Source organism: Protomyctophum parallelum (genome assembly GCF_964188405.1).
Source record: "Protomyctophum parallelum genome assembly, chromosome: 20".
NCBI lineage: Eukaryota > Metazoa > Chordata > Actinopteri > Myctophiformes > Myctophidae > Protomyctophum > Protomyctophum parallelum.
Window position 1 is genome coordinate 15,156,294 of NC_139718.1, and position 111,894 is coordinate 15,268,187.

A 111,894-nucleotide genomic window follows, 5' to 3' on the forward strand; every position below is an offset into this window, starting at 1 on the left:
CGGTGGAGGGAGGGTGGGGTCAGGTGGTGGGAGGGATGGCTCCACTGCTCCTAGATCAGCTGACAGGGGAATCTGGCTGCTGTCACTTCCATTGGCTTAGGTGCCGATCATGACTAGGTCGCGCCAAAGTCGCCATAGCCAACAGCAGCGATCATAAGCCAGGTTTCACCTGGCAAAAAAACACTGACATTGCGGGGTTCGTGCACGTGGCCTTCAATCGCCCGAGGAAGGAGGCAAAGCTGTGGTTTGTGTCACCTCCACATCTACACATTTCTGCAGGCCAGCCAAATAGTGCACAGAGTGACGCCCTCTAGACTTGTGGAGTTTCTTCAAACTCTTCACACGTCGCAGCCTCCGAATGTGAATGTTGACGGCGTAGAGGTGGCCAGGACGTTCCCGGGGAGGTCCCAAACAAGAGCGTGTGGTGGTCCTCGTCCATCCTGCTGGAGGTCCTACAATGTATTATGTCTTATTAAGAGTGGATAATTCAGTTCCTTCAGCAGTGCAGCAGTCAGTCACACAAAGGGGGGCCTGGTGGTCCGGTGTGGGGGGGGGATATCTCTGCACCAACAGATCAAAGGCTGCCTGCCAACTGCCTCACACCCTCTACTTCCACTTTTCACTCATCGACTTCATTGTGTGTGGTTAAAGTAGGTGTGTGTATTTGTTTTTGTGCATGTGTGCGTGCATTTGTGTGTGTGTGCGCGTGTGTGTGTGTGTGTGTGTGTGTGTGTGTGTAGAATTGGAAGTGTGGGGGAGAGCCGCTGTTCGCCCTTGAACCATGGTGGCCCTTGAGGCCCCCACCCCTCCGTCAGTCAGCCCCGCCCCCCCCCCTCCCCCGCTTCAACCTTTTCTACCTTCCCTGGTTTTGCTCCCTAGTGGCTCTAATTACATTACATGTCCCATGTCCTTTTAATTTGGCAACAAAGGCCAGACGGGCAGGCAGGCCGGGCCAGGTACCGGGGGGGACCGAGGCCCTTAGAAGTGCTTTAGAAGTGCTTATTAAGGCCGGCACTGCTGCATTGTCACATTCAAACTGTCCACTTCACCTACACCTCCCATTAAGGTGCTAGGAAGCAGCCTCACGCTGGGAGAGAGCAGCAGTTTTATTGGGCCTGACGCAAAGGGACGAGGCGACGAGGAGGCAAGGGAACGAGAACAGGGAAGGGGGAAATGTCCAAACCAAAGCGGCGCGGCCTGGTCCTGGCGTGTCGTCGTTGCTCGGGCCGGGTTTGAGGTGATTTTTATGTGGCGGCAGCAGTGTCTGTTGGATTTAAACCCGCTCAGATCATTAGCGGGGTGTCGCTCCCATTAGGCTTGATGTGGAAACCGTCACTAGCTACAATAAACAGATCCGCCGGCCGCGTGCTCAGACTAGCAGGCGGCAGGCGCTCTCTCTCTCTCCGCCTGCAGTGGTGGAAAGTAACTGTGTACTTTTACTTAACTACTGGACTTAAGTACAATGTTGAGGTATTTGTACTTTACCTGAGTATTTACAATTTCCAGTACTTTTACTTCTACTCCGCTACATTTCCAGATCTGCAATTTTCTAAATAGTTGTATACATTTTGAACTTGTGAAATGGGACATTCTGCATAATGAGTCTGCCCGAGCTGTTCCACACACACACACACACACACACACACACACACACACACACACACACACACACACACACACACACACACACACACACACACACACACACAATGTGTTTACGTGCACAGAGGCACATTATACGCACGTAAACGTCTGCACTTTCCACACAATCACCCAAGCATGGAACCACTGCTCGCAGTTCCTTCTTCCACTGTTCATGCTCACTGTCTGGGACATTGCTAAATTGATTTTAACCAGTGCAGGAAAGATTTCTGCCAAAGTGGCAGAAGTGCTGAAAGGTCAATTTTATTCCGATGTTGCTCTCACATTTTGACAAATGCAAATTCCTTTTCTCACCAGTGAAACTGGGAGAACGTCCATGTTCCACTTTTGAAACACCAATTCATCCGTAAAAGTGGATATTAGAGGCGGTCCGCAGGCAGGGAATAATTTGCTGCTGCGATGTTTAACCCATTAAGACCTGAGGCCTTCTATATAATTAATGTCTTCCAAATCCTAATCCTGTCTGAAAAACGTGTGTTGCTCTATCAGTGGAGCTCAAACTGTTTCATGTCAAGGATCACAAACATTACCTCAAAATGTTTATTCTATGGACTCCCAGAAGCAAAGGTTTGAGTTAAAAATTTCTGTATTCAAAGCTTTGCACAAAATGCTCATGATTTTTCTAAAATCTAAAATCGGCACAAAGTGACGCTCTATGAGCTTGTATATCTACTAATTTTTGAATAGCCCAAAGTATAAAATAATGCTTTTTTTTAGCTAAAAATCTAAACTGACACAGATGCTTTCCCGGTCCTAATCGTTTAATATCTTGTTATCTCCCAAATGCAACCTTCTTCATCTGCATTTCATCACAAGTCATTCCTAATTTATTGTTAAATGGGACTGTAAATTACATTTATAACCGTTAAACCCTAAATAGGAGCCGCTTCCTAGAAACAGATCAAAATGATATCGCACCATGCCGTCGTGCCAAACAGTTTGTGTAAGAGAAACACAGTGGTGGAAAGTACATTTACTTAAGTACTGTACTACTTATTATTATTATTATTATTTTATTTGAGTTTTTACAGATTCCAGTACTTTAACTTCTATATTCCATCTCAGAGGCAAAGATTTTACTTTTACTCCACTATAATTATTTGAAAACTTTAGTTACTTTGTAGATTTGGATTATTATTACAAAACATACATTACCCAATTCGGCCTACCGGTATATACATTTTAGACATTTGAAAATAGCCGATCTACACACAAAGCAGCACGACGCATTGTCGGCTATTTCCACAATATCTTTATGCATTTTTATGCAAAACTTGAAATAGAACATTTTGCACAATGAGTACTTTTACCTTTTGGTACTTTAGGTGCATTTTGATACTGATACCTTTGTACTTTCACTGTCACTTGAACTCCAGACTTTTACTCCAGAGGGTGGCCTCTAACATTGCAGCATTGATACTTTTACTTAAGTCAAACATGCGAGTACTTTTTCCACCACAGGGAGAAACAGACAGACATTGTTTAACCCTCACCTATCTGGATGTCCTTCATCTCCAAGTGCAGGCTGGAGATGAGGATGCCCACGTTCTGGGACCGCTTCCCATCCAACAGCTTGATGAGCTACAGCACAAGGGAAAAGGTTTGATTAGATTCATTTAGTCGGTTTAGGATTTAAACAAACAAAACAGGCTTAGTTTCTATTGATGAGAACTGACATTATGTGTAAGACCAGGGGTGCTCAACCTGGGGGGTTGTGACCCCTTGGGGGGGTCCCGGAAATATTTTGGGGCGTCCCGAAATTATATTAAAAACAAAAACAAAAACAACAACAAACAACTTTTTTGCAACTGAATGGCTGGACAATGGAAATGTAGAGTTTTCATAGTACACATAGTGCATGAATAAACCTTCCTTAATGATTATATCTGGTTTCAGTATTTATTTATGATGTATTGTCTCTAAGGTTACTGTAGCGGTCAATTTGTATTGGTGGTGGGGAGGGGGGGAGGGGCGGGGGTCGCGAGACCGTGTAAGACTATACTAATACTTACATGTGTAAGCTTAAAATAAATAGTCCTACTATTGGTTCTGTAAATTACTAGTAACATTTCCTCTTTAAAGAAGAGGGAAAGAAAATCAAAATAAAACTTTGTCAACGTTAGAAAGTATTTTGACTGTGAACTATTTTACAGACTTGAAATTGTATTATTATTATTATTATTATTATTATTATTATTATTATTACTATTAATGTATTTAATTTTAAATAATTTTCCCATCTACATCATGAATCATTTTATTCCCTGAGCGGTGATGTGAAAAGTGAATATTAAGAGCTCTGCTCTGCTCTGAAGGGCCAGGGTGACGATCAGCCCCATCACGTCCCACACTGACTGACTGCTGTTGATGGACGACTGGGGGAGACGGTCAGTCCAGTCTGCCTCACTGTGTTTCTGTCCCTGACCATCACACTCAGACTGGGGGGGATGTTCAGTCTGCCTCACTGTGCGTTTCTGTCTCTGACCGCCACACTCATCAACACACACTGTCATAACCCCGCCGGGGTGACGCAAAGCACACAAGCACGTGCACACACGTGGGACTAGGAGGCATTTTGTCAAGTTTTATCAGGCACGCCGGGCAGAGGTTCCAGAAAACACACACGCACATGTGCGCGTGCACACACACACACACACAGTAGACAAACACACATACACGCAAGCAAACACGCGCGCACACACACACACAGCATACACACACTTCCCGAAAGAGCATGTGTGTGATATAATCAGAAAATATCAAGCCGCAGTGAAAGTACAAAGGCAGAAATAGCACCATAAAAGGACACTCTTAGAAGAGTAAGGCAAAAAGAAGCAGGCCTTTTTATAACAAACTATAAATTCACAGGATTTTTATTTGTGCCTCCACATGGTCACAATTACTTATGACTGAATTAGCCATAAAGCCACAGAGAGTTTTGGCAAGGTAAAGCCCCGCTCTAAAAGTTAATGTGTCAGGCTTCTTCATTAGGTATTACGGCGTGGGCCGGCTACCGGGGCTGGACACTGGGAAGTGGAGAGCAGGAGTTCTTTAGAAGTGGGTATTGCGTTACAGTCACGTTAGTGGGTGCCATGCTGCTCGCAGAGTCCATTACTCTGGATCACTGGGAATCTCCCACTCGGGGTGGACTTGAGTAGAGCGGCACAAAGCGCCGGGCTTTTCCCAACACCTCTAATTAAGGACTTTGGACGGGCCACACTAAAAGCGTCCCGGGAACCCTTCCCGCTCGCTGTGGCTCCAGAAATCGCCAATTAGCCCAAACAGTTAACTTAATGAGAAAAGACAACCGAGGCCGGCCGCTTGACACGCAAACCAAGGACAGCGGCGCGCGAGAGAGAGAGAGAGAGAGAGAGAGAGAGAGAGAGAGGGGAGCGTTCCCTGCTGCCATGCCACGCTGATGCTGCTGTTGTCGTCATGTCATCAACAGGTAACAGCACCCCCCTGTGGACAACAACAAACCCCCCCCCCCCTAGTGATATTGGCACAAAGACATTATAAAGACAGATAAAGAAAAAAAGATTTGTCTTTATTAGCGCGGTTACGCTTTACAATGTGCATTACAAACTTACATTCAACCACTCCAACACACACACACACACACACACACACACACACACACACACACACACACAAACACAAACACAAACACAAACACAAACACACACACACACACACACACACACACACACACACACACAAGGAACAGTTGTAGGGTTCAGTGTCTTGCTCAAGGGCACTTTGACAGTTCCCAGATGGCTGCTCTGCCTCCTGAGCCACTGCCGACCCCAAGAAGTGCCACCATTTGAGGCGCGCCAGGTGGCAGATGTTAGAGTTGAAAATGTGATTGTCTGTCCATCTTCACACCAGCGAGACTTAACCACTTGAACTCAAGCATCCCTATTCTGTGAGCATCATTTGCTGAAAATAGTCACTTTACAAGCTCACAACCAACTCCCTGGTTGGTGAGATTGTGGAATGTGTTTTTTCTGCAAAAAAAATGTTTTAGAGGGAACGAAACAAAACAGCCAACCCCAGTCAACTAAGTATTATACGGTAAGTATAGAGGGTTTAAGTGGTTAATCTCACACACCCACCCTGCGGTGTCCCGGGCCAAAGCTCCAAATATGACTCCAATAAACCAGCTATGATAGTTCATAAGTCACTCCCGAAGAGCCATGATTCTAAAGCAGTTAGTTTAAGGAGATCCATGAAAAATAAACTTGTTATGGATTTGATTTATGGGGACGTGGAGGAAACTGCTGCGTAATGTTTAGCACGTTGCCGGCGAATGCGCGCACAGTAATTGACCTGCATGCACACACAGTGCCAAGCTATACCCTTCCTGTATGCGAGTAGCCGCGTGTGTTATTCCCACCAACAGCCCCCACATCTCTGTTGATTTCCTCATCTCTTCTCGTCGTCCTCCTCCTCTTCATCTCTCAATCCCTCCTTTCCTCTCTGCCCCCCTCCATCTCCCTCCTTTCCTCTCTTCCCCCCTCCATCTTCCTCCTTTCCTCTCTGTCCCCCCCACCCCCTTATCCTCCCGCCCCGAATGCACCGACACGCGCATCCTCTACGCTCCGCTGCACGGTCCCCCACTCCCCCACAGTTGCCCCCCTTGTCAGCGGAGTGAAGCCACATGCCTGCAATTACCGTGTGTACCACTGAGAGAGAGAGAGAGAGAGAGAGAGAGAGAGCATTCTCGTCCATGTTACCTTTGATATGGTAATCAACTGACAGAAACGGCTCCAGAGTAAACAAGTGCTTTGATTTTGTGGCGTGGCACATGTGATAAAGATTTACTCACGCTCATGTAGGCAACGAATGTTTGGCACCCCTCCCGGCACCCTCCTCACTCCCTTAACCGGAACGTCTCTAAACGTTATTGGGAGCCGTCGGAATGCGGTGGAAACGGCCGATATACATAATGTACACACGCATTCCATTCTCGTCAGCTCGTCTCCCCTCGTTTGGGCTGGAGCCCTGGGCTCTGGGCTCTGGTGGTGGCAACGATCTGGAGCCCTGGGCTCTGGTGGTGGCAACGATCTGGCAACACTTTCCGTACAAGTGCATCGGGGCTTGTAGGCTATAGGCATGTACTGTCATCACACACGTGAGGTGTGTGTGTGTGTGTGTGTGTGTGTGTGTGTGTGTGTGTGTGTGTGTGTGTGTGTGTGTGTGTGTGTGTGTGTGTGTGCGCGCGCGTGCGCACGTGCGTGTGTGTGTGTGCTTGTATTATTATACATGTATTACTTGAAGGGGCGGCAGTGGCTCAGGAGCTAGAGCGGCCGCTTGGGACATGGAAGGTTCCCAGTTCAGTCCCATAAGCCAAATTCCAATACCCCAAATCTCGGCCACTCGCTCACTCACACTCACTCACTCACACTCGCTCACTCCAGCATTGTGGCGTTACAGTGAAATTGGTGACCTGCTGAAATATGTGACAATCGTGTGTAGACGTCACATATAATAATGTCAGTTTCTGAATGTAAATCATTGCAGTTTGTTCATTAGCAGAGTTCAACCCAACAGTATTCAGGCCACGTTTTTAAAGACCTCTATGTAAGTTGTGTGAAGTCCACACATATTTCGCCAGGTCACCAATTTCACCGTAATTTGCCATGCTGGAGTGATCGAGTGTGAGTGAGCGAGTGGCCGAGATTCTGGGTATTGGAATTTGGCTCTGGATTAGCATCGGAGCGTTCTTGAGCAAGACACTGAACCCCTAATTTCACCCGATGAGCAGGTTGGTGCCTTGTATGGTACAAACCCAGCACAACACTGCTAATGCTAGGGTTAGGGAAGCACACAAGTTTCACTAGAAATACTTGCATGGAGCTACCATGTGATGATGACAGTGTATATTCAATCTGGCTAACAATCTGGCTGGCTGTGTGTGTGTGTGTGTGTGTGTGTGTGTGTGTGTGTGTGTGTGTGTGTGTGTGTGTGTGTGTGTGCGCGTGTGTGTGTGTGTGTGTGTGTGTGTGTGTGTGTGTGTGTGCGTGCGTGCGTGTGCACACGGATTGATATCAGTGGTACGGGGAGGGAGAGAGGGAGGCAGACCACTGGCTGCTTGGTCAGATACTGCAAAGTAAGGTAAAACATTGTCTCATTGCCTCCTCCAACAAGACTTAACTTACACCCTAATACTTTGTTGATCAGGGTCCCCCAGGGATCTATACTCTACTCTATCAATCACCAAACCTCTCTCAGCAAAAATGGCAGATCTACAAGCCCAGATCTGAGGTTGTAGATCTGCTATTTCTGCTGAATTCCTTTCGCCCAGAATAGGATGGCTATACGGCATCATGTGGTTGTGGACTCAAATCTGGAAGTAAACGGCTCACTCACTTTTGGGCTCTAGTTTGTAACGGGTTGGGTTTCCATTCATCCAGCCATTACACGCCCTTACAACAGACTCAGAAACGCCACTCCCAACACCCATTTGGTATAAATAAATCAGCTCTAAACCGGAGCTCAGCAGCGTGCCAGCAGGTTTCTTTCTGTGCACAACAGTCTGTCTGTTCACCTTCAGCTGTAATGGTAATGGATGTGTGACTTTCCTCTTACTAGCTTAAGACTCAAAACTGCCTGGATGGGCCCGGACGGTTAGCTCAACTGTCTGGGCACCTAGGCTGCTGAGCCAGCCTGACGGTGTGCCGCTGGTTCGACTCCCGATCCCGACGGCCTTTGCTGCATGTCTTCCCCCCCATCTCTCTCCCTGTTTCCTGTCAGATTACTTTCAACCTATCAATAAAGGCAGAAAAAACCTGCCTATAGATGAAAGCAAATCTATCCATCCATCTATATCCATCCATCATATATATCTACTTCAATCCATCCATTCTCCATCATGAATTGATTATCAACTCTGCATGGATAACCCCCCCCCCAAAGCTATTCAACTATAGTCAAGCTTCTGGGAAGCCATCATCGGTTGATGATTCAGACGATTTCTCTCTCCGTGCGAGCATAAACTTTTAGGGATAAAAGATGGGAATCTAAACTAAGTAACTTTTGTTTAGCCAACCTTTGGACTGCCAAGCATGCTGCGAGGAGAGGCACGTTCACTCACACAGCGCTGTCTCCCTGTGTAATCACAGAGTTGGACTGCAACTCATCTCGCTGGTCCCCAAACAAAGATCATCTGATCACGAGTCTAGAATCTGCACGCCCAGGATCACACCTCAACATGGATATCAGAGCTTCACTGTGCTTATCTACACACAGTAAGTAAGCAGCTTGATGTACAAGTACACCCCCTGGACATGATGTACAAGTACGCCCCCTGGACATGACGCTAGTATGTCGCAGGGACTTACCCCCAATACAACCGTTGATGCTGAGTGCCAAGCAGGGAGGCATTTGGTATGACCAGGCCATGGATCGAACCCTGACCTCCCAGTCTCAGGGCGGACACTCTAACCACAAGGCCAATTAGCTGGTTATATCTAGGACCACAAAACACCACCGAGGCAAATTCAAATGCTCAAATTATTGTATTCTGCACATGTTTTTTGTGGATTAGTCTTTAACTGGGGTTAACATTACAGGACTCTGATGATGATGTCAGGTCTAGACAGGAGACAGTTGGCAGGACTGGTGTCTGGTTGTGGCCTAGTTGAGTTGGATCGAATGTTGGACAGTTTCAGAGTGACCAGAGTGGATAGAGAGGGTTCCAGGGACGGAGGCAAAGGGAAGAAGAATACGCACGTGCACCACACACACACACACACACACACGCACACGCACACGCACGCACACACACACACACACACACACACACACACACACACACACACACACACACACACAAGGAAGCCCTGTGGAGTGGACTGGAGCCGTAGCGGATTGATCAGAATAGGGGCCATGTACTGTATGGATTTAGAGGGGACAGTCTGGGCCTGTGGCCGATTTTTAACTGCTTGGACGCCACTGCAAGGACCACAGGGGCAGCCAGGATGCTGCTGCTGACACAGAATTCTGGCTGCAGCAGAAGTGCAGAGTTGCAACATTGACATGTATAGGACCGTTCTAAATTCCCTTATTGTTATGTACTGTACTGTTTGTCCAAAGAAAAAAGGACTGAAATAAACTAAACTAAACTAAACGTAGCTCACAAACTCAGAACTCACATAGTTTATGATTAGAGTGATGGAATACATGGTAACACACACAACACGCTACACAAACATGCAGTGCACACAACAAGCCAAGCGAGGCCGGTGTCGGTTTGCCTTTGACTTTAGAGTATCGGTTCACCAGGGCAGAGAAATCCAGCTTGATTGTGAAGCTCTGCTGAAATGAAACCAGAACAACCGGGTTGGATTGACTTTCAAAATAAGCCAAGGAGAAGTGAACTCATTATAACCCAATAGCCTGGCTTGACCCAGCACAAAAACCTGGAAACTTGGCAACTACGGTGTGGAACACAAGAGAATAAGACTCCATTTCTTCCAGCCATCTCTTTGTTTTCTCGTTTTGATTTATGACTCGACATGACGGACGGCACTCAAAAAAGAAAAAAAAACACTTTAAAAACATTAAAAAGCTTCAGGTAAAGCATGTGTCATCACTTGACACATTTTAAAGTTCATACACTTTCCCACACGGGATGTCATGCTGCACCTCCTCATCACATGCCACAGAACAATCTCAAACAAGCGGTAGAACGCAGACAAATAGCAGAAAGCGTTGACGAGTCAGAGGTTCAACACCAAACATACCTTCTTGGTTTTAGCTTTTTTCTCGTAGGTGTCGGACAATGGCTTCTTCTTGGGCTGCAGCGTGGCCTTGGAGAAGAGATCTTCGAACTCTGTGGTGTTGACGATGTCTGGCTCCTCCAGGGCTCCCCATAGTGTGTTGTTGCTGGAATAAGACAGACACTTCACACTTAACTTAAGCCATTTAGGCCTGACATCGAAATAAAAAAAACGTTCGCTCTGAAAGAATATATATTCAAAGTTTTGTGCCGCATTTTCACGATTAGACCTACAAGCTATGAGCTTGTAGATCTGCTATTTTTCAATAGCTAAAGTATAACATAATGCTTAGTTAAAACACCAAAAGGGGATCCTGCCCAGAATGGGTTAAGCCCTATACTTAGCGAAAATAGCCTGTCTACAAGCAATGACGCCATTATGTTGTGAGCTTGTAGATCAGCTATTTTTGCTTATTTTTCTTTACTTTCTTTGGGGGAGAGAATATTTGTCTTGTGAAATTTTATGAAACCTTTTGGAGATTTTCAAATACAAAATAAGGATGCCAAGTTGATTAAGGTCAAAGCGATGTAATTTTGCGAGGTAGATTTGCGAGGTAGATTTGCGAGGTAGATTTGCCGAGCTGCCACAACGCAAATAAAAGGCATAAAAGGCCACAATGACCAGGTCGTTATGGCCGTGGCCAGATCAGGCTGCTTGGCACAAAGTGAAAATACTACTCATGTAAAATGTGGTTTCTGCCAGGAATTATCTACAAAATATAGTTGTTTATTTCAGGCGTATTCGGTCTGCTTCTATATGTTTATCTCAATTCTCCTTTTTCCCTGCATGACACAAACTGAGATAGGGAATTCCAAAGCCAGTCGGGGCTCTGCACTTGAATAAATAAAATAAACGGATAACGGATAAATAACCTAATATGTGCTAGCAAAAGACGATTAAAAAAAATAAACATTCGCATTGTTTCCGAAGGTGCTGGATTCATGGCGATGGGATAGTTTCTGCAATAAAGGAGCTTTTACAGGCAAACGAGGAAGACGATGGGAGCGAATGCTGTGTTTGGGCCGTTGCTTGGCAACCTGGTGAAAGCAAACAGAAGCTGCACGCGGGAGGACGAGCGCTAAGACGTTGGGATCACAGGGTTCAGCATGGCTCTGCTACCAGTACCTAGCGCCTCTCACCACGGCCACTGCCACAACCCATAACCCTGCAGGAGGAGACAGTGACCATGAAGCAGCACATATCCAAAGCACCGCTTGTCCACCTTCAGGATTTCGACGAAATCGATTCGAATCGATTGAACCACGGACAACACCCATTTGATACAATGTACACACTGTCAAATCCTGTATGCATGAATTTAATACTGAAAGTGCACAAATGGAATACAATGGAGCCGTGTTAAGGGTCCATTTGATTCCATACGTACACTCTTGGAGTATACTGAGCTGTAAGGGATACATTTGGTTCATAACTTTCAATAATTTAACTTGGGACTCACTGGGACCCCCTCAAGGACCCCCGGACACATGGTGAGAACCTAAAGCATAGTTAGAACCGCAAGCACCCACGCGCACACACACACGCACGCACGCACACACTTATCATCACTGTTATAACTCTGTTTACTCTTCCCTCCACTGACCTGTCATAAGTTCAGTTTTTGGCAGGTCAGTCTACACTAGAGAAAGCTTTTTTTTTTTACGACTAACGAGACGAGCTGGAGGTTTTACCGGGGCTTAAATACCACAGCAATCAACTCACTCAATTAGTGTGAAGTTAGTCCAATTGTCTCCGTTTGTTGTTGGCCTCCTATCGCAGTGGTGAAAACTGAAATGTATTTATCTGAAGCAGCCAAAAGGCTTAATGATACTGTCCTACAATCCCCCACGTCATTTGTCACTGCCTTGCCTTCAGCAGGGAGGTAAATACTGTATGAAATGGACCGTCTCTTGAGACAGCTGCCTGGGTCGGAAAAGTTAATTATATAATCCCCCCCCCCCCCCAAAAAAAGAACGTTTAGCTTGCAAGAAAATGTTATAATCGGCTATATTATGCCTTACATGTTTTGAACTCAAATCTGTGCTTCTGGTGGTTACTGGAATAACATAATTTGATGGGGGTCCATGATGGGGGTCCATGGCCAGATACATATCATTTTGGGGCTCCTTCACACACACAAGTTTGAGAACCACTGACATACTAGAAACATACATTTTTCTGAAAACTGTTTGGATTTAGAAGACATAACATTGTGTCGAATCAGCCGGCAGGTCTTAATTTGGGTCAATTACATTTAAAGCTTCTAAAGCCCCCGTTGCATCATCTTCACGCAGCTTCCCCGGGAAGTCGCTCCGCGCGCTACGCTGCCGACCACTCGTTGGACTTACATTCGTGCACCTGGCATCATTTCAAGGCTTACAGCGTTTCCCCCCTCATAACTCCAGACCCTCACACCATTAACGCAGATGACACCGTTGATCCAGATACAGTTAAACATCTGACCCATTTAATGCCCCTTAAACTTGCACCTCTACTGTAAAATTTATAGCACATGAAACTGCTAGTGGCCCAGTCGGTTCTCTCCATACACTGGCCAAAACCAGCTAGAGTGCAAACCACAACTCCACTTCCCCCCCGACTAATCCAGCCATGGAAATACAAGGCTATAAAGCTAAAGGGCCCTGGCATTCAAGAGGCACAGACCACAGCCACTGTAAATGGCCTGGATAATCGGCTTCATTACGGAGCATCTCAACTGAACTGGGAAGTAACACTGTAACAAGAGGAATGAATGTCTGAATGTTCAGAATATGAGACGCAGCCTACAGTGAACGCCAGACTCACACAGTGGGTGGTCAAGTGATGATATAAGTCTACACAATTAGAGAATGGAGAGGAATTGTTATTTTGATCAATGTCTGCCTGTTATCTCTCCTAATGGCACCACGTCAACACAGCATGGAATTGTGGACAAAATCGCACAATCGTATTCGCGACAAAATATTCTAAGTTGTGGGTTGTAGATCTCATCGGTGGTCCGTGGCTCAAACGCCATATAAATAATGGACCTTGATATTAAAAGGTTTGAAAAGCGCTGTTGTAATGGAATGAGGGTTGTCGGCGCCACCGGGTATACGTACTTATTGTCCTGATGAATCTGGATGCGGGTCCAGTACAGGGGCTTCATGGGACAGGCCGGCTCCACGGCAGGCTTCCGCGGGGCCTGCTCCACCTTCTGGAAGCTGAAGCCCCCCATCATGGGGGGAGGCGGCGGAGGGCCGGCGCCTGGAGGGGGCGGAGGCGGAGGAGGCCCGGCTCCGAGCAGACCGGGAGGAGGCGGGGGTGGGGGGGGAGGAGGAGGACCACCTCCTGGCAGAGGTGGGGGAGGTGGGGGTGGTGGGGGGGGTGCCCCTCCGCCGCACGGCAACGGGGGAGGTGGGGGTGGTGGGGGAGGTGCCCCTCCGCCACACGGCAACGGGGGAGGTGGGGGAGGTGGTGGAGGCGGTGGTCCGGTCTGGCCTGGGTATGGAGGAGGAGGAGGAGGAGGAGGAGGAGGTGGGCAAGGTCCAGGGGCCCCCGAGGCCAGCTCGGCTCTGCCTCCCAGGTTCATCTCGATGGAGTCCAGGTTGAGTTTCTTCGGCGGGCTCTGGCCGGGGCTCTGAGCAGGGTGGCCGCCGCTCTCGCCCTCCGGGGTTTTGATGAAGGTGTCCCGGTCGGTTTGGACGCACACGTTGCGGTAGGTCTTTGGAGTATGGTGGTCCGCGGTGGACACGCAGGCCTCCTCGTGCTGCGGCACACCTTGTCCCACCGGTTCCACAGCCACCGCCGCGCCTCGGTCTCTTAGCTCCATCTGGCCCGTCTCTCCGTCCAGCCGCGACATGGCGACGGCATGCTCCCCTCGAAGCTGGAAGATCCGGAGCTCACATTCAGCCTGCAAGGAGCAAGAGGAAAAAACAAACAAACAAACAAACAAATGTCAAAAACATCCAAAAACTATGCTTCAATCAATTTTAGATTTTCTTGACGAACCATTTGATGAAAATGCATCAGTGAAATTTCAGGAACTCTTCTTAGAAAAATCACAATTTGATTCCATCCGATCTTTCCATAAATAAAACCTATTAAACAGACATTTCAAGCAATGTAGAAAAATGGGAAATACAGAAATCCACCCAAAAGGAAAGGAAAAGCATTTTCAATGGATCTAACATATGTTCCTTTTTAACTTGTGGTCAGTTTAGAAGTGAATTGGGCATGTTGCATCCTTTCTCGTGGCTAAACTAAACTCCCCATCTCTCCATCTTATTTTAAAGGTCAGCGATTAATGACAGTGATTTGCATAGCAGACAAAGGCAAATACTGAGAACCCCATAGTCTCTAATACGAGACTCAAAAGGTAAGTATTCTGCAATACCGTTAGCACTATGTTTTGCAGTCTGCCGTGGACATGACTTAATAATAATAATAATAATGGACATGACTTAAGGGACACATGATCATTTGGAGGAGGAGAGAGAACACAAACAAACTGAGACCTGTGATAAACTTTTAAACTTTTGAGTTAATACAACATTGGCAGCTTCTATCCCGGATTTGAACCTGTTTCTTCTGCCATTTTTTACCTTTGAGCTAACAGAGCCTGTCTGCTTGCACAGGGGATAAATTGAATCTTGACCATCAGGTCAAAATTTGTGTCAGATCCTGTGTCTAGGAGACCTTTAACACAATCTGAATGTCTCAGTAGAAGAGCAGGCGGGAGATGAAATACAACCATCGCAATTGTATTAAGTTATATTGTATTAATAAACAAACCTTTATTGGTGGGTGCCAATAAAATAAAGTGGAAATGTGAGTACTTTGTCCTCCATTGATTTGAAATTTTGGATGTGGTAATTTTTTATTCATACTTTCATTAATTCCACTGAGAAAACCCATTGTTGATGTGCAAACCCTTTTTCCTAATTTATATAAATATTTCATTTTACATACAACTACCCGAAAAGCATTACTGTACTGGCATTACTGTAATGGAGTATGACAGTAAGAACTAATGACAGGTTGCTTAACATTGCACTTGAATCTATAATTAACCAGGGACGTTGGATTTCATGTTGACTTAGCGCCATCTTGTGCAGCTACAGAAAACTGCAAGTGAGTCAAGCTGATCTTCCACAAGAAACGTTTTCATTAGAAAGATTAGTTGACCTCATAATGTACATGTAAGACATGTAAGTCAATTTTGTCATCCACTACCCTAGATTCCTGCTTTAAATGTAACTTTTCAAGAATTACAGTAGAACTTCCTGCTAGACAAAGGCAACCCACGTTCTGTAAAAGCCCCCCCCCCTCCCCCTAGTATCTAACATTATGTTTCTGGGACAGTAGAAGCTCTCATATTCATATCGGTTTTAATCCAAAAGGTGTCAGATGTTGTTTTCTGTTAGTTGTTGTGTAGTGTAGTTTGCGGTTAGTTGTTGTGTAGTGTAGTTTGCTGTTAGTTGTTGTGTAGTGTAGTTTGCTGTTAGTTGTTGTATAGTGTAGTTTGCTGTTAGTTGTTGTGTAGTGTAGTTTGCGGATAGTTGTTGTGTAGTGTAGTTTGCGGTTAGTTGTTGTGTAGTGTAGTTTTCTGTTAGTTGTTGTGTAGTGTAGTTTGCTGTTAGTTGTTGTGTAGTGTAGTTTGCTGTTAGTTGTTGTGTAGTGTAGTTTGCTGTTAGTTGTTGTGTAGTGTAGTTTGCGGTTAGTTGTTATGTAGTGTAGTTTGCTGTTAGTTGTTGTGTAGTGTAGTTTGCTGTTAGTTGTTGTGTAGTGTAGTTTGCGGTTAGTTGTTGTGTAGTGTAGTTTGCGGTTAGTTGTTGTGTAGTGTAGTTTTCTGTTAGTTGTTGTGTAGTGTAGTTTTCTGTTAGTTGTTGTGTAGTGTAGTTCGCTGTTAGTTGTTGTGTAGTGTAGTTCGCTGTTAGTTGTTGTGTAGTGTAGTTTGCTGTTAGTTGTTGTGTAGTGTAGTTTGCTGTTAGTTGTTGTGTAGTGTAGTTTGCTGTTAGTTGTTGTGTAGTGTAGTTTGCTGTTAGTTGTTGTGTAGTGTAGTTTGCTGTTAGTTGTTGTGTAGTGTAGTTTGCTGTTAGTTGTTGTGTAGTGTAGTTTGCTGTTAGTTGTTGTGTAGTGTAGTTTGCTGTTAGTTGTTGTGTAGTGTAGTTTTCGGTTAGTTGTTGTGTAGTGTAGTTTGCGGTTAGTTGTTATGTAGTGTAGTTTGCTGTTAGTTGTTGTGTAGTGTAGTTTGCTGTTAGTTGTTGTGTAGTGTAGTTTGCTGTTAGTTGTTGTGTAGTGTAGTTTGCTGTTAGTTGTTGTGTAGTGTAGTTCGCTGTTAGTTGTTGTGTAGTGTAGTTCGCTGTTAGTTGTTGTGTAGTGTAGTTTGCTGTTAGTTGTTGTGTAGTGTAGTTCGCTGTTAGTTGTTGTGTAGTGTAGTTTGCTGTTAGTTGTTGTGTAGTGTAGTTAGCTGTTAGTTGTTGTGTAGTTTGCTGTTAGTTGTTGTGTAGTGTAGTTTGCTGAATTCATGTGTGAACAACACTTACATGCAACTTCTCCACCTCCTCTTTGCATTCTCTCTTCAGCTGCAAGAGGGAAGCCTGGTGCTCTGAATGGAACATCAAGAACAACACACGGTTAGAAGACTCTCATACTCTCATATGACCTATAGAGCATCCAGTGGGTCGGGGCCCCATTGTGGGTCACGGACCGATTTTCGGGTGTTGCGAGCGAATTTCCCCCTTCTTTTTTCATACATTACTAAGAAAAAAATCATTAATAAAATTAAAACAATCAAAATAAATTCTAAAATTAAAGGATTCAGTGATTTGGGTGATTTGGGTGATTTGGAAAACAAGTGTGGGGGGACATGCGACAGGCCAGCACGCACACCAAGGCCTGCCCCCACTCGATCATGATTAGCGGAAGGCCCCTCTCTATCCTGATTGGATGAAGGCTGGGCCACCTACCCAAAAACTAAACTTACGGTTTTCTGACCACCAGAGGTTAACTGGGGACAGGGAGGAACTCCTTATATGGTCAGCACACTCTATAGTAGGGAGGATTATCACAACAAAACAAAAAAAGATGTGATATTTGAATTAAGTTAAATCACTGAATATACCTCTTTTGGGTCACAGGCTAAAACATTTGGGAACCACTGCACTAGAGCATGGGTCTAGGGACCTTAGCTGAGAGAGAAATGAAGCAGGCGGGACCCCCCACTACATATTATAAAATTGTGTTTGCAGATTCAACTTTTTCTTGGATTTCATAGATAGCTCCGTAGACTTGTTTGACAGCATCGAAGACATTTCTGTCTTCAGTCGTAAGATACTACTGAAGCGTAAATCACTTCCCCTGTGTAACATTAAAAGGGCTACGCTCCAACTCAACCAACCTGTTTTGATTTGCAATTGTAACTACAGTGCCTGCAGTAGAACAACATTCTTCAACACAAACTGTACAGAACAAACAATATTATATAACAAGTTATATTTCTAAACATTTTAAAAATGTGACAGATCTGTGTATGTGAAAGAATCCACAGCGCTAAATATTTGACAGGCATGGGACAAAATGTTGAATTTCTATTTTTCTAGCGAAATTGTGACTTTGTCAACCCACAGAGAATTAAAGGATACAAAATATATTTGAAGCTCATTTTTGATATTACTGATTTGATTTATCATCATGGGGATAATACTGTGTGTGGTACTGGTATTTTGCTGAGAAAGATATACGCATTACTCTGAAACATGTCGTTTTATACACTGGTGGTGATTGTCCAGCGTGAGCTTGAATCTGGACACGCACGCACGCACGCGCACACGCACGCACACACAGCTGTCAAACCATCAGGTAAGACCTTTGCTCTGCCTATTTATCTGCCAATTTAATTGTGCTTTAAACCAAGATAAAAAACCGCTCCTATAAACAGTCCATGTGTGTGTGTGTGTGTGTGTGGCTGCATGCATACACAGTGCAGACAGAAAAGGCCGACATTTTTTCCTTGCCAAGATTCCTGTTCATTCCCTACAACTTTCTAAATCCCAACCAAGCACATAATCCTGTGATCTCATGAAACTTCACAGACCGCACCATGACTGTGTGTAGACAGACACTACCCTGGATTCCTGCTTAAATGGATTTAAAGGATATCTTACGCCCAGCTTCATCTGAAGCTCAGCCACATACTGTATAGCACTGTGATGCTTGTCACCCCTCCTATTGCATTAGCCGGCCAGATTAAGAGTTTCGGCTGAGCACGTCTGGAGGCTCAGTGTACCGTGGCAGAAAGGAAATAAACACCAATGCCGACACAGGAAACAGTCTAAACAGTAAACACAACATATTTCTCAATGCTACTCACACATGTTCACAGCCTAAGAAAGGAGTAAGGAATATATGTGTAAGGTCATCCTGCTACAGTATAGCCATATCAGCACTCACTCAGGGTTTTGTTTTGCCTGCCTATCACTCTATTGTGAGGAGGGCATGGGAAAAAGTGCACGAAACATGTCCTTTTAAGTAGGCTGGAGGAGATGTTGTGTTATGTCAGCGTTTCTGTACTTGTTAACAAAACTAAAACACATAATAACACAAAAACAGATGCTAGGTTAATTCCTTACCTGGTATCCTATAGTTTCAGTTTTTATAATAGTATATTATTTAGACTCATGCTAGGTTCATGGTTTACCAGGGAGCCTAGTTTACTGAGGCACTATGTCACTATGTACTACGTAGTAGTATTAAGTATGCAATGAATTGCGATTACTTTGCTCATCGTAAATTGCTCCGGATTAAAGCAATACAGAAATAGTAATGTAATGTGAAGTAATGCTATGTTGGAATGTTGGTACTAAGCAAAGCAAAGCAAAGTTACTATATTTACCCAGGGTAACTGGACTAAGCTCAAGAACTTGTTTACAGCCAGGCCCTGCTCATAGAACATTTCATGGTAGGGGTTCAATGCCTTGCTCAAGGGCACTTCAGCGGTGGTAATTTTAAAGTGCCGGGATACGAACTAGCGACCTTCCGATATCAAGACCGCTCCGCAAACCGTTCGGCCACCGCTGCCCCTAACAATACTAACAATTTGTAAGGATGTTGTAATATGTACGTATATGTGTTTCCTGGGGCAATGAAATGAGTCAAATTAGTGCCTCCTTCAAGCAATTATCTTTGGGTGCGGCGCTCCATGTTCTCACCTGCCTCCGTGTACCTGAGCCCCACCTTCTCCTCCTCATCCTTGGGCTTAGGTGGGGGCCAGACGGCCTGGAGACGCCCTGGGGTCCGGTCCTCAGTATCTATAGGAGACGCAGGAGACTCCGTCTAGCAGGAAGAAAGACAGAAAATAGTGCACACTTATAAACAAACACACTGGCATGGACACTGGAATACACACAGATTTATTTTTTTTTATTTTTATTTAACCTTTATTTAACCTTTCTTTTCAGAGAGTCTACATTTCCCCAGAGGAAATGGATGCATTTCATTCAGCTTGACCATAAACAGGGAGAAAACATATCTGTGATATGATGTTCCTACTATAATACAAAATACAGATGCAATTACAGAAGCTATGCATTGAATCAATTTGGATTTCAAATTGTGTCACCACGTACTTTATCCTCTGTGGGACTTTTGGGCTCACTGCCAGGAGATCTGGAAGTTCTCTCGAAAATGGACTTCAGCAGATCCTTCTCGCCTTTGATCTTCTTTTTCACGGCCTCTAGATCCATAGGGTCCGTTGTTTCCTTTTTAATCACCTTTGGCCCAAAGAAACTCTTGAAGGTTTCATAGGCCATGTCTGAGGCTGTCCGCCTTGTGACGGTGGACGGCAATGCGGTCATTTCTGCTCCTGGCGCTTTCTCAATCACCGCTTCCTGGCCGCTGTCGGGCTCTTTGGGTCTGTGTTCCGCAGGGGGATCCTGCAAGTGGTCCTCCGCCTTTTGTGTCCCATCTTGGCTTTCCGTGGCAACATTTGTTTCAGCAGTCACTGCCCTGGGCTCGGTCCGTTTCTTTGTCAGAGCGGCGGTGACCTGCTCGGGAAAGAAGCTTTTCCCTTTGTTCACTGTACTCTTGAGGTTGAGCAGGGCCAGGTCGGCGTCCTTCTCACTCTGCTTGATCTCCGCTAGCGTCTCCCTGTCCTCGCCTACCGCTCCCTTCCTCAGCACCCGCAGCCCGCTGAAGAGCGCCGGCAGCTGGAAGGAGGGGGCCGGGGAGAGGGCCGTGCCCCTGGAGGAGGGTGAGGCAGCGGAGGTGGCAGACAAGGCCATTGTGTCCGCAGGCAGGTCAGAGGCAGGCGTGTGGCGCTGGCTCTGCGATGGGGAGTCAGGAATGGGACTTGGCTCGCGGACAGCTGGGCACTCTCCAGGGACACAGCAGGACAGCAACGTGGTTTGGCTCGATTCTGAAAGGTCCTTTGTCTTATCATGAACAGTGTCGGGAGGAGGCTTCTGTGAGCTGGAGCAGGCTTTAACTGAATCATCAGGTGGCGTAGAGACCTGGTTTGTGAAAGGCCTCTCAGCCACAGCCTCCTGCTCTCGTCCATCAAACAACGACCTCCTGTTTTGTCCCTCTGACCCCTTTGAATGTGAGGTGGTGACAGCATTATTAGATGCATCCTTCAAGTCTGGAAGTCCAGATGTGGTGGAGAGATCAACAGTTGAAGGCACAGAAGGGTTTCCTCCTCGACGCATAGAGCCAAGGCCAATTCTAGACATCGCTTTCCCCATCGTTTCTCCTTCCTCTGCCCCAGTGGAAGCAGCACTCGCATCGGGCCGACAGTTTTTGCTCTGCTGAGGAACATACAACGGCAACGCAGGGTCTGTCCCCGAGTCCGTTTTGCTGGCGTACTTGTGTGTGTAAAGAACAGATGCGTCTTTCAGCGATCTCTCCACCAGACTGTGCGTTCTGAACACAGGCAGCTGGTAGACCCCCGGCTCATCAATGTCACACATAACTGGACTGGAGGTCAGCTGACCCGAGTTATCAACACCATGTCCATGACCTAGTATCTCACTGTCCTCCTTGTGGAGGAGGGTCCCGCCGGTCTCGGCAAGTGTGTCCGATTCACTACCGAGGGCCCCCTCCTCATCCTCCGTTTCCGTATCGCTACAGATTTCCACCATGGTGACCTGGACCAGATCGGGGTCGACGGTCACGGTCTCTGATGTTCCACCTCGGTCCTCCTCACAGGACTCCGTCTCCCATGATTCAACATTCTGCTCGTTGTCACAGTTTCCAGACATATCTCCAGGCACTTTGAACGTGTCACTGCTGATAACATCCCCGGCACTTTGATCACCTTCGGACGGAGAACTCTGCTCGTTGGACAGTGTTCGGAAAGACGTCAGCACAGCAGTGCGGTGGCCTCTCACGGCTGGCGACACGGAACGTTCCCAGGCGAAGACATTGGAGAGTTTGTCCAGGAAGGAACCTGGGGGCTGCCTCCCCCGTCCGTCTGAACCATTACTTACACCGTCCATCTTTACTTAACCTGTGACATTCACTAAGAGCTAATGGAGTCGGTTCCAACGACGAGAGAGCAATTCCTGCACAGAGGGTCCATTGAGAATGTCACAAAAGGTGCATCTCCCAAACTCCAGCCATCCAACCTGCCCCCGTTCCACTTTTACCGTTGCTCGGGAACAAAAGGCCTTTGTGAGGACAAATCCCCCCTGGCTCGTCTTACGCTCTCCAGGAGGGCTCCAATTATAACAACACTATCCTATAATCCTGTTAAACTACACACAAGCAGACACCATATATATACACCGTACTACACTTTCACCACTACAAACTCATTTTAACTGTACATTGTAAAAAAAAGAAAAAGAAAAAAAAAGTTCAGTTCACTGTCCTTTGAGTGAGATTCCAAATGACGTCCTGGGAAAAAAAGGCCACGTTGTTCACTTCAGTTGCTGGAGGCATGAGTCTCACACAGAATAATCTCCCTGGGAAACGTGGGAGAAGTAGCCACTTCCACGCTTTCATGAACACAAAAAGGGTGCTTTGCAATTCCAATAAAGTTCGGTGTCCTTCCTTATGTGTCGATATAGAGCCGGGAGTCTTTTTCCACTGCCAAGCATGTGGGTGTGTGTGTCTCAAGGTACATGACAACTCTCTCTGTTTTAATGGGTGTGTGAGTGAGAAAAGCCCCTGTCTCTCAGGTTGGATAAAGTGCGTGTCTCACTGGTCGATCCGGTCTGGGCCCGCCCCTATCCCACCCTGCCTGGGAGGGCGCTACGGTACAAAGGGGAAGGCACCACAGGTGTCTGGTTACTACGGTTCACTTCCTCATAATGGCTTCCTCAGGTGAACACTCGGTGCCGTGCTGCTGCCTTTCAGTGTTTACAGGTCAAGAGAGAGAAATAAGCAACCAGGGGGCCCGTTTCACGGAACTTGGATTAGAGATTAAACCGGGATTTAACTGATATCCTGGCTTAATATATCCTAGATCAGCGATTAACCGGTTTCATGAAAGCTGGTTAATCTTGCCAGATTAAGTTTGCCAGTTAACCTGGATATGTTGAGGCTTGATTCGGTTTCATGAAAGCAATGCCACACTAGTTACCATGGAAACTAATGCTGTGGATTTAGCCTCCTCCGGACCAGGCTAACAGCCAGGTTTAACCTAATCCTGATGTCTCAATCTGATCACAAACCAATGATTTCTTCCACACTTCAATTCAATTATTATGGGTTTATGTTGCCTTGTTTTAATCGGTCTGCATTAGGACTAATTTAAGCACTATATAAAACCAAATAACCAAAATATATAAGCTGCACAACATCATCATGACAGCTTATGAGCTTGTAGATCAGCTACTTTGTGGTAAAGAAGAATGATTATATTATAATACAATTATATATTTTTTGTAAAGGTGAAAACATTACTAAATATTACCATTACTCATTGTTTTACAACATATTACCATTGTAACATTTCACCCACTATTGAACCCATGACCCATGGTTCACCAGTCTGGCCCGTCTGGACAACAACCCCCTTCCCCAAAGGTAGCTCCCTCAGAGGAGGGAGTTATGGCCAAATATCACAATGCTACAATATCATTATGCTTACAATATTAAGAATTCTGTGACATTTATTATTATTTATTATGCCTTTTAAACATAATACATAGCCTATTTGAACATATAGCTGAACTACAAGCTCACAACACGTAGAAACTATGACATGTTGTGAGCTTGTAGATATGATATGAAATTTAGGAAAATGTAGAATATATTTTGAAACATTTTTACAACACAAATCTAGTATGGGGGGGTCCCTGGCCAATTATTAAAACATTAGGAAACAAGCCCAAATAAGCAACTATAAAACACATAAAGCAATTTTTATCAAAAATATTTCTTACATCAAAACAAGCCCAAAGTCACTTATAATAAGTGGACATGGCAACACTGCTGCCTTTGTGCAATGTAAACACAGAGGTGGAGTTAAGGCGTATACAGCCCAGCCCACAACTGCTTAAGATCAGTGGTGGTGACTCTGAACAGCAGTGTTGCCATGTCCACTTATTATAAGCGACGTTGAGCTTGTTTTTCCGTAAAGTTGCTTGTATTGTAAATATTGGTAGTTGCAGTGTTTGGGGCTTGTTTCTAAAAGTGTAGTTGCTTATTTGGGCTTCCTACCTAATGCTGTTTGAATAAGTCATTTCTCATTTTATAAACATTTTCATGTCAAGGACCCCCAAATGTATTTGTCCGTGTATCCCCATCTGAAAACATTTTGTGCCAGGGACCCCAGTACTAGATTTCTTTGAAAATAGCAGATCTATAAGCTCACAAATGGCCGATGTGTATAGGTTTATAGTGCTCATGTGTTAGTCGCTTATTTTGGGATTGTTTTCATATACCTGATTGCTTATTTCTCTCGCAAAATCTGGCAACACTGTTGAGTAGTAACACTGTTGTAATTATGCACAATTAAGGCTTGACCCGCATCCTTGTATCTGTCCATAATCTCATAAATGTACCTAATCACTGAGTCTAAACCACACAAGCCCAAGCGTCCCTATTTTGGGCATGTCATAATAGGCGAACATTCCCTGTTGTTGAGGGGACCAAGCATAGACCCCTGGGAGTCTCTGTTCTTTTTCTTTTTTCATATTCTTATTCTTATTATTATGAAGATACTGCAGGACCAAGTATACAGGCTGCCAACTTGGACAACTGTGTACAATCTGCTTGCTAGATCTCCATCTATTCCCATTTCTCTAGACGCCTTATCAGACAACGTCACACTGGTAAGCACCAGCATACACGCGCAGGCCAGCAGCACAAGACCCTGTCTCTCATAAGATGTAATGGAAAAGTTCTAACTGCACTCATGTGTAAAAATGCACCAATCAAACTTTCAGATGCAGTTTTTCTCCCAGTGTGGAGGAAGAATTTTTATTGTGATCTCTCACTCTTGAAATATATAATCCATTGGTTTCTGTTGTGTGTGAACAATAATAGCAATTCAAAGCAGTTGTCCTCAAAACCACACCTACATTCGCTGTCATAAGAACGGGAGGTGCGCTCATGATCACAGCAGCAGAGCCTGTCTGTGCATGGCTGCAGCCGCTGCACGCACATGTGTCAAACATAAACACATTATTATTATTATTATTTTAAACACCCCGTCGCGCGTCAGCTGACTTGCCGATATTGCTTAATTCTTACATGCGCTGGACATGATCAGCAGTGGAAAGAGGACGGTGCTTGAGCAATCCGTGTTATTCTAAAATCGTTTTTATAAACATGGTTAATATGACATATGATATTAGTGTTATTTCTTCATTCAGAGCCTGTCAACACATTGCACAGCATAAGAGAGGTGATGGAGCAATTAGTGTGTAAATGTATGACAGCTATAATTTCAATAAACATGGTTATGTGTTGTAGACACAACGTGGAAGTGTAGGTTCTGCCGTAGTAGAAAGGGCTGCGACGGCAAGCAGGTTTATGTATCGAGCACTAATCCATTTCCGGTTGCCGGAGCGGACTGCCGTAGCCATCGTTGCTTAAAGTCCCTAGTGTCTCCTAGGGTGCACCTCACTAGCCAACTCACAAGAGGAGGTTGAATGAACTGAAACCAGCGCACCCCAAAACAACAGGTTTGGAGATCTGTTGGGAATTGATTCTCTCTGCATGTGCCACTGGTGTGGCAGTGTGTGGCTTAAAGTGCAAAGGTATATAATTCTCTGTGTACTTAATAAACTTAAGAACAAGTCGTGTGACACTGCTTGCTCACAGATGAACTTCAGATCAAGTGAATGAGCAGTCACTCAGTCAGTCACCACCTTCAATAGAGGAGAGAGCTTGTAGGATCACAACAGAGATTAGTTAAATCACAACCCACAGGGTTTAGATTACCGTGATTACTGATTAGTCAGGAAGCAATAAATCACATTCTGAATCACTCACATTAATGAGTATAGGAGGGTATGCATCTCATTATGTGGTAGACATACTCTACTTGACTACTTACTGTCTTTAGGGGGGGGGGGGGACCATCAGTGTTGAAGGTAATTGTAACAATGACATAATGACTGTTTGTTATATAAAAAAACTGACAATAAAAAGAAAATGATATGATGGCCACTGATCGTTTACAAACTGTGAAACTGTGGCTACGATATAAGCACACAGGATAAGAAGAATTATTTCAACGTGAAATTGGAAAGCTCCAAAAGACTTCCAAAGAGGTTTTGTGTGTGAGAATTGATCCACACGAGAATTGATCCACATCCGAGTTAGGATTGCATAATCTTATAACTGTACATAATCACTCTACAACTTTGTAACTAAGTAATAGATTTTGTGTTTCTGATGCCATGTGTTGTCTTGGAGGGGCGAGCGTTTAACTCACAACAGAGGATTACTAAATCAAAACAGTCTGTCTGTGACAAGACAGACACCTCACAGTCAATATGGAATGAATAAGAGAATCCAAGAGGCTTCTATGGGAAAATACAGTACAGTATGTGCTATTTCAAGCAGCATTTTCCCCATCATTAATCAGTTGAGAGAGCCTAGACATATCGGCAAACTACAGGCTGTAATCGTGCACTGTTTCTAACCTCGTACAGGCCATGGTTGCCCGTAGCAACCAAAGGTCACTCCTAAATGCATTCCTTTAAGCCGGCCGATTTGACGTGACCAAATGGCCGTCACAGTCCACAGTCCAGTCCATAGCACATTTCAAAGAAGATATCCTGAGACTTGTTTATTTTCTTTAACGTCCTCAATCATTTGCATAATTTTAAATTTGAAAATGTCCTTTTTCATTTGACATTATGTTTAGTTAGTCAGCAATGATTGTTTTTGTCATAGATGTTATAGAATGTAAATCTCTAATGCGGTCAGGGGGACTCTACTATAGCTGAACAATAAGTATGTTATGTAAGAGTATAGTGGTATTTCATACACATTGTATGGGTAATCCCCTTTAGAGGTCAGATTAGCCGGAATGCACTAGAAAGAGGTGGAGGCTTACCCCTGCTGACAGACAAGAGTCAAGACATTACCAGCTACTGTACCAGTGGTGGAAAGTAACTGAGTACATTTACTTAAGTACTGTACTATACTTTTACTTCTACTTACGATCTCAGATCGAAATATTGTACTTTTACTCCACTAGATTTATTTGAAAACTTTAGTTACTAGTTACTCTGTAGATTTGGATTATTCTTACTAAACATACATTAACCACTTCAGCCCCATAGACATTTCGGCCATTTGAAAATAGCCGATCTACAAGCTCATTGTGAGCTTGTAGACACGCTCATTATGAGCTTGTAGATCTGCTATTTTCAAAAGATTTGTTATTGAAATGTGACATTCTGCTTAAGTAGTACTTTCTGCTTTTGGTACATGAAGTACATGTTGATACCAATACTTTGGCACTTTTACTCAAGTACATTTTAAATTCCGGACTTTTACTTGTAACAGAGTATTTCTATATTGCAGTACCACTCGGTTCACACGGGTGTTATTTTCTTTTAAATAGCCCATCTACAATTTCACAACGCACCATGATACGACGTGTTGTGAGCTTGTAGACTAGCTATTTTCACCATGCAACACCATCATACCACAAAGTATAACATAGGACTAAAAATAGTTAAAAGTGTCATATCTGTCCCTTTATCGAGGGAGCTGTCACAATGCAGTTGCACTGGGGGGAAAAAAAACAATAGCAGCAGTATAACAATAGTATGCAATAGAGGAAGTGGATTCCTCGGAAAGACACGTCATGAAAACGAATCACATCGTGACAGTGACAATGGAGCCCCGCCACAGGCTGGTACGCAAAACTGTTGACAAATTTACGATCAAGTTTATGATTGCGTTCGACACGACACATAACGAGAGCTTTCATCCTCTCGTCTGTGAGATTGACGTGTTGTCTGATGGAGAGGACGGACAGGTATTGTCTGTTGGAAACACAATGCTTGCAGAGACACTCAACCACACCCAGGTAAACAGCATCAAAGCCTAACCCAGATTGCAAAATAGAGCACATGAGGACATGAGGCTACTCTCTCATGGTGCTGCAGAACTCGGTCCCTCCCGTTACGCCGTCTGCTTCTGCTGCGAAGGAACTGCAGGTCTCCTTTGGTTGAATATGGGCTGGCGCCCCTCTAACGTCTGGCTTTGTGTGTTCCGTCCGTGACGTCATGTGTGTAGCCTGGGGTCCACCAATACATTCTATGGCATAGGCAGCTCCCGGCAGGATCCGCCGGGAGAATCTAGACGCATCTGCGCGACATGAGACTAATTAATTAGAGTGACAGAGAGAGAGAGGAGTGTGTGTGTGTATGTGTGTGCGTCACACATACACACACATGTGTAAGGTGCAGACGATCAGAAATCAGCAGAGAGTGATCAACGTTTGCGCTACTCTATGCCGAATTGAAGTGGACTCGTTCCCAGACTATAAAAAAAAACGTCTGGGTTTCCGAGGCTATCATGTGTGTGACCAAGCAAATGGACTTTTTTTATGACAAATTCACTCCTGGATAACGTCTTTGTCTGTGTCTGGGTTGAGGCCTCCAACAAAGACCTTCTTCATAGCCATGGCCTTCCTCCTGTATTCCTTCTGTTCAAGGACTTTATCTACTGCTGCTGCTTCTTTAAAGAGAATAAAGCCGAACCCTCTTGACCGGCATGTCTGCTGGTCCATTTTTATGGTGCAGTCTGTCACTTCACCAAATTTAGAGCAGTAATCTTTGAGATCATTCTTACTCGTGTCCCAGCTGAGACCCCCGACAAACATTTTCCCTGCATCCGCCTACCCTTTACTGGTGTTGATCTGTCCTCTTTCCGAGGCCCCACTGCCGCCACTCTGGGCTTCGTCTCCTCCGTCGCCTGTTCTTCACCACCATCGCCGTCGTCCAGAGCGGACTCTGCTTGGGCTTCGGGCCCTGCTGCTACTGCTGCTGTGGAGTCCTCCTCCGGGCTTCAGGCCCTGCTGCTACTGCTGCTGTGGAGTCCTCCTCCGGGCTTCAGGCCCTGCTGCTACTGCTGCTGTGGAGTCCTCCTCCGGGCTTCAGGCCCTGCTGCTACTGCTGCTGTGGAGTCCTCCTCCGGGCTTCAGGCCCTGCTGCTATGGCCTCCTGCTCCGGTTCTGCCTCCTCCAACTCGTGCTGCGGTTCCTCCTCCTCCTCCTCGGCGGCTCCGCCGTTAAAATCCTCGTTGACGTTTCCATGAACTGCTGCTTGGTGTCAGACATTTTTATAAACCTAGTATGATCCCTCTAATTTATATTCTGATCACACAATCGGAGAGCACTCTTTCTCAGTACAAACCTTCAGGCCAAGACAATGGCAAATGACGTCTTTGTGTGACATCATGATGATCATACATGTTCATCATGATTAAAGAGTTTGGTTATAGGCAATCCGGGAACCCGTCTGCAAGACAAAGGGCGAAAACAGCGCCCTCTTGAGAGACTAGGCTATATAGGTTAAATATGTTTAGTCTTGTGAATGCTGCTTTATTCATCCCGTTATGAATGTGTTAGCTGGAACCTCAAGTGTGGTAAATGGTGCTTCCGTCCTAGTTAGTTGCATGACATTGTGCAGTAGACAGCTGCACGGTTATGCTCGTGCTAAAGCACAGGGTGTCAAACTCATTGCTCAAATGCGACTCAGCGTGGTCCGTTTAGCCTTTTGTCCATGCGTGTAAAGGCCTCTAGTGGTTAAGAGGGAGAGAGTGGTACAGTTTTGGTCCTGACTTGTCTGTGCAAGAAGTGCTGATCCAGCAGTAAAAAGGCCTTTGCCTGTTTATTTGCTTCAGTGACACCGGTACAAACACCTGGAGACATCAAACCGACAAAGCGTGGTAATCTCAGAGGACACGCAGGGGTAAAGCAGAGGACATGCAGGATTATTATGTTATGTCACACACCCTGTAGCCACTAGCCAGTCGTTCAGCTCAATAACAATAACAAGGCAACACAAAATGACTTTACAGAACCGGTTAGAATAAGTGAAAAGGTCACAGGAAGGTTACATCCAACTCGGCCGCATGACAAGGCAAGGTGTTTTTACCGACTACATGCTCTGCCACCGCACCACAGTGGAATAATCATTTAAAGGGACACTTCACCCTTTTTGCAAAAACATATATGTTAATGACGTTTAGAAGCTTTAGAACACTTTCCTGGGGGGCTTTATGTATGTAATATGTGGTTTTAGATATTTTAGATTGTAGCAGTGAGCCTGTTGTCTCTGATGTCATGGACACTGGGCTCACTTCCTTCCTGGACTACATGTTGTCTCAGTAAGACAGCTCTCCCCCTATCCGCAAGGAGGAGCAGTGCACCAAAGAATTATGGGAATTGTAGTCCAGGAAGGTAGTGAGACCAGTGTCCATGACATCAGAGACAACAGGCTCACTGCTACAATCTAAAATAACTAAAACCACATATTACACACATAAATACCCCCAGGAAAGTGATCTAAAGCTTCTAAACGTCATTAACATATATTTTTTTGCAAAAAGGGTGAAGTGTCCCTTTAACCACTTAAACCCCATATGGTTGAGTGGAGACCCTCAGGGCTGTATGCTAGTGGAGTGGTTCCTAAACCTTTTAGCCCGTGACCCAAACTAGTGGAAATAGCAGATCTACAAGCAGATCTACAAGCTCACAACGTGACGTGAAGCGTTGTGAGCTTGTACATCGGCTATGTTCACTACTGCTTAAAGATTTGTTTTCTAATTTATGGAATTTCTTTGATGTTTCTTTTATTTCTTCATGAAATTACTGCCATTTTCAGTGAAAGCTTTCCCCACAACACTGGGGGGGTGCTGGGGGTTTAAGAGGTTAAGTCTGTCCTGCCTTGTCTCCAAAGCCATGGTCCACGGATTGGAATCCTTGATCTGTTAATACAACTCTTTGGAATCCATGATCAGGTGGTTCCATGCTTCAGTGGAGGGAAACGCTAAACGAGACACACTCTCCCCCAGGGGAGAAAGTGTTGGCTACACTAGGAAACAGAAATGGCAAATGGTGCATTTATATAGCGCCTTTATCCAAGGCGCTTTACAGAGATTGTGCATTACATTTACCCATTCACACACTGATGCCGGAGGAAACCCTCCAATCCACCAATCTGCACATCAGGAGCAATTAGGGGTTCAGAGTCTTGCTCAAGGACACTTCTACACTAACTCTGGGGGAGCCCAGGTTCGAACTGTTCCCATCCTGTCACTCTACCCCTGAGCCACTGCCGCCCCAGATTGTGGACAACTAGTGCTAATCCAGGGTGCTAATTTTCAGATAGGGGATCCGCGGCCAAATATATATCAATTCGGATGGTTCTTGGCGTGAAAATGTTTGAGAACTACTGATTTAGAAGGCATTTGTCGAATCGACCTCAGGTCTTCATGGGAAACCGTGTGTGTACAGTATGTGTGTGCGTGTGTGTGTGTGTGTGTGTGTGTGTGTGTGTGTGTGTGTGTGTGTGTGTGTGTGTGTGCGTGTGTGTGTGTGTGTGTGTGTGTGTGTGTGTTCTCACCGTGCATTCCAGTTTGGGGTAGTAGGGAGTGTCTCCGATGATGTCATCCTCGGGCGGCGTGATACGTAGGAAGTCCAGGTGGTCGGGACGAGGGACTCTGGAGAGCGGCTCATGGAGCTCATCTCCATCCAACGTCCAGATGTCCTCTGCACACACACACACACACACACACACACACACACACACACACACACACACACACACACACACACACACACGTGTTGTCAAAAATATCCGTTTCAAAAGAGGCTATGCGTGTGAACGCATACAGAGTAGAAAAAACAACTTTCTGGCCTTCACAGCCAAACAGAAAAGTCCTATCTAATTGTATTAAACAGCATTAAACTCACCAACATTGTAGCTGTAAGGAAAGCTTTTTCTTTCGTAAAAATCCACCATAGACATGTTACGAGCTACTTCGTAAGTTCCTGTCAAGAAATTCTGTGCAGATTATTCTTTTTCTAAGTGTCAGAGTTTGGCAGCGCTCGTTTTCAATAACATACTGTCCTGCTAACTCCTGCATTATGTGCTATGTAGAAACAGGTGGTACGCAGGACCGTTGAGTGATTTCCAACAAGCGCTTACAAACTCCAGTGCTCCATGCTGCTCAATGTTTTGCCACTCAGTCTAGATGAGGGGGGGAATGGTACACGTGCATACTCTACACATACATATCCATATTTTATGTGGATACATAATCCATATTGTCTCTATTGAGCAGGAGCTCCTTTCACCCATTCCTCCTCAATTCATAAACTTCAACTCGTACAGAATACAGCCGCCAGGATTCTCACAAACACAAACCGCAGATCTCACATTACACCCGTGCTTGCTGCACTCCATTGGTTGCCCGTTAAATCCAGGATCGATTTCAAAATTCTCTTAATAACATATAAGGCATTACACGGGCTGTCACACATCTCCGAACTACTGTATGCAAAGCCAAACATGAGATCTCTTAGGTCCTCTGATAAAGGCCTTCCGACTATTCCGGCAACTAAACTCAAAACTAAGGGGGACTGTGCATTTGCAGTGGTTGCTCCCACTTTGTGGAACGCCCTGCCCTTTGAGCAAAAAAATGCAGAGTCTGTCGACGGTTTTAAGACCTTGTTAAAAACGTATTTATTTCGTAAGCACTTCATTTTATGATGTATTTTTACTTGACATATTTGCATTTCAATGTTTTGCTTTCTATTGTCTTACCTTGTTGGCCAGTGTACAGCACTTTGTAATAAAATGTACTTACTTACAGAAGTCTCCGATCTCCATGTTTTACATTTTGTGTTTTTTTTTCGCATTAATGTATGTATGCCCTACTTGATCCCACTACAGCGTCACACAAAAGTATCAAAAGTAGCACATGCATCCACAAGCTCGTAAAACACGGAGAGAAGCGACGCGTTTTGAGCGTGTATATTTGCTAGTTTTTATACTTTTGAATTTGAATCCTGAAAAGTAACAGTTCTGGACATAATAGAGCTTTTCAGTTTCCAACCCGACAGAGAGGATATACTGATTATTTGAATCCATTTCAATACTAATTTCCCACCGTATCGATACTATCAATACCATGCTCTCTTGTTTTAAAGGCCTGATCTAAAAAGAAAAAAGAAAAAGGTAAAAGTGTGACATTGCTCTTATAGTACCAGAGATAAGCTGAGGAGATTCTTTCTGCAATGAAAACGACACTCTCACAGTCTAGATCTAAAATCATATGAACCGGTCAAATTTATCTGTGGTACTGGTACTGGTATAGGTATATAAGTAAGTATTTAATATCAATATTCTTCAAGGCGTTGCATCTATCTGAACTATTAAACTATAACACTGAGACAGTTTACAGTTAGAAATGCCGGGAACATGACAACACTAACAGACACACAGTCAGAATCACCTGAACCTTAGCGTCCGTATTCTGTCGTAAACATTTAGCGGAAATTCCCGATCTACCAGCGCACAACGCGTCGCATTGTGAGCTTGTAGATTGTCTATTATCCAGTACAGTGTTACTGTTAAGAGGTAGCGGGTGACTCCAGTAACTAAGTACAAAGGGTTTAAGTGGATAATTAATGCTCTATGTCAGTGCAGGTTCTCAATGTGTGGGTTGGGAGCCCCACAATTAGAGAACCCCCCCCCCACACACACACACACACACACACACACAGTGAAGTGACAACTGAAGGACTTTTAAGAAATGTTCATGCCTCAAAAAGAAAAAAAAGACCATTACTGCATCAAAAGTAATCGACATTGGCCAAATTGTCAAATAATATAAGAAAGAGGCGTTGCGAGGCATTGTGAGCTTGTAGATCGGCTATTTTTTATCTGTGGAACCGAGTCAAACTAAATGTAATGCCTCAACTCCCAGACATGCAGATCCTGCAGTAACATCATAATGATTACAGAGATTAAGTTAGGAAGCATTATAATTGTAACAATTAAACAGGGTGGAGGTAGAATGCAGACGTCACCTATTTTGCTGCGCCCTTGAGAAGCTATTTTTAACTGCACTTACAGTAGCTAACCCTCTTCAGTCTCAGCCACACAGCCGACCATGATCCAATGAGTTATTCATGTCTGTGGTTTGAGTATTTAGCCTTAGAACAGTATTACCATATACTTAACCCATTAAAACTGGGGAAGCATCTGTGTCATTTTAGATTTTAGCTATATACTTTGAATAATATTTTTAAAAGCAAAAACCATTAACTCAAATCTGCTTCTGGGGGCTGGAACAAATTATTTTGAGAACCTTTTGATCACCACTGATATAGAAAGAAATACGTTTCTACAGAAAACGCTTTCAGAAAACAGTTTTTCAGAAAGCTTTAAAGGGACACTTCACCCTTTTTGCAAAAAAATATATGTTAATGACGTTTAGAAGCTTTAGATCACTTTCCTGGGGGTATTTATGTGTGTAATATGTGGTTTTAGTTATTTTAGATTTTAGCAGTGAGCCTGTTGTCTCTGATGTCATGGACACTGGTCTCACTACCTTCCTGGACTACAATTCCCATAATTATTTGGTGCACTGCTCCTCCTTGCGGATAGGGGGAGAGCTGTCTTACTGAGACAACATGTAGTCCAGGAAGGAAGTGAGCCCAGTGTCCATGACATCAGAGACAACAGGCTCACTGCTACAATCTAAAATAACTAAAACCACATATTACACACATAAAGACCCCCAGGAAAGTGATCTAAAGCTTCTAAACGTCATTAACACATATTCTTTTGCAAAAAGGGTGAAGTGTCCCTTTAAACCCATTAAGATTCAGTTCATATGGGTTAAGGCTGCAGTCCGTTTGCAGCAAGTCCTACCAGGCATTGGGACCCAGGTCGGGCCCCCGCTTGGGCCTTTGAGCTTCATGCTAAACCTCATTTCAACCAGTAGAGATCCTCCTGACCACAGAGCAGGGAGACCACCTGCAACTGCAGTTGTGTTACTTATAATAAAGTAATTCTACCATACACCATACAGATTGGTTAAATGTTGTTCTATTCACACACACACCCAAAACGTACGTTTGTGTCCAGTCACGAGTCACAACACTACATTAATTCAGCAAAGAAAGCAAAGTTGCCATGGTGACAGATGACACAGGAGTAGCATCACTACCCTACTTCATTTCAAATCAGATTGAGAGACACTGCCCTCTCCTGACCACCCGGCCTATTGTATTACTGTCTGCTAAAGTGATTAACACACAATAGTGTACTGTACCGCGCACACACACACACACACACACACACACACACACACACACACACACACACACACACACACACACAGTTTACAAAACAGGACTACTACCGTAATAAGGCCTAAGAGTGCATTTTCATAGGATCTCTCTTGCCCACCAATTACTCTGAGCTTCATTCCACACAGTGAGCCAGAGATGTCAAGCGTTTCACTTCATTATTCAGGAGATATATATTTTTCATGGTATAGCAATTCAGGGCTGGAGCCAGGCTAAGAGATGTCATCTTCACTTCACTACGCATCTGAGTAATAAACAGGCCTTTTTCATGTTCTACTCAGTCAGTGACACATTGCAGACATCCTGCCCCCCCCCCAACATCATTACATTTGTGCCAGAGTACTGCCACTCAGGGCTTAAAGCCCCAAAAAATCTCAAAACTGAAAATTATTTTTTGCAAATCTGCACGGATGCCATGGGGATAGCATTGTTTCACATGTATTTCATGTATGCTCACGTGTACAGTCAGCCACCCCCCCCATGCCCCCCCCCCCCCCCCCCCCACACACACACACACACACACACACACACACATGCACGCACTCACACACACATTTCCATTGCACTGCACCTCCATGCATGCATGCATTCATTCTCTTAAGAGAGGGGCATTCATGTGAGAGGAAAGAAAAAAAAGCCAGGGTGGGGAGTCAGGGAAAATGAGACCGAGGGGGAGGAGGTGGAGGTGGACATAAACGTGCAGGTCCAGGACGGAGGGTGCGGCAGTATGATGACCGGTGGGTGCGGTGACCACACGAATGTCCCCGGTTCGATTCTGCCAGGAGACCTATACGTGTTTGCATATCCTTCCAGCGTCTCTCTCCTCAGTTTACCGTTTCTACTATCCCACCTAAAATAAAGCAGCAACAAACAAACAAAAAGGTGCAGAAGGAGGAGGGGGGGCGGGGCAGGGTTTCTCAAATTCTCAGCTTGAAACGCGGTGTCCTCGCTTGGGCTTTTTCACACAGGATGTAAGACAACACCGGATCATGGCTATATGCTCATATCGGATCATCGTCTTCACCTTTTATAGTGTTGAATTAGAAATCTGGAACCTGAGATACACACTTTTCATCCCGGTTATGTAAAGGTGCTACAAATGTACGTATAATAGTCATAGCGATTAGCGTTAATTCACTCAAATGCACCCTGCGCAGCTAAGGACATACTAAACGCCCCTTTCATACTGTAGGCCCATAAAAGTCTCCCCAGAGACTCAGCCAAACACTTTCAATTCAGTCATGAGAGCCCACACACAGAAATAACAGGGGAGGGAGGGAGGGAGGGGTGGAGGAATGTCTCATTGAAAGATTTGAGCATTAGAATTCCCTTTGGGCATTCCGACAGAAGTCGTGGGCATTGGGCAGGCAGCCAGTGTTTCCTCCAGTCACTGGGGGAGCGAGGGCGTCAATGAAAGATGAATAACTTTTCATTATGATAATGCTACGCAGGAAATGCTGACTGCTGCTCTGGGAAAGGCTCCAAGTGCAGAGTTGTTAGCACCGTCTGAGGAAATCTACTGACCAGAGGCAGCAGATTCTGTTTTTGTCCCACAACCAGTTTCAGTGGTTTATAAAAGACATATAGTACTGGGGAATGATCAGAAAAGCCAGTTCCAAACCTGCTGGAACCATTAACTGCGTTCAAGGTGGTGTATCTATTTCGGTCATAATAGGAAAAGGCTTTCCAGCTTTTTCCTAAATATCAAAATGTTAGTCTTTTAACTGTTTTAAGACTTCGTCGGATGTTCAATTTGAAAGCAAATTCTGATTTAGTCTTATGAACAGACCATTTAGTTTTAGTCCTATTTAGTCATCTGAAATTGTTTAGTCTTAGACGGCTAAATGTCAAAATCTTAAGTATTTCAGTCTTAATCTTTGTCAACTAAATTTACACTGCTTTACTGTTGTACCCCACCACCAGTGTATTGTATTGTACTTATAAATAATGTAAACTAGATAAAGTGCCCCTTGGGGCACAGGTGTCCACCAGGGCAGGTCAGATTTGAGGCATTTTGTTCCAAAAATGTGTTTTGCAAAAATCCACCTGTTGGTGGCGCTATAACAGGCCAATGTGAAAAGGGTGGGATATATTCCTCAGCCTACAGAATATGGAGGAGTAATATAAAGAAATGTGTTTTACAAAAGTCAGCCTCCTGGTGGCGCTATAACAGGCCGTTCTGGAAAATTTGGGGGAGAGGTTCATCGTTGGCATTCAGGGAGTGTGTGTGCAAAATTTGGCATCGACCAGGTGACCAGGTTAACGGTGCCGGAGATTAGCTGGTGACAGACGGACAGACGGACGGATGGACGGACAGACAGACAGACAGGTGGGCGGGCGCGCGCACACACACACACACACACACACACAGCAAAACATACTCTCTCCCTATGCCTTCGGCCTGGTGGAGACAATGATTAACAACCTTCTGTTTGCACGTGTTCTCTTGACAGTCAGCCCCAGGGGTTGTTAAATATGCATAAGGAGGGACACGCTGCCACCATCTGGACAGGCAAGGGAACAACAGATAACTAGCTCACTTTTAGTTTGTAAATTCCACTGTTTCATTGTAGTACGAATAACACTGCAAGTAGCTGGTAGTACGTTTGAACGTTAGAGCCTCACAGGGCTCCAGACAGAGAGGAATGGTGCATGTTTAATGACTCTAAACAGGTACGGACAGAGCAGAGGCTCTTAGTTACATTAGGTAATGAGTTTTTTTTCTGTTTAGTTTGCGCTCTGAGACCACTTGGCACACACACACGCGCACGCGCACGCACACACACACACACACACACACACACACACACACACACACACACACACACACACACACACACACACACACACACACACACACACACACACACACACACACACACACACACACACACACACACACACACACACACACACACACACACACACACACACACACACACACACAGGGTAAATCTGCACTCGCTGCCATTTAATCTCTCACCGGCGCTTAGTTTAATATGCTCTGCTGAATGAATCGACCCAGCCCCGACCCGAGACAAGACCGGTTCTGCCAAACTTCGTCTAGAATAGAGAAATGACTGCAACACAGTTATAACAGAGTGAGGAAATAGCCATGCAGCACGTGAATGTCCTTTTCACGCTTCAACCAGATAGGACGTACAGGTCTTCCTCAGCATTGTGAAGACAACAAGAAGTGAGGTATAAAATAGTGTGTGATTACAATCATGTACAATTGAATGCATGTGCCAACTGTCATCACCTTGAAAGCTATCAACGAAGACTCATATTAATACAAGGGTACCAGGAGAAGAAGTAGATGCACACACGCACTAGGCCGCTGCTCTGCAAACATGACATCTGAAACACACAGGCATGTTCCCTCATATGACCTTCTCTCTCTTTGTGTGTGCGTACGTACAGTACGTGTGTGTGTGTGTGTGTGTGTGTGTGTGTGTGTGTGTGTGTGTGTGTGTGTGTGTGTGTGTGTGTGTGTGTGTGTGTGTGTGTGTGTGCATGCGTGCGTGTACACGACAGATCTGCACATGCTGAGTGACAGTGTAATAATGAGCCTGAGAAAATCGGAGTGTGTGAGGTGACCACCTGTCAGGGAGAGAGAGAGAGAAAGAGAGACCTTCTGATCTGGGGGTTGGTCGATACTAGCAGTGATTTTCAACCAGTGGTCCCTGAGGGGTTCCAGGTGGTCCCCAGATAAATGGAGAGTTTCTAACCAAATGGACAATTAAAGATCTTTAACTCTTGAGTGTAAAATGTCCATGGAGATATTTCATTTCATTTCATTGGATTTAATACAAAAAATAACACAAAGTAAATAAATAAGCTTAATATTTAATTAAATAATGTATTGGTGTTGTTTACCAAATAATATTTGCCTACAAAGTGTTAAAAGTCCATAAACACTCCTTCACCAGCCCTTCACCAATCACAGTCATTGGACTCATGTTGGGAATGGGATGTTAATCTCAACAAAACACATTGGCGTTTTAAACAAAGTCTAATATAACCACATTGAACCGAGAGTACGAACTAATGCCATCCGGTATGAGATATAGAACTCCACGGTGTGAGTATAATTTAAACACTCATTTGTTCCCCTGTCAATTAAAATGCTCAATCAGAGATTGCCGAATGGCAGCAAACGTAACTGACTAGATGCACTTTATTGACTAGTTGCACTTTATCAAGGGAATGTGTGCAATATCTCAGTTTTTTATGTTGGTGTGTTTCATGGTGTTTTTCTTTTCCTTCTGTGAATGTGTATATGTTATTTGTATGCAGCTGTGATTCTGTCTCCAAGACAAATGTCTCCTTAGGGAGACGTATAAAAACAACCTTGAACCACAACATGACAAATGACAACTGAACATTACATTTCAAATATGACACCGATAAGCACATTTCATTGCCAATTAATTGAGACATAATTTTGCAGCCTTATTGCATATAGTGGATTGCTCTTCTCTTCTATTTTACTTGTATTCCTATTGCTCTAATGTTTCACTGTATTTAATTTGCATATGTCTCTCTCTCTCCCCCCATCTATTTCTAACGCCTATCTAACCATCTTCTGAGAGACAGCGAGATCCTTGCTTTACTGTCTATGAGGAGCACATATGCTTGGTGACATATCACTTTAAATCAGCTGCTTGTGACAAAATCCAAATTAGGCTTCAGTGTAGCTGATTACTGTGATGTGTGTAAGTAGGTGTGTATGTGTGCATATATATGTATGAATGTATTTGTGTGTGTGTGTGTGTGTGTGTGTGTGTGTGTGTGTGTGTGTGTGTGTGTGTGTGTGTGTGTGTGTGTGTGTGTGTGTGTGTGTGTGTGTGTGTGTGTGTGTGCGCGTGTGTGTGTGTCAGCATGGGCAGACTTGAGCCGACAGGCGCGGCCAAAGGAAGCTGACGCCCAAAGTCTTTCCAGCTTTTTAGAGAAAAAAAGAAGCTCCACCCCTGCGGCTAACTGCCGCGACGGACAGATTCCTGGAAACGCTCTCCTCCGCGGCTAACTGCCGCGAGGGTGGAGCTTCTTTTCCATCCACCAGCTGTCTAAAAACTCGGAAATGACGTAAAACACAGCTTCTTCTGTCTGCGCATGGAATCTAAAGTGTGCTTAGGCCCAGAGTGTGTGTGTGTGTGCGTGCGTACCTTTATGTATGTACGTATATAAGGACTACACGTATGTATGCACTGTACAGGTAGACAGATGTTCATCAGTCTACATCACATGTGCACCTAAATAAGCAAATGGACTTTCGGATATTTGAACAGGATACATGCAAAAAGAAGGGGATTTTTTTTATAAATAATAATAATAATACAAACTGAACTGAACTGAACTGAACTGCCATGATGTTATTATATTACTGGGGCTCATAATAGACACCAAAGCCAGACGACTGCTTATCATGAGCATCAATAAATGCGCGTATAAATAAAGAGGGCTGACACCGATTATGAAACACGACTCTCCCCCCTCCAATACTTAGATAGATCAAAGAATGCTGTGCCCAGTGAGACCAAATCCAATGCCCTAGTTCCCTCTCTAAATACAAATCTATAAAACCTCCACATTCACAAACGTAAAACGGTGCGGCGTGGTGATTGCAGCTGACTGACTCCCCCCACCTCTCATCTATCATGTTCCAAACAGGAGACAGGATTATAGACTTTCATATAAGGCATGGAAATGCTGAATGTATAAGTCTACATCCCCTAGCTTCTTGCCAGAAGATGAAGCAGCATTCTCACAGTGTTTCCTAAAACACTGAAGGATCACCACTGCCAGTTGAACATGCATTAGGCAAATACAAACGACTGGCATCTCCCTTAGAGATAGGGTGAGAAGGTCAGTCACACGAGAGAGACTCAGAGTAGGGTCGCTGCTGCTTCTTCACCTGGAAAGGAGCCATCTTAGGTGGTTCGGGCATCTGGTTAAGATGCCTCTCGGGCGTCTCCCTAGGGAGGTCCTCGAAGCACGTCCCACTGGGAGGAGACCCGGGGGCAGACCAAGGCGCAGTTGGAGGAAACACATCACTGGCCTTGGAACGTCTCGGAATCGGAATGTTGCTCTGGAGAGGGATGTCTGGAGCTCTCTGGTGGAGCTGTTGACCGACTACGCCGGTAAGCGGTTGAAGATTGATGGATGGACACAAGCTCATAGCGCATCACTACATGGAGATGGGGGGGGGATCTTCAAATATGGATTTTTTTAAGGTGAACATTTTTAACTCAAAGTTTTGCTTCCGAGGTCCCTGGAACAAAATATTCTGAGTTTGGTGGTGTACATATACATACAAATACATATAATTTTGGGGGTCCTTGACATGATTGAGCACCATTGATATAGAAACATACGTTTTTCAGAAAACTGAGAATTCGCCTCAGGTCTTAATGGATTAACTGACTGATCCATCCACATTCCACAGCCATATTTGTTACACAGTTTAACTAAATACACAAACAGTCCTGCGGCAGGCAGAGAAGAGCTACATGTTAAATGTTAAATGGTGCATTTATATAGTGCCGTTACATAGATTGTGCATTACATTCACACATTCACTGATGGCAGCGGAAACCATGCAAGGCACCAACCAGCACATCAGGAGCAATTAGGGGTTCAGTGTCTTGCTCAAGGTGTCATGGTTTGATTCTTCCCCTGTCTGCATTTCCATGTCAGCCACTCCCACTCTCCATTCCGACTCAGTCCTTGTCACACACCTGTTCCCACTCAATCTCCAGCCCAACAGTGCCATGCCCCTTCCACAGTACACTTGTGAACACTTCAGCAATTATCCTGCTCCCTATAAGACTGGACTCTATAAGACTGGACTCTCCCACTGTCAGGTACAACACAGGGGACAAGGAAGTATGTTCTGAGTTCCTGGTTCTCTGTTTTTGCAATTCTGAAAGGCTGCATTGAACTTTACTGCTTCGAAAGGTTTGCATGTTTGAACTTTCGGTTTACTGCTTTGTGCTATGAAGAACCTTTGCATTTTTGGCATTTTCTGCATGCTGCTACTACTCATTTGTTTTGTTTGTAGCTTGACAGCATTCTGCATTAATAAATCATGTAATTTGAACATTCCTGCTCTTGTCCTGCATTTGGGTCCTACCCTTTGACTCACCGTGACACAAGGACACTTCGACACTACCTCTGGGGGAGCCCGGGTTCGAACTGGCAACTTTGCGGTTACCATCGGGCCACTCTACCCCTGAGCCGCCCCGTCATATAGGGGAGATCAACTGATTGGCTTCAAACGTGTATATGTTTGTTTCCAAGTTAAACTGATATCAGGAACATTGTTCTTAACCAGGTACCTTCAGGAGTACTACTAAGGTGGCAAATTGTAATTGGACTGCATTGATATAGCGCTTTTCCCCCTTCAACCACGCAAATGTGGTTTACAATGTACTGAACTGTGAACAATGCCTGGTGGAACAACGTGAATAATGCTGTAGACATTCTCACACACTGACGGCAGAGGCATGCAGGCCTACCTGCTCATCGGGAGAGCAGATGCTGTAGGAATTCTGTGGCTTGCTTAAGGCCATTCTTTCAACATGCAACTCTATCCAATATCTATCACCAAGGCACCAATGCACAGTAACTCGTTAAGAACAGCAAGTCTTTGCGAGAGAGACCTTGAGTTGTTTTCTTGGTTGTCTTACTGTATGCAGCTCAAACATAAAACCAAGCAAGCAAATTAATTATTTGCCTGGATTTAGGTTTGAACTGTACATGGAAAAGTACAGAGATTGTGCATTACATTCACACACATTCATACACTGAGGAAACCCTGCAAGGAACCAACCTGCACATTGGGAGCAATTAGGGGTTCAGAGTCTTGCTCAAGGACACTTCGACACGAAGTCTGCAGGGAGTCCGGGATCAAACTGGGAACCCATCAGGCTCCTCTACCGGCCACTCTACCCCTGAGCTACTGCCGCCCCTATAGCACACATAGGGTGAGAGAGAGAGAGGGATCTTGGCAGAGTGAACTTCATTACGTGAAAATAACTGGCCCCTTGTCCTCTGTGAGAGGAGAGCAATGCTGCTGGCACTGCACTGTCTGCAGGGTGACAGTTAACAGCCACTGAGGCAAGGAGAGGGACAGATGACAACTGACTCTTGTAGCTGCACTGATCGGTTTCATATGACCTTGCCAGGCTTTATTAGTTAATGTGATTAAGGTATTGCTCGCCATAATGCAAACAACACAATCCGCGTGCGTGCTTGCTTGCGTGTGTGTTATGGGAGTGAACATCATGTCGGGGGTGAAGTGGCTCAGAAGGTACTGTGGTCGCATGGGAAGCAGAAGGTTAGCGGTTCAATCTTCCTTGGCAAGACAACCTGCTCCTCCCTGTGAGCAGGTTGGTGCCTTGCATGGTTGCCTCCGCCACAACAAACGCCTAGAAAACTCACGTTGAAAATGATCAGTGAGATTGTAACATGAACGCTTCTATCTGCTTAATCAAGCCTATTAATATTATAAGCCTCAAACCGAGTTCACGGAATAAAGAGACCATCATTAACAGGATGTTAGCAAACCATAAAGGGAGTAGATGTGTCTCAATTATTACATAACTGCCTGATCGCAATTATGAATATATTATTTGGGCTAATCACAATTATTATGTGTACTTGTTTCCTTTCATCTGTTCATAAAAACAGCTGGATTAAACTAACAGATGTAATATTTATATATATATATATATATCATTATTTACACATGCTCTTTTAACTATTGTCAACTTGGTGACAATAGGGCAAAATAAAGAAACAATAGCAGATCTAAAAGCTCACAATGTCTTGCTTTTTAATTTTTCTACACGATTTTGTAAGTATAAGATCATTTAAGTAGCCTGTTTTAGCCATAGTACATTATTTATTTTGGTCATTGTATAATTCTTTGTATAATTCAGTAATAAAAGGCAAACAAATTTATAATGAAATCATTATTCACAATTGTCAACTAAAATGTTATCATGACAGCCTTAGGGACATGCTGCTGTCCCACTTATCCAACATAGTTTTGAACCCTGCCGATGTTGTTCTATTATCTGATGTGTGCGTCAGTGCCAAACATCTTGATAACCTAAAGAGGATTATTTCCCCAACGTTTTAGCCCGTGACTCAAAAGATAAATTTGATGTCTCCCGGGACCCAAACTAGTGAAAATCTACAGATCTACAAGCTCACAACGCGTTCCTTCGCGCCACATTGTGAGCTTGTAGATCGGCTATTTTCACTACTTAATTATTTTTTAATTGGAATATCTTAGATTTGTTTCTTTGTTTTAACATATTTAACAAAATTATACATTTTAAATGTAGGAAAATAAATGGTATTGGTATTTTTACTCAAGTCGTGACCCATAGAAATTGGTCCGTGACCCACAAATGGGTCCCGGACCACTGTTTGGGAAACAGTGCTGTACAGCATGTAATTTGTATGTACACGTACTGTATATAGCACGGCACGGCCTTCAGAGTAACAGTATCCCCTTGAGATACATACAGAGTTATTTACAGAGTGACTTATCGATTAAACATGAGACACAACAGACGCCACACAGTAGCGTCTATAAGTAGCCTCGGTACCCAGTCTAAGCAGGGCCTCGAAGATCTGGCGATAGGTCTACAATATAACCCATTCCAAATTGAACTAGAAAAAGTGCCCTTCTGGGCACAGGTCTCCACCAGGTTATCCACAGATCCGTGCAGTTAGAGGTAAAAACACTTTTGGGCCAGTTATAGCGCCACCTTGAGGCTGAGTTGAAATTGTTCATGTGGCATTTCGTCCTCGGCCTAGTGGGAATGTGCGTGCACAATTTCAGGGAAATCACGCGATGTGTTCATGATTTGCAGCATTTTGTTTGAAACTGAGCACTCCTGTGAACTTTGGAAGCCAATCTTAACCAATCAGGATGGAGTCTGAGAAATCTGAAAGACCCGTTTCGTTGAATGGCTCTAGAGAGACTGTGTACTAATTTGCGTGATGTTTGGACAAAATCTGTAGGTGTACTGTGAAAAAACTTGTTTTGCACAAAGCGGCCTCCTGGTGGCGCTATAACAGGCCGTTCTGGAAAGTTTGGGGCAGAGGTTCATGGTTGGCATCCAGGGAGTGTGTGTGCAAAATTTGGCATCGACCGGGTTAACGGTGGCTGAGATTAGCTGGTCACGGACGGACGGACGGACGGACGGACGGACGGACACACGGACACACGGACGGACGGACGGAGTGCAAAACATACTCTCCCCATGCCTTCGGCTGGTGGAGACAACTATTGACCTTTGAGAAACAAGGGATTTTCTAAACAGAATGGAGGCTTTTACAGTACCTGCAACAGACTACTATCTGCTTGCTTGGTTGTGTGTGAGGAGGACGACATGGTATGCGTACTGGGCATGGGGGAAACTAGGTGGGCGCTGCTTGCATAGGCATGCATGTCTGCAGACACAGGCTCATTAAATCAACTCCACATGAGCAACACTGGACTCTCTATTCCTCCTCCAGTCAGCAGCATAGCTGGCTCCATACATCACTGTGTTAGTTCTCCCTGCAGCTATCGTAGCACCGAGATGAACACTGGCCAGCATGTGGGTCAAGCTAGACATTGTACATTGTTGCTGCTGTATCTCCATCACCGTTAAACTGTACAGGAAATGTACCTGTGTATTCCAATGGAGCCATGTTGTTATTATTTATAATAAATACATTATTAGGGCTTATTGTTTTCGTACAGATTCCATTTTTCGCAGTTTGGGCAGTTCTGTGCTGTCGTTTTCCACGACATTTGGCAATGGTAGAGGGTTGTGGGAATCGCTCAAGAACTAAACTCAGTCATTCGTCAAAGGACCTAAGACATTTAGATCTCCCAATGAATATATTATATGATCTGCTCTATCCACCAAAAAGTGAGGTAAAATATTTTCGTAGCCTGGTTAACCACTCCCCCTTGAAATCGTATTTCCATTCATTTGTGTGGAGTCTCGACCTTGCTAATGCATGGTTGGCTACGGGAGTACAGCGTTGACAGACAACCCCTTCAGCCAATCAGTGAAACAAAAAAGTGACATCATCTCCAATCTCCAACCAGCTAACCAGAGAGGGGCATTTATAGCTGCTTGCGTGTGTCGCAAATACATATAATAGTGTATCGCTTGAACATCCCTACAACTATCCTTACATGTACATAAACATATCTGCTGTGAATTCTTCATCGCAGAGTGAGTTATACAAAGGAAATCACAAACCAAATTACAGTGGTTAACCCTAATGCAATAACAGTGAGACTAATGGGGAGAACTGGGCATATGATAACATGTATTATGAGGTTCGGATTTGCAGTCGCATATACATTTTAAGTCATGGTACTGTAACCCCCCCCCCCCCCCCCCCCCCCCCTTGGCTCTCAGGGGCCCTTCTGGGAAATTGGACCGCGCAGCACTAGGTTTGACGCCCTGAAAAGGGCTCCTGGGGCCCTTCATTGGCCATTGATTTAGTTAAATTTAGGTCAAAAACATGATAAAAACACGGAAAAACACAAAATGTTGCGCTATGGGGGCCCTGCAAAAATGACCGGCCCAGGGGCCCTCATGGGGGTTAATCCGTCCCTGCCCCCCGACCATACACAGCAGAGAGTGTGACCTTTGTCATGTCAAAAGAGAAGACAGACATTATTATTCAGTAACCCGAGGCTAGTGACAGATCTACGACATTCAGCAGCTGCTCCTGTTTTTAAATCCACTTCTGCTGTCATGTTGTAACTATGCGTGAGATAAATCTTATGTCTGAATCAACAAACTGGGCCCTGATGCCACGTAAGTTCTGAACTCATCATGGATATGCTAATCCATTTTTTCTGTAACCCTTGTGCCCGGGCCATTGTCGGTTTCCTGTGAACTGGGTGGGATGTTTTCCTTTTTTTTCCTTTTTAGATTTTGAGGGGCAGCAAGATCCCTGAGACGGTAAATTGGCAATGCTTCAGTTAACATTGTGTTCATGAGAACCATAGCGGATTGAACTTTGTGTCAACTTTAAGCCTTTGATCCATCCGGTGAACTTGGTCTGCCCTGTGGCACTGATGGAGTTAAACTGGGACATCAGATGGTAAGGGGCATAGAAACTGCTCACTGTTCCCTCCTTCTCCCACCCGGGTAGTTTTAATTTGGGCTGACACGTGGAAAAGCCAACACAACACAAGCACACCGCAGTCAAAACCTAAGCAGGAGAACAAAGCCATTTTAAATTGGACACATCAGCAAAGGCATTCCTAACGGTCCCCCTGCTCTAACTTAATAAACAATACATATCTCTCTCGTGTCTCCTGGCATCAACAATACCAGATCAAGCACTTCCCACAGCTAAGGAGATAAAACACTACTGTAATGTGTGTGAGAGAGAGAGAGAGAGAGAGACAGACACTCACCTGTTGCTGTGGAGTAGCTGGATGAATTGGGCTTGCCGTTGGTTGGCTGTTTGCTGAGGTTCAGGTCCAGCCGCGTGATGGTGCGCTTGTTGCCGTTCTTGTCGATGACCTCAGTGGTCACCTTGGGCTCCAGCCTGTTACTGGAGCCGTCCCTCTCCTGGGCCACGTCTTCATCTGATAGCAGCAGGATGCGGTGGTTGAGCTGTGGGCTCGTCTGTTTAGAGGTCAAGGCGGGGGACAGCACTGGGGACATGCTCTGGAGACTGTTGGTGACGGGGAATGAGGTGTTGAAGACCCCAGCGAGGAAGGGTGATGTGGGGCTCTTTGGGTAGGGTTTGACCGCGGACAAAGATGTTTCGATGGTGTGAGAGAGGGGCAAGCGTAGCCCCTCTGGGAGTTTGGCCCCTGCCCTTTCTCCGCTGTCCCCCGGTCCGCAACCTCTGCTAGATCCCCTCCGCTCTCCGTAGCGTTGCTGCTGGCTGTTGCTTGTCCCTGGCACATCCACCCCAGCCTTAAATGGGCTCATGTGGCTAACACGCTGCACTACCACGTCCACGTCTTGAACCTTGGCTACCACCCTGACTTCAGTTTCCATGTCCATCTCCTCGTACAGCTCGCTCGGCGGTGAACCGAACCTCCTGAGAGGACGCAGGTTGCTCCCACTTTCCCGCCGGGTTAGACCCGCCATTAAGGAGGAAGACCCAAATCCCAGACACAGCTCACTGTCAAACTCTGAAATGTCGTTGCAGAGATCCAGGTCTGGGTCAAAGCCCCGGTTGTCCTCCTCCATGAAGTCCCAGCCCTCGCGGGCATTGTTGAAGTCTTCCTCCATGGGTAGGACGAGGTTGCTGGCCACACTGGCGAAGGAGTCGGTTCCCGAGGTGTCAGAGGCACCAACAGGATTGACGGTTTGTGGCTTCTCCTCCGATGCAGGGACGGAATGGCCAGGACTGGACAGAGTGGCTGGAACAGTGGGCTCAGTGAAGGACGATCGACTCTCAACATTCTTCTTCATCTTGCTGTGTAGGAGTTCTTCGGCACTATCCAGCTTCTTGCTTGCCAGCTTCTTAAGCTTTCTGCTCTTTGACGTGGGTTTCTTGTTTTCTGGTTTCTTATTTTCTGGAGACGGGTCCAGGACATGTTCATAGTTACTGCTGCTGAGAACCTGACCTGCAGGGTATGATTCTTGACCCTCCACATAATCCTCAAGCTTCCCATCCTGGTTACCCATCCTGACTCTGTTGGTACAGTCTCCGCACAGCGATAGGAGATGAGCCAGCAACTGGTGATTCTCAGCCGCCAGCCAGCGAAGCTCAGCAACAGCCTCCTTTGTTGCCCGGCAGGAGTTGAGGAGTTCGCCCGCGGAGCCGGAAGACTGGCTTCTTTGTCCGGACGCTGCGAGATCCTCCTTCTCCTGGTCATGGCTGTTATCAGGCCTTTCCCAAAGAGGGGTGCGGCTCCTGTATGTAAAACCCGGGGCCCGCCCCTTGGGCACATACAGCTTGATGTTGCTGGTCTCATGGATGGGTGCGTAAAGACGCATCACTGTGTGCTTGCCCTCCATGATGGGGGCCATGTTAATCACTCATGCACTCAAATTAAGTGGCCTCCTCGCGCACTCTAATCAAGTGGTCAGTCACCAGATGGTATGGCTGGGTTTGGACTGCCCTGCAGGACTCTGGTGAGCTCTTCATCTCCTGGCCTGCACAGCTCCTGTCAGACAGAAAAGGCCCTTCTTGAGACAAGCAATCGTGGGGGAAAATACTAATGTTTTACTTACAGTAGTAAGTAAAAGTATCAATACTGCAATGTAGTACTAGACACACTGACAAGTTTAAATAGGGCTGAAGTGGTTAATGCATGTTTTGTAATAATAATATAAATATACAAAGTAGCTAGCAACTTCAAATAATTAAAAATAAGAGTAAAAGTACATTGTCTCTGAGATGTAGTGGAGTAGAAGGAAAAGTATAGAAAATTGGAAATACTCAAGCAACGTAAAACTAACTCAAGATTGTACTTGGGTAAATGCACTTAGTCACTTTACATCACTGGAGACAAGTAAACATGCAGCTACAGTATAAGTCTGATAGTAAACAGGATCCGATTCCGACTAATACACACAATGCCATTAATTCCTATCTTGCATGCTATGTGTTGGCTATTCATTCAGCTAATAGGCAGCAGGCTGGTTCACATTACTTACTATCTGCAGATATTCATTTGGGGAATCGGGGGATATTATGGATAATGTTTGGTGGTTCCTAACTAACTCCATTCCTTGGGGATTATTGCCATTTTTCTATTGTACCAGATCTAACTAGTCCCTGATTAGACAACGAAATGGTAAAGGGTGCATTTATATAGCGCATTTATCCAAAGTGCGTTACATAGAATGTGCATTACATTTACCCATTCACACACGTCGGAGGGAACCATGCAAGGCACCAATTTGCACATCGGGAGCAATTAGGGGTTCAGCATATTGCTCAAGGACACTTTGACACTAACTCTGGGGGAGCCCGGCATCGAACTGGGAACCTCACGGTTCTCCCATACAGCCAGTCTAACTCTGGGGGAGTCCGGCATCGAACTGGGAACCTCACATATTCCCATCCAGCCGTTCTACCGGCCACTGCCGCCCTAGACATTAATGTGAATGCAATCCACATCCTGGTATAATAGGATGGAAAACGTATACAGTACTTGTTGTCCTTGAGGACCACTGATTTAGATAATCATACTGACACAGAGTTATTTTTGGAAAATGGTGGGCAGAAGAGGATAGTGGATACTGTATAACAGCGTGAGCAAAATAACAGAGGCCTCACTCTCCTTACTCGGATACAGGACAGGTTGGCACCAGGGACATCTGGGCACCTCAAATGTGGGGAAAAATATATATAATAAGATAACTACAATATTAGAAAATTGGTTTTAAGTAATGTAAAGTATACATGATGTACAACATGCATCGTACATCCTTATCAGACATAATTGTATCATTTGTTTACTGGATGTACAGGTTTTGTAGCAATATAATAAGTAATTGTAGAAATATTAGACCTAATTGTCGAATGTTTAAGCATGTTCTAATCGTGTTGTATACTTTACTTAAGACCATTTCTTTTTCTTTTACATTTTGATCAAAATAGCCAATTTTACATCACGGTGCCCAGATGTCCCTATAGTGCCCAGTGCCCACCTATCCTGTTATCTCTCACCCGGGATTCAATCATGTACTACTGTATGTCCTGACATACAAATACTGCAAATTAGACCAGGCATCAATGCATGTTTAACAGTAGCCTATAGTTTTCTAACCACATTATACCATTATAGAGATACAAAGTCATTAACATGGAATTCATCAAAGTCATTCTAAAATGCATTTCGTCAACATAAAAAACAAGCTGCGGCATAAAGCGGCATCACTCACAGTCAGAGTATGCATACAGTGACGACACACGCAGTTACAGTGATGCTACGACCGCACTAAATCACAGGACCAGAAAACACTGGACCCTTTTGCTTGTGTCTCAAACGTCAGCATTCCACACACCTGTGAAGTGTTTCCAATCATAACATAACATATAGCCTGTGCGTCACTCACCTTGCATTGCAAGTAACACCGTCACCGACCCCCGGCCAAGAAGAAGCGCCAAATCGTTAAATAACCTCATGTGTTCTAAAGTTGCACTGTTGCAATGATGTGACATAATATCGCTGCACCAGCAGGTAAATGCGCGCGGCTGCTGCTAGAGATAAACAGTGACAAGCCTTACCGCTTTGATATATTGCGTGTTGAAGCTTCTTTCACGTCTCTTCACTGCAGCCAGCCAGCCTGCCCACCAGCTGGTGTTGTGTCCACCGCTGCCTCTGGAGGAGATGACCGAGGGCAATGACTGAAAGACGGCTGGTCCAATCGGTGAACTCAGCGTTTATTTGGTGCAGCTGCGATTGGCTCTTTTATCATCGTCATGGCCCGTCCCTCGCGCTTTGAGCCGTGCAGCTCAGCTGCAGCTTTAAGAATGATAGGCCAAATGATGATGATCATGGGTTTATTACTAGGCTACTGAAGTACAGTACGAATACCGAACTGACAAAATACTGACCCCCGTTTTTACTTATACTTATAAGTTATAAATGACTGAATCTGACTGAATTTAAAAATGTTTATTAGACCCAAAGAGAATGCATTCAGTTTTGCCCAGGTGTAACGATCGTTACTTTGTTATCAGCGAGCTAGGTGCAGAAGATTCTATACTGGATGGGCTTTTTCAATTAAAAAAATCACACCTGTATGAAGTGAGGGGTGCTACTGCTAATATATTAAAGTCTAACTCATGTTGCTATGATGTATGGTGAGGTAAACAAACGGTGACAAAACAAACATTAAATTATCTTTATTGTTAATGGCATTTATAATGTTTGTGTTAGGGACAATATACATTTTCCCTTCAGTGTCAATGGCGTTTTTAAAACAAACATTGAACTAAAAACAAACATTAAAGGTATATTCAGTGATTTCACTCAAAAAACCTTAGGTTTCGTTTTTGGCTGTGGGACCCAGCCTTTCGTCCAATCAGGATAGAGAGTAAAAAACGAAACCTACGGTTTTTTGACCCCCAGGGGTTAACTCATAGAGTTATTATTATTATATATATATAGATATATAACTCTATGGGTTAACTGGGGACAGGGAGGAACTCCTTATATGGTCAGCACACTCTATAGTAGGGAGGATTATCACAACAAAACAAAAAAATAAGTGATATTTGAATTAAGTGAAATCACTGAATATACCTTTAAACCTGTATATATAGCGCCCCTCAAAAATAAATAAATTTGAATTAGACGATTATTATTATTATAATTATTATTATTATTATTATTATTATTATTATTATTATTATTATTATTATTATTATTATTATTATTATTATTATTATATTACAACAGTCGGTCAGTGATTCACTGATTCCTCTCCACTGCTTGTCTTTCTGCTGTTTTGTAGCCTATGTCTATGGGGTCCGAGGGCTAGGGGTCTCCAGGAAAATCACCCTATTTTATTTTGTGTGTTGTTGATGATGTCTTGATAGATGTTGTTGTTCTTTTCAACCGTGCATATCCACGGATATCTCCTCCTGGTGGAGACCTGTGCCCAGAGGGGCACTTTTTCTAGTTACTTTCTGCATCTCTTAGTGTCCATTTAACCATATAATGCATTTGGATGGCAAAAATGGCAGATCTGCAAGTTCAGTGTGTTGAATGAGATGTGCTGTGAGTCTGTGATCTGCTATTTTCCAGCATAGGACCGTTGCACAGTGAAGTATAAACAATGCTTTAGGATTTATAACTGTCGTTTTTAGAATCCTCCTCCTCAGGAGCATATCCACGGATATCCCAAGCCGTGCATGCCTATTCCCACTATAGGCTGAGGAAGAAATGCCATGAACTTGACAGTTTTCAAATCAGCCTCAGAAAACATCAGGTAAGTGATGGCACCCATTGCAGAAATCTGTACGGCGTAGCACCTGGTCATTATAAAAGCCTAACTTAATTTGCTCACTTCTTCATGGCAGCTCACTTCCAATATATTCTATATTCTGGGCTATTGTGCTTCCACTGAGATAATTGGACTGCTTGAATTCTAGTTGACTTCGAGCATGTATTTTTTTGTATTGCCATGTTTTGTTCTTGCTTAAATGTAAATCGCTCTGGATTAAGAGCGATTTACATTGCAGTGTAGGCCTATCATGTATTATTCTGTTCTGTTCTGTAATTTGACATGTACGATGTAGCATTGAAGTATAATTTTAATTCTGCCTCTTGGCCAGTTCCCAATTGTAAAAGACTCAATGTGTTTTTAGTTTTTACTGGTTAAATAAAATAAAAACTGCCATTAAGAAATGTGAATCCCTATAGACTCCTTCAAAACCGCTCTCAAAAAGCACCTACGGACAGCTGCAATTCGAAACTGGCCCCTGTCAAAAAGGAAATGCGACCCTCGATCCCCCCGTACTGTATACATGTTTTCCCTTGTATACTTTCCTTAACTATGTATATATGATGATTTCCTGTTTTTATAGAAGTGTATATTTGTAGCCTACGTCTTTAAATGTTCCGATGAATTGAAAATGGAGGATTAATTAATCAATCAATCAATCAATCAATCAATCATATCTGACACTAAACCTTTTCAAATGAGGGTCCGTAGCCAAATATATATTCCCAACAATGTGTTTATTGGTTTAAAAAAAGACAGTTTGAACTGTAAATGAAAATTAAATTTCCAATTCAAATTAAGGGCTTTATTGGCATGATAAGTCAATGGACGTTTACTTCACTTGTAACAGAGAGTATTCTGTATTTCTACATTGCAACGTCATTAATGCTTTTGCTGCTTTTTTTTTGCTCAAGTAAAAATGTGCGTACTTTTTCCACCGCTGCTTTTCTAAGCCTGGTAACGCGAGGTTACTGATTTTCTACTGCTTTTCTAGTTGCACATCACTGCCCTCTTGAGGCGTGTTTCGGAAGAGGTTGGAAGTAACAGCGCGATGACGTTTCGCCTGCGACGACGACGTACAACGGTTGCCATGTCCACTTATTATAAGCGACTTTGGGCTTGTTTTTCTGTAAAGTAAAGTTGATTGTAAATTTTGCCATCTATGGTTGCAGCCAGGCTGCGGTATTTTTTTGGGGGGGATTCAGATTTTACGGGGGCCAGTTATGAATTGCAGCTATCCGTAGAGGTGCCCTTTGAGAGCGGTTTTGAAGGAGTCAAGGGATTCACATGTCTTAATGACTGTTGTTAGAGCGAAAATAATTTAGTCCCTTGTTTGTGCCGAATCTGGGTTGCACAAGCTTTGTTGCATTCCCTCTGGTGTTGTGGGTGTGGAGTGGACTTAACATTAAGGAAGTATTTAGACAGGTACACATGGGTGGTGTATCGAATCGTGGACCAGACCCATTGCAAGATGCTGTACTCTGTCGTCGACCCTAAGCCATTCCAGCCTGTCAAAGTGGGCAGGGGTGAGGTGGGTTCGGGGGGTGAGGCCAAGTAGGAGACTGACCAGTTTGTTTTGGGATGTCTGGAGCCTTGTTTTAAGGGCCTTTGAGGTGCTGTGGTACCAAGAGGTGCATGCATAGTTGAAGAAACCTTGTATGAGGGCTCCTGTTAGTTAGGGTCTTCGAGGTGTTTTTGTTGACCAGTGAGGATATCCTGTAAACTAAGGAATCTTGTTCTTTGGTTGACTTTGTTTTTTATGTTGGTGGCCATTTTATCACCTGAAAGATTAGCCTCCAGGATGGAACCTGGTAATTACTAATTTCATCTTTTCGTGTGATAATATTGTCACCCACTCTACTAACATATCCCACATTGGTTTATATTCAACCACCCTAGGGGAATTTTTGACAGCTGCTGAAAGTTGGGGTACCATCAACAACTAATATAATATGGCAAAATGTTCTACATTTCATTATAGGCCTACTTAACTATTCATATTACTAGTCATACTAGTCATAAGTAGCATGTGACATGTCAAACTAGGGTTTTCATGATTCTGAACCCATTCCAAGCATTAGTTTTGCACGAAACAGGAAAAACACTCCTTGGGCTAAATTCGGCCATAGCCACTTTCCCAACTGTGCTGACCTCATCACATTTAATTGTACTGTTTGACACGTCACGTGCTACTTAAAGCATAATTAAATTTAGAAAATGTCGCCTTATATTGGTTGTTGATGATGGTACCCCAACTGTCAGTCAAAAATTCCCCTAGGGTGGTTGAATAGAAACCATTGTGGAATATGTTAATAGCTACCTTTACAAACACATTGGTGAAGAAAATTCTTGGTAGGCCAGATTTGACATTAGGTATTCTGATAATATTCCCTGACTTGGTTTCTTGTTTCTCTCACAACCTGGCAACACTGACTGCCATGCATGCTACACGGCTCCACGGTGTTGTGACTGCGTGTTACTCCTGTGTCCACATTAAACACGAACACCCCCAAGTTTGTCTTTACAGGATATATGATAGATTTGGCTGCTTGGCTGTTATCTTTATTTGACCAATGACGGTTATTTTAAGTCGCAGGAAAGCCGCCAGGTAGACAAGGACAAAGTGTCCAACACAACTCTAATCGCTTCCTATAGTCTCTTTTTTTCCCGAGGGGTGTGAAGCCATGTAGTGCTGTGAGAAGAATGAGCAGTCATCAGCACACTCCAACAACACATGGAACCCATGGTGAAGAAGATGATGACTATACTGGCCAGCAGGAACTTGAACTAGAGGCTCTGTCGTCTATCTTCGAAGATGACTTCGAAGATCTGCGGAATAAAGATCCGTGGAAGGTACAGGTTATATAAAGGATTGGTGGGTCAGGGTCCCTGCTGCACGTTATGTACAGTGCAAAACATACGGTACCATACGGTATACTGTATGTTGTATTTTAATAGGTTGTGATTTTATACATAGGGCTGCAAAGTTGCTAACCTTGGTCACCCAGGTCTCGCTTGTAAAATTGATATTTGGACCTAAATCGCACTAAATTAAGGTACTAAATTAAGTACTTAGTAAGTACGAATGACAATACTTCTTATTTGTAGCTATAGCTTCCGTTATTAGAATGGTGTGTGACTGTCAGTGTGTGCATGGTAGATACAGTGTCTCTATCATGGAAATCAAATAAGACTTAAGATAAGATAAGATAAGAACATCTTTATAAATGTGTTTGGCTTCACAGGATCAGGATGGTTAAACACATAGTAAATTGTAAATCACAGCAAAACAACAAACAGCATAGCCCACAGACAGTTCACACAATGATAATGGATATTGTTCCAGTGTGTATACAGTACTTGTTCTGTAAGTCTGATCCATCCATCAGTTCATCATATATTCTAAAATGAAGGTTCATTGCATCTATTGTAGGTTAAAAGGCCTCCAGAGATTTATCTCTGCCTGAGACCCAATGGGCTGAGCAATGGACAGGAATGCCATGTGACCGTGGACTTGCATGTCAAATGCCCACCCACGTACCCCGATGTGTGAGTATATCCGACAAAGACCTTTAGGTGGTGGTTGAAACGTTGCATTATTTGGGCATGTCGTTGTGAGCTTGTTTATCTTTTTTTGCTCTTCGTTATATAACAAAGTATATTAGGGCTCAAGTGGTTAATATAGTATATTTTCTCATTAGGTGTTTCCCTTGAACATTCAACGAAGTAATCAAGTCAAAAGAGATACCAGTATCCCAGAAACCCATCCCAGTAGAGATTCCAGAATGTAATAATAATCACATTTCATTCTGGACAGTTACTTTACTATTATACTGAGCAGCTATCCACATACTAAATTGACCGGTTGGTTGTTTGCAATTTGAAGGATGGCAACTGCTTGTGAGTTTTTTTAACAAGATTTTTGGGCTCGATTTTGTAATGCACGCATTTGGGCACAAACAGGCCTCCTGAGCTGGAGCTGAAGAACCCCAAAGGACTTTCAAATGACAACCTCCAGAACCTCCTGGCAGACCTGAACAAGGAAGCAAGCGTGCGGTGTGGTGAGGTGAGAGCACACGCAATAAACGTGCACACAAACACAAACACGCACACACGCACGCTCGATTCATGGCTCTCATCATGCCTTGATAGGTGATGATCTACGAGCTTGCGGACCTTGTCCAGACTTTCCTGAGTGAGCACAACAAACGGCCGCCGAGCTCCTTCCACGAGGAGATGCTGAAGAACCAGCGCAGGCAGCAGGAGAAGCTGGCCCAGGAGGAGAAACAGAAGCTGGACCAACGTCGTAAACAGGAGGAGGACACGGTATGGATTAAAACAGTAAAACACACATGCACATAAAGTCCCTTTCCCACATGCTGTCCATAGGATAGAACAAATAGTCATTCACAAGTTGGTGTCCTTTATGGAGAAGTGCCATATGGTGTCTGTTCCCACATTAGATAATACTAGTACATTTTTATTTATAACACACTTTACATTTTTGTGCAAATCACAAAGTGCTATGGGGTTTAAAAACAAAGGCATGAAAATTGCAATAGATTTAAGACCCTAAATTTAAAAACTAGCAGAGTAAAAGACTTGAAGGGGGAAAAAAAGACTAGCTTTGTTAAAAAAGTATGTTGATATCTGTGCTCATGTGATGCGGTGTCTAAATCACGCAAGAAGTCTAGTGCCTATTTTCACCCGGGTGACGATAGTCACACTATTTACTGGTGATTGTTTTTTTGTTTTTTTTAAACAGACAAGTTTATGCATTGCAGCCGATGATTGGGACTCTGATACTGTTGCCATACAAACAGTATTTTCAGCATGTTAATTTGTACATATTGTACAATACAGCATCTAATGTGTGCCTTGGTGCCAGTAGAATTGTTTACTATGGACAGCTTGTCTCTGCCATGCTATATACACCCAGGTGTAATGGCCACATTGGCTATTCCACCCTGGGTGCAAAGAGCATTGTTGGCTGCTGACACCTTGGTGCTAATAGTTCTACCAATAATATGTTTATGAAAGTTTGGAACAGAGATCCTCCCCAGGACGCAGTTGGGACAAAGGATTTAAGTACTGTGAATGATACAAGGTTGGGACTTGGGAGTGGTAAAATGTACGGAATGGATACCGGTACTTCGAGAAAGCAACACCTGCTCCTGTATCAACATTAGGCCAATATGGAACAACACCACTGGAGTTTAGTGAATGTGGGAAAAGGGCCTACACACATCATGCAGTTGTATTGTCTGTCCTGTTCAATCATTCATTGTTTCTGTAGTTTTCATAATGTAAACAAATTATGATATTCATCCATAATTCATATTTATGACCTTTCATACCATATGTTGTATCTATAGTTTTATCCTCCATTTGTTATTTGTATAAACAACTGAAACCAACTGAAACAATTATATATCTACCGTATATTAATATTTATGCTTTAACAGTACAGTGCCAGCCTCGCTAAGTCAAATTCCTTGTACATGAAAACATATTTTTGGCGATTCTGATCCTCTTAGGAAAAAGAAATCATGGCTGAAATCCAAAGAAGAGAGGATGAAAAACGAGAAGGGAGGAGGAGGAAGGAGATTGCCAAACTGGTGCCTGAGATTAACTCTCATTCTCCCATGAATATTAGACTTGTTTCTGACTCTCAGATAAATTAAAAGTACCGTAATACAATTCAAACTGCACATAATTTAGTTTACAAATTAAACGTTGTACAGTAACATTCCCATGATGTGACTTTGCCATCAAAGGAGCGTCTTGAGAGCCTGGAGCAGTGGTCCCCCACCAGCTCTGTGGTAGCAACGAGCCCGCCCCAATCAGCCACACCTCCTTGTGAACTGACGGACCAGAAGAGAGGAGGCAGTGGTCGGCGACGGACCACGTCTTCCACCCGTCACAGGTACAGAATAGTACAAACCCCAACATGGAACAAAAATGACACTATAAAACAGACACTTTCTGGCATCTGGGTCAGGGTGGCACAAGCTCTGACCCACCATTGAGACTGGGGCTTGATACCTCCGTGGTGCCTCCAGCTTGGACAGGTGCTCCAACAAACGCTTTCAGTGAAATCCTCTGTTTTCAGGAAAAAGATGACCCAAAGTAAAATACTGATATGTGTGCACTGAAAGACTGTTTATCACCTAAAACAACCCTGTGTTTCACCTAACACAATAGTGTTTTACATACTACTATGCATGTTTTACAAACACGTCTGTGTTAATGCTTTGGGTTGTCTCTGTTTGAATCAGGCGTGACACGTTCAACGAGGACAACCAACGTTCTCAAGAACTTCTCCACTTCTGTAACGGCACAGTCGGGGAGCTTATCGTCCACAGAGGGAAATGCATAGGTATTGATTTCAAACACTTTTATGTTATTCGCTTCATGCTTTATTTTACCAAGATAGTTTCAGACATGCAACACAACAATAAGAATCATCAGGATTTGTAACAGACATTCAGTACAAAGCTGAGTGAAAATGTCATTAAATACATAGACATCCTAACAAAATTTGGATCAAAAAGTTTCATTTTCGATTTATTATTATGTTTATTATTTAAACCATGGGTTTTCAACAGGTGGTCCGTGGACCACTGGTGGTCCCTGGAAGTATTGCATTTGGTCCTTGACCATGTATTTAGTAATGTAGGATTTGTTAAAAATGTCATCCCACTAGTTGAGAAGCAGTGAACTGAATGACCCAGTGACCTATAAGATGGCCGTCCATGTACTGTAGTAATTTACTGACAAGTTTGGAGGTCAAAGAAAAATGTGGCCAAACTTGAGGAAATTCTTTGCTCAATAGTGAGCCATGAGAGGCTGGACTGCATATTTACAATACTAGTTCTTATAGAACAGCCCAGAACAAGTCTGGCTGCCCTATTTTGTGCAACCTGTAATTTAGCTAGATTTATTTTAGACGTAGATGACCATACAGTTGAACAATAATAATAATCCAAGTGACACAAAACTAATGATTTACAAACTTGACCCATGATGTCAGAATGAACATAAGATTGACACTTTCTTGTGACTGCAATACCTCTGCCCATTTTGCTGACTATTGTATGGAGTAAGAATCTCAAGAGGGGGAAGTTCACCGGAATGTCTGGATGAGTCATTATTGCGAACGCAGTGAGCCACTTACTATGACAGCAGGGGCTGAGTGTCTGTGTGTGTGTGTGTCACGCTGTGTGGTGTCACGCTGTTACACCACCGGCCCGCCACCAGAGGGCGCAGCTGTGGCACGCACGCACGCACGCACACACACACACACACACACACACACACACACAGGGCGCAGCTGTAGCACACACACACACAACCACACACACACGAGCTGCGTTCGCTTCACGCGTTTGCGCGTCTTACTTGTGGATAATCCATAAGACAACCTGATGAAGGTCTCAGGACCGGGGGGGGACCACTGTTGTGTTGGGTGGGGATATATGGGCTAAGATTAATGCTTTTGTAACACTTGCTATGCATCCCGTGTGTATACATCCCACTGTTTCTCAACCAATGGTCCATTGACTACTAATAATTTCCTAATAATAATGACTCATCCAGACATTCCGGTGAACTTCCCCCTCTTGAGATTCTTACTCCATACAATAGTCAGCAAAATGGGCAGAGGTATTGCAGTCACAAGAAAGTGTCAATCTTATGTTCATTCTGACATCATGGGTCAAGTTTGTAAATCATTAGTTTTGTGTCACTTGGATTATTATTATTGTTCAACTGTATGGTCATCTTATCCACAAGTAAGACGCGCAAACGCGTGAAGCGAACGCAGCTCGTGTGTGTGTGGTTGTGTGTGTGTGTGCTACAGCTGCGCCCTGTGTGTGTGTGTGTGTGTGTGTGTGTGTGTGCGTGCGTGCGTGCGTGCGTGCCACAGCTGCGCCCTCTGGTGGCGGGCCGGTGGTGTAACAGCGTGACACCACACAGCGTGACACACACACACACAGACACTCAGCCCCTGCTGTCATAGTAAGTGGCTCACTGCGTTCGCAATAAAACAGTACAATAGTATTGTATATTTACTTGATGATTGGTTGAGAGAGATAATGTGTTGCATGTTTGTTGTGGCCCTGTTTTCGACCTTACAAGGTCGAAAACGTTGGTTTCCTCTTTTTAAGTGGTGCAACCACTTCCTTAAGTAGCGTTGTGTGTGCCTGGGTGAGTGGCTGGCTGCCTGTGTCTAAGCACGGAAATTGCATTTGGTTGGTTTTCAAAACCAAGTGTCACTGTTGTGCAGCCTAGAAAAGGAAATGAAGATACTCGCACACTGTGGGCTCCGATGCTAGTGAAGTGCCTTTATTTGCACAACAAAGTTGACTGTGACGTTTCGAGCGCAATGCTCTTCCTCAGACTAAAAGTGCAGCCTAACACACAGTTTATACATATTAACTGTATATATGATGATTTCAGGTGTATCAGTACAGTACAGTACACTACACTACAGTACTCTTTTTATTTTTAAAGTGGTGCAACCACTTCCTTAAGTAGCTTTGTGTGTGCCTGGGTGAGTGGCTGGCTGCTTGTGTCTAAGCACGGAAATTGCATTTGGTTGGTTTTCAAAACCAAATGTCACTGTTGTGCAGCCTAACACACACATACATAATTAACTGTATATATGATGATTTCAGATGTATCAGTACAGTACAGTACAGGGACCCCCACATGGTAACTCTGTCATTTCTCAAGCGTTTCGGACGCGGGGCGCGTTCCTGGGGGTCTGGATGTTCCGGGGACCCCCACACGGTAACTCTGTCATTTCTCGACCATTTCGGACGCGGGGCGGCTCGCCGGAACCGGGCCGGCACCCTGGGCGTGTTTAAATATTTTTGCATCGTGGCTATGAGTGTGCAGCCTTTTTCTTTATCCTTCTTTATTTATTTATGAGTGTGCAGCCTTTTTCTTTATCCTCCATCCTATTTATTTTACAAGGACAGGAACACCTCACCAAAACTGGTGTGCACCCTTCTCCTGTTTGTCCAATGTCTACAATACATTGTTTGATGACCACCATGCTGTTTTGTCTGCCCTGCTTTTTGTTTCTGTCTGTGTTCATGTTTCTGGCAGGCGAGAGCGAGAGGCTGGGGCGTAGTGTTTACTACGGGTTTGAGGCCAACTCAGGAGACTTTGTTGTGATTTATGAGTGGTCCCTGCGATGGAACAAGAACATGGGCAAGTTCTTTACCAGCCAAGAGATGGGGAAGATTGAGAACTGCAAGAAACAGGCAAGTAATGACATATTGCAAGATGCAAAACTGTTACTTATGCCGTTGGTGAGCAGTGTCATTAATCACAATTTAAATGGAAAATGTAAAACATCATCAATGAGTTCAATATACATCAAAAGGGTCTAGTACCAAATCAAATATGATGTAAAAGCTAAATAAACTTTTTTCTACATTTAATTTGTGTACTCATCTCATTCAGTAGTCATTCAGTTGTGAACACAGACTCTTGGAAAAGACTATAGGCTATTTATTTATTTATTTCATACTTTATTAACAGGCTTTGGGCCAAGCCCCTATGCTAGGCTTGTTTCCATTGTGGTCCTCTGTATAATATCGGAATCGTTCAGAATCGGTACCGGCTGATATGACCCTGCAAATAATCAGAGATCGGATAGTGGTCATAATTTCATAATCGTGCACCCCTAATCGCAATATCTTTGTATGGTTTACTCAGGCCAGGGAATATAATTAATAATTTAAAACATACATACACGTTTTCAAAGACCACATCTAAAATGTTGATTACCATCATTTAGTTAAAGGTTATTTATTTAGTTTGGAGTCTCCCCGTCTCTCCTGCTCTTTAGTAAGCCAAGTTGGGATACCAATTTTATCCGGTAAAAAAATATTTGGTTAAACTCTTCCACTCTACCTTCTCCGTAGATCCACGGGGCAGAGAGTGAGCTGAACTCCCTGTTGAAGTTAAACTCTACCTTCTCCGTAGATCCACGGGGCAGAGAGTGAGCTGAACTCCCTGTTAAACTCTTCCACTCTACCTTCTCCGTAGATCCACGGGGCAGAGAGTGAGCTGAACTCCCTGTTAAACTCTTCCACTCTACCTTCTCCGTAGATCCACAGGGCAGAGAGTGAGCTGAACTCCCTGTTAAACTCTTCCACTCTACCTTCTCCGTAGATCCACGGGGCAGAGAGTGAGCTGAACTCCCTGGTTAAACTCTTCCACTCTACCTTCTCCATAGATCCACAGGGCAGAGAGTGAGCTGAACTCCCTGTTAAACTCTTCCACTCTACCTTCTCCGTAGATCCACGGGGCAGAGATTGAGCTGAACTCCCTGTTAAACTCTTCCACTCTACCTTCTCCGTAGATCCACGGGGCAGAGAGTGAGCTGGTTAAACTCTTCCACTCTACCTTCTCCGTAGATCCACGGGGCAGAGAGTGAGCTGAACTCCCTGTTAAACTCTTCCACTCTACCTTCTCCGTAGATCCACGGGGCAGAGCGTGAGCTGAACTCCCTGTTAAACTCTTCCACTCTACCTTCTCCGTAGATCCACGGGGCAGAGAGTGAGCTGGTTAAACTCTTCCACTCTACCTTCTCCGTAGATCCACGGGGCAGAGAGTGAGCTGAACTCCCTGTTAAACTCTTCCACTCTACCTTCTCCGTAGATCCACGGGGCAGAGAGTGAGCTGAACTCCCTGGTTAAACTCTTCCACTCTACCTTCTCCGTAGATCCACGGGGCAGAGAGTGAGCTGAACTCCCTGTTGAAGTTGGAACATCCTAACCTGGTGCACTACCAAGCGCTGAGCTCCACAGAGAGGGATGACTGCCTGCAGGTCAGCCTGCTGGTGGAGCACGTAGCCGGGACCAACCTGAGCCAGAGCCTGGCCAGCAACACGTCCGTCCCTCTGGACCGACTCCGTCAGCACGCTGCCCAGCTGCTGGCCGCGCTCGACTACCTCCACTCCAACTCGGTGGTCCACAAACAACTGGGGGCCTCCAGCGTGCTGCTGGACGCGGAGGGCAACGTTCGTCTGACCGACTACAGCCTGTCGAAGAGGCTGTCCGACATCTGCAAGGACGACATCTTTGAGCAAAGCCACGTGCGCTTCTGTGAGGACACGTCGGCGATGCCGACCAAGACGGGCAAAAAGGGAGACGTGTGGAGCCTGGGGCTGATGCTGCTCGCTCTCTGCCAGGGGAAGGAGGTGAAGGAGTACCCTGTGACTGTTTCCAGCAGCCTGCCTGGAGACTTTCAGGACTTCCTCAACAGGTATGGATGGATGTGGATGATGAGGGTTAGGTCGGTAGGAAGGCGGGAGGACAGTGGGATCCCAACATAATTCCGAGCATTAGTCCGAAATACGGTCTGATTACCGCTTGAACATGTGCTGCTCCCGTGCTTAGGGTTAGGTTAGGGATAGAGGTAGGTTGTCGGTCTAATGACTGTCGGAGTCAAAGTGTTCTATACAGATACTGCAGTGGGGGTGTTCTTTATTGATTTGCCGTTTTGTGTGTGTTTACGGGACAGGTGTGTGTGCTTAAATGATGCCGATCGCTGGACTACCCAGCAGCTATTAGAACATTCCTTCCTCAACCCTCCACCACCTAAAGCCCTGCCTCAGAGCCAGGAGACCAGCCCAGAAGGTAACACACACACACACACACACACACACACACGCGCAGTACAGTACATATTTGTGGGAATTTATTACACCCGATATGTTTAAGTTAAGTAAATATGCAAGAATTGATGGAATGTTTTAACTGATATGAGTAAAATTTCTATATCAGGAAAAATAGAGTCTGCAACACTGGTATGAAAAACTCAGCTCCACTGGTTTATTTGACTCAACGTTTGGATCCCTTAGGATCTTCTTCAGGAATGATGATCCTAAGGGATCGAAACGTTGAGTCAAATAAACCAGTGGAGCTGAGTTTTTCCTCTTGTACTGCCTTTTGTCCAGCACCTGGGCTAGAGTGGAGGTGCATGCTCTATTTCCTTTGTAAAATGTCTATATCGCCTACAGTATGACTACTTTACTTTAATCACAGTCACTAAAATGAAGCTCATTCATGTTTGGAATTTGTGGAGTTCAGCCGGACGATACTGTCAGGGAGGTGGCTCTATCGATTATGATAGTCAGTCACAGTCATTCACATTTGATACGGTATGTTTCTGGAGAAAATGTAACTTATTCTGCGGTGATAACGCTAGAGTTGTCATCGCCGTCGGTTATGCTACCAATCCATATGGCAGGATGCATAAAGTATGTCAGACTTTGGTAATCCATACTCTCTGAATGCAGAGCAGTCAATCTGTCATTTGATAGTCTTTGCACTCTGGGAAACACTGAGGTAAACCAGAACTTATTTTGAAATTTTAATCAGCATATCATGGTTCAAATGTATAGAATTATCATGTAACTTTTGTAATCGCAAACCAATTCACGGGAAAATAGTAAATCTAAATTCTCACAATGTGGTTAATGCAATGTTGTCATTCTGTGGGAATAACATTTGGTTTTAATAGACTGATGATTCACACGCATACAACGTGCAGACTTGGTAGATAAAGGACAGGCACCACATTTTTGACCAATGACATTTTATTTCGAACAATTGAAACCCATTTGCAGGAAATAACATTTTATTCATTAAAACAAGTATGTGTGATGCATGGGTATTTTATTCCTCTCCCAGAACTCCCGGAGGACTTTCCGTCGTCGGTCATTCCTCACAGCCACATCCTCTACGCTCCCTTCAGTTCCGGGGGAGTTTTCCAGAGGCAGTTTTCACGCTACTTCAACGAGTTTGAGGAACTCCAGCTCCTGGGGAAAGGAGCGTTCGGTGCAGTTATTAAGGTACGCTGTCGTCAGCAGACCAGCTTGAACGTCCCAAGACGCTGGGCAGCGGTTCTTCACAGTTGGCTCCTCTCTGTCTCTCTTCCCCTAGCCATTTGAAGCTGCAATCCTTTCCTCCTTTTGCTGAATAAACCGTTATCTTGACCAATCTGTATGGTAGATGTTAATACAAAATAAATAACATAACTACGGTGGTTGTAGTTTGTCTACCGAGTACCGGCCCTTGTGGACACGTTTTGAGCTTGTGAATCGGATTGAATTGTTTGTAAGCGTTCGCCAATAATGACTTGCCACACATGGGGACGGCAGGTTGAAAGTGGCCCGTTCTCACCTCTTCATTTTTCCCAATGATCCACGCCGACCAGGTCCAGAACAAATTAGATGGTTGCTACTACGCCACTAAGCGCATCCAGGTCAACCCGGCCAGCAAGCAGTTCCGACGGATCAAGGGTGAGGTGACGCTGCTGTCGCGCCTCAACCACGAGAACATCGTCCGCTACTACAACGCCTGGATCGAGAGGCACGAGACGCCCACCATGGGCGTGTTGAGCTCCAGCGACAGCTCGGAGGCCAGGAGCTCTGCGGCGGCGGGGCACCTCAAGCCGCCGCCGTCGTCCCCCAAACGAGGGCCTCTGCTGGGGGCATGCCGCGTCAACGAGCTGGGCCTCGCGGACAACGTGGAGGACGTGGCGCCCCCACCGGCCCTGGCCAGCTCCGTGGAGTGGTCCACCTCCATCGAGAGGTCTTCCAGCGCCAAATGCAGCGGCGGCGCACACGAGTCCAGCGATGAGGAAGAGGAGGAGGACGATGTGTTCGGTGCCTCCTTTTTGTGAGTTGTTCTTTAAAATTTGTGGCTCTGTATCAGCGGTCCTCAAACCTTTTTCGTGCCAAGGATCACCAAATTGATTCATCATCTGAACCGATTTTGTGCCAGGGACCCTCAAAATTATTCAAACTTTTTGCTTGTGCCACGTTGCAAGCTTTTAGATCTGCTAACTTTTTTTTATAGCCAAATGGATAAAGTGGTTAAAGTGATTGTGATTACTTTGCTGTTTTAACTGCCTTTGCTGGGGACCAACTGGAACCCCCCTCCCAAAGGGATCACTGGGGGTCCCCACTCCCCAGACCACACTTTGAGATCCACTTCATGCCAGGCAATCATGCCAATGGTGACATGCCCAAAACAGGGATGACGGGGGTTTTTATATGCAGTTGTCGTGCCTGTTTGACAGCTCATAAACTCACTTGCCATGTTTTATTGTGAATCTAGGCCATCGCACAGCGACTCGGAGGATGACATCATCTTTGACAATGGCAACGATGAAAGCAATGATGACCTATCCCTGGTTACATTACCTAAGGTATTAATTAGTCTCCTGCTACCTAACCTTGTGCATTCATATTTATTGAAAATAAATATCTTTGTTATAGCAGTGGTTCTCCAGCTTTTAAGGCTGTGACCTCCCAAAATAATCATATTTGAACTGGGGACCCCCCACCCCGAAGAGCACTGTAGGAGTGGCGGCATTTTGTTTAGTTTGACTCTGTTCCACAGATACAGTATATATTGTGACAAAAGCCAATCTACAAGATCAAATTGTCCCTTCACTGTCATCTGGGGAGTGGGGACACCCCCCAAAATCATGTGGGGACCCCCCTGGGGGTGCTGACCCACAGATTGAGAACCACTGTGTTAAACTGTTTGTTGTTGTTATTATGACTTATCACTGTCCTAATCATCATCTTTTTATATTGATACATAAGGACTCGCCAGGCAAGAAAACAGCGACCGACACGACGGAGAGCACAGACTCGGAACGGCCTCTCCAAATAGCACACTACTTGTATATACAGGTAAGTCCAAATAGCACACTACTTGTATATACAGGTAAGTCCAAATAGCACACTACTTGTACATACATACAAGTAAGTCCAAATGGCAATGTAAGCGTCTCCTCTGTTGTTCACCACCAGAGGTCACTGTCTGACAAGCAGTGGTGGAAAAGTACATTTACTTTCTTTTTACAATTCTGAGATATTTTGTAGTTACTGTTCCAATTTACAATACTTTTACTTCTACTCCACTACATCTCAGTGGCAGATATTGTACTTTTACTCCACTACATTTATTTGAAAATGCATTTAGGCCATTTGAAAAGAGCAGATCTACAAGCCCACAATGCATTGCGATGCGACACATATGTTTTATCCACTTGAAGACTTGAAATGCGACACTTTAAGTACATTTGGATGCCAATAGTTTTGTACATTTTGAATTCTCGACTTTAACTTTTACTTATTTCTACATTGCAGTATTTATACTTTTTCCTTAAGTAAAACAATTGAGTACCACATCCACCACTGTCTGACATGATGTAATGGGTGCCTTCTTTCTGACCCAACCCAGATGGAATACTGTGAAAAGAGCACTTTAAGAGACACCATTGACCACGGCCTGCATCAGGACACCAGCAGGCTCTGGAGACTGTTCAGGGAGATCCTGGATGGCCTCGCGTACATCCACGAGCAGGTGTGTGTGTGTGTGTGTGTGTGTGTGTGTGTGCATGTGTGTGTGTGTGTGTGGAAAATAATCGATACGTATCGATACATCGATACAGACGTGCGCGATGCGAGTGCATCGGTTCATTCACTGTGTATCGGATACAATTGACGGGTGAAATCTCGATGCAGTGTTTGCATCGGTAAAATCCATGGTTCCACCGTTTTTTCATGGTAAATTTCACCCTATCCTGTGTTTCCGAGGCGCATTGAACGTACCATCAGAAAAGGAAGAAAAAAAAGGTCTCTCACAGCGCACACACAGTCAGTGAACACTGAACAGAAGCTACCGTACGACGGTGCAGAGTAGACACGTTGAGACTGTGAGACAACAAACAGACTATAAAGAGCACCCGCGACTAACAGAAGTGAGCCGCACGCATTAAACAAGAGAAGCACCACCTTTAGCTTTATAAAATAGCTGTCCGAGGAGCTTTGTCCGTCGATCAGTTAGTAATCTAACAATTCCACAATAACCAGCAGAGAGCAGACCCTTTGTTTACTTACAGAATTCTATACGTTGGGTTGTTTGAGATGCAGAGCTATAATACTAACCTACAGTAAAACAATAAATAGCTTTGAATTTAAATGTAATGCATTTTTACATGTTTTGGGAAATTAATAGAGCTTTAATATAAATCCTTTCTATTGTGTTGAATCGCCATCAAATCGCATCGTATCGCAATGTCCAGAATTGAATCGCCATCAAATCGCATCGTATCGGTTGAGGGGTGAATCGTATCGCAACGTATCGCCAGGAGATTCCATGTATCGCTAAAGTATCGTATCGCTGGCAGTGCATCGAGATGCGTATCTAATCGTGAGATGAGACGAGATTCACATGCCTAGTGTGTGTGCGTGCGTGCGGAGCAGATGTGTTTTGAGTCATAACGTTTTGCAGTATAACCTCCAAAGAGCACAAAGGGCAGTTTGGGACTATGATGATGCAAAGGTTTTAGTTAAAAAAAGCTGCAATCTGGGGCTTAGATTTTAATGAATGAAATGTGCTTCTAACCAATCGTGACTGGATTGGAAACTAAATGCGCCTTGATCCTTACTGTAAAGTTTGCACTCTTACGGCGGGTCTCCGTTGCGTGCGTCAAAAAACGAACCAGGGCAATTTTAATGCAGTCATGCAACACAACGCGGGCAGTGGAGCCACCCTTCATTGATTAAAAAGGGAACATTCCCTGACGGTGACGGAGAGCGACGCTGACGCGCCCGGTGTAACTCTTGCAATTGTCTTTGTCTTACGAGAGTCCTAAAAGTTACGAATGTAGCTTTGAGGACATACAGAAGAGCAAACGGGAAGGAGGGGTTTGAAGGTGTCAGGTTCGGTTTAGCTGGAGCAAGTGCAGAACACACAGACGAGTTGAGCGAAACGCTTCATCTTCTCATCTCCTTAGCAACTGTTGGCCTACTGCGCAACGTGGAAAAATAATTACGTGATTTTCCCATCATTCCCACCCGGTTAGTGTTTTAAAACCATGTTTACGCAAAGGTGTTCTCAAGGACCTTCTTGACATGTTCATACTGTTCCTTTAAAGCAAAGAAGCCCAGCTTCCAAGAAAACACCCCGGAATAACCGCGAAGACCGCTAATGGAGACACGCGTTGAGCACATGTTGTTTCTTTAATCCTCTCCATACAGGGGATGATTCATAGGGACCTGAAGCCCGTCAACATCTTCCTGGACTCGCAGGACCATGTGAAAATCGGAGACTTTGGCCTGGCTACAGACCATCCCGCTAATGTGGTACACATTACTCCCACTTAACCGTTAACGGCACTCTGCTGTCGACTAAAGGCAGTGGTTCTCACAAACATTTTCATGTCAAGGACCCCCAAATTAATGTGTTTGGCCACAGACCCCCATCTGAAAGTATTTTGTTCTGTTTATTTGTTGTTATGTTTAGGGTTACACTGTGTAAAAATTGGTTAAAGTGAATTTGATGCTATATTAACTCACTCTGGAATTTTTCCTCGGGTGTCAGAAGTTAAACGGGGTACATATTATGTCACAGTTGGGTGGTGTTTTTTGTGTTTTATTTTTATTTTTTATTGAATAGTTTATTAGACAGATAAACTATTGTATAAACTATTGATGTATAAACAGCGGAGTACAGTCAAACACTCAGTCCAAAAGGGATAGCACCAAAAAATATCCTTGTTTCCATTTTGGCCCTATGCAATTAATTCATAGACTTGACATGAACAATAACAACAAAAATCAATATCATCATAGGTAAAAACAACTAAAAAGAAAAACAAAAGTCTCTGTGACACATCTAGGGGCCACGATCTGCATGTTCCTAGAAGCTTTGTCATTGGTCGAAAAAAAGAAAAACAGGTCGAAATGACTAACCAATCAGGAAGTAAATAGGCAAATCGACCAATGACAAAGCTTCTAGGAAAATCTTTGAATGCAGATTGTGGCCCCTAGATGTGTCACAGAGACACAAATTATTTTTGGGAGCATTTTACCCATTGCTGGCTGTCTGAATATCAAAAACTAAATAAAAAGGTCATTAAAAATGTTGACATATTATTGCTTATAGCAGCTTTAATCATAAAAAGACCCGACGAAAAACAGAACGGTGAAGCCCTTCTACTGTGGAGTCCAGGATGTTTTAAGGTGAATGGTTTTTAACGTTGTTCATTCCTGCCAGGCCGCAGGTACATTTGAAGTGGAGGAGACTGGTTCGGCTGCCATGAACAAACCAGACCCAACGGGTAAAAATAAGAACTATTCACCTTTTTAACCCATTCTGACCGGGCACCCATTTTGGTGTCGGCATCATGTTATGCTTTAGCTATTGAAAAATAGCAGATCTACAAGCTCATATCGCGCCACCGAGTGGCGCGATACGAGCTTGTAGGTCTGCTATTTTTTGAAAAATCGAAGAACGACTGACATTTTTAGAATCTGATCTCAGGTCAGAATGGGTTCATCAGACCAGTGTGTGTCCGGTGGAAACCTCGTATGAATCTGATCTCAGGTCAGAATGGGTTAACCCATTTAGGCCTGAAAAATATTCTGAAATAAATATTTCCACGATTTAAAGAAAATAGCAGACCTACAAGCTCGTAGCGCGCCACTCGGTGGTGTGCTATGAGCTTGTAGATCTGCTATTTTTCAATAGCTAAATTATAACATAATGTTAACAAAAAGGGTTCCCGCCCAAAATGGGTTTTAAGTTTGTTGCTCACTCTCGTTTTCTGTGCTCTGCAAACGTCCAATTTTCTGTGCTTTATGCATCTCTCCAGGCAACATGACGGGTATGGTTGGCACTGCCCTCTACGTCAGCCCGGAAGTGCAGGGAAACACTAAAGCCACCTACAACCAAGTAAGATATTATCAATCCACCACTGACAGACAACTCCTGTGCAGTTTGTGGTCACAGAGTTATAAAACAAAATAAATATACGACTAGGCTCTGAAGTCCATGGTGTATGCTGTAAATCACATATTTGTATATAGCTTTGTTTTTCAGCTTAGTTTTTCTATATATTCTGAGTAAATTATTAAATAATAAATAAATAAAAATGTATACGGTTGCTTCAGTGTAATGAGAGAAGCCTCGTATATGTAGACATACCTTGTAATAAAAAAATATATATTATGATTACGTCATACTGAATTGTGGTGTAATTGTTGTACTTACTCTAGTTGTTATAGAATCTTGGCTGGAACGCGTCAAAGACTTAATGGCCTAACATGTGACTCGTGCCAAAGCGGAAATTTCATCTGCATTATGCCAGTTTTTAATATACAAAGCATTGCGTGTGGTTGTGTATAATATTCCTCCAGTCATCTTCTCTGTGTGTCTTCAGAAAGTGGACCTGTTCAGCCTGGGAATCATCCTGTTTGAGATGTCCTACAGGCCCATGACCACTGGCTCCGAGCGCATTTCTGTGCTGGGCCAGCTCCGCACGGTGAGTCCCTCGCCAAGGGGGAACGAGAAGGGGCTTTAGTTTGGGAACTTCTGGGAAAGTTGTTCCTTACCCTGATCTCTTCTCACTCCGTAGGAGGCCATCCAATTCCCCGAAGATTTCAGCGAGTACGAACGAGGCACACAGGTGAGACGATGTCCCCTGTTCAGCATTTTAAAATGTAATTCACCCCCCCTGGAAACAAGTATGTTTTTAGGACCTGAAGAAATGACCAGGGTGCCTGGTGGCTCTGCTAGTTAGTGCACAGACCTTATGCTCTTATGGGGCGGGGTAATGGAAAAATAAAAACACCATCGAATTGTTCTCCCATTAAAACCGGAAAAGCGTCAAAAAGTGTCTTGTGGGTTGGCTTTTTTTTTAATCTGGAAAATTACTGTAATTTGTAGATTCTGGTACTTACTGTATATCTTGTTATATATCACTTTATTTTACATCATTCTCTCCTTGAGTTCTCCTTTTTTCCACGCTCAAACCCCTCCCCCACCCCCAAGATAGGGCTGTCACGATTACACATTTAAGTTGACGATTAATTGTCACACAAATAATTGCGATTAACGACTTAATTGTTTTTGGCGTTGGAAATTACATTTCTGTTTGCCTTTTAGGCTTCCTAATGTTTTTTTCTAATATATTTTATACTTTAAATAAGGTAAAGCATAGCGGAAAAATGTCAGCTTTTTTATGTATGAACATCTTTCAACATGGAAACGATTATGACAAAATAATTGCGAGTATCTCAAATAATTGCAATTAGACAATAATGTCAAATTGGGCTATATCTACACAGAATAACTCTAACTACTTCCGGGCCGCTTCCTCACTTCCTTCACAAGTATTACCGATGATACTAATTGTGACCAGATTTAAGCCTGCCATCGCGCAAATTCCAGCTTTTCCAGGAGAAAAACGTACTCTATAAGCCATATCTCCAAAACTGGTGGGTCAAACTGAACAACCAATATGTCAATTTGAAGCTATGATTCGAAAACGAAAATTCACAAAAATCCAATGGCAGTCCCTCATTCAAATTTGGTCACAATTAAGGCTCTGTTCCATTTAGTGTGCAGTTTGCTATACTCAAACTTTTTAATTTCAAGGACCCCATAACTCTGAGAGTGTACAAATGGAATGAAATGGACCCGTAAGGGTCCATTTGGTTCCATTTGTGCACTCTGAGTTACACACCCGTAAGGGGCGGCATTTGGAACCCACTCAAGGACACTTTGAGACCCACTGGTGTAGCAGAGTGTTTCCAGGGGGCCGACACGCACAATAGCAGCACCCTGACTCCCTTTGACCAGTCCAGAACAACAGAGCCTTCATTAGTATCAGCGGGTAACACCTGTGAAGAGGCCCAAGTTCTTTCCAAAAATGGCGTGTGTAGTGTACTGTGCATGGAGTCCATTGTGACAACCCTAACACCCCCTCTACAGAGGTCGGTGATAGCGTGGCTGCTGAACCACGACCCGGCCCGGCGGCCCACGGCCCAGGAGCTGCTGCGGAGCGAGCTGCTTCCGCCGCCGCACATGGCCGAGTCTGAGCTGCACGAGGTGCTGCAGCACACCATGGCCAACACCAACGGCAAGGCCTATCGCACCATGGTGGGCCAGCTGTTTGCCCAGAGCCCCACGCCTGTCATGGACTACACCTATGACATTGACCTGCACAAGGTAACGTAGTTTATTTATGCGTAAAATTACAATATTTGCCTCTGAGATATATTTTCAAAAACTTCCAAATGAGCAAAAATAGCCAAACTTATAGATGGATACAGCTTATAGATTTTAGTTTTTTTTAGTTTTTTTTAATCTGTTGCAATAGGGGGGCTGCAGCTAGCCTGTCATGGCCAGACTAATATCACTGGGTAGATATTAGTCTGGAATCTCTGTGTGGAACCTGCATTTCCAACGGGCCATTTAAAAAGAATGCCTCTGGTGATAAACCTTCTATATTTACATACTTGGCCCTGATTGGTGCCCCACTAAAATGTGAACCACGATTTTCGGACCTTAGGGCCGATTCATACTCCTATTTTAGAGCCGAATAAAAGTCGGTTCGGCTCTGTAGAGCCTACAATGTGACGTCATTTTAGGTTCGGGGGGGCGGGTACCGTCTGACGAGCCGAAATCAATTCGGCACTACAGCACCGAAACAGCGGTAAAATAGGAGTATGAATCAGCCCTAAGAATTTAGGTCCTGATTCTAAATTGTCGTTACGAATCTGTTTATGCCTCAATACAATGCATGGTTATTATAGTAACCACAAAGCGCCCCAAAAAAATTATAATATATGTTTTGGAGACCCTGCCGGAGAGCACCTCCAAACTGCATAGCGGCTTGTGTCAATTAGTAGTAGGGATGGGATGGGCAGCGGCATGAGTGCCATGAATGAGGATGAGAGAACCCAAAGGAATGGAGTTGTATGAGTTAACTGTGTGTGTGTGTGTGTGTGTGTGTGTGTGTGTGTGTGTGTGTGTGTGTGTTTGCTTTACATCGTGGTATGATTGTCATTGTCGGCACTATTGTTCAGAAGCAAATAATTCAACACAGATGTATGTAAACTATGTATGAATCGTTTTTAATTTTTTTAATCGTGCAGGCCTAGTCCACATGTAAATGGAACTGTTGCAATATAGTCAAGTTCACAAACATTATGTCAATATAGCAGACCTACAAGCTCGTAGCTCGTACAAAGCTATGTAACATGTAACATTGCGCTTTGTAACATTAACATACTTGAATGATCATGAAAGTATTTTTTTGTTGTGGTGTGTACTTGCACACAAAATCCCAAATTCCTCATGGGTGAATCAGCACACTCTGAGTCACTTTCGTTCAACTTTATTTTCTTCATATCTTCCCCTTTTTAACCACATTAACTTGTCTTAAACCCTACTTTATAGACTTCACTGGCCGGAGTCAAATTGTACCGCCACTCGAGACAATGACTAAAATATGATTAAAACTAAATGGAATTTTATTTGAAAAATATTAAACTAAATCAAAGTTTCCGGCAAAATGAACGCTGGCCGTAGAGGTCCATTCATGTGACATGAATGAATGAAATAATTAATTAAGAACAATTGATTAATTGTATTCATATTGCAACTTTCCAAACATATTATAGTTACAAGTGCTTTACATACAATCGAAAAAAGAATATAATAGGACATTTTAAACCTGCATTTGTAATCTGCAGGTAAACAAGTTTGTTTACAACCTAAGCTGACCTAAGCATGCATCATTAGGAGAAACACTTGACATACAAATGTGTTTTTAAAAGCTTTTTAAACACTCACTGACTCTGTTAGCCTAAGAGCCGAGGGCAGGGTGTTCCAGAGCAAAGGTGCCCGTGTGACAAGGCGAGTTGTGGGAGGATCTAGGAGGGCACCTATCTGAGGATCTGAGGTTGCGCACAGGCTGGGTTCCAGCAAGTCTGTGATCGGTCTGACTCTGACATCAAGTGCCATTCGTAGCATTCTTATGTAGATTAGATTACATTTATTGTCATGCATAGAGTATACAAATACTTTGACAATGCAATGAAGTGTGGCGTCTAGCCAGAAAGTGCAATACAGTAATGCAGTAATGAGAGAATAAATACATTTGTTTAGATGCCACCCAGGGCTTTTTTTTCCTGGTGCACCGTGAGCGTGTGTGCATGTCTCCACCCCGTGCAGCAGATAAGTGATTAAGAGTTAACACACCTGTAGACTAACCAGAGGCAATCATTGATCTATTAGATTATCTGTCCCTCTCCAACCTGTAGGTGTCACTGTAGACACACAAAACGGCAGTCATCTGGTCCATATAACGGAGGGGCCTGTAAGTAAGGATGTCTCCCCGACGTCCCTAACAGAGCCTGTTTGTTTTGCTCTCTCCCTCCTCCAGGGCAACTTCAATTTCAACGCTGCCAAATTGCAGCAGTACGTGCATGAAGCCATCACCAGGATCTTCAAGAGGCACGGTACGTGAGTGTAAGGCCGTCACCATTACAACATTTAAAGCTGACCATTCATTGTCACGTAAATAGTTGCGATTAAGGATTTAATTGTGTTTTCTTTGTGATTCTGTATGCCTTTTAGGCTTCGTAATCACAAATTGCACAGCGCAGATATGACACATAACGTCTTAAATATACAAATAAATCACTGACATAATAATAATAATACTTGAATAATAAAAAATTAAAATAAATCCAAAAAAATTACAAAATTGCAGAAATAATAATATATATTTTTTTATGTAGGAATGTACATTCCTACATTGGAAACGAGTGACGATTATCTAAAAATACTTGCAATTATCTCACATAATTGCGATTTAGGAGATTATGTAATAATGGCGACAGGCCTATAGGGGAGTGTACTACTACACTGGCCCTGGGACAGAGCCTTAGATATAGACAGTTACGCGAACTCTGTTCACTTCATGGGGCCAGTCCAATGGCGGCTCTCCTACATAGACTTCTATGGAGAATGGGGACAACCAACTGGGACAAGTCCTGGACTGGAAGTAGGCAGAAATGCATTGGAATCAGGCAACAGCCCAGCTTTAATGATCTTAAATCCCTTTATTTTAGATTGTTTGGTAGTAATATTACAACATAAACATTAAAGAGACTTTTGTTGTTACTGTACAATACTTTAAAACAGTTGGCATGTTGCACACATGGTTAAAATAGCTCTTATTTGTGCCGCCCTCGTAGAAAACAACTCAATATCGTAACTCTTCTATTAGATGTCTCTGGTGCGGGACTGTGGTACAGTAGGGAGCCCTGTGCAGGTGATCTGTCTCCGCTGCGAAGCACTTGGCCTCCTGACCTGGCTGTCCCTAAAAGCCGTTTTTAGGGCGATTTTTCAAAAATAGCACATCAGATCTGCTATGTTTCAACAGCTAAAGTTTACAATAATGATTTACCGTCCGCTGCGAAGCACTTGGCCTCCTGACCTGGCTGTCCCTAAAAGCCCGTTTTTAGGGCGATTTTTCAAAAATAGCACATCAGATCTGCTATGTTTCAACAGCTAAAGTTTACAATAATGATTTACCGTCCGCTGCGAAGCACTTGGACTCCTGACCTGTCCCCTAAGTCCGTTTTTAGGACCCCGTCGTTAAGCATCTGCGTTGGTGGAAGAGCGAACAATGCGTGTACTGTTGCGCCGGGCGGGGGGGCGAGCGCCACAGGTGCCACTGGGTTATTTCTGTACATGGCTGCTGATGGTGTCCAGCTGTACATTGTTTGTTTATGCTCAGTTTGTTGTATCGGCCCCCCCGGGGGGGTTATGGGGTTATGTTTTGTTATGTAGATGTTGCCTGTAATGCATTTCTTTGTGTGTGCTTGCGCGTACTTGTGTGTGTTTGTGTGTGTGTGTGTGTGTGTGTGGGCGGCCGCGGCAGTGGCTCAGGAGGTAGAGCGGCTGTCTTGGAGCAGGTTTGTGCCTGGCATGGTTTGGCATGTGTGTGTGAATGGGTGAATGTGAAATACATGGAAAAAGCACTATATAAATGCAGTCCATGTGTGTCTGTGTGTGTTTGTGTGTGTCTCTCTCTCTCTCTAGGTGCGGTGCGTCTCCAAACGCCGTTGCTCCTCCCCAGAAACAGGAAGTTGCACGATGGCAGCGAGTTGGCCTGCTTCATGGACCACAGCGGAATGCTGGTTACACTGCCCTACGACCTCCGCGTGAGCACATACACGCACGCACACACACACACACACACACACACACACACACACACACACACACACACACACACACACACACACACACATGGAATTGCCGGGGCGGCAGTGCCTCCGGGGTAGAGTGTCCGGTAGAGCGGATGGGAAAAGCGTGAGGTTCCCAGTTCGATTCCGGGCTCCCCCAGAGTTAGTGTCGAAGTGTCCTTGAGCAAGACACTGAACCCCTAATTGCTCCCGATGAACAGGTTGGTGCCTTGCATGGTTTCCTCCACCATCGGTGTATGAATGTGTGTGAACGGGTGAATGTAATGCAAAATCTACGTGAAGTGCTTTGGATTAAAGAGCCATATTAATGCACCATTTATCATTTATGGCTGTTTTCACACTGTGATTGATTACAGCCTGGCTTACTGTGTAAACTGGCTGACTGACTGTGTACTGCCAACTGACTGACTAATTGACTAACTGACTACTAATGAACTCATATTATGCCCAAAAATACTCATTGAGGTTTTCTCCGCTCTGTGTCCTCCTCAGATGGCATTTGCGAGATTTGTGGCCCGCAATAACATAACGTATCTCAAAAGGTAAAGTTAAATGGATGTCTTCCTCTGTTGTTCACCCATAATCACAATGTACTGTTTCATATGGAAGGGAATGTTGGTTGTCTGTATATAATGTATATTTTTTCCAACGTTTTTCAAATCTTTGCTTCTGGTGGGTCTCTGGAAAAACATTTTGAGATGGGTGTCTGCGGCCAAAGTTAATCTGTGCGTGTGTGCGTGTGTGCGTGTGTGCGTGTGTGCGTGTGTGTGTGTGTGTGTGTGTGTGTGTGTGTGTGTGTGCACGTGCGTGCATGCGTACTGTATCCGACAGGTACAGCATCGAGCGCGTGTTCCGTCCCAGGAAGCTGGACCGCGCCCACCCCAGGGAGCTGCTGGAGTGTGCGTTCGACATCGTCGTCCCCGTCACCCACAGCCTGCTGCCCGACGCCGAGGTCATCTACGTTGTCTCGGAGATCGTCCAGGAGTTCCCCGCGCTGCAGGTCAGTCCGGTTAAACCCATAGAGTATTCAAAGGATAGAGATTGAACCTGAGCGATAATTGGTGTCCAAAATGCGGAAGTGCAAACGAGCGCTCAATGTTAAAGCCCAGCTGCACGGGGTTTCCTCGTCATAACTCCATGGGTCCGCCTGCAGTCCCCACTCTTACGACTAGGGCCAAGCGCCTCAACGTTGGAGAGCTTCACTGGGGGCTTGGGTTAAGCCCAAACCACACCAAAGGGTTGAGACGGGTTAAGACGGTTTTAGTGTTCGTCCCAGCGGTGTGATATAACTGGTTCAATTCAATGAAAAATCTAAGAAATTCCATAAATTACAAAACATATTTAAGAAGTAGTGGAAAATAGCCGATCTACAAGCTCAAAATGCAGTGCGAAGCGACCCGTTGTGAGCTTGTAGATCTGCTGTTTTCACTAGTTTTGGTCCCGAGGGAATATCTAATTTCTGTGTTGGGTTAAACAACCTGCCCTGTCATACTGTACATGTATACGCCGTAATGATTAAGTGAAGTGGCGTTCCGCACATTCCCCTGTTTTTGTTTTTGCATGGATGTCTCATTGGTATTTCCCGTCGTAGTGTGGAAGTGCACATTCCTCCCATTCCACATTTCACAGATCATTCCATATGTATTATGTCAGAGCTACATATTTACAGGGTGAGTGTGTTAACACGCAGCAGTTCTGTCCACTTCCTTCCTTCGCTCCCGAAACAGTCCATTTCCTGTGCAGTGTTTGGCTCAGTTCTCATTTGTATGTAGCTTGAACCAGTGGTGGAAACTACAGTAAAAACAATTTGAGGAATTTTGTACTTTACCTAAGTATTTCCAATTTCCAATACTTTTTGCTTCTACTCCACTACATCTCAGAGGCAAATTGTATACTTTTACTCCACTACAATTAGTTGAAAACTCTAGTTACTAGTTACTTTGTAGTTTTCCATTATTATATCACAAAACATACGACATTTCGGCCACAATTTGAAATGGGACATTCTGTATAATGAGTACTTTAGCTACTATATTAGCCGATACTTTTGTACTTTTACACAAGTACATTTTGAATTCCAGAATCCGTACTTCGACTTGTAATAAATCTACATTGCGACAGTGATACTTTTACTTAAGTAAAACATGCGAATACTTGTTCCATCAGTGCCTTGAACTCAGTCAACCCAGTGTTTAGACCCTGGGGGATCCTCCCCATGCGTCCTGGTGGGAAACCTTGATAACCTGGAATGTTTTCATGCAGGTTTCCATTCATGGAAAATCTTTAAATAGTCCAAATGTCCTGGAAATTATGTCATTGTCCTAGAATGTTGTAATTATCCAAATTTGATCAAAATCAAAAATGGAGTTGGGTGTTTTCCTCCCGACAGCAGCTAAATGCTGCTAAAGGTGATAAGAAACGTATGTGACGTCGCTCGTATCGGCAGGGAGACGCATCGTTGTCTGTGCTCTCCCTAGGACCCCCTAGGGGTTGGCAGTGACCTGAGACTAGAATACACGGACAAGGACAAGAAAAAGAAAACCAAGATAATTGAAGAAAACTATCTCTTGGAAACGGTGGGAACACGCTGTCCACGGATTCCTGTTCATGCAGCTCACCTGTTTGTGTGAAAGCCTTTTAAAGTGAACATGAGTCAGAGGCAATGAGAGGGCAGCCGCCGGACACAGCGGTCATTATTCACTGAAAACATCCATTGTACAGCATCGCCTCTTAAAGTGTGACGGACGACCGAGCCTTAATTTCAGTTTCAGGGGGTGTGTTAATGTTGTGTGTACTGTGTGCGCACGTGTGTGTGTGTGTGTGTTCGTGTGCGTGTGCGTGCATTGGACCACAGGAGAGGAACTATCACATTTACGTGAACCACACCAGCCTGCTGAAGGCCATCCTGCTGCATAGTGGTGTCCCAGAGGACAGACTGAGCCAGGCATCCAACATACTGTGTGACGCCATGGTATCAGTGACACGACAACACACACCTGCACTTATCCCTTCAGGCTTCTACAAATGCCTTCTAAATCAGTTGTTCTCAAACTACTTCGTAATTCAACATTATTCAAACATTTTCAAAACGCTTCTCCCCCCAAAATAGCAGATGTACAAGTGTGCAGAGCGGCAAGAAGTGATACGCTGTGAACTTGTAAATCTTCTGCTGTTTTGCATAAGTGCATTTTATATACTGAAAAATCTAAATAAAATCTTAGATTAAAGATAGGTTCATGCTACCATCCGTCAGATTTATGTCGGAACCTGGGTTGAAATAAATTAATATGTCTACCATAGGTCTACGCCAAATGGTCCCTTTATAGTGGTTCTGATAGCTTGCTGTTCACCTAACCTTATTCACCTGTATGTGTATTTGTCCCAGAGTGAAAAGCTGACCAGGAGGGAAGTGGAGGCAAAGTTCTGCAACCTTTCCCTGTCCACCAACAGTGTGAGTGTCCTCTGACGATGTGTCCCTTTCTGGGTAGTCTCTGACAATGTGTCCCTTTCTGGGTAGTCTCTGACGATGTGTCCCTTTCTGGGTAGTCTCTGACGATGTGTCCCTTTCTGGGTAGTCTCTGACAATGTGTCCCTTTCTGGGTAGTCTCTGACGATGTGTCCCTTTATGGGTAGTCTCTGACGATGTGTCCCTTTCTGGGTAGTCTCTGACGATGTGTCCCTTTCTGGGTAGTCTCTGACGATGTGTCCCTTTCTGGGTAGTCTCTGACGATGTGTCCATTTCTGGGTGCACAGAAATAGCGTTAACCCACGATTTTTCCAAAAATAGCAGACCTACAAGTTCATAGCGCGCCATGAGCTATGAGCTTGTAGATCTGCTATTTTTCAATAGCTAAATTATAACATAATGTATGTAACCTGACATGTTTTGAAGAAGTGGTCTTGTGGTCCAGTTACAGACGCTGTACAAGTACATCGGGCAGAAGGGCGAGCTTGCGGAGCTGCGGGAGCTCCTGTCGTCGCTGACCAAGCAGAAGACGGCCGTCACACAGCTGGCCAAGCAGGGCCTGAAGGACCTGGAGGAACTCACCGTTCAGCTGCAGAGGCTGGGGGTCAAGCTGCAGGCCAGTAGACTTAGTTAGAACTCAGTGTTTGCCATGAGCACCTTCGTGAAAATATCAACTACAATTTAGAGTTATGTTGTTGAATTGTGTTTTAAGAACATTTAGAGAGAAAGAATTACAAAATCAAGACGTATCTATTATTGACATTTGGTCCATAAATCTGATATAATATTGCCCAGTCAGTCACGGTGGAAGTAGTAAGGTATTTTCACTGAACAGCAGCTGGATATGGTTTCAAACACTCAGTCTTGCGGCTGCCTGCTCCTGTAATTATTGATTTGTAGCCAATAGCCACGAGGTACTTCCATATGGCTGGGAAAGAGGACGGATGTGTCTTGAGGTCATAATTCACTCCTCTGATTTAGGAGTGGTTTGAGTTGTTTTTTTGTCTCTGGTAACCCTGGGCCTGGTCTACAAGGAGCAGCAGCACTCTGATGGTGTTTGTTTTGTCTCTGGTACAGGTGGTGGTCAACCTGGGCCTGGTCTACAGTACATGCTGCTGATGGTGTTTGTTTTGTCTCTGGTACAGGTGGTGGTCAACCTGGGCCTGGTCTACAGTACATGCTGCTGATGGTGTTTGTTTTGTCTCTGGTACAGGTGGTGGTCAACCTGGGCCTGGTCTACAGTACATGCTGCTGATGGTGTTTGTTTTGTCTCTGGTACAGGTGGTGGTCAACCTGGGCCTGGTCTACAAGGTGCAGTACCACTCTGGGGTCATCTTCCAGGTCGTGGCCTTCATTAGGAGGCGGAAGCGCACCGTGCCAGACATAGTGGCAGCAGGGGGGCGCTATGATCACTTGGTAAGGTCCTGGTAGAACCTTGTTACTTAAATCATGCATACTTTGGTTGACCCCCAGGTGTCTGCACTTGGTTCTCTTCTTTTTTTCCCTTCCCTCTACAAGCTCTTTCCTGCTCCGTCTACAAGCTCACAATGCGCTTTGTGAGCTTATTTAATGTATATAATACATTGTAAAATAAAATACACTAACCTAACAAACAGGTTAAATAACGATGGAAAAGCAATACTATACAGGTATTTGTTTTAACAGCGATTTTAAAAACCACCATGGATTCAGCCATTCTGACATTAAGAGGTACTTTGGGGGGGGCCCTAGCTACAAAATGCTCTGGTCTCCTTTTGATCTGAGTTCAGACAGAGTGACAGGGTCAGTTAAAAGACATTGACGATCAAAGCCACCTTGATCTCCTTGGTAGAGTTTTTAAGAGTTCAAAAATATATGGCAAGTCGTTCCTGTCAGTAAATAATAGTAATTGTCTGTCCAGTGGCAAATTCACCTGGAGTGTATCTCATACAGCAGTAGACCAAACCTGGCGCACTCGCAGTACGTTTTAACGGTGGGCGAACAGCGATAAAAATCTCCTAGTGGGCGTTCCTGCTGTCACTTTTCATTTGTCAGTTGCTTTGTCAACAAAGCTACACATGGATTTGATTGGCTGTCGCTGGACGATGTCGTCCAAAGATAAAATATTTTCAGGTTTTTGAATGACGCTCCTCGCCTCTTCACCTGCTATCGCCAGTAGTTCCCGGGTCCCATAGACAAATAACGCACTTCCGGAAAATACGCCAGGCTGTTAAACGCACCGCAAGGTTGCGTCTAGGGAAGGCAGTGTGTCGTCGTTTACCAAAAGTAGGTCACAGACAGTGACCCTAAAAGCTCAATCATAATCTCTGTTTCATCCAGAACCCTTGAACCCCTGGGGGGACTATGAACCCTTGAACCCCTGTGGGGGGGGGACTATGAACCCTTGAACCCCATGTGGGGGGACTATGGGTTTGCCCAGCAATTTGTGACACGCTCCATATGTCAATAAAACAGTAGAGTCTACTGGATAACCATACATGGAGAAGACTGAATCATCACCTAGATCTTCTTGGAGCCGTCCAACAACTCTACATCTGACCTCAAACCTCCAACCCTTAGATCTCCATATATGGAGCTGACCTGTTATGACATTCCATATGTTGATCCTTGCCGTAAGCTACAAATGTCAGTATTATTTTTGAAACGTTTACACACTACACGACTAGTCAAAAAATTAAGGGGAAGAAAAAAAAAAAGCCACATTTCCAAACCAAGGCCAAACCTCAATGAACAAATACATGTCATTGGGATTAATAATGAAGTTACAAAATGAGGCTTCATTCACACAATAAGAGAACATATAATGAACAGATTATCACAGGTTAATAAATAAGTGGTTAATATTAATACTCCGCTGACATCAGGCCATATCACTTTCTCTTGGAACAAACAATACAATACAATCTTGTTCAAAACAATGAAAATGACTAATTATATATTTTTGGTATGACCATGACAGGCTGCAGATACATTAAGCACGGGCCGCATGTGGGCTGCGGGTTGAATAGCACTGCCGTAGAGTACTATTCAAGATTGCTACTATTCAAGATTCAAGATTGATTACTATTCAAGATTGCTTTATTTTTGTCATTCTTTCCAACTGTAGCAGCAGAAAAAAACGAAATTACGTTTCTCCTAGTTAAAAAGACAACACAGGCTCATACAATAATAAATATATCAGTGCAAGACAATACTCTGAGTATAAATAAGTCCTAAAGAACTACAGGAATCCATAATTTTTAAAAACTGAACAGAGTAATCTGTTCTAGTCTGTTTGGTGGAGAGCTACATTTAGACAGGCACATTAACTTATCATAATTAGAAGCGTTTGTCAGTTAAAAATAAATAAATACATATTCTTTTAAAGCGTTTTCCACACTGCTCTTTTTTCACATTCACATGTGTATTTCTAAAGTAATCAAAGTGGTTTGCTGGTGTCCTTTTCCTTGGTAGATCGTGGAGTTTCGGGGCCCTGCGTCTCCATCCACCGTCCCAGTACCCTCCGCAGTCGGGGCCAGTGTGGCCCTGGATAAAGTCTGTCTGGCCGTGGCCAACATGGAGGAGCCAGTGAGAGAGACACACACATACACTCACACACACTCACACTGAAATTCATAATTATTTTTAATGAAGGAGCCACAGACAGCCTTTCATATTTAATGATGCCTCATTACTCCAGTCAACCGTCGCAGCCGCTTTTAGCAACGCGTTAATAACTATGATCTACTGTGCCTCTCTGGACTGCGTAATTTCTTTGTTTATCGATTTAAAACGGTCTGACTTCCAGCCTTAGCATCGTCTTGTGCCCAGAAAAACTGCTCCTGAAAAAAAACAGACAAGCAGGATTATCCAGATGACCCTTTGGTACAGATATTTACGCTGTGTTCACACTGACATCAGATTTTTGGCCAATCCAAATCAGATAGTTTTTTATAATTTTATAATACTAGCCCTTACTTGTTGTGAGATATTGCTAATCAGATTTTAACCACATTCCAATACAGATAGTCAGCGCTGACCTGATCACTTACCAGTACTCAATTTATTTTTACTAAAAATAGCAATACCACAATATAGAAATACTCTGTTACAAGTGTGATATGTATGCTTTTCCAAGTGCTCACAGTCAAAGCGCTTTACAATGGTTCATTCATTCATACATTGGGAGTTGAAGTGGCGAACAGTTGACGCCAGCGTCCTCACCTCCCACATCCACACATCAATGGTGTGTGACTGTCTCTCTTGTCCATGTCAGCCCCCAATGCCCTCCTGTGATGTCCTGGTGGTCCCCATGGGACACACCTCCATGTCGCGAGCCGTCAACGTCACCCAGAAGCTGTGGAGCAACGGCGTTTCGGCAGACATCGCCTATGATGTCTTACAGGTGAGTTGTACGTTGTTGAGCGGTGGCACACCGTCTCCTATGCACAGCTGTGTGTATGTATGTATGTCTATATAAACTTTATATAAACTTTATTACAGGCTCATGGCCCACAGGGTAAAAACATACAATACATAGAAAAAGGTAAAATAATAAAATAAAATAAAAATAAGTTATCCAGCCCCTCAGGGAACAAATCAAAAGAGGCACTCGTGCCAGTGTCCTCTGATGGTGGATGTGAACCTGACAGAGCTACAGAGAGGGTCTGTCATCAGCCGTATTAATCCATTCAAGGAGCGGTCCAGTCTACACATGAATTTGTAGGTAAGGTTCCTCAAGAGGGCCATGAAGGTGGTGAGTCCTAGTGTACAGAATAGTGCACTAGCTCTAGTGCTCCTGGGTTTCTTGAGTAGAATGCGCAGACAGTCATTGTAGGCTACTTGCAGCTTGCGCAAGCTCTCCTTTTTAAAGTTCACCCACAATGGGGCAGTATAGAGGGGGGTGCAGTACGCTCTAAACAGGTTGACCTTAACATCAGTTGTACAGTGGTGAAATTTGCGAACCAGCATGTTTGCTTGCACATAAAGCATTCTCCTCTGTCTATACATATCTTCATCATCATCTAGTGTATCTGTGATGATGTGACCAAGATATTTAGCACTTTTAGCTACATTTACAGTCAGACCAGACAGGTAAAAATGTGGGAACCTGAGCTCCGAGTCATCCTTCGTTCTACATATCAGGACCATGCTCTTCTTAGCATTATACTTAATATTAAAGTCCAGCCCATAATTAGAGCAGATATTGAGCAGATGTTGGAATCCGCTGCTACTAGGGGATATTAAGCTCAGGTCGTCCGCGTACATAAAGTGGTTAATTAGAGTATCACCAATCATACACCCAGTATTGCACTCTTCTAGCTGCTTTGATAGGCCGTCCATATATAAATTAAAGAGGGCTGGGGATAAAATCCCCCCCTGTCTGACGCCATTGCCCACCCGAAAGGGGGCAGATAGGGTGTTGCCCCATTTGACCTGCATTTGCTGGTTGGCATACCAGTAGACCAATATACGTATTAAATTACTGGGCACACCCCTAAGCTTGAGCTTATTAAAAAGCTTATAATGATGAATAAGATCAAAAGCACGGGAAGCATCAATAAGACCAACAAACATAGTAGAACCCTGCTTTCTATATGTCTCTACTGCTTCTTTGAGAGCATATATACACATATCAGTACTATGTTTAGGCTTGAAGCCAAACTGATTGTCAGTGGTGGTTATATACATACTTAATCTGTCCAGAAGTAGTTTTTCTAATACTTTGGACAAAATGCTTGCAAGCGCTATAGGCCGGTAGTTATCAATACTACCAACTTTCCCTGACTTGTCTTTTATCACAGGGACTAGAACAACAGACAACATGGAGTCAGGTAAAGTACCATGGGTCATCAAACCAGAGAAACAAATAGAAAGCAGCACAGCCAATCTAGGACCAGCTAGCTTTAGGTGCTCAGCAGTGATATTATCTAGGCCACTGGCCTTTCTCTCAGACAGTTGCGCTATTGAATTAAAAACCTCATGGGTGTTAAAAACAGTGATTTCATTTTCATCTTCTATTTTTCCCACATGGAAAGGCTCACTTTTGACACTATTAAACAGGGAAGCATAATGCTGCCTCCAGAGTTCAGCGATGCCCACAGGATCAGTTACCCCCTCTATATTACATGGGAGTGCTACTTGAGCCCTGTTTAGGGACTTGACTTCTTTCCAAAAGTTAGTAGAATCATTATTAAGCAGATTGTCAGCCATAGAATGTGCACTCATGGCCTGCTCTTGCTTACTTATAAACCTTAATGCATATTTGTACTTGGCATTGGTTCTCTTTTTATGTTCTAGGACAGGTCCCAGTCTGGGCCTGCCAGCTATAACCCAGGCTCTATGGGCATCGTTGGCCTCAGCATGGTGGCTAGCTACATATTTATTCCACCCAGGCTTGGCCTTTTTAGGGCGTGAGAATAAAGACCTACTAGCATTCTGCAGGGCACTCACTATGTCATTGTACATGAGACAAAGGCTTTCCCCATGGGCTGGGTCCTCGCAATTTACATTGGTGCAACAAATTGCATTCATGGGTAGATGCATATTAGACAATAATTCATTAGAGTAAAGAGAATATTTGAGGACATCATTTTCAGAGAGTTTGCCCCAATTTATTTTAGCCTCTTTTTCTTCATTAACCTTAGTGAGAGTTGGCACATTTTCAACATTTAAAACCATGGCAACAGGTATGTGGTCAGTCGTAGCTAACCCATAACGTATCTCCATATTAACTAACGTGGCGTGTGCATCAACAGTGGATATCACGTGATCGAGCCAAGAAGTGGTGTTCCATGCTTCGCTAATATAAGTAAAGCTTGACTCAGGCAAGAGCAGTTTGCTTGATATTACTAGGTTGGCTTCATTTGTGAATTTCTCCATATTCTTAGCAAATAAAGACTTGTTGTCTGACAGGTCAGCATTATAATCACCCAGCACATAGATACATGACGAATTGTTTTGTTCAATAAAATAATCTATGAAAGCAAGCCTGCTCACAAACTCGTCAAGATGATCATATGATTCATATGGCATATAGATATTAATAATAACAAAATTCTTGCCACCTATGTTAAACTCAAGCCCAATTGCCCAGTCAACATTTAAACGTAAAACTTTAACCAGTGAGTCATATTTCGTATTCCATAATATAGCAACCCCACCAGCAATCCTACCTCGCAGAATTCTCGAGCTAAGGTCCGTGGTGGATTCTCCAGCACCGTGGAATTCCGGGTGTAGAGTGTTCAATTTATCCAGGTCCTGCTTAGCTAACCAAGATTCCTGTATACACAAGACATCACAGTCATCCAGCAGTGAGTCCACCACCAGCCGCCTCGCTTTGTCGGCAGCTGTATGTCCTACTCTTAGGCCACGAGAGTTGTAGGATATGACCCTCATCGAGCCGTAATAGACCGCTTGGTTATAAACAGCACAAACCGTTCTATTCTTAGTTAGATTTGTTTACTATACCTTGCAAAACCGAGAAGAAAGAGTATGCTTCAACAGGCCAACACAGCATGGGCATCACTTCCTAATGTGCAGATTATACCCACCGAGCTGAACCCCCCGTGGGCTTGGCTGTTGTTTTGAAATTCAACTAAAAAGTGTTGCTTTCCGTGATCCAGATGTTGGGGGGGGGGGGGGGGGGATCATTGTATGAAAAGGTTGTGTTAAATGTTGGGTCCTGGGACCCCTCAGGTGTTCTGAGTGGGTTCCAGGGGGTCCCCAGCTAAATGATGGACCATTCTGAGAGTGTACAAATGGAACCAGATGGACCCTTACAGGTCTATTACTCTGACAGTGTACAAATGGAACCAAGGTCAAATTGAACCAAATGGACCCCCGTACTGTACAGAGTTATGGGGTTCTTCTGTGGCCCAACGCAATACCAAAACGGGAGGTCATTGAAATGAAAAAGGTTTGAGCCGTGTATCACTCTGCTGGTAGTGCAGTAACAGCGTGTATCACTCTGCTGGTAGTGCAGTAACGGCGTGTATCACTCTGCTGGTAGTGCAGTAACAGCGTGTATCACTCTGCTGGTAGTGCAGTAACAGCGTGTATCACTCTGCTGGTAGTGCAGTAACGGCGTGTATCACTCTGCTGGTAGTGCAGTAACAGCATGTATCACTCTGCTGGTAGTGCAGTAACAGCGTGTATCACTCTGCTGGTAGTGCAGTAACAGCGTGTATCACTCTGCTGGTAGTGCAGTAACAGCGTGTATCACTCTGCTGGTAGTGCAGTAACAGCGTGTATCACTCTGCTGGTAGTGCAGTAACAGCGTGTATCACTCTGCTGGTAGTGCAGTAACAGCGTGTATCACTCTGCTGGTAGTGCAGTAACAGCGTGTATCACTCTGCTGGTAGTGCAGTAACAGCGTGTATCACTCTGCTGGTAGTGCAGTAACAGCGTGTATCACTCTGCTGGTAGTGCAGTAACAGCGTGTATCACTCTGCTGGTAGTGCAGTAACAGCGTGTATCACTCTGCTGGTAGTGCAGTAACGGCGTGTATCACTCTGCTGGTAGTGCAGTAACAGCGTGTATCACTCTGCTGGTAGTGCAGTAACAGCGTGTATCACTCTGCTGGTAGTGCAGTAACAGCGTGTATCACTCTGCTGGTAGTGCAGTAACAGCGTGTATCACTCTGCTGGTAGTGCAGTAACAGCGTGTATCACTCTGCTGGTAGTGCAGTAACAGCGTGTATCACTCTGCTGGTAGTGCAGTAACAGCGTGTATCACTCTGCTGGTAGTGCAGTAACGGCCCCTCTCCTACAGAGAGCCTCACACACTGACATTCAGCTTCTCCGCTGACTTGCCAGTAGGAAAATGTGGTCCGACAGCAGCAGCAGCCGACATTATCTTGACAATATCTGAAGCCGTAAACACCTCGGAGAATCCAGGCTCTATTGCCGGCCGGCGTTGGCCTTTGATTGAGGACAGCCTGACAGCCATGCTGAGGCAATACAGCACAGAGTTTGTTTCTGTAGCGGTTGACTCGTCCATCAATCATCGCCAGCAGACAAATTTATACTCGTGTGTGATTGATTCACTGTTTGGAAACCGGGCGAAAAACCGAAATGGGAGAATAATGGTCCGACTTCAAATCTGCCCATAGTTAAAGGAACGTTTGGCCATCCGTCAACCTTATCTCCTCGATAATGCTCAGTACACACTACACAGTCGCTGAAACCTTGTATGTCCAAAACCGTTAGTTTACAGTAATTGTTCAATTCACAAGCTCCTGCTAATACTTTTAATCCGTTAAATATTTATGAATAAAAATAGAAACAGACGCACTTAGCCACTTTAAATCTGGAACTACTATGCCGGGACTGGGTATGCGGAAGGATCGCATCAATCTGGCGCGTGGAAGGACTATAGGCTCTGTGGGTTGTCTCCTGTCCGGGCCCCTTCTACGTCTCACCAGGTCCACTCCTGCTCACCAGGTACAGCACCTGTGCGTTGCACGAGCCTCCCAGCACCAGGCACTTCATTCAGGAGTGGTGGATTCTCGAGCCGCAATGGTTCTGCAGGCTCCACCTGGCCCATGGTGGTGCCGCAGGCTCCGCTTGCAACTTGAATGGCCCACCTAAAGGCCTCACTGTGGATTTGTTGGGCTTCTTCCTCACGGAAGACACAGGCTGGGGCGCCAACCCATACTGCTCCCGGGTGCCGTCTACATTCCGGCTGCCACCCGTCTCTCCGGTGGTCACCAGACTATTCCTGGTTGTCACATAGTCTATACTTATTTAATTAAGTAAAACATGTCAGTACTTTTTCCACCACTGCAGATCTGCAACCCTATTCATTTATGGCGGAAAACGTAAGGTGAAATACGGAGGTACAACGCTGTCTACTAGTAGTGCATCCCAGAGGCTTGCTGTGGACGGCTTGAAGATTTACCCCCAATGCCAGTGACAGAAAATGGCACCGTCCTGGCGTCCTACAGTGAGCACTAATGAGGGGGGCAGATATATTGAAATGCGGTTACAAAACATCTTCCCTTTAAGGCTTTTTTCTTTTCTTTTTTTAGAAAGTGCCCCAGCATTCCTGGTCCCAAAGCCCTGATGCCATGCCACTGTCACATTCTTCATGTTTATGAGACAGGGTGATGTCAGTCCCGTGCGTGCGTGCGTGCGTTTGGCTTTCCCTCACTGCCTGGCACAGCACTGTATGCAGACAGCCCCTCTCACTGTGCCCACTATACTCTATTTCTTTTCCTTTTCCCATTCTAGTTTGGCCATTTCCTCCGTCTACTGAATGTGATTTTGCTCTCTTCTCCTTTCTGCTGGCTAGGCTAGATCAAGAGCTACTGTATCTAGTGAGAGATCAGATATTTTTTGACCAAAGACCTCAATATTTGTGTTGCGATAAATATCAACTATCAAGCTATTTTTTCAAGTATGAAAGGTTGGTTAAAACCAGTCTCATATAATCATGATACCTTTTGCCTTACATCTATCCTTCTTCGGCACAGAGAAGGTTACCCTGCGCTACCTCTCAGCTGGAAACAAGGGGGCCCGGCTCAAGCGCTCCAAAATGCCAGCCCAGGAGCTGTAAAGCGGTACCTCTCAGACCTCCCCAGGACAGCTGTGCGTTTGTGCGTGTCTGTCTCTTTGCGATTTCGCTATCTCGGCTCGCGCCAAATCCACTGGTCAGGTGGCGTAAAGGCCTTGAAGAGAGCTTTTCAACCAGCTCTCCTAGTCCATTGTTAACACCTTTCACATGCTGGCCCAGACCGAACCATCCTGCGGTATAAGCTCTAATTCACCCTCTGGAGACTGTTCCATGCTTTTTTTGTTTTTATTGGCCAAATATGGCAAACACCCCCCCTCATTCCACAATGCGGTCGACCCAAGAGAGGCATATGGCCCAAAGCTGCCCCGTCTCCCTTTAGGCAATCTCTTGCAGTTCCGACTGACTTTTCTGTCATTGAGTGCAGCTTTGAGACAAAGTTACATTCTAATGCACACAAACACAGTTTGTTTTTCTCTGCCGCTAGGTCATCTAAGCAAGGAGCCAGATTAAACCGCCTGGCTGAGTTTGAGGATAAATCAGGCTGTCACGCTCGCACAAAAACACATATACTGTATGCTTAACGATGTGGTCGAATGTGCTACCTGCGCAAACATTGATTTTTGTATTTCCCTGCATGGGAAGTCCAAGCTCTCCATGTTCCAAGCAAAACTCCTCTTAACTGAGTCAGTGTCACTGCAAAGGTCACTGTAAAATGGGCGACTGTGCCACCTTTATGAACTGTTCTGTAGAGCCTGACCTTTGGGGTTAAATGTCCTAGCCCTCCGATTCGTACTGATGTTTTGACTACCTAATTGTTACAGTTGAATTATTTTCAAATCAATTTGATGACATTATAGGAGACAATTTTCACAAATTGTCATCTTTGCAAAACAGCTATCCTATATTAAAATTGTACGGCTGTTGGACGTTACAAACGTAACATCCGGACATGCAAGGTGCACCGTTGTTCCAATCCGCACCAAATTTGGCACCCCCATCCGTTCAGGTATCTGCCTTGACAATAGACACACCAGGGGCTATGAGTGAGGGGGGCCTCGGGGGCCACAGGGGGACGTCGGGGGCCACAGGGGGACGTCGGGGGCCACAGGGGGACCTCAGGGGCCACAGGGGGACCTCGGGGGCCACAGGGGGGCCACAGGGGGACGTCGGGGGCCACAGGGGGGCCTCGGGGGCCACAGGGGGACCTCGGGGGGCCACAGGTACACCGTTGCTCCAATCTGCATGAAAACTAGGCACAATCTCTCTTCCTGGGCCGGCCATAAGATTAGTCTCACTAGGGGCCACCAGTGAGAAATAAGCAGTTACGTCTAGGCCAGGGGTCCTCAACTAGAAATGATGAAGGTCCACAAATATTTTTTTGAATAAGACCGAGGTCCGGTCCCATGCGGGGCGTCCATCGGAGAGCGGGGCTCTATGCCCGTTTAGTATGGTCAAGCCAAGCTTATACAAATCAGATCCGCTTCCAACCAACCAATAATGGGGTGCAGAGTGCAGGCCCGGAGTGGAACTCCAAATCCAAATCACACTGCGCGCGCGTAAGACACACAATGTAGTTGTGCTGCAGCAACACTGCCTGAATTGAAATTGACTGTGGCTGGGCTGGCCTGAGCTTAGGAGAGATTTTTTTTTGCTGGCCTGACCTGATGCAAAAAAAATATATATATATTTTTTTTTTTTTTTGCCTAGGGTCCACAGAGAGGTGGTCCGCGGTCCGGTCGTGGACCATGGTCCGCCAGTTGAGGACCCCTGGTCTAGGCAGACAAGCTCAAAAGAAACGATTATAGGCCACGTGAGCACTTTAAACCTATATTTATATCGCATCGCTCTACATGTGAGCTTGTAGATCTGCTATTTCCCAAAACATCTTAAAAAAGAAAACATTTTAACGAAAAAGAAAATCCGGTACGGGGGTCCCTGGCACAAAACATTCTCCGATGGGGGTCTGTGGACAAATCAATTCATGAATGAATTAATTTGGGGGTCCGTCCTTGACATCAAAATGTTTGAGAGCCACTGGTTTAAACAACATCAGACACAACAAGCCCAAATAAGCAACTACACTTTGGAAACGAGCCCGAAAAGCAGCAACCCGCAACTAACTACAAATATTTACAAGCGACTCTACAAAAAACAACAAGCCCAAGGCGGCTAACAGCTGGCTAACCGCCTTTAGACTTGATGAACTATGTCCCCCATGATTCCCACGTCATCCTCCTGTAGCCGTGCAGGTAGAGCTTATCATCAATAATACACTAGAACCCCTAGTGATGAAAGGTTCGCTTGTCTTGTATGTTGTGATAACATTCAGTGTCTATATAGCCAATAATTACTAGCGCCTGCTGGAAATGTTGGTTTTTAACATCAGTTGGTCTCTGTGTCCCCCCCCCACCCCCGCCTGAACCCACCAGAAAGTGGCAGTATGAATATGTTGCTTCTTCTTGCCTGTGTTCATTTTTGACACGTTGAGATCAGCTATTTTCGGAGTGACACCCACACACAACCAACCATAAAATGACTTGTCGTAATTGTTCTACTGGATCTCTTCTCCACTAGTCCCGACCCTAACATTTTAGTCTAGCTTTTATTTGTTGCTGAAAAGGTTGTATAAACAGTTGTATTTTTTGTCAGCGGTTTTACAACAGTTTAAAGGCTTATTCCGAAACGGTGGTCACCTCATCACCTGGATGGATTATGAATAGGCCTTTAGTCGACGGAATTAACACTGTGTGTGTGTGTGTGTGTGTGTGTGTGTGTGTGTGTGTGTGTGTGTGTGTGTGTGTGTGTGTGTGTGTGTGTGTGTGTGTGTGTGTGTGTGTGTGTGTGTGTGTGTGTGTGTGTGTGTGCAGTCTCAGGATACCTTGTTGGAGCACTGCAGACAGGCCAGCATCACCTGTATGGCGCTGGTGTCTGATAAGGAGGGCAACTATGTGAAGGTACAGCATCATCATCCATCGTAATGTTATTCAGTGTGTTCCAAGCTATACCTTATTATTATACCATAAGATTTAGTTTAATTCACTCTGTGCCACGCTATGAGCTTGTAGATCTGCTATTTTTCAACAGCTAAAGTATAACATGCTTAAAACACCAAAAGGCGACCGGAAATAGGCCAATATAACGGCATTAAACTGCCCTAAAACGGCTACAAAACAGCAAAAATGTTGCGTGCGCAATGCTTCAGTGCCCAGGGGCCCTCAGAGGTGTTAATCCGGCCCGGCAGTCTGTCGGGGCGAGCTTGTGGGACTATGAATCTTTCCGTTTGAAGGCAAGACCTGATATTCTTCAAGTAAAATATGAGAGGGCGGACATAATATTACCTGCCAGAGATAGCATTCTTTTAGTGCTGTTTATGCTGCTTCGTCCCACAGTCTTTGAGCAGATATTCATATTATGTAGCAGTCTGTCTAGCCAGTTCACACACAGACTTGGCAGCAACAGCTTTAGTCTGCCTTCTTTCTGAAGGTTATTCTCAGGTTATTCTCTAAGAGAGAATAACAAGACATTGGAATCAGAGTTATTATAGTTTTGAAATGAATTATTTTCGTTTTTATTTCCTTTTTCGGTTTGACATCGGATTTTCTGTTTAGTTTTAGTTCGTTTTCAGTGTATAAGTAGTTTTCATTTTCAGGAATTGACTAGTTTTAGTTTAATTCAATTTTAGTCTAGTTTTTCCAAACCTGACATAGAAGCTGAAGTGGGTAGGATGAAAGACTGCATGACTGAATCAGAGTTGATGGTGGAACATATAAAACAAAGATAATTTTACATGCAATTCTAATTTGTTTTAGTTAGTATTCCATCGTTTTGTTTTAGTTTAAGTAACACTTAGTTTTTTATTTTAGTTTCAGTTAAGAAAATGTGTTTTCCCTTTGCAGTTTTAGATAACTGAATTATCCCTGGGCAGAATGTGAGAACATGTGGAAATGTAATTTGGTGTCTTGCAGGTCAAGTCCTTTGAGAAGGACAGGCAGTCGGAGAAACGGATTCCTGAGTCGGACCTGGTGGACCACATCGTCCAGAAATGTCGGACCAAATATTGCGAGGACAGAAACATCAGGTAAAGCGATCGATCGGGACTGCTCTGCTCGCCAACGCTCTGAAGAATGGCTTTCTGTGGAGAGAGATAAACAGCCTTGTTCTGACCACATGTCCTCGTCGCCTCCTCCTCTCCACAGGGAGATATCTGAGAGCATCTCTCTGCAGAACCCCAAAGGATCACTTCTCAACACCTCAGGTACTGCAACGCAAGGACCCCCTGGCCTGGCCTGGCCCCCAGCCTGTATGATCTCTGGTCTAGCCCATTCTGACCTGAGATCAGATTCTAAAAATGTGTTATACATCCCGACAGTTTTCTGAAAAAGCTACGTTTCTATGTCAGTCGTTCTTCGATTTTTCAAAAATAGCAGACCTATGAGCTTGTAGATCTGCTATTTTTCAATAGCTAAAGCATAACGTAATGCTAACACCAAAACGGGTTCCCTCCCAAAATGGGCTAGAGTGGTGGGTGCCGGTTGAAAACAGGCGGTGGACGTCCCCATATTTGGAGATTATCAATCTCCGTCTCTGGCACATCACCGTGCAACTTGAACTTGCCGGTGATTTACGTCATGGGCCCCGATGGTGTTAAAATAAGATCTGGTTGAAAAAGGGGTGAAGTGGCCCTTTAAGTGATTGATAGTTGGGAACAAAAGGACGTTTTGTAACTCTGGGGTTGTGAAAAGGGAACCAAATGGACACTTGGTTCTTTTTGTACACTCAGAGTTAAATTAACACTTTTCAGTGTTAGATTAGGTTTCCCAAATAAAAAAATCAAATTCATATTGTTCAGTGGCCTGCCTATATATATGAAACTGGGCTGAAATGGAGGTTGAGAACCACTGGTTTAGACTATGGTGACTTGTGAATGTTGGCATGGGTATAAGAGGAGGGCTGCTTTTTGTTATAGCCGTGCTTTGTTTGACTTCTTTTGCACCACATGAGACCCAAAAAAAAAAAAAGTGTTACGTGTGCAGTGTGAGCCCCCTGAGCGACTGATCACAGTGTGAGATTTCACACCATGTCTGGCATACCTCCACATGCAGACATGTTAATTCCGTTCACTGTACTGAACAGTCTGAGCAAAAGAATGGCTGCTCGAGACTGTTTATTGGACACGCATGTTTCTGCGGTGTGACAAAGGGGTCAAAGCCTCTTTATAATAACGGATCAAATTGGGAATGAGTTGTGAACTCTTTCCTGTGTGCGCACGCAGGGTCGTCGGAGCAGCATGGGAGCAGTAGCGCCGTGAACATAAACGTGAACGTCATCAGCCCCGATAAAGTTTCCGCCAGCGCGAAGAGACGCTATGAAACTCAGGTCAGTTGGCGACACACGGTGCAACCACACACACGCGCGGACATGCATGCACGCACACACACACACACACACACACACACACTGCGGTTCAGTCACGCTGCGCACCACGAGATCCACGCGACCAGAGTTTGGCCTGCGACAGAGACGCTGAATGTTGCTCTCTCTCTCTCTCTCTCTCTGCCAGGGACCTCTGTGACTGCTTTGGAAATCAATTACTATACTATCTGGGGTTACTCTCCTTCCCTTTCCATCAGACTGCCTCCTCTCTCTCTCTCTCTCTCTTCCTCCCTCCCTCTGTGTTTCCATCTCTGTCCAGTGCGTGCTGGCTCCCTCTGTGCCTTTGTCACTCGCGTATGTTAACAGGCGCTGTTAAAATGCCCGCTGGCTCTCTCAGAGAAAGATTGCATGTGAGGAAGAATCGTTTTTTGTTTTCCACTGTTTGATTTTGATCATGGGAGCAATTATTCTCCTCTCTCTTCCCCCCCTCCTCTCCCCCGTCACTTTCTCTCTCTCCCTCCCCCACTTTTCTCTTTTCAGATCCAAAGCAGATTGCAGAATGTTGGTAGCAATTTGCAGAACAAGAGCAATGACATTGAAGTTCTGGCTGTAAGTCATGTGTTTGTTTGCCCCCCTCATTCTCCCACCTTATCTGTCCAATCCATGTGCGAAATCACAAGAACCAGAAAGTGTTTTAGTTTTTTTTAGCTAAAATAGCAAAACATCAGAGGATGCGGTCCCATTTTTCTTGTCGTTCACATGTCCCTGGAACCCCCTGCTGCGGCTGAGATTGCCAACGTAACCGTTTAACTTGCGGGCAGAACAATAAACACCAAACAGAACACAGTGTGCACATGTGTGTGGGACGAATCGGAATGGCCCGGCGTGTTTCGTTTATTTGTGGTTTTGTAGTAAAAACTGCAGCGAGGTATTCTCAAAGTAGATTATCCCTTCTTGTGCCGTCGCTGTTTTTTTGTTTTTCGTTTACCCCTTCGGGTAAATGCATTTGGTAAATACATTTATCTTTGTTTGTGTCTGGATCCCGTCACCAACGCTGCCTTTATTGCGAGTTACTGAAACGAAACAGACAGAATCACCCTGATAGCGGTGTTTCTCAGGCCAGAGTGTCTGCCTCAGTTCATGCCAGCGGCCTGTTTACCACTCCTATCAGTCCCAAATGGAACAGAACAGCAGTCGTTTTCCCATGACAAAGCCACAAGGCCATTAGTCTTCCAATTTCGGGGTACTAGCGGCGATCGCGTTTATGAAAGCGGAATTATAGAGCAATCTTTTCCCCCGCTGTGCTGTCTCCAAATTGAGACAGCACAGCACGGCGCACAAATAAACAGTAACCACCTGTCCACGGACGTTTTTTGTTTTGCTTCCTGGTTTTGTCCCGGCGGCCTTGTGTATGTTTTCCCTCGAGGTATAAGGATGCAGGAGCCACTTCCTGAGGAAATGTATGTCGTGTTGTTATGAACCGTATGCGCAGTGGTGGAACAAGTACTCACATTTTGTACTAAAAGTATCAATACTGCAGCGTAGAAATGCTCTGTCACAAGTGAAAGTCCGGAATTCCAAATTTAAAAGTAAAAGTACAAAACTATTGGCCTCAAAATGTACTGTACATAAGGTACCAAAAGTAAAAGTACTCATTATGCAGAATGTTCCACTTGTTTTCAAATGTATAAAGATATTTTGAAAATTGCAGATCTACAAGCTCACAATTCGTCGCAATGTGACGCATTGTGAGCTTGTAGATCGGCTATTTTCAAAATGTATATAGGGCTGAAGAGGTTACTGTATGTCTTGTAATAATAATCAGAATCTCCAAAGTAACTACCGTACTGTAGTAACTTAAAGCTTACAAATAAATGTTGTGGAATGAAAGTGGACGAGCTTCCATTGTGTTCTACTAACCACCCCCCCCCCCTCCTCTTCTACCCCGCAGGTGGACCTGCAGAAGGAAACGCTCATCTACTTCCTGTCTCTGGAGGTACTCTAGTGGTCTTGTCATGAACAGAGTCAATAAAAGGCCACTTCTCATTGAATGGAGGGAGGGAGGGAGGGAGGGGTGGGTGAAAGCAAAAGGCCAGCAGAGGTGAGGGTCCCTGGAACAGGAAGAAAGGGGATCCCGTATCCTTCCTTTTCAACAGCCCAGTCTGGGGAAAACACCCCTGTTGTGGTCCACAGAGAGCAGTGGCCGGCTGCCAGAGGCTGTTTGTTTATACCTGCTATGTATGTATAGCCTCTTACATGGTGCTGTACTGCTCCAGTCCATGACTCGTCAGTCCGGTCTCGAGTCCATATTTTCATTGACTCGGTCATTGAATCGCCCCCTTGACTCTGTCTCGGACCAAGGGACTCGGAACTCTGCCCCTACCAAGTCAACTCGAGTCACAAGTCACTAGTCGCTACACTGCAATGAAATCATTGAGACCATTCACATTAACATAAGAGAACTGTCTGGGCCTTATAGACAGTTATCTTGTTAAGTAACAGCTGATGTGCCTGCCTGCTCTCGCAGTGTTTTCTGTACCTATAAAATAGAATCTGGTCTCTGGACTCTGCCCCCCTCTGACTTGGTCTTGACTTGGGCTTTAGGTGGACTCGACTACAACACTACTCATACATACAGTAGGGAAGGGTGTTTGGGATTAATTTGTTGTTGCTGTAAAAGATGTACACTTTAAATGTTCGTGGTTATCCCAGATTAACCGTAGTGTCATGACGTCCTATTTATATGAATGAATCACATCACGTGACTCATGACTAGTGTGTAGCGCAACCGATGTCAGCACTTCAACGCAGCAAATCAAGGCAACCGTCTTTATTACAGAAAGAGCCAACAAGAGGATTAGGAGAACTGTTTCAACTGAAACAAAGTTAACAGTCTTCTGTCTTTCTGGAAATGCTTTCCCACAGCTTTCCGGCTTCCTAGATGTCTTTTTATAAGCTTTGGTTTCAAAGCAAACTGTGGTTTATTTTTTTAAAGCCAATCCATTAAAAACGCGTTTCCCCTGGCCTAAACATTGCTGCTTAATTGTTTGGAAGTGAATATAGATTTTGGTGGGCAGCAACATTGGATATTTGACACAATGTACTGTAGTATAAATCCAACCAGATAAGGTTGTGGCTCTGGACAGAAGTAGGTTGGTGTAGCTGTCACTGCTAGGGCATAACGTAAATAAATAACTAACAATTGATGTTTAATCCTGTCTGAGAAACTCACGGTTAATTAGTTCTAAGCGGAGAGTGATTTATTGTCATGTACACGGCTGAACGCGTGCCCGACCCCATCCCTAACACGCAGACAGACACAGTTAATACAAATAATATCCACCACTGACGTGTTACAATTCACATTCCACATTGGCCTGACTTGGACTGTATCTGCTGCAGAAACCATGGTTTCCATCAGCGTGGCGTAAAAAAAAAGAAAAGAAAAGGTAACGTCAGTCATAATGATGTGAGGAACCATAAAGAAAGAAGAAAAATGATCTTAACACCACTGTTATGTAAGCAACAGCAGTCTCCCCTCACTGGGAATGAAAGGGCTCCCTGTACAGTCGGCCCCCTTCCACCGCACGCGTCAAAGAAAACACTTTTTCAGCGTATGAAAACGCACGACAATACACAGTGGGTCAGAGCCAGGCCAACAGGAAAAGCCTGCTTCAAATGTGCAGCTTCTAATTACCCCAAGTCACACCAGCACAAAGGGACCAGGCAACTCGGCCTTATACATCTCGACCCACTCCGCACAGCCATGACACGCAATAATATACATGGTATATGTGTGTGTGCGTATGTACGTGTTCAAAGCCACAGATCAATCTTTTTATACCCGTTGCCGTTTATTGTGGTCGGAGAGAGAGACTTTGGGGTCCTCAGTGTCTGACAGGGCGCTGAATAAAGCTGAGCTTTGTTTGAGGTCAGGCACTATGGTGGTGAAGGCCTTTTGTGATAAAAATAAAAAGAAAAGATAGCTTTGTCGTTCGTGCGATGGCTCTATATTAAGCTTGTGAGGGTGACTGGTACTGTAGCTCCATATACTTGTACAGCAGATATGAAAACATGTGGACTTGATGTGCAATGGTGTTGATTTTTGTTTAAGATATTTTTCTAGGCTCTCTGCCCATTATTGACAGATATACAGTAGGTGGACAGTAAATGGGGAGAGAGGGGGGGGGGACACACACACGCAGCAAAGGTCGTCGGGATCGGGACTCGAACCCATAACACTCTGCCAGGCCGGACCACCAGCCCAGACGCCCCGACCGCCAGGACGGCCAGGGCCCAACAGTGTTGATTTTGACGGAAGATTTTTATGTTGTTTTAGTCATAGTCTTTTGAATAAAATTTCATTTAGTTTTAGTCATATGAAAAGCCAAAATACATTTTAGACAACTAAATTTAGTTGTCAAAAATGTATTTTGGCCGGCCGTGATGGTGTTGAAATGCCTGATTTACAGTATACTCAGCTGTGTGCCGAAAATAGCAGATCTACGCGCTGCGACATGTACAGTACTGTGACACGTTGTGAGCTTGTAGATTGGCTATTTTTGGAGAGTGACACCTCCACACGACCAAACATCTACCAAAATCTAGTCTTATCTTAGTCTAGTTTTTGATTCTTGACGAAATTGTCAATATATTTAGTCCTAGTTTTAGACATCATAGCTCAGTTTTTCTTTTGCTTTTGTCAGTGAAAAAAGCCGGTAGTCGACGAACTCAACACTTGATGTGCAAAGACCTTAATGTTGTCTCTTCTTGGTCTCTCCCCAGTTTGACAGTGAGGAGCAGTTCAACATCAGCGTCCAGCATCTGCTGTCTCGCCTCCCCAAACAGCGCTACCTCAAGTCCATCTGCGAGGAGATCCACCGCTTGAAAATGGTTAAAAGGTAGGAGTGTTGCCATGTCTGTGCAGTCTCATGTGGCCAGACTGTTGCCTCTCGCAATTTTCATACAGTCTGGAGCACGGAAGCTCTGATCATGATTAAGCGGAAGTGAAGCTACCTCCTCACTTCCGCTTTGTCTTTACAGTCGCGCAAATGTATCCTAATAGAAATAGAGGTCATCTCAGGCAACCATATATAGCTTGCTGCTTTGCAGAAATGGAAATTAAAAAAATAAAATGTAAATATATTTTAAAATATATTTTTGTGATCGGAAATGGCAGCTTCCTTACTCTGATTTGGGGAGTTGCAATGCCAGACTCTGTATAGTATTCCAAGATTAGTTGTCTGGCTACGCGAGACTAGTCTTTGTTTGTGCAGGGCGGAATAGCCTTGTTCAAAACAACACGTAGGTCTTATTTTTATTTATTTTTGGACCGCTCAGCCGGCCCAGGCCACGTACTGTAGGTCTGTTTCATGTCAGTGCTGTGCCCCTGCTAGAACGGGCAAGGAGACCCTGTATCCTCGCCTCTATCTGCTCCCACATACCACAGGTCAAGCCCTGACTTGCCTTTCCTATAATAAAAATACAAAACAAGAAATAAATCATGAAACCTGAGGCAAACAAACAGTAGAACACATTAAATTGTAATAATACACCCCCGTCTTAAAAAAAGGCAGACTTCCTTTTATGGGCAGCTGCCACTCCAAAGCCTGGACTAAGCCGGCGCGCCGCAGGTGTTCCAGGAGAACTGACGAGATGTAACTACCGCCTCCAGAACATCACAACCTCAGGTGATCCCATTTCCTGAGGTGAAATCTGGGGGGCGAGGATTTACCTCGTTTAGTTTCTGTGATGTCTGGCTCTTAACACCCCCTGGTTGATTGACTTGTGGGGTTAAGTATTTTGGGTTCAGCCATTACTGTTGTTATGGGTGGAGTGGTTTATAATATTTATCCCAAGCTCCCGAGCAGTGTTGCCATGTTGCTCATTATTATGAGTGACTTTGGGCACAATTGTTTTTTTCTGTAAAGTTGCTTGTAAATATTATTATATATATTGTTTTTTGGGCTTGTTTCCGAAGTGTAGTTACTAATTTGGGCTTGTTTGAAGCTTCCTAAATTATGTTAAACCAGTGGTTCTCACACAGTACCCGCAGATTTATGTGTATTTGTCCACGAGTATTTTGTTACCCCTGTACCTTTTTTATTTTATTTTATTAGTATTATTTTTTAATAGCAGGCTCGAGCTTGTAGATCTGCTATTTTCAAATATCTGATTCCCCTGTGGCCTCAGGTCACTTCTTTAATTTGGGCTCATTTTCATAGCTTATTTCTCTCATTTCTTTCTTTCAAAGCTACAACTCACACACACACACACACACACACACACACGCACGCACACGTACACACACCACCTCCTCTGCTCGGTGCTTCCAGTGTTGTGACTCGTGACGCTAGCGAATGCCCATAGAGAGCAGCCCTGTGAGGGGATTTGATGGATTTTCCTTTTCTTTCATGAATGGGATATGGCAACAAAAGAAATGAAATCCACTCCCCCGGCGGCTCCAATGAGAGCTTTGTGTCTGGCTTCACCAGAGCAGTTGTTTTTCACCCCCCCCCCCCACACACACACACACACACACCTCTCAGTGTTGCGTGTCCCGTTCGCCATTGAGAGAGAGACAGAAAGAGATAATTGTTTACTATCGAGCGAGCGTTATTATGGATCCCACTGCAGCTCTAGACAAACCCCTCTGTGATTGGCCAGTAATCGCTGTGATTGACAGTTTTTTGCAGCTAGCCTAAACCTAACCCTTAATCCGGAAACCTCAGTAAAACTATAGATAAACTTAACCCTAAACCTAACCTCAATCAAACTATACCTAAACCTAACCTTAACCCTAAACATAACCTCAGTAAAACTATACCTAAACCTAACCTCAGTAAAACTATACCTAAACCTTACCTTACCTTACCTTAAAGGTGTAGTGAAATGAAAAAGACGTTTTTCACACTTTTAGACCATATCCGTGGTCATCATATGACTTATATCAAAAGTCCATAAAACGATTGTATTATTTATTTATTAAAACGAAAACGTGCTGCGTGATGACGTGTAGAGATACACATCGATAAAAGCCAATAAAAATGAAGCTCACCCGTTTAATTCCCCATATCTGCGCAATCGTCCAACACAGCTGCTACTGATTGAAGAAATCCTCAGTTTTTATTCCCATTCAAGATAACATCCAGACAGTGTATTACTCGGTTTCCACTTAATCATCACGCTAAAATATGTATCTGAAAACATTATAGGGTAGAAATAAGCCACATAACAGTAAACTGGTTGTGCTGGCTGACCATATGATTTATAAACAAACACACACCACACTGTTGCGCATAGCATAGCTACCGTCCCTAGCTACCGTCCCATCGCCTGAAGGGATGCGACACTCTGATTGGTTCAGAAACTTCAGACCGGTGTTTCATGTTGAAACACCATTTTCATGTTGTTCACCATTTCCGTTTCACTACACCTTTAACCCTAAACCTAACCTCTGTAAAACTATGCCTGCCCGGGAGCCAATCAGACGGGTCTATCCTAGAGCTGTGGTGGGTTTCATAATCACGCGTCGAGCGAACGTCACGGAGGCAACGCCAACAGTTGAAACATTTAAGTAAAAGTATCAATACTGCAACTCTGTTAAAAGTAAAAGTCCGGAATTCAAAATGTACTTGATCAAAAGTACAATATTTGTCTCTGAGATGCAGTGGAGTGGAAGTAAATACTCAAAATACCTCTAAACTGTACTTAAGTACAGTACTTAAGATAATTTACTTGGTTTCTTTCCACCACTGGCCGGGTTAGGGTTAGTATCATAAACCCCAATGCGTCCCGAGGGGCCCACAATCACCAGCGTCCCCCCCGGCGTCCCCCCCCCCAACACCCCTCTCAGCCAAACTACCTTTCAAGTTGGAGCTTCAAAACAGGCTCATAACTTGCCCGCCCGCTGCTAGCTTGCCATCACCCCTCCTCCCGGTTAAAAAAAACGGAAAGTGGCAATAATTCAGGTGATAATGGACGCAAGTAGACCAATTAGAGTGCCCTTGTTTATGTGGGGTAATGGGCTCTATGCATAGTATCGGTTTGCACACACAATAACTCTTGTTACTTCCGGGTTGTTTCCTATTTCCTTCACAGATGACACTAATTAAGGCTCTGTTCCATTTAGTGTGCAGTGGTTCTCAAACTTTCCCCATAGGACCCCATAACTCTGAGAGCGTACAAATGGAACCAAATATTTGGTTCAATTCTGTACACTCAAGTTACACACCCGTACAGGGCCATTTGGAACCCAGTCAGGGACACTTTGAGACCCACTTGTGTAGCAGAGTGTTTCCAGTGAGCCAACATGCACAATTGCATGACCCTGACTCTGTTTGACCAGAATAGATAGGTATGCGCATGCATAAAGTCAATGGCAAATCGAGTGGCAAAGTGAGTTTAACGTTGTTTAACATTGTTTAATACAATCAGATAAGACTTTTCTGTTTGGATGTACGGGCTGGGCTGTCAAGGCCAGAAACAGAAAGTAGTTTTTTGCCACTCAGTAGGTGTTCCTGCATAACGTCCGGGTATGATGATGATGTCACGCGCATACCCTCTATAGAACAGAGCCTTCGTTAGTATCATCGGTAACACCTGTGAAGGAAGTATTGAAGGGGCCCAAGTTCATTCTGTGTGCATAGAGCCCATTGGCCGTTCAAAACGCAAGGCCCTGTGATTATAGGTGGAAATTGATTCAAGATGATGTATTATTATTATTGATTCAAATTATCTATTGGTCAAGAGTGGCTGAATTTATCTTGTTAGATCTCATAGCAGGGTCCATCCAGAACTGTTTTGTAATGATGAGTGAGCAGGTACAGTAGGGGTTCTGTTTTGAGTGACACACTTTTTGCTGATGGGGCATAGCAGTGGGTGTGTTTATCTGGTTCCCCTGCAAAATTGTCCATACATTTTTCCCATAGAGATTCACAAAACATGTCCCATAGAGATTTACAAAGATATTAACATCAAATATTTTAAGCCTGAAATCAGGCCATCCAGGATCCTGGTGAGTCATGACCATCAGACCTTTGATACTGTGAAAAAAAATATTAAATGTAGTATATCATATAATTAAGTATTCAATATATACATTAAAAAAAGTATGTATTATGTATTTTCTTCTTCACAGAAACAAAGGTTTTATGGTCATGATGATTCACCAGGATCTAGGATGGCTTGATTCTAGGCTTAAAATTGATATAAATACTTCTAAATCTCAATGGGAAAAGCACGCCCACTGCTATGCCCTATCATCACACCTGTGACCTTGGAGGTAGCATCCTGTTGGATGAATGGGTTCTACAGTATGTAACAAGGAAGAGGAAGAGCTCCGAGACTTACTTTATTTTAAGGCCTTAAAATAAATGAATTATCGGAGCTCTACAAACTGGTGTCCTTCCTCTTCCTTGTTGTTGATGGTCCTTGATGCCTGACATCCAGCACCTGGCCTGAATATAGGCATTGAGATGTGCCCACAATCTTCTCTGTGAACTTCTACAGTATGTACACACTTGGGCCACTTCCCGACTTCCTTCACAGGTGTTACTGTTACCGATGACACCAATGAAGGCTCTGTTCCATTCTGGTCAAACAGGGTTAGGGTGCTGCTGCGCGTGTGCTTTGGCTCACTGGAAACACTCTGCTACACCAGTGGGTCTCAAAGTTCCAAGCCCATACGGGTGTGTAACTCTGAGAGTGTACAAATGGAACAAAATGAACCCTTAAGGATGCATTTGGTTCCATTTGTACATTCTCACAGTTGGTTCCATTTGTACATTCTCACAGTTGTGTGCATAGAGCACTTTTTCACAAATGAATCAGAATGAAGTCATGATGACTAAAACCATGACTAAATATATACAGACAATTTCTTCAGTAAATAAAAACTAGATGAAAATGTTATGGAGAACTAAGAAGTAAATGTACTGTACTTTCAATGTTACTTTCCACTACTGAAAACGGGGTGACTAACAGACTTCTGTGTAATTCTCAGGGTGAACGTGGTGTTCTTGTACAGTTACAAGGACGACTACTACAAGATTCTCATCTGAGACAAGCCGGACGGACGGACGGACCCGACCGTCTGACCAGCACACAGTCCAGTAGTTCTCCAGACTCCACAACACCACGTCTCTTTGGCAGCACTTTTTCGACACCAAGAGAAATGGTATATACACTTGAACAATATCAGATTCCTCCTAATTTATTTTTTACTCCAAAGACAAAATAATACTTTTTTTTTGTTTCGCCCGTGTTGAATGGCATGATCTTACATTGAGCCGCTTCTAAACTAATCTCCCCGGTGTTTGGTGTTCCTCCTCATACCAAGTTAGGATTGCTCGGTTTTACTGGACTTTTACTGCCTTAATATAACCGTTGGCTTCGAAAGGAGAAAGGGCTTTCTACCGAAAAGCACGTGTCGTTACGACACAATTTTTTTATGTGACGGGATGGGATATCTGAAATAAATTGCTATTTTTTTCCTTGCTCGAGCTGTGGTTTTTCCCCTTGCGTGTGTGCGTGCGTGTGCGGTGCGTGTGTGGTGCGTGTGCGTGTTGTGTGTGAAAACAATACATGCATTCATTAAACAGCACTGGCCTTTGGACCAGTGCTGATCCCCCTGACGTTCAGCAAAGCTTGATATCATCCCTATTACTGTAAAATACACACCCGTGTGACCCCAATTATTGATTAGTCCAGACCGATGATGTAAATACATACTGAGCAGACTAAATTAAATGTTATTACTTTTTACTGGGAGTCTCTCTACATGGAGCAGAGCTCGCAGTGAGATGTCTGCCTCTCAACCAGTAGTAGGGCCTGGGAAAACCAAAACGGGTCCATGTGGTTTACTTTATTGATCTTTCCAGAGGGACTTCCGCACCTTGAAGTTTTATTGGTTGAGCGCGCGCGGTTGACGAACAAGTTGAAACAATGGCACGACCTGCGTCGAGGATTATAGCCAGGGTTTTCCGGGTCTGGACTGCAAAAGCTCAGCGTTTTAACGTCATTTTTATGGGTTCCACTCACTGGAATGAGAGGTCTGTGTAATAATCCACTCACTCCAGATCGGGAGAGCAAATCTTTCAAAAGGAACACCTCACCACCACCTCTCCCGCAAAGACATCTGCTTGTTAACCCATTTTGGGCGCAAACCCCTTTTGGTGTTGGCATTATGTTATGCTTTAGCTATTGAAAAATAGCAGATCTACAAGCTCGTAGCGCGCTATGAGCTTGTAGATGTGCTATTTTTTTTTAAATCGAAGAACGACTGACATAGAAACATAGCTTTTTCCGAAAACTGTCAGGATGTAGAAGACATTTTTAGGTCAAAATGGGTTAAAACACCGATACAGGAACAGCCCCGGCGAAGGGGACAGAACAACGATAAGCCTTAACGAGAACACGAGAACATTGATTCCCATCAGCAGCGCGAGATGTTGTGTGTCCTCGGGGTCTGCCCTGGTGTGTGCAGCCTCAGAACCACAGATAGCATCTCCAGTGATATGTGGTAGAGAGACGCTCAGCTACCGATGACGCGCCCAATCTCAAGTGATTATCTCTCTCTAGACCATTAACACTGGGGAAAGCATCTGTGACATTTTAGATTTAAACCACTTTAACCTTTGTTTAATACTAATCTTTGAATTTATTTTTATAGCGACTATGTTCAACTCAAATCTTTGCTTCTTGGGCTCCCTGGAACAAAATACTTTGAGATGGTGGTCAGTGGCTAAATTCGTCGCTGTCTGGCATAAACCAGCTAACTCCATTTTTCAGGTTTTTGATACCCCCCCATCCCAATTGTGATCCCATTGCACATGACCACACCAAGGATTCTATTGAAGTGCTGTCACCTCATAAATGCATGACAAACTGGAAGAAAGAAAATACAAATTGAACATCTTTTCTTCTGGGGGTCCCTGGAACAAAATATTTTGAGATTTGATTGCCTTGACATGAAGAAGTTTAAGAAAACTGTGTTAAACAGACATAGACATCAGCCCCATGTCTTAAGGGAAATTTCACTTTCAAAAAACCTTTTGGCCATTTTTATTGTCTACTCAGACTTATGTGAACACCCCAGACAGTTGTTTAAGTTACTTGATTCAATAATTAGACATTTGATATTCATTTTCACTGAAAAAACATTCCCCCCTCACGTATTAGGAGGGCAGTATCAGTCACCAGAAAAAAGGACAGGTATTTTTCGATGAATCTATCATGGTTAAAATGGAGTTTGAAGGTATAATGGGTTTGTATAAGAAGGGTGCGTGGCAGTAAAATGAATCTAATTACTGCTACTTAAAAACCGTCTGGGGTGTTCACATAAGCCTGAGTAGACGATAAAATGACAAAGTTATTTTGAAAGTGAAATATCCCTTTAGATGGGTTAAAGGTAGGGGTGTAACAATATAGTAACTGCATCGAAAAATCGATTGTAATTTCAAGAATTAGACTATGTATCGTATCGAATCATTTTGCCATGCAATTAATCGATTGTATCAATCAATATTTCATTTTTGTGCATGGTATTTATCAATTTTTTAAAGAAAAATTAAAAAGGTTTAATTACTTATTTTAAATAGTTACTGTATCGCCATAATGAACCAATATCATCGATGTATCGTATCGTCAACCATGTATCGTGATACGTATCGTATCGCTGTTAAAATGTATCGTTACACCCCTAGTTAAAGGGATTTGACCCATTAAAGTGGCTCCAGTTTGGTTCACACATTTTATTTTTCAAAATAAGTGTAAATGTTACAGTTCATCATCTAGGAAACATATTTACAAGGTTTTGCGACACTGAAATAAATAAGCTTGTATATAGAATAAAGCAGATAGAAATGGTAAATGGTTTACACAGTATCTAAAATGTACAGCGGCTTTGGCTATCGAGGTTCATTTCTGCCAAAACAAAAAAACAAAAAACATCTCAAACTATAGTTTTTTTTTAGTATTAATAAATAAAGCTATGTGAAAAAATAAATAAGGTACTCTTCTGTCCTACTATTTTAAACTACCGTTCTTTGCTTTACTTTACACATAGAAGAACACATAACTGCGTAAGCTTTTATAGGCAACCTCTTCACTTCATTTTAAAGCACATGGTCATGAATCATGATAACAGACAGACATTAATCTACCGAGTCACTTACACTTCAAAATACATTGGTCTCCAACCTATTCCGGCATCACAACGTTGTATTGAGATTTAAGGAATTCCCATTCCTTAATTCTTTAGATTTAAGGAATGGGAACCAGAATGTTTTCCCGTGGAACCTGGTTTTGTATTTCACATCCCATCTTCTTTTAACCACTTAAAACCCCATATACTTAGTTGACGCGCGGCCTCGTGATGCATTGTGAGCTTGTAGATCTGCTCTTTTCGCTGAAAGTTTGACTATTACGACACACAAACGGAATAGAGATGCTAAGTGTACATAACCACATGAACCCTATAGTGTGTCTGTTCTGTGGGAAAACATTCTGCGAAAATAGCCCATCTATTCTAAAGCTCTGAGCTTTTCGACCTTTTAGCTGTGTTTGTCAAAGAGATGTATAGATTATATAACCCTTTGGGGGACTCCGTCCAGTAAAGTATATACTTATATTAAGTGGTTACTGTACATCAGAAGCTGAGACTTTTTAATGTTGAATGGTCCAACGACTCTGTGTGCCTTAAATATGCCTATTAATTCTCAGATTAGGACCATGACCCCCAGCCCCCCCCCATCCTACAGCGGGCAAAAAAAACACTGGCTCCTAAGGAAAGTGCTATGTCTGTTTAACATGCTCCAATGTTGTAATGTCTGTGTAGCGTTATTTACACGTATTATTAGCATGCTCCCATTTCACATCATTGACTGGTTGAAGGTGATGGCTGGAACCACCAGTGACTATAACGCTATGCTTGTAATCTATTCATCCCAGTGAAGAGTGAATAGTTATGTTATATTTTTCTTAGATTTCTAAAAAGTTATTACACCCCACGGCGTCCCTAAGCGCTGTGCGCTTGAAGGTTGGCTATTTTCACAATTCAGGAATCGTTGTGCAACAAAATATATAGGGCCTAAGTGGTTAAATGAAACCAGTGATGGAAAGTAACTAAGTACATTTACGGTACTTAAGTACAATCTTAAGTACAATTTTTGAGGTACAATTATTTGAAAACTATAGTTACTTTGTAGATTTGGAGTATTATTATAAAACATACAGTAACCACTTAAACCCTATATACATTT

The 111,894-nt window shown here is 44.1% G+C and overlaps 3 protein-coding genes across 3 annotated transcripts in view; 1 reads left to right on the forward strand and 2 right to left on the reverse strand.

The window, feature by feature from the left end:
- Nucleotides 1-22,541, reverse strand: part of LOC310877334 (formin) — a 70,267-nt gene extending 47,726 nt beyond the window's left edge. Inside the window, exons 1-6 of the mRNA XM_083791156.1 lie at nucleotides 20,054-22,541; nucleotides 19,637-19,760; nucleotides 16,973-17,034; nucleotides 13,547-14,337; nucleotides 10,410-10,551; nucleotides 3,156-3,243 (exon numbers count right to left, since the gene is read on the reverse strand). Of these exons, the coding sequence (XP_083647282.1) occupies nucleotides 3,156-3,243; nucleotides 10,410-10,551; nucleotides 13,547-14,337; nucleotides 16,973-17,034; nucleotides 19,637-19,760; nucleotides 20,054-21,919 (3,073 nt within the window). The 5' untranslated portion in view covers nucleotides 21,920-22,541. The remainder of the gene's footprint in view (nucleotides 1-3,155; nucleotides 3,244-10,409; nucleotides 10,552-13,546; nucleotides 14,338-16,972; nucleotides 17,035-19,636; nucleotides 19,761-20,053) is intronic.
- A 7,460-nt stretch (nucleotides 22,542-30,001) lies between these two features.
- On the reverse strand, nucleotides 30,002-49,256 carry LOC310877661 (uncharacterized protein; the record flags this gene model as incomplete). The annotated part of the gene is made up of 3 exons (XM_083791612.1): nucleotides 30,002-30,010; nucleotides 31,469-31,614; nucleotides 47,681-49,256. The coding sequence occupies 3 exons, from the start codon at nucleotides 49,254-49,256 to the stop codon at nucleotides 30,002-30,004; spliced, it is 1,731 nt and encodes a 576-aa protein (XP_083647738.1).
- Nucleotides 49,257-55,649: 6,393 nt separating this feature from the next.
- On the forward strand, nucleotides 55,650-108,363 carry eif2ak4 (eukaryotic translation initiation factor 2 alpha kinase 4). Its single transcript, XM_083792687.1, has 39 exons — nucleotides 55,650-56,042; nucleotides 56,623-56,738; nucleotides 57,153-57,255; nucleotides 57,342-57,515; nucleotides 58,727-58,807; nucleotides 58,967-59,115; nucleotides 59,468-59,568; nucleotides 62,304-62,461; nucleotides 63,931-64,472; nucleotides 64,731-64,846; nucleotides 65,903-66,063; nucleotides 66,429-66,892; nucleotides 67,334-67,424; nucleotides 67,828-67,917; nucleotides 68,471-68,593; nucleotides 70,273-70,377; nucleotides 71,291-71,354; nucleotides 71,889-71,968; nucleotides 72,456-72,557; nucleotides 72,651-72,701; nucleotides 74,009-74,245; nucleotides 76,467-76,542; nucleotides 78,134-78,255; nucleotides 78,793-78,842; nucleotides 79,132-79,300; nucleotides 81,155-81,271; nucleotides 81,686-81,751; nucleotides 82,212-82,382; nucleotides 83,048-83,182; nucleotides 85,220-85,333; nucleotides 86,022-86,150; nucleotides 95,128-95,214; nucleotides 96,226-96,338; nucleotides 96,457-96,515; nucleotides 97,533-97,636; nucleotides 98,174-98,242; nucleotides 99,585-99,629; nucleotides 102,419-102,534; nucleotides 107,637-108,363. Exons 1-39 carry the CDS (start codon nucleotides 55,893-55,895, stop codon nucleotides 107,692-107,694), a joined length of 5,058 nt encoding a protein of 1,685 aa, XP_083648813.1. The 5' UTR covers nucleotides 55,650-55,892; the 3' UTR covers nucleotides 107,695-108,363.
- Nucleotides 108,364-111,894: the final 3,531 nt, after the last annotated feature.

Coding starts and splice junctions, on each gene's coding strand:
- eif2ak4 (XM_083792687.1), top strand. CDS start 55,893: ATGAGCAGTCATCAGCACACTCCAACAACACATGGAACCCATGGTGAA. Junction 78,256..78,792: donor CACTGCCCTACGACCTCCGC/GTGAGCACATAC, acceptor TGTCCTCCTCAG/ATGGCATTTGCGAGATTTGT. Junction 86,151..95,127: donor TCGCCTATGATGTCTTACAG/GTGAGTTGTACG, acceptor GTGTGTGTGCAG/TCTCAGGATACCTTGTTGGA.